This window comes from Sander vitreus, chromosome 20, assembly GCF_031162955.1.
Source record: "Sander vitreus isolate 19-12246 chromosome 20, sanVit1, whole genome shotgun sequence".
Taxonomy (NCBI): Eukaryota; Metazoa; Chordata; class Actinopteri; order Perciformes; family Percidae; genus Sander; species Sander vitreus.
In genome coordinates this window covers 25,564,074-25,707,625 of record NC_135874.1, presented here as the reverse complement: position 1 = coordinate 25,707,625, position 143,552 = coordinate 25,564,074, and the positions used below count along the sequence as shown (strand labels likewise).

General features: G+C 41.0%; 9 protein-coding genes across 12 annotated transcripts in view; 5 read left to right on the top strand and 4 right to left on the bottom strand.

Moving 5' to 3' along the window:
- Window positions 1–17,734, bottom strand: part of daam1a (dishevelled associated activator of morphogenesis 1a) — a 31,586-nt gene extending 13,852 nt beyond the window's left edge. The window contains exons 1-10 of the mRNA XM_078276758.1: window positions 17,047–17,734; window positions 8,174–8,378; window positions 7,937–8,026; window positions 6,885–6,956; window positions 6,452–6,546; window positions 5,397–5,616; window positions 4,076–4,189; window positions 2,617–2,727; window positions 861–964; window positions 665–731 (exon numbers count right to left, since the gene is read on the bottom strand). Of these exons, the coding sequence (XP_078132884.1) occupies window positions 665–731; window positions 861–964; window positions 2,617–2,727; window positions 4,076–4,189; window positions 5,397–5,616; window positions 6,452–6,546; window positions 6,885–6,956; window positions 7,937–8,026; window positions 8,174–8,356 (1,056 nt within the window). The 5' untranslated portion in view covers window positions 8,357–8,378; window positions 17,047–17,734. The remainder of the gene's footprint in view (window positions 1–664; window positions 732–860; window positions 965–2,616; window positions 2,728–4,075; window positions 4,190–5,396; window positions 5,617–6,451; window positions 6,547–6,884; window positions 6,957–7,936; window positions 8,027–8,173; window positions 8,379–17,046) is intronic.
- A 9,652-nt stretch (window positions 17,735–27,386) lies between these two features.
- On the bottom strand, window positions 27,387–32,118 carry gpr135 (G protein-coupled receptor 135). The gene is made up of 2 exons (XM_078277733.1): window positions 31,026–32,118; window positions 27,387–29,060 (listed from the first exon to the last, which is right to left on the bottom strand). Exons 1-2 carry the CDS (start codon window positions 31,139–31,141, stop codon window positions 27,710–27,712), a joined length of 1,467 nt encoding a protein of 488 aa, XP_078133859.1. The 5' UTR covers window positions 31,142–32,118; the 3' UTR covers window positions 27,387–27,709.
- Window positions 32,119–34,357: 2,239 nt separating this feature from the next.
- Window positions 34,358–59,081, bottom strand: fam241a (family with sequence similarity 241 member A). 2 transcript variants are annotated; one of them, XR_013503669.1, is made up of 3 exons: window positions 58,815–59,081; window positions 55,068–56,502; window positions 34,358–34,534 (listed from the first exon to the last, which is right to left on the bottom strand). XR_013503669.1 is itself a non-coding variant. In XM_078277941.1 (2 exons), exons 1-2 carry the CDS (start codon window positions 58,962–58,964, stop codon window positions 56,206–56,208), a joined length of 447 nt encoding a protein of 148 aa, XP_078134067.1. In that variant the 5' UTR covers window positions 58,965–59,081; the 3' UTR covers window positions 54,886–56,205. The 2 variants fall into 2 exon arrangements, 1 of the variants encoding a protein (XP_078134067.1); XM_078277941.1 differs by lacking the exon at window positions 34,358–34,534 and having other exon boundaries at window positions 54,886–56,502.
- On the top strand, window positions 37,090–47,509 carry jkamp (jnk1/mapk8 associated membrane protein). The gene is made up of 7 exons (XM_078278200.1): window positions 37,090–37,177; window positions 38,702–38,781; window positions 39,923–40,077; window positions 42,210–42,416; window positions 44,011–44,192; window positions 45,674–45,750; window positions 46,297–47,509. The coding sequence occupies exons 1-7, from the start codon at window positions 37,174–37,176 to the stop codon at window positions 46,513–46,515; spliced, it is 924 nt and encodes a 307-aa protein (XP_078134326.1). The 5' UTR covers window positions 37,090–37,173; the 3' UTR covers window positions 46,516–47,509.
- A 1,623-nt stretch (window positions 59,082–60,704) lies between the features above and the next one.
- Window positions 60,705–65,790, top strand: lrit3b (leucine-rich repeat, immunoglobulin-like and transmembrane domains 3b). The gene is made up of 6 exons (XM_078278168.1): window positions 60,705–60,814; window positions 61,172–61,546; window positions 62,142–62,227; window positions 62,515–62,808; window positions 63,400–63,459; window positions 65,117–65,790. The coding sequence occupies exons 1-6, from the start codon at window positions 60,705–60,707 to the stop codon at window positions 65,587–65,589; spliced, it is 1,398 nt and encodes a 465-aa protein (XP_078134294.1). The 3' UTR covers window positions 65,590–65,790.
- Window positions 65,791–72,309: 6,519 nt separating this feature from the next.
- enpep (glutamyl aminopeptidase) lies at window positions 72,310–97,670 on the top strand. The gene is made up of 20 exons (XM_078277529.1): window positions 72,310–72,950; window positions 77,023–77,164; window positions 78,146–78,280; window positions 78,427–78,547; window positions 79,461–79,615; window positions 81,338–81,451; window positions 81,562–81,696; window positions 81,809–81,874; window positions 81,995–82,060; window positions 82,725–82,885; window positions 84,586–84,668; window positions 85,936–86,072; window positions 86,974–87,029; window positions 87,117–87,267; window positions 89,100–89,173; window positions 89,794–89,898; window positions 91,132–91,305; window positions 94,775–94,915; window positions 94,989–95,070; window positions 96,269–97,670. Exons 1-20 carry the CDS (start codon window positions 72,310–72,312, stop codon window positions 96,413–96,415), a joined length of 2,886 nt encoding a protein of 961 aa, XP_078133655.1. The 3' UTR covers window positions 96,416–97,670.
- Window positions 97,671–99,778: 2,108 nt separating this feature from the next.
- rrh (retinal pigment epithelium-derived rhodopsin homolog) lies at window positions 99,779–108,691 on the bottom strand. Its single transcript, XM_078278247.1, has 7 exons — window positions 108,580–108,691; window positions 105,789–105,979; window positions 104,023–104,122; window positions 103,003–103,156; window positions 102,628–102,796; window positions 100,730–100,908; window positions 99,779–99,884 (listed from the first exon to the last, which is right to left on the bottom strand). Exons 1-7 carry the CDS (start codon window positions 108,689–108,691, stop codon window positions 99,779–99,781), a joined length of 1,011 nt encoding a protein of 336 aa, XP_078134373.1.
- Window positions 108,692–110,506: 1,815 nt separating this feature from the next.
- cox8a (cytochrome c oxidase subunit 8A) lies at window positions 110,507–114,296 on the top strand. The gene is made up of 2 exons (XM_078277995.1): window positions 110,507–110,642; window positions 113,940–114,296. The coding sequence occupies exons 1-2, from the start codon at window positions 110,526–110,528 to the stop codon at window positions 114,033–114,035; spliced, it is 213 nt and encodes a 70-aa protein (XP_078134121.1). The 5' UTR covers window positions 110,507–110,525; the 3' UTR covers window positions 114,036–114,296.
- Window positions 114,297–118,107: 3,811 nt separating this feature from the next.
- LOC144535116 (glucosamine-6-phosphate deaminase 2) lies at window positions 118,108–127,467 on the top strand. Of its 3 annotated transcripts, none has more exons than XM_078277403.1 (8): window positions 118,108–118,189; window positions 118,886–119,021; window positions 119,130–119,231; window positions 120,836–121,018; window positions 121,168–121,352; window positions 122,631–122,805; window positions 123,361–123,416; window positions 123,969–127,467. In XM_078277403.1, exons 2-7 carry the CDS (start codon window positions 118,898–118,900, stop codon window positions 123,387–123,389), a joined length of 798 nt encoding a protein of 265 aa, XP_078133529.1. In that variant the 5' UTR covers window positions 118,108–118,189; window positions 118,886–118,897; the 3' UTR covers window positions 123,390–123,416; window positions 123,969–127,467. The 3 variants fall into 3 exon arrangements, with proteins under 3 accessions (XP_078133529.1, XP_078133530.1, XP_078133528.1); XM_078277404.1 differs by lacking the exon at window positions 123,969–127,467 and adding an exon at window positions 123,204–123,257 and having other exon boundaries at window positions 123,361–123,410; XM_078277402.1 differs by lacking the exon at window positions 123,361–123,416.
- The last annotated feature ends 16,085 nt before the right edge of the window (window positions 127,468–143,552 follow it).

Below are 143,552 nucleotides of genomic sequence, written 5' to 3'. Positions count from 1 at the left end.
AAATTATGGAGACAAAATAAAAAAAGTCAGCTATATACTGACTTACATGCTCGCACAAAAATAGCGTGATGTTGAAACAAATCTGCAATTCTTCAAATGATTATTCCCTCAAAATGTGAAAAAAAACAGATTTTCTGAGAAATTTGAGTCAGTATGTGCTTGTTCTTATCAATTTAGACAACGTAGATGTGTACCGCGAGATATGATTTCATCACAATATGATTCCATTGAAAGATGATAAATTATAATATTGAGGGCGCCTGGTTAGCTCACTTGGTAGAGCGTGCACCCATATACAGAGGCTTATGGCTCGACGCAGCAGCCGCGGGTTCTATTCCGACCTGCGGTCCGTTTCTGCATGTCATTACCCCTCTCTCTCCCCTCTCATGTCTAAAGCTGTCCTATCTAATAAAGGCCTAAAAATGCCACAAAAATTATCATATTGAATTATTGCCCAGCCATGCTTATTAGTGCATAGTTGTGAAACTTGGAGCAGTATTATATGCAGCATGTGTTAATATGTTATTTGGATTTCTGAGAACTAATGTAATGTTGTTAAAAATCATGTATGTGTTAAGAGATTGGATTTCAGCTAGTTACTGAATCTAAAGGATGTAAAGAGAAAACCTTTGGACAGTATAAAGGTTTGTCTAAAATGACTTACAACATCAAACTGTTTGGACATCTGATGCTCGTCTTCATTCCTCAACATCTCAAAGAAGTCCAGATGTCTGGAAACAACATACACGCAACAACTCAACTCAAAGTCTGTCAAAGTACAAAGTGACCTGTTAGTTACTTGTTAGTTCCGCGACACAGTATTCATGTTTCAAAATGCTCCTTTTGGTGCAGCTGTGTACCTGTTCAGGGTGGCGTTGTCATTGGAGTGTAGTTTGTCAATGATCGGCTGAATGCCCAACATCAGAAACTCGTAGCGCAAATGGATACGGAACTCCAGACTGGTCTGAAAAACACACACATGCACAATGTAATCATCATATTCATCTATTTGGTAGACAATGTGAAAAGATAGAACAGGTAAAGAAAGATACCGCGTGTAGTTGGTTGAGACAAACACAAAGGCAAACATTAAAACATGATGTCAATCAAAGATACAGAAGTTATAGCTCAGCTACCCTGGTGTTTACTCAGCAGTTATTATTTCAGAAGATTTATATAGCAGCAAACAAATATTTGCTGTGTAAAGATCCGAGCTTCCCTGTGCTTTGTTTTGAGAGCCGTGCTGACCTCACGTGCATGTCAGTGCATGTGGTTGTGAATAAACGTAACTACTTCGCGTATTTCCTGTACTTTGCCAGATTTTTTTAATGCTAGTGTTGTTTTCACCTTGTGAGTCAATGTGTGTCCCGTCATAACACCACCTGTTGATTTCTATTGGCTGCCGGGCTGGGGTGGGTGTGGCTTATCTGCGTCCGACTCGCGGGAACACATGTTGCGGTGGAACAGCTCAGTGAGCGTCTGCTGAAGAGGATTGTATTTTCGGACTTGTCGTGACGTTTCCCCGCAGAGGTTGTGTTAATGTTATGTCTGCATTTTAAATGTCCAGCAAGTGAACTGTCAACTGAGTGTCAACGCTGTTTGCCGTTGCACGGACTGGCGAGTGAAGCGAGGACACGCCGAGACAACGGGCGCCAGGTAGGCCTCGAACCCTTACCTTAAAGTGGTCATATTATGTTTTTTTGCCTTTTCCCCTTCCTTTATTGTGTTATATATCTGTTTTGTGCACGTTATAGGTTTACAAATTGAAAAAGCCCAAAGTCCACCCCAAAGGGACTTACCATCTCCAACAGAAAACACTGTTCACAAACTGCTCCAAAGAGCTCTACTGTAGTCCAGACTTTACTTCAGAGACAAACGTGGTCACTTTGTAGCACATGTTATAACGCTCGCCTAGCTGCTGGCATGGCACGCCCTGATACTCTACTTCTGACTGGCTAGTAGTCCTTACCTAGGTACTGTCAGGGCACGCCCTCATACTCTGCTTCTGACTGGCTAGTAGTCCTTACCTAGGTACTGTCAGGGCACGCTCTCATACTCTGCTTCTGACTGGCTAGTAGTCCTTACCTAGGTACTGTCAGGGCACGCCCTCATACTCTGCTTCTGACTGGCTAGTAGTCCTTACCTAGCTACTGAGCATGTGCGACTCCCAACAAAGATGGAACAGAAGTGAGATGTCTCACTCTGTAGCTAAAACAGAGAGCTCAACACACAGGGTGAAAAGAGGAGCTGCAGCAATGTGCAGTACAACAAAAATATGGTGCTTTTTGAAAATGAAACCATGTTAACCTATTCTGATATAACCTCTGAATATAATTATGAACCTAAAAATGAGCATAATATGAGCACTTTAAGTCGAGTTTAAGCGTTTAGCTTTTCTTGTTTTCAAATGTACGAGTAAAACCATAATCCTAGACATAACGAGAGTAATCAAGTTCCCCCAGGTCTGTCTGTCTGTCTGTGTTGAAGAAAAGTGGGCACACTAAAAAACACATCATGTGGTGTTACGGTGCATCACAAACCAAGTCCTAAAAGAGATTTGACATCAGAAAATGATTGTTTTTAGAAACAGAGAGACACATGTAGATGGTTCCTTGCCTCTCCTGCTCCCTGGCTGAGCACAGCATTGATGAAGGACATAATGGCAGTCTTCAGACTGACTTCATCTCTGTAGCGGCCTGTGGATCTGTCCAAGTCTGTCAGCAGGGTCTGCACACAAAACACAGAACAGAACCGAAAGTTACATCTTTATAAAACATATCCGTATGGATATGGACAAATGCTTTCGCTGTGGATTCAAATAGAATGATGCCAATATTATCGGCCGATTAAAGGCTGGCTCTGTTTTTGGCTGCAAACAGGACACTTTTGAAGCTGTGGTGGAGAGGAGGTCACTGAACAAACTGTTAGCCATCATGGATAACCCCGACCACCCTCTCCACCCCCCCACACTGGTCCAACAGAGGAGCACCTTCTCTAAGAGGCTCCGACAGCTTCGATGTCGCACGGACCGATACAAGAAATCATTCCTGCCGCAGGCAATCAAACTATTTAACACAGATAAGACTCGTAGACATCACAACTGCACTAATTGCAACTTGCACAGTAGGTTTGTTTACCTACAGCTTTATCAATAGTATTTAAACAGTTGTACAGTTTTTATTCCCAACTTATTGATATTTTAAACTATTGTTCTTATATTCTATCCTATTATTATTTCATGTATATTGTATCCTTTTACTTCATGTATATTCTGTATATGTGATGTGTGTCTGATATTTTTGCTGCTGCAACATCGGAATTTCCCATTTTTTTGGGATCAATAAAAATCTATCTATCAATCTATCTATCTATCAATCTATCTATCTATCTATCTATCTATCTATCTATCTATCTATCTATCTATCTATCTATCTATCTATCTATTATGCATTTTCCAAACTATCGGTATCAGCATTTATAATGGCCGATGAATGATTATTTTATTTTTTATTTATTCATTCATCAGAATAATTTATAATGACAAATAAATGATTCTGATAAATTAATATTTAAAAAATTCAACCTTTTTTTGTTATTGTGTTTTTGTTCAAAGGACTTTAAGTTTCATATCTTAAGTTTGTGTTTTTATACATTTTATTTATCAGAACTTTAATATATTTTGATGTTCCTCTGTTCTGTTGTGACAATAAAACAAACAAGTTTATTTATAAACTGCATTATCATATTATTTTAGTGAGGACTCATAAATAACTACAAATAACTAATGTTAGGGAAATCTATTTATGTTTTGGATTATTTTTTTTAATATATATCGGCTGATATATCGGAATATCGGATTTTTAAATCACCAAATATTTGTATCGATATCGGCCTTAAAAATCCTTTATCGGTCGGGCTCTAGTAATGATAACAATTAAGAATTGTCTATGGGAAGCCTAGAGAATTCCCCTTTCACGGGTCTTTGTGTCAAGAAATGAGAACCTGTTTCATCCACACTTCCATGTCCCTTTGTAAAAGATTAAATGAAGCACACATAAACAAATCAAAAGCAGACCTGAAAGCGCGTTCTCTCCGAGGCGTATTTCTGGTAGTGCATCATGGCTTCCAGTACTTTCTTGTGGCCTCCTGGCACCAAACATACTGCACCAAGGATCTCTAACACCGCAACCTAGGGAGAGAAAGAAGAACGGACAATTACAAACGACAAGTGATTAATAACTGCAACATGGTGATTTTAAAGGGCCAAGTACAAGTTTGACCTTAAACGACCACATAGGTTGTGTGTTCCTAACTCTAGGGTGCGAATTGCCGGGGGGGTATGCGTGGGATTTCCCCCTTTCTGGTTTACATATCTCTGCCTTTGCTGAATTATTTTTTATCCCTGGTGGGAAGTGATTAATGCTACTTCACCAATAGACCATATACCTAAAATAGAAGTATTTTGAACAAAGTAAAGCGCTGTAACGTGAACACATAGTGCCATAAAACGATAAAATCCAAGCGGCAGTTGCTGGCTTGGCCGCTACAGAGCTCCAGGACGCCAATAGGTGACTGCGAGCCGGCTACAGGCACCGCCGGGTGACGGCCCTTTCAGGGGCCATTGTAGTGGAGTTTAGCCGGAAAAAAGTGAGCGTCATGCGGCGATGACAGTTAAGTTTAGGCACCAAAACGACTTGTTAAGTTTAGGGGAAAGATCATGGTTTGGATTAAAACACTCCCAAGGAACGAACGAGCGTTTCCGGGTTGAAAGTATTTTGTTTTCGCTGTGAAGTGAACTCCGCTCACCGGCTTGAAAGCGCTGTGTTTTATGTTGACACCACGTTGTGCTTTCATTTCGAGATTATTTTTCATTGAATTTTGAAGTTAAAGCAACACTATGTAACCTTTCCTGCTTCGGTCCCCCTACAGGTTGGAAGCTACACATGCTATTACATTATGCAAGTTTGCCAGATCGGATCTGTAGTTTGAATGAACTGAACAATGTAATGTAATGGACAATTCTGCTTCCAACCTGTAGGGGGACAGAAGCCAGAAAAGTTCTCTAGTGTTGCTTTAATAAATAAGTGTTTTGGCATGGCCGGCCGAGTGGCACTATACCCATGGTAATGAAAGGGGGCATTTAATTCTTGCATGTTTTGTTTTGCATGATCATAAAGCACCTCCATAATACCTACCGCGCCCCCTAGTGGTGTCAAAGATGATCTAGTGAAATGGGAGGCACCTGAGCTAAATGTCAAGTGTCATAGCAAATGGTTTGAACACTTGTGTCGATGTGATATTTCAGTTTTTTTTTCTTTTTAATGGATTTTGGAAAGAATTCCAAGATCCTGTTCTTTGTTTTGTCATTATTTTGGTAGTGAATGCACGGTATGTACCTTGGTTTTGATGCTTTCAGTGGTGAGACTTTGTGCGATGATATTAATGCTCTCGCAGTGACCCAGGACATGAGCTCTGCCCTGAGAGTTGTTCATCAGAGCTTTGATGCAGCCGATCAGGGACGTGTGGACCTGAGAGTTGCTGGTCTCGTAGTCCATTGACTTCAGGAAATTCAAGATGCAAGACAGGCCATCCAGGTCGATGAATCGCGTCACAAACCTGGTGGACATAAATCAGAATGGCACATTAAGATTCTTTAGGTCACTGCGGTCACGGGAATGTGAAATTAAGCTTTGGTGAAGCCCTACAAATACAATACAAGAGCGTTATGTTGATCTGTCGCACCAAAGGGAATCAGATGTTCCCGATGTTTGTACCGGAGTGAAATATCTAGGGCATTTTGTTACTGATAAAATGATGGATGATGATGATATTTACAGGCGGTGCTGTAAGATTTATGCACACGTCAAATATCCTTGTACGTAAGTTAAGTATGTGTTCTGGTGCTGTAAAAATGTCTTTGTTTAAAGCTCATTGTACACCTCTGTGTGCTGCACACTTGTGGGTTAATTACAAGGGAAGCATGAAAAGATTACAGGTAGCATACAATGATGCTTTGAGAATACTACTTAAAAGGCCTACATGGTGTAGTGCTAGTGAGATGTTTGTGTCTGCACAAATTAATACACTTCATATCTGACGCTGACAACGAACAACACTGAATCTGATGTTGGATATGACCAAGATAATCTCATTCATAGACGCATCAAGTCGGCGGATTCGTTTATACACGAGATTTCTTACTACAGCTTGAAGACGGTGGCACAAATGCCTATTTTTAACAGTATAGATGATGGATATATTTACATATATTTCTTTTTAGATATTTTATATTATGAAATTGTACTATGCCCCTGGGATTATATACTGTATGTATTAAGTGTTGTATGTATTATGCTGTCATTTTATTGGACCATGAACCCGTAATAAAGTCTTATGTATGTCTACATTTTCAGAATTTGATTTGAATTGTTTGTTAGAGCAGGAATTGTACCTCATTGGCTGCGTCCGCAGTGCTGTCTTTAGACCATCTACGATAGTATGTCTCCCCTGCTCTTCCTCATCCTCCAGTGCCAGCAGAGTCCTCCTCTGGAAAAGAGAGGGGTCAGACTAAGTAATGCCTCACAACTCTTCACAAAGGAGGCAATAATGAAGAGAGTTGGGCTCTGTCCCTTTGGCTCCTGGAGCTAAATGTTGGTTTATAATGTAGGATTGTTGCACTCTGTGATATCAGCTGAAATAAAGTTACAATAAACTGCAATAGCATTTAAATTAACATTGTCATTCAAAAGCAATTGTAAAAAAAAAAAAAGAAAAAAAAAAAGTGCCTTCAAAAATCATCAATGTGTTTATGTTTTTTTTTAAAGGAAATTGGTAATAAAGCAAAATCTGTGAATCTGTGTCTGTGAATAAACTGTGTTACTCACAGCAGCCATGGACCTGAGTTGGTCAATATAATACTCTGGCCATCTGGTTGCTCCTGTATTCTCCTCTGCCTCCTGCAATACACACACACACACACACACACACACACACACACACACACACACACACACACACACAGGTCAGGGTAGTCTAGATAGACAACAGTTCATTTTATTTGTGTCAGTGTTCTTAAACTCTGTTCGCTTCGGGAAACAACAATAAACTTCGAACCAGTAAGCTACACGCTGAAAAGTTTTGGCAAGATTTGAAGAAAATGTGGATGGTGCAACAAGGCAGGCCTACTTGGTTCTGTTGGGGAATGATTGTAAAGATTTACAAAGAATATGTTTACGGCACTTACTCTCTAACTAGGGCTGCACGATGTGAGGAAAATCTCTAATTGCGATTATTTTGACTGATATTACAATTGCGATATAATCCACGATAGTGGAGGGCATTTTATTTTTGTATCACTATTCTTATTTTCCTAGAAAAATATTAAAATGATTTTGTTTTTAAATGATTATAGTTTGATTTTTTTCAAGGATCTGTACAATACAAAGATTTTTTTCTTTAGTCCGTAGGATACAATTTGTAGGCTGGAGCACCACAATACTTACGTAATTCAGAAGTGTTTGACAGATGTTATGCCTTTAACAAACATTGCCCCCCCCCCTGCAATATTTCCCCCCCCCCTGCGATTTTGATAAAATTGCGAGTAATTGGGACTCGCAATTTTATCTAACTGGGATGTTTTGGGACCGATTGGCAGAGATTGCTATGGGCAAAATACACCCCGCACCTTCCGGTGTGTCCATTTATATTCAATTCAATGTTCAATTTGTTCAATAAAAGAATGTTGGACATGATTTCCTTTCATTTGTTTTAAATTCAATAAGAAATGTGTTGTATCTGAGCAGAATACTAAAAGCAGCAGAACTGAGCACTTTATTATCGGTTTATTACTCGCATGTAATGTTGTTATCGCGATATTCAACAACGTTATCTCATATTTTCCTTATATAATGCAGCCCTAGTAGTTATAGTGTCTTACCATTTTCTTACTACAGTAGAGCTGCCATTTCTTCTTTGCTGGCAAAGAAAACATGGTAGCTCTGTGCTCATCTGTAAGGTCCAGTTCATCCTGAAGCAAAAGAAAGAAAGAAAGAAAGAAAGAAAGATAGAAAGAATGGGAAGATAGAGTAATGAACATAAGAAAAAAGCTGTTTGAATGGATGTTTGAAGGCACATAGGAATAATGTTTGGAGTAGGAACACGGACTTGTACTCACCACCAGCTCAGTGAACATTGAGTCCAGCTCTTGAAGGGGGGGCATGGGCAGGGTGGGCTCCAGTACAGCCATAGTCTTCATGTTATCACATATGGTGATCTCTGGTTGGTCACTGTCTTTGTAGCAGCAAGGAAACAGAAAGGACATGCCACGCCCCTGGCTGGGCTTCCCTCGGGACGCCATGGTTACTTCGGCGAAGTATTGACTAAAAGAGGCAAGACAAAAAGTATGAATCAAATGTGCTGTCATTTACTCCCTAATCTCACATTGCCAGACCCATCTCTGTAGAGTAACGTCTGACTACACCACAGTTACATTTTGGGATAGGAGAAAAACAAAACGCTCTGGGTTGTTTTCATTTCTTTAAACCAATCACAATCGTCTTGGGCAGCGCTAAGCTCCGGACGCAGCGACGGTGGCTCTGCTAAATAATCTCAGGAAGGAACTTGTTTTGGAGGAACATTTGCACCCCCCAAAAGAAAACGCTACATACAAAACAAAGCCGCGCGAGCTGTAGTTCCAATGAGACAACCTGTAGGGGGACCGAAGAGGGAAAAGTTACATAGTATGCCTTTAAATGTTCACACAATACAGTAACGAGAGCTATTTAAATTAGCTGGATACATGGTTCAACCTCATTAGCTTTTACCAGTGTATCACCGTGTGTAGGCCTACTTCATCTACAGCAATACCACCAATCAGTCCCAAAACGTCCCAGTTAAAGAGGAAATGCCTTAAACACATTCTACGAAAGAACCAAGCAGGCCTGCCTTGTTGCAACATCCAAATTTTCATTTTCAGCGTGTATCTTGCTAGCTCAAAGTTTGTTGTTTCCCGAAGAGAAGGGAACAGCAACACACAGAGAGAGGAAGGTGAGGGATATCTTTTTATTCTGGAAATGTACTTCCGTTTATCCAGACTATTTACTTCCTGGTACTGATTGTGTATTGTCATTTTGCAACAAATTCTAAATTGGCTTTGACTTTGAATGAAGTGTTGATAAGTTGCTCAAAAATGTAAAAAAACAAACTGAGCTAAAGGAGAACACCCACGAACATGCCTCTAACGCTGTGAATGCTGCACAAACAGTTGTCTCCTATCCATCATCACACGCAGAAACATACACACAAACACACACATTTGGGTGTGATTAACAAGCCACAACTGGAACAGGTCTTGTACACAGCTGAGTCATAAGGTGTGGTTTTATGCACTTCTTTCTCACAGTCCTCCTGTGTCTGAGCATTTATTTTAGGGTTTGAAACAGCACTTTGGTATGTTGGACCACGAAAAATAGTTTCAGCGTAGTTGTGTGAATAACAGCAACATGCTCAGGTCCTCTCACAGTCATACAGCAAGTTCTCAGAGTCACAACTCAATACCTTTTCCTGTACATTTTCTATCATATACTGTAGACGGCGACCAAATGACACAGTGTCCCTGATTAAAATGACTTCTCTGGGTTTGAACATTGTTGGAAACATTTGGATAATGTAAGTACACAACTCAACTAAATACATAAGAGGGGTTTATTCGTTTTTAGGCATTTTAATGCCGAAATGTTACATATTCAATCTTTAAGTACAGTACAGTGAATGTGAGTGAATGTACTTAAACCACCACTGGATATTTCTGCAGTAAATAGAGAAATGTTTGGGAATCTCCACAGTCAGTAACATTGATCCATGGGGAGATCATGACATCCATAGTCTGGATCAACGGAAGTACATTTCCAGGATATTTGCCTGACATCCGGCGCTGAATGTCCCTCTCCTTCCGCTCTATGTGGCTCCATTTACATTGCTACGTTTACACCTCGCATTCACACTACTCTGGCGTTTAAGAGCCCCTAAACTGGAGAAATTTCAAAACACTTCTGACCCCGTTTTGATTTGGAATCTGCAGGGTTGTGTTGCGGTTTCAACGGCCGCAAACGGAGACCTTTGGCAAAACTGACACTGACGCCAACGTTTCGCAGCCTGATTTGATCATGACGTCTCATTCTCTGAGACTAAGCTACTAACATTACTATGGCAACTACCAGCAACTGGCGGAGTATACATGCATCCTCCTGTTTACCCTGGCACCCGCATGCCCAGCATACCAGAATGATGATAAGATATGCATGTTAGTTTAAACTGAGATTAGTTCTTCTACTGGAGATAAAAACACTTGAATGTATGGAGATCACTTTTGGCTCTGAACTCTGCTTAAAAAACAAAACGTGGCAATGTAAATGTAGCCTGTGTGTTGCCGTTCTTAAACTGTTCGCTTCAAGAAACAACAATAAACTTGTGAATAAAATAAATGTCAAGTTTTGAAGAAAATTTGGATCGTGCAACAAGGCAGGCCTGCTTGGTTCTTTTGGTGAATGATTGTAAAGATTTACAAATGAATATGTTTACAGCATTTACTCTCTAACTGGGACGTTTTGGGACCGATTGGTGGGATTGCTGTGGACGAAGTACACACGGCGATACACTGGTAAGAGCTGATCAGGTTGAACCATGTATCCACAGCGCTCTGGAAATGGGCCAGGCAATGCGAGACTAGAATTGAATCAACATCAGATGGCGCTGTGCTCTAATTGCTTCACATCGGACACTTAAGTAGTGCAAAGATTTAACATTAAACACCATGTCTGTTCATCATGTCTATACTGTCCATGTGTAGCTACATACTTCTGAAACATTGTACCTGGACCCATACAAAAACAAACTAAACTAAAACTAGCAAACACACTCTGAAAAACTAGCTTAAATTGAACAAAAAATGAAATCCAAAACTAAAAGAAAATAAAAACTAATTGAAAATTCAAAACTATTACATGCTGGAACTCATACAACTGATGCCCACACTGTGAACCTTTGAGTTTACAGCTAATATCTCGCGGCATCGTACTGTTTTAATGTTATACAGGATAATGCTGTCAATGGCAATGCATTCTGGGAGAAAATAAAAATAATCCAGCGCTATCTGCGAATGTCACAGCTTACAGGTATTTTCTGTTAATACCAATGCATCTTGGGAAAATAAAGGAAAAGGCGGGAATGACACTGCAGCCAGTATATTACTGTAAATTAAAATAATACAGTAAGAAACTATGTCTATTTACAGTAAAATAGATTAAAATTTTAAAACTGTACGCATTAGAATGCAGATCGGGCCGCATTTTTCTGTCCGAGCCCGGCCCGCGTCCGACAGAGCAGTAACCGAACCCGGCCCGAGCCCGACAGTCATTAAGATATTTAAGTCCGAGCCCGACACAGTTAAAATCAGTTTTTTTCTCATACTAATGAGACACGTACGTTTTGTTTGTGTGGAAAGCTTTTATTAAGCAACTGTAGGAAGGCATTCAGAAATGTCAACAGATGAGCGCATCAGCGCACACGGGGCAACAAGCTCACGTTAACACAGGCGCACACCTACATAATAAGCTTTTTTAAATTTAAAATGTTCAATGCCTTATCGCGCTGATGTGACCGAGCCCGACCAGAACCCGAACATCATTTCTAAATATCTGTCCAAACCCGGCCCGGCCCGTCGGGTACCGTCGGGTCCCGACGTTTTCGGTTCGGGTATCCATCCTCTAGTACTACTGTAAATAAACAGTAGTTTATTGGCGACACTCCTGCCAGGATATTACTGTAAATTCAAATAATACAGTAAGAAACTGTCTATTTACAGTAAAATAGCTTAAAATGTAAAAACAGTATGCATACTGTAAATAAACAGTAGTTTACTGGCCATGTTGCTGCCAGTATATTACTGGGTTTTACAGCGCATGCAGGTTTAGTCGGTATTTGACAAAGTACAGCCAGTGTCCTTGCCTAAGTCACGTAACAGTGTCAAAGTAAGAATAGCAATGGTTGCTACAGGACTCTAATAACGACCAGCACTTTGTGTGTGTGTGTGTGTGTGTGTGTGTGTGTGTGTGTGTGTGTGTGTCCGCGGTCATGTTGTGTATAGATCGATGAACCGGTCAGCTCAGAGTTTGAAAGGGTTCAATCAATACTTTATGGATCCCTGGAGGGAGAGTGTGTTCTCTCTCTGGCCCCGCTTCCAAACAGAGGTCAAAGGTCAGTGTCAGCGACAGAACAGCACGGTCTCACTCAGGGACAACTGCAGTTAGAAAATGTCTGCTTCCCAACAACGATGTGGGTTGTTCATCGGTGGAAGAAATATTCAGATCTTTTACTTCAGTAAAAGTACTAATACCACATTGTAAAAATACTCTGTTACAAGTAAATGTCCTGCATTGAAAATGTTACTTAAGTAAAAGTATGTAAGCATCATCAGGAAGATGTACTTAAAGTATTAAAAGTAAAAGTACTTAATGCAGAAAAATCCTCACATTTTAAAAACTGGAAACGATCCAAACAGTGTGTCTAATGGTCTAATCAATTCAGCTGGACTTGTAGGCCGTTATATTGTTGGGTAGTTTACTTTATAATACAACATTGTATTTTATAAACTATGTGTTTTGTGTACAAAAATCTTAATTTGTAAAGTAACTAGTAACTAAAGCTCTCAGATGAATGTAGTGGAGTAAAAAGTACAATATTTCTCTCTGAGATGTAGCGGAGTAGAAGTAGATAGTGGCATGAAAAGAAAAGACTCAAGTAAAGTACAAGTACGTCTACTTGAATACGGTACTTGAGTAAATGTACTTCACATTTCACCACTGGGGTTGTTTATAAGTCGATTTATAGCAGTGGTGTCTACGTGATACGCAGGTATACGCAGTATACCCACTAAGAAAGCTCCAGGATTTCCATATACCCACTTAAAAATGTCCAATGACACGCAACAACATACTTTTCCATTACATTTTTGATATATTTTGAATTTTCATCTGTGTTTTTCTTCTTCACATAAGCTAAATAAAGGTATTTCCACCGTAAATTGGTGCATAAAAGTGTGTCCGTATACAGGAAATGAAATCGTTGTTGCTCAAAACTTCCCTGGTGGAGGACACCCTGACCCCCCACTATGATATGGCCCCCCCCTCCCCCAAATGCAGATTCTGGCCAATATAGTCGCCAATACATTAGACTACACCACTGATTTGTAGTTAGATAATGCTGCTCCCAGGTTCTAAAGCCTCCCGTTCCACAATGAAAGAATTTTGGGCAGCACATAGGCCTAATGGATGTAACTAAAAGACTTTTCTCAGATCTAATGATTGTAGTTGGACTTCTTCAGCAAGTTTTGTCTTGAAGCTTTTTGTGTGTTATTAATTTATTATCTGCTCTAGCTTTTCCAACGTTTCAGACACAGATGTGGTGATAACAACGGTCCAAAGTGATGTGAAAAAGAGACCACAAAATGACACAAACCGACTACAAAGAGACGCCAAACGACCACAGAGACCCAAAACAACCCCAAAGAAAACAAAAATGACCAAAAAGAGACATGACTACAAAGAGACACAAAATGAATGGGGAAATTGCATCTTTGTTTACTGATAAACGTCACATTTTCTTGAGGAAGGACGCCTAAACCCCCTTCTAAAAAGTCTTCCACAAAGCTAGGGAAAACACTGCAATGAGTCATATTTTTGCTATTGTCAACAAATCCAATGAGAAGCCCAAAACCAAAACTGTGTGAGTCTGTCCCTCAATACTTTCTGATTTCCCTACCTTGTCTGTGGCTCACAGGCAAACGTTACTCAAACATGGAGGGAATAATGTATTTGTTGGCCACTATTTTCTTGGGATGGTCTGACACTGATACCAGTATCGGAAAGGCCTCCGATACTGCCTAAAAACTGGTATCAGCAAGTACTCAGGTTTATGCACTGAACCGATACCACGTAATTTAGACCGAAGAAAAGTTAAGTTAAGTTAAGTTAAAGTAGTTTATTTATGTTCTTTTGCCGACTGTCAAACTGGATAGTAAACGAAAGTTCTATGGCGTTCATTGTTTTTGCTTGTTCGTGTTTCACACAAGGTTTAACCTGAGCCACAACAACATTTAAAATGAGCATTTCGTTTTTTGTAAAAGAGTGGGTTGTGCTGGGGGAATTTGGACTGATAATGCCTACATTCCTGAGGTTGTCAGCGGGCTTCAACGTTTTTTTAAGCCAAGGACCCCTTAACCCTTGTGTTGTCTTCTTTTCTAAATTTATCTATCTATCTATCTATCTATCTATCTATCTATCTATCTATCTATCTATCTATCTATCTATCTATCTGAGTTTCTTTTTAACAACCTAATTTTGATTACCCAAAAATAACACAGATGAGTCCATACAACGTGCGTCACAAGTACAACGAAAGATCCAATCTCCACTTTGAATTTTAGGGTGTTTTATTCAGTTTGAAAAAAGAAAATGAAAATGTTTCAAAACAGTATCCCGACTGAATGGTGACATATACCCTTCTGTGATTATCCTTCCTTTAATATTAGTCTGAATAATTCATCATTTCTGCATTTTTAATTCAAGAATTGGGTATAATTTCCTATAAATGAGGTTTATTGACCATAAATTCCCAAAATAAGTGTAAAACTAGTGGTAATAAGTTGATGTTAGTAATGTGTATAGACAGTAGTGAAAAACGTAAACGTTAAAAACATTGAAAAAAGCACCAAAAATGTCGAAAAAGAGACAAAAAACGTCAGAAAAAGTGTTGATTTTTGACCGGGGAGGATGAGAGGACGATGCATGGTCGAATGGAAAACAACACAAGGGTTAACTGTAAGAGAGACAGAGCAGGGCCCCTTACTACATATATTGTATAAAATTAAGTTAAAGCCTTTATACATACATGTTTTGTGTATGCATAGAATACTAAGCTATTAAAATAAGAATTGTTGGCATGATTTTATAAATCATGTTTTATGTTAAACATACATGTGGCACAGTGAATCCTCAGGATGAACTGTATCTGTGGATAGTGAGCATATCATCAGTGGGTTTTTTCACAAATTGGTTGATTTATATTTTCCTAATAATATGTTGGATTGGTGTGAAGACATTTTCATTTTTTGAAGAAAAAAAATTAACTGCTGTAACTGTGAGGACCCCCTAGGGGTCCCGGGACACCCCTTGTTGAAGATCGCTGCTCTAAAAATGAAATCCGTAAAATAACAGAAAAAGTTCTGGCAGCTCGTTACCCTTTTTACTTTTCCATTAACATTAACATTAAAAACAGAAATGTTGTATGTAGCTCCAGTCAAAATACGGAACATTTCCTGTCATTTAAAAGTCTCATACTAAGCTGCTCAGTTGGTAAACTTCTGCAAACGTTGGAAAAAAACTTTAAAAACATCCAAAAAGAAAAAAAAAGAAAAAAAAACGTCGGAAATACATGACAAAATGTCGACAAAAAGCACCAAACCCCGAAAAAAAGCGACCATAGTGGACTCTAATCTCCTGAAGAGTTGTCGGAGCACAAAATGATGAAATGTTAAAAAACAAAAACACAAACCGTCTATGGACAGTTTCTGTTAAAACATACAGTTGTACAACTGTTAATACACATATATTTCTTACAATAATAATAATTTATACTTTTTATTGATCCCCAGTGGGGATTTTACTTCGAATTGATTCAACAAATAATTGGCGATACCCAGCCGTAAAGATTATTATAAAGTGTTAAAATGAGACAACATTTATTTTTTTTAAATGAGCATTTAGTTTTTTGTAAAAGAGTGGGTTGTGCTGGGGGAATTTGGACTGATAATAGTTCTATTCCTGAGGTCATCATTCTCTCAGAGGGTTCAAACTCAGTTTCACTGAGTGCCACACTGGAAAATGGGAATGACATCTAGGGGCCAGACATGTAGTTTATTGACATGCTTTTATTTCATCGAAAAAGTCAAATATTTTTGACTGTATGATTGCATGTCCCATCTATTTTCACTTACAGTTCGCTCGACACAAAGCCCTTAAAAAGTCAGCAAAAATCAAGTAAAACAATCATCTGATCACATTTTTAAAAGCAGGCTACCACACAGCCGACTCACAGCCTGAATATGAAAACTCTCTGCTTCTGTAGGAGTCTCATGCTACGTTCCAGTCACAATTTGTAGCCCGTAAGTTACGACTTCAAGTCACGACTCACAACTTGGTAGCGTTCCAGCATGTCACCATCCAGATAAACTGTGATTGAGTGGAAGTCGGTTTAGTTACGTTTATGTACAGCAGATTTGGGCGTCTGATAATGACATTTGGCACACCGTCAAAGCTGGCTAGCTAAACATTGTGCCGTTGGCAGGGTTCAGGTTAGGCTAACTAACGTTAGCTCGTGGCTACCTAACGTTGACGTTAGCTAGCGCTAGCTGATACTAGCGATTTCTAGTCGGCGACATATTTTGGGCTTCATTTAATAAACATAACCTGTAGTAGTTCACAATCGTATGTGTATTGTTTTGATTACAATGTGCGGAGTTACTTTACGTTGCCTATTTATGTCTGTTTATTTCTATTTCTCACTGTTAATCACCGGCGTCTGTACAGCATCAACAGTGGGTCGCCATTGTTGTTTATGTGTGTGAGACGTCAAAAACTGTAACTGGGAGTAAAACGATCTGGTACCAGTTCACGGGTCGTAAGTTACGGGTTTGACTGCCGTTCCAGGGCACTTTCACGGGTAGAAGGTTGTGAAAACACGAGTTACGGGTTGCCTGAAAAGCGCCATCAAAGTCGACAAATTCAGTTTTGAGTGTTGCGCAAATGCAGTTTTACAAATAAAATGTCCATCTTTTTGGTTTGGCGCACATCTAGGTCGGCCAAAACTTATTGTGAAGCTAAAGTGATATGCGGGCCGCATCAAAACGTGCGAGGGGCCGGATTTGGCCCGTGGACCTTGAGTTTGACCCCTGTGCTCTACATAAAGTGTGTGGGATCGTCATGGGTTTCTTACCTTTGTGATCCACTTCTACGCAACGCGGTGAGATGCCGTGTTAAGCTCCGGGCGGTGTGTGTAGTCCATTCACAGAGAGATCAGTCACTCACTCTGCTCTCACTGAAACTCTGATGTCATTCCCAACATTAAAACAGCCGGTTATCCCTGAAGCCTACTCTGATATACTTCTGAGAACATGTTTGACATGTTCTACATAATGCAACAAATAGATAAGAGAGAGAGTATGAAACAAGGAAATAAAAAGTCAGAAAGTTGTACTGAAATCTTCGACTCCAAAGACACAGATTTAAACTTTCCTAAGATGACAATTACGACAAAAATAAACACAGATACAAAATCTGGAACTAAAAATCAGCTGGTGGCACTTTCACTAGAGCTGGAGTTGAATTAAAAATGTCCAAACAGAGTCTTCAGTTCATAATCCACAAGACGTTTGTTCAGTTAGAAAGTGTGTAGCCTAAATACAAAATCCAGAGTTGATTCAGACAGTTTCTTTTAAAGTTTTGGCAGAAACTTGCAGGTAGGTGTCCAAGAAAAATACAAATCCTCTTAAATGTAACTCCATGCTATCCGTACAACACCTGCTCTGGTCTCTGTATTCTTCTACTTCTTCCTTTTTCCATTTTTTGGAGTTTGGATCAGTGTCTGTGGTGTCTCTCTGTCCCTGTCAGGCAGAAACTGACAGTCTGGGCAAGAGAGTGGATTCCTAGTCCCGCCCAGACCTCACCCACTGTGTGTGTGTGTGTGTGTGTGTGTGTGTGTGTGTGTGTGTGTGCGTGTGCGTGCATGTGTGTGCGTGCATGTGTGTGTGTGTGTGTGTGTGTGTGTGTGTGTGTGTGTGTGTGTGAGAGAGATATGTGACAGACTCTGGACTCTAAAGTATTCAGATCCTTTACTTCAGTAAAAGTATGCCTACTAATACCACACTGTAAACAAAAAAAAGACTCTGCTACAAGTAAACATCCCACATTGAAAATGTTACTTGAGTAGAAGTCTGTAAGTATCATCAAAAAAATGTACTTCAAGTATTAAAAGTTGAAGTAGTCGATGCAGAAAAATCCTCACATTTTAGAAACTGGAAACGATCCAAACTGTTCTGTGTTTAATGGTCTAATCATTTCAGCCGTTATATTGTTGGGTAGTTTAATTTATAATTAAACATCATATTTTATAAACTACATGTGTGCAAAGGTCTTAATTTGTAAAGTAACTAGTAACTAAAGCTGTCAGATGAATGTAGTGGAGTAAAAAGTACAATATTTCACTCTGAGATGTAGCGGAGTAGAAGTAGATAGTGGCATGAAAACAAAGGACTCAAGTAAAGTACAAGTACCTAATATTTGTAAGTACAGTACTTGAGTAAATGTACTTAGTTACATTCCAGCACTGTGCATATATATTTGTTTTTTTCTGTAATAATATGATATTGGGAAGTAGGGGCAGGACAATATAGGCTAGGCATTATGCTTGTGCTTGATCCTTCTTGACCGTATCCTTTCATTCTTTTTTGTTTGGTGAAATCGGATTGATTTGTCTGCGTTTGTGTTTTTATCTGCTTTTGTTTTTTTTTACAATGTGCTGTTGATTGTTGGAGATAAATAAAAAAATAAAATTGTTCAGCCTGCTCTCATGTGATCGTGCTGTAATCACCAAACTGCGAGTGATGAAACTGTCATGGGAACAGACAGTCAGTGAAGAAAGAGGAAATGTCTGTCATTTAAAAACTTGTCCGTGCAGCTTTTAAGTGCCTTATCCAAACGTAACGATTGTGCCACTCCCTTTTTTTCCCAGCCCATGAATCTCATTGTTCTGTCCTATTTTTCTATTCTGGTCTCATTTTCATTAGTATCGCATTGCCAGACCTTCCTCCACAACGCTGCGGCGGAAGGTCTGGCTAGAAAGACGTGCTCTGGGTTATTGGCATTTCTTTAAACCAATCACAATCGTCTTGGGCGGTGCTAAACGCCAGACGGAGCCACGGTGCCTCTGCAAAATAGCCTCTGGAAGGAACTTGTTTTGGTGGAACGTGTGTACGTTCAAAAGTTGTTTTAGTCGTGCAACAGAAAACTCAGATTAGACAGATAGTCTAGCTAGGTGTCTGGATTCTTTTTTTTTAAGATTATTTTTAGGACTTTATTGACAGGGGAGCTGAATAAATGAAAGGGGAGAGAGAAGGGGGAATGACATGCAGCAAAAGACCGCAGGTCGGAGTTGAACCTGAAGCCAGGCCCACTGAGTGGAGGAGTGAAGCGTGAAGTGAAAATCCATCTGCAGGTAAAGACATCCGACATCCGGCGTGAGTCGCGCACCGGATGTCAGGCAGTTATCCTGGAAATGTACATCCGTTGATCCAGACTAACGCTTTGCTATCTACAATCAAATGGAAAATAAAATCTGTAAGAACCACTTGTACTCATTTATTTTTTCATTTCGTTTTGGGTTTAGGACGCCTGGGTAGCTAACCCGGTAGAGCGTGCGTCCATATGCAGAGGGTCAGTCCTTCGAGTACGAACTGTGGCCATTTGCTACATGTCTTCACCCTCTCTCCCCCCTTTCTTGTATACAGCTGTCCTGTCTATTAAAGGCTAAAAAAAAAACATTGGGGGGGTTAGACTCAGTGACTGTCGAAGGTATCGAAGGAAGTTGAAAGTAATGGTGTTATTTTCACATTTTCATCATTTAGTACCTTATCTTTTATTCATCTGTTCCTCATAAATGCATTATTTCATGTTAAGATTCAGCTGTTTGAATCACTTCTTTTATTTCAAAAGTCATAAATTCAAAATCCTATTTATCTGTATATATGGATATGAGTTTATTTAGTATGTCACAACCCGGCTCATGGAAGGACACTGAAAGGGGAAACCACACATGAATTGCAACTTTGAAGATGTATTCTGAGATTATATTCTCAGAAACCAAAGTCAAAACTCTGTAGAGATGGGTAACATTGCAGTGTCTGTGATGCATGCTTGAGAGGAATGTTGTATGGTGTAAATATGGAAACCAAATGTTACCAAAACAAACATAATGGAGGCAGTCAGAGCAGGTGAGTTAAATTCTGCCCGATGACCCTCAACTCCGCCCTCCCGGCTCCTGTGGGGAGAAACCGGCAGCTTTCCATTCTGCTAATTGTGTTTCTTCTTATTCGTTTTTTTAGTCATGTGAAAAAAACAGAAGTAGTCATTGGCAATGCAAATCGTATGGGCCTCAGGCTCCGTGAACTATGTTCCTTAAATAACTAAAAAGAAAATCACACGAGTAAAAGCAAAATCTGAATCTAAGACAAAAAATGAGGATGTTAAAGGGTAACTACCATTATTTTTTTTTCAACCTGGACCCTATTTTCCTATGTTTTTGTGTCTAAGTGACTGATGGGAACAACAATCTTTGACATTGGTCCAGTTTTAAGCGAGATCGCTGCAGTTGGCATCGGCGAAACAAGCTGCATGAATGAATGAATGAATGAAGATTAGTAGTAAGTGTCTGACAACATTATGGAAAGGATTTCTATGGAGGTCGACCTTTCTGTCAAAGAGTAAGATCCTTTTTTTAAACTTAAAAACATCCGCGAAATTGTGTTCGCTAAACCCACCAGACTCAATGTGAATAAACAGTAATTTTAGCATCGTAAAATACACTTCATTCAAAGTCAACAGAAACTAAACAAAACTATGAAATGCCGTTTTGGGTCGTCTTTCCACTTTTCCAACCGTCACAACTCTAGTTGTGGTTGAAATAAATACACAGTAAACCGGTTTACATGTGAAAATATGTTGGCTCTATACACGCTAAAAGTTATTTTTAAATGGAGTCTGGTGGGATTAGCGCTAGCGACTTCAGAGCTGTTTCTGGTTAAACAGAAAGATCTTAAATAGGTTTTAAAGGTCTATCTCGGATGGGATCCTTTCCATTATGTTGTCAGACACTAAGCATATTAATCTGAGCCTGTCAGTGGCAAAACGAGCATTTTTGTGAAGGTAAATACAAACTGGACAATTGCCCTATTAACTTACATTGTAGCTTGTTTCTCCGCTGCCGACTGCAGCGTTCACGCTTAATACTAGACCAATGTCAAAGATTGTTGTTCCCATCAGTCAATTAGACACAAAAACATAGGAACATAGGGTCCAGGTTAAAAAAAAAAAAAAGGTTGTTACCCTTTAAATTGAGTTTGTTTGTTGTGGCCGTAACACCGTTCATGAGAATGCGTTGCAGGTGTGAAAAATGTATGAAACTGAATGTAAAAAGGATTCCTGTTTCTACACATAGTTTGCCGAATCTACAGTATTTATGTAGACTTTGAAATATGTGGGCTTCTGCGAGACAGGGAATGTCTGATGAAAATCAAATTGCAGTGCTTTGGGAGATTGATCCATACGAGAGAGTAATGTTGACTCTTTGACGTCACACACACACACACACACACACACACACACACACACACAAATACCTTGATGATTCACTCTCTGTTTGTGTGAGCGTGTGTTTGTGTGTGTTATGAAGCCAGGTGACATTCCAACACACTTGTTATACTGATACAGTTGGCTGTTGCAGAGCAGTGCAGGGTGTTGTTCCTTTGTCTCCAGGCTGGGTAACGTCATTTTACATCGGATAATCCCATTATCTCTGAACCTCTCACAGGAACAGTTTGTTTCAAACCCTCTGCAAACATGATGTAGATATACTTTACTGTCCTGGGCTAATGGTCTGGATTTATTTAACTGTTAAAAAGAAGAAGAAAAAAATATTCTGGCTAAACATGCATTAATTGCAGCTGCTGAAAAATGAGCACAGCTCTCAAACTGTTGGTATTAGAAAGAGCATTACTGTCAAAACTGGTCTGCTACTGTTTAAGTTGATGAAGACTGAAAGGCTAAATTCCCCGCTAGCTCCCCCTGAAGGACACAGTTTTCATTACAGCCCACATTACAAAACTGTTGGGCCAACGCACACCCACAAGCTCATATATAAAATATGTAATGTGCTCTTTTGTTGCATGCAGCATACCTTGCACAAATAGTAACGTTTGTATTAGACCAGAGATCTTCAACAGGGGGTCCACAGAGTTACTGTGTATATATATATATATATATATATATATACATATATGTGTGTGTATGCGTGTGTGTGTGTGTGTGTATATATATATATATATATATATATATGTATATATATATATATGTATATATATGTGTGTGTCTGAAAATGGCATCAACATGAATCCAACATATTATTAGTAAAGATAAAAACCTTTTTTTTACGTACACATTGATCATAGGCTTACTGGCCTATAGCTAAGGTAGTCATAAGGTAGCCATCCACAGATACAGTTAAGTTTAAGGATTCACTGTGCCACACAAAGCTTAGTATTGTATGCACCATAAGAAGGTAAGTGTAAAGGCTCCAGGCTGCACTGCACTTTGTTGTAGACCCATGTTTAATATGCAACTCAATTTTATCCAATAAATATAGCAAAGGGTCCCCGCTCCGTTTCATTTTCAGTTAAGGGGTCCTTGACCTAAAAAACTTTGAAGAGCCCTGTATTAGACTATCATTGATAAATCCAGTGCTTGAGTTAAGTCAGAGCAGGCGACTCTGATCCAGCAGCTGCACAAGTGGCATTTCTTATGAGAGAACATATCCTGGCCATCACCTGTGAAACATATCATACCTTTAATTTTATAACAAGAAAATGTCTTGCACAGTTGGGCAGTTAACTCACAGCATACAGTATGGCATAATAGTACAGCACATGCTTTATAAAGGGTTGCCCACATACATTTTTGCAAGCAGGCTTCAACAAAGGCAATTGAGAACATGTCATTATTTGTTGGTTAGTTAGTACGAGTTAGTTAATGTCATTAATAGTCGTTCCCATTAGAAAGATTGCCACTAAAGGCAAGGCCAATGTTCGGAAATGAAGTGAAAGCAAAAAGGATGTCCTCTTGAATTCCAGTGTGTGAACACTGTACACATATTACCGCACAACATTCACAGGAAACATTTTCTGCATTTTTTACATGTGATACTTTTCGAATCTACTTTAGTAATACAGTTTGGTGATACTACTTTGTACGTTTACTTGTGTGTGTGACATTCAGAACAGGTTCAGTTTGACTTGTAATGGAGTATTTTTACATTGCAGTATAGCTGCTTTTATTACTTAGGCAAAAGAACTGAATAAAACAGTGTGCTGTCCTTTTCCATCCTCTCTCAGATCTCGTGTCCCGGCTGGGTTTGTCTTTAAAGAACCCCGTTGGGTATGGTCTTCAAAAACAGATGACCTTTAGGGTTCAGTACAGGATGATAAAACAGTTTTTATGACACAGGACAAAAAATGCTGTCCCTAATCGGGCCTTTCTTATTATTATATTTGTTTGAAATACTTATGACTTTTAATTTTTTATTGCTCACTAATTCCATTTCTTCATATACTGTATGTGTGCCATTTCCCACACATGAACTGAAAACAAGCGGCATGGGCATGCAAAAGACTTCACCAAAATATCCTTAACATTTCTTAATGTGACCATTTATTGTATTGGTCTTTGATTTTCACAGTTTCCTAGTTTCCTGGACTTTAACATTATAACAAACTATATCATTTGGTACCAAGTATCAGGAAAATAAAGACAAAGTTCGGAGGCAGTTATTAGTTGAGTTCAAAAGCAGCTGTTGATTTAAGAAAAATATAAATGATTGACTTGTTATTATAGACTGTATGTGTGTGCTTTAGAGGATGGATACCCGAACCGAGCCTGTCGGGACACGACCGTACCCGACAGGCTGGGCCGGGTTCGGACAGATGATGATGATGATAAAAATGATGTTTGGGTTCGGGTCGGGCTCGGTCACATCAGCGCGATAAGGCATTGATCATTTTATATTTAAAAAAAGCTTAATATGTAGGTGCGCGCCTGTGTTAACGTGTGCCCTGATGCGCTCATCTGTTGACATTTCCGAATGCCTTCCTACAGTTGCTTAATACACTCCACACAAAGAAACGTACGTGTCATTAGTATGAGAAAAAAATAAAAATGTCGGGCTCGGACATAAATATCTTAATGCCTGTCGGACACGGGCCGGGCAGAAAAATGCGGCCCGATCCGCACTATAGTTGTATTCCCTTTACACAAAATTTACATTTTGCGTGTTAGTCAAAGGCTCTCTAGATGTTGCAAGCAATTAACTTCAATCAGTTCATTGTAAATGTACCCATCGGACCCTGTCTCTATTTTACCTTTAATTTGTACAAAATTAAAAAGAAAATCCATCAGGAAATTCTGTCTTCTAAGGACATATAAGGAAGTTATACGCAAATACTCTTAATTTAAAATATTATTTTCCATGGTAAGGAGGAGCCAGAAGGCAAAGCTCTCAATCTACTGGTCAGTTTTTGTTCCTACCCTCACCTATGGTCATGAAGGCTGGGTCATGACCGAAAGAACAAGATCCAGGGTACAAGCGGCTGGAATGGGTTTCCTCAGGAGGGTGGCTGGCGTCTCCTTTAGAGATAGGGTGAGAAGCTCAGTCATCCGTGAGGAGCTCGGAGTAGAGCCGCTTCTCCTTCGCGTCGAAAGGAGCCAGTTGACGTGGTTCGGGCATCTGGTAAGGATGCCCCCTGGGCGCCTCCCCTAGGGAGGTGTTCCGGAGCTGGTTAATGTGGCTCGGGAAAGGGAAGTTTGGGGTCCCCTGCTGGAGCTGCTACCCCCGCAACCCGACCCCGGATAAGCGGACAAAGATGGATGGATGGATGGAGGAGGAATACAAAATTGAACAATCTCTTTATTGTTGACAAAAAACTTAAGATGAAAATGCATTTAGACATATGGGCCAAAGTGATGACATTATTTTCCTCCCGCTTGGCACTTGAATCCCTCTCCCTGCAGCACCTGTGGCGCATACAGTGGAGCTAGATACAGTACAGTACGAATACAATGCATGAATACTACAACAAAGCTTGGTTGAAAAAACAAACATTCAGGTAAGTGCTACTTGCAGTCAAGACAACCTAAACCGAGACCAAGACATCATCGACACAAGACCAATACTTTGAGGGGTTGAGACTAATGCTGAATCCCAAGTCAAATATTTCATATTTCCTCGCTTAAACCGAAAGTCGTTACGGCCCTCTTTCCTTCTGGCTGTCTCAAAGTTCTTATTCCTGGCCCAAGGAGCTAGGAGCGAGGATGGAGGAGGGATCTCTGAGGAGCTATGAGCGAGGATACACAAGAGCAGCCTTCCCGAAAGCCACGCAGCTGAAAGCCATTGCTAACTCTGCCCAAACAGCTGACGAATTCACGTGACGCTTCAGAGGAAAAGGAAGTCTCATCCCTCTAAAAACACACCATCCTCTCTCCTCGCATGATCTCCTCCATCATTTCCTCGGTGGGACGGACTAAGACGCGAGGAAGGAACGCAAGTGAAGGAAACAGGGATGCAATTTAACGAGCTAGTTCAATGCTGCATGACACAATAAAATGTGAAGAAACAACACTAACCATAGGCACTCCTCAAACTTATGTTTCAGGTAGCCAATTTGTATTACCGATGATTTGGCTGACATCTCCCAAACAACCAGAGCTTCTTCTACTGTCTCCCGCATTCACTTTCTTGGGAGTGCGTGTTAAGGGGGTGGTGAGAGGGGGGTTAACAGTAACACATTTCAAAATAGAAATGAGTCAAGTTATTTGTTGTATGCAATCACAGTAATGATGTTAACACATAAACCAGACAACGCACAGGTCATATCCCTGCAGTTGTGGTCTAGAAATAAAATCCCAAATCCTCTTTATCTGAGACTGAGACCTTCAAAAAGTGGTCTTAAGACTAAGACCAATCTCGAGTACTACAACACTGATCCTTCCTGAATCTTAATACTTTTTGCCACTGTGGCCAGATGAGGTCACTAACACACATAAAGAAATGTAGCCCATCTTTTTCCTCTAAAAAAAAAAAATACTTGTTCTTTTGCGGTTCCATAGTGAGAGCGGCGCGCCAGAGAAACTTGGGGCGCTGCGGCATATTAAATTAAAAAAAAATAATTATAAATAGTTTTTCCGCTTGAGAAATACAATGTGACAAGTGCGTCACAAAAGACCGAAATGAGTGACTGTCACGCTCAATGCGTGACACTTGAGAGCCCTGCTTTGCGTAACGTAGAGTTACGCTAAACAGGCACTCAAAAACATCCTGGTGGAAGCATGCTGCATGCTGATTGGCATGAGATTTAGATATTGAAATTAGGTATCGAATGACGAGGCATTTTTCAATACTCTATACTTTAGAGGCAATTTGGTCGGTGCCTAAAAAGTATTGAATTCGGTACCCAGCCCTATTCATTATATATTCAATAGTATAAATACTGTATGTCTCTTAAATAAATTGTGTTAAGGCAGGGTTGGTAACTATTTCCAATATATTGTACACCCCGACAGCTATATTTATAATTTATGGGCTCTGAAAAAGGAACAAAAAAGATCCGTCATCTGTAGCTGCTGTAATCCTGTAAAAAAGGCCACCAATCACTGCCTCGCAGTCCACTTGAAAAAAACCCAATGAAACTCCTTCTTTGCCCCGCTGTGCGTACTCTACCCCGCCCGTGTACAAGCCTGAGCTCAATGCGTGGCGTCCCTGCATCGCTAACAGTAGTCATGATTGTGTTAAACATTCAGTATGATAATATGAGGTCTTTGCTTAGCGGTGAATGAGACATGAAGTAAAACTGTGGTCCTTTCTCTGCTCTGCCCTGAAGCAGCGGAGCGGCGGTGCTCATGCAACCACTGTGTGTGGGTCGGAGCCCCGAGGAGATGCTACTTTCAAATCTTCCTAGCTTTTCAACATCACCAACCCTGCCTTTAACTCTACAAACTGGCTGGCTGAAGCGGCGCTTTAGGTAACTGCGTGGTGTTAGTGGGTAGCTCGCCAGCTACAGTAGTCACGAAGCTAAACAAATCACATTTTCCAGGATGTGTGGATGAAATTCACTGTGCCACTTTCTGGTGTGACCAGGCCATTGCTTCCGATGGAGGAAAGTTAGGAACTCTCGGTTGCTTTAGCCATTTAAGAAAATGATCGCTTGTGTCATTTTTCTGAAGAGGACAGTTTGGAAATGACATGTACAGAACATATGTGTTCTAAGCATGTTAAGGTTTAGGATTAAAGGATAAGGAAATGCTCGATCCTTCATAGTTTTCCATATCCATATGCTGCATTTACATATGATATGACATGAAGCCCTTTTTTTTAATACAAGCGCAAACTCATCATGGTTTTCTACAGAAATGTTTTGCATCCACTTTCATGATTAACCATTGAGGGGTTTCCAGGGGTCCGTCAGGCGATCCCATGGATCCTTGAGGACTTAATGGTGTCCTCATAAATTAGGAAGGAATTTCATTGACCCCATCTATCGTACAACAGCTGCTTAAATAATGTTTTCACCATCATAACTTGTTGTCCTCCCACATAGTTCGGTAAATGAGCCTTTTGATTCCTGACAAAAGATGATCAAGTGGTGGTTTGAATCATAAACATTTTAGAGTGTGATCTGAAAGACACATAAATACTATCAGGTATTTCGTCTTCAGTCTCTAGATCCACAACAACATATTAGATAAGATGAAAACAATCGTTAGATGGTTCAGTGTTCAGAACGTCACAGGCTGGTGTCCGCTGTCTTCATCTTTGGCACACTGACGGAGTTAGGAAGTGTTGCAGTGTCAGGCTGGGCGTCCCTGCAGAAGAACACGGCAGGGTTTTTACAGGCCCACATTGCCACCTCTCCTCCCCCTCCTCCTTTTCCAGGACTTGAATTTGACAGCCGGCTGTTATTATTCACCCCTACGCGACTCACGTAGCGGTCCCTGATCCTCTCTGCTTGGTTAAGCCGAACTTCGCGGTTCTGGGTTTGGCTGGAGAGGTACGCAGCGATATTTCTGGTCCGATAGCCCTCCTCTCTGCTCCGCCCCAATAACATGGATATGTTGGGGTTCCTCAGGGCGTAGATTAGAGGGTTGATGGCTCCGTTTGCCCAGGCTAGCCAGATGGCCACTGTGTCCATTGCCGGGTTGAACGTGTAGTCCCCCAATGCTGTAACCAACCCCATTAAACAATATGGCCCCCAACAGAAAATGATGAAAACAATCATAATCAGAACTGTGGTGGCTGTTCGCATTTCACTGTAGAACCGCAGTAAGTATGCGTACGTGGTCACCGGCCGGACTCGGATTTCAGAGAGACGAACTGTCTTACAGATGTTGTAATGACAAAAACACATGAGGGCGAAGGGCAGTAAGTAACATACGACGATAAGGCAGATGCTGTAAGCCGTCCCCATGCGTGAAGTCCTGGAGTGGAACACGTACATACAGTGGTAGAAACCTCGCTTATGGATTTCTGTCGGCGGTCGGACTAAGAGATACCAAGGCAGAGAGAAAATGACTGCAGTTAACCACACAGCGATCAACAACTGAGTTGCTTTCTGGCGCCCTATTTTGGCCTGCGGCTGTCTGACTATGGCGTAGTACCTGTCAAAGGAGATCAAAGTCATAGTCAGGGTGGAGATGATACCAAAGCAGGTGTTGAAAAAGCCGTTGGCCACGCAGAAACGATCCCCGAACATCCAGGTACCATCCTTGCTGAAGAGCATGACGAAGGAGAACGGCAGACACAACACAGCCGTGAGGAAGTCAGACAAGGACAGCGACATGATGAAAGCATTGGTCACTGTCCGAAGCTGTCTGTGTTTGATGATGACGGCGACGACTGCCGAGTTACCGAGGCTGGAGAGGAGGAAGATGGCAAGGAGTACCAGGGCCTGAGTTGCCACGGCGACGCCCTGCAGGACAGACTTACTCTCAGCGGCGCTCAGCACCGACGGGGTCGACGCCGGATGGATTGGACCGAGCTCGCGCCCTCTGTGGTCTCTGAACGTCGATAGGTTTCCTGTGTTTCCCAATGTGGCCTCCGTGGTGGCGGTCACTAGGCTGGTCACTATGGAAACAACCCTAAAGAACCAAAAAAAGAAGCAGAAAGAGGCAGAAATAATTGTACCATCATCTCAGTCTGGATAAAACATGTTCTCACAAAATGTAAAAAAAAAAAAATAATATATAAAAATAAATATTTTTGCCACACAGATTGTGAAAGTGAGCTGTGTTTGAATGCACAGACTTGCAGGCATCAGTCTACTCCTACATTTGAGATAATGAAATCAATTCCCCTCGCTAATTGTATCTATAAAATAGCTAGTTTCTCTTTTTTGATGGTTAAAAATGTGTCTGTGTCAGCTATATGTCACTGCAGCTCCAGGAAAGGGTGCATGGACGGTGCTGGTGCCTGTGCCTGTAGAAATTCCTCCTGTTAGGTTGAGTGGAACCCGTGGGTAACTTGCTTCCTCAAGTAATTCAACCAGTTGCTATATTGTGGAGCCACACACAGGTCCAAAATTAGCACCATCTACCAGCCAAACGCTTGTAAAATAAGCAAGTGGTTGGTGGTAGATTTGCTTCACTCACCAGCCAAAAAAAACAATGGTAATGTATTGAGTGGCTGGTACGATTTGAACATTCACTTAGCCAGTTGGCTGGTGGACAAAACAGTTCATTTTGAACCCTGCACACACATACACAATTGCACACTGTAACTTGAGTTTTAAAGGCTCTGAACACCCACACCGGTGTTTTCCGTTAATCTGGCTGATTGGACCTCTTCCCAGGACTGTGTGGGTGCGTTTAGATTGATTGACATCTTCCTGAGCCTCCTGTTAGCTCTGTTGCACCTGTTAGGGCGGGACAAATGACAGCTTTACCATTCTTATTGGTAAATGAAATTTGTGACATAGCAGGCTCGTTCGAGATGAGCTGCGCCTCACCTGCAAAGTGGACCAGAGCAGGCGGCAGCAGCAGGGGGTGGGGACAAAAAGCCGCGGCCAAGTCGGACACTTTACAGCTGTTTCCAGCAGCCTTTAGACTGAACAGGAAGTCACAGAAACACTCACATCCTGTTAGGTCCGATTGCGATTTAATAAAATGTTATCAGACCCATATATCAGCTTGTACACAGTCTCCAGTTGTTTTTATTAAGACAGAGTAGCTGTCAAAATGCTCCACATGCGATCTGTTGCTGATGTTAGTGAACAACAGACTGTAAATGATCCGTAATCTGAACGGTATTTAGTCTCTCTGACTTCTAAACGTCACTATCAGCCACATAACGTGTTCTGTTCATAATAAGCCTTTAAATCTGACAAATAGCAATTAAAATCCCTCCAATTCAAAAAAATTAAAAAGTTTATATAAAACGTCATCATGTTGAGTCGATTCTGAACCAATCAGCTGTTAGATCAGCTGAGAGTAGGGCTGGGCAATATATCAATATTATATCGACATTGATATACGACGCTAGATATCGTCTTAGATTTTGGATATCGTAATATGGCAACATGACACAAGTTGTCTTTTCTTGGTTTGAAAGGCTGCATTACAGTAAAGTGATGTCATTTTCTGAACTTATCAGACTGTTGTAGCTGTTCTAATATTTGCATTTACCCACTTAGTCATTATATCCACAGTATTGGTGATTATTTATCAAATCTCTCATTGTGTTAATATTTCGTGAAAGCACAAATTGTCAACCCTACAATATTGTCGCAATATCAACATCGTTGTATTTGGTCAAAAATATCGTGATATTTGATTTTCTCCAGTCGGTGGAGCGCAACTGCGGTGCCTGCCTCCCAAAACTACGGCCGCCTCGATCTCGTGAGGTTATCATTGGCCACGTGTGCATGACGTCAGAGCAAGTCGGGATCAAGTCGGACACAAAATTAAACCGGCATGCATTGGGCAGCGATCGCCGGTGATCGATTCTGCGCAGGTCTAGCCCAGAATATGTCAAATCACCTGTGTGGTTGTTCAGAGGCTTTAAAGCAGAAAGGAAAGATGGAAAAGTGGACGGACGGAGTGGTTTACCTTGGCACAACAGGTGAGGTAGTGCCCAGCTGGTCGGTGAAGCTCGGACCCGAGGTGTCAGCTGTGTAGTTGCTGCCACTGCTGCCCCGCAGGGCGGTGCCAACATGCGAATCCATCGACGAAGCACAAAAACAGCACAACAAAAGTCACCCCTCGTCTCAAACACATCCATTCAGATTACAGTCAGTCCGCGTTGGTTTCATGGATTCAAACGCAGCTGCTGATAACTCCTCCTCATCCATTTGTAGATTTCTATTTTCATTATCTCCAAATTCATCAACAGAAGGAAGGGAAAGACAAGGGGAAGTCAAATCCACGTTCAGCGTATTAGGCTGGTTTGAAATAACTGTCATACAGTGCAATATCTAGTAAGTTAACATGGGCAGTACAACAACAGGGTTTAAGATCAAAGTATATAATAACGCCTGATGCCACACTTGATCTATGAGAACATCATAAGAAGTAGACTACTTGTGTAAAGATTTAGTTACTTCTGAATAGATTTTTTTACTCTGATAGGATTTATTTTTTTCTTATCTAAAGTTGTTGCTCTTTTTTGTCTCTTCCTTTTACTAGTTTCCTTTTAATTATCTTGGGATATATATTTCCAATGCCATTTACATATACACTTGTCAATTTTGATGGCATATTATAACATTTATCAAATTATAGTTATTTTAAGATGTTGCTATATTATGATACAATAAACTACATTCACCACTGCATTTTACTTGATACAAGTATGATGGTAGAGGAATACTGGTGGCTACAGTGATTATAACATGACACACCTACATTATGTAGCCTACTCTCTGAAATATACAGATACAAAACAGCAGACCTTTTTGCTATAGACGATTTCACTGATGTAAACATTCTAAACCCAACTGACAGGAAGTTAACAAGGGGCCATCCTGTTGCCTAGCAATGGAATTCAATTGAAAAGGTCTATAGGCACTTAACTAAGCTAATTAGCAAATACCGCTGTTTTAGGTTTAGCCTAATGTTAACCACAACAAGAACTCACTTTATTTCTTCACAAGACAGTTCAACAACTTACCCGGAAGTTATTGGTTTACATTCCGTAAAAGAAAATTGGTTTGTTAAAAATGTACATGCGTTACATGCCCGTTATTTGGCTGTGAAACGTGGTTTATTTATTTCCTTTTCTTCCTTGTGTTATCTCAGACTTTGGTCATTGTATCTGTCCACAGTAACCTCCACACAAACAAGCTATGTCTCTCCATCAGTCATGTTGCTCCAGTCGCTTGTTTCTTCATGTTTCGGCATATAGCTAAACGGTTCCTCTGGATGTTTTTGAGTGCACGTACACGGCAGGCTGCAAAAAAAAAAAAAAGCCCATGTAGCCTATATTTATAACTCCATGTCGTTAATGCCAGTAAGTTACTGTACGTGTGTTGTAGGATACATTTTGGCCTTTGAAATCCTTCGTAAGGAGAGGAGAAGAAAGTCAGTCCATTTCTTTTTCCATGTAGCTGCTTCAACGCCGCTGGAAGACAAAAGAAAACATCGTCGGAGAGACGTGTGCAGTGTAGCTGTCACCCTGTTGATTTCTGTAAGGAAAAATAACAGTAGCCTTGATTCTACTGCTCTCTATATCTATATATATATATATCTATATCTCCATTAATAACAGCTCTGAAAGCATACGAGACCAGCTTCGGAAATCCCAGGTGTGAACGCGAATCATATCGTCTCTCTCTCTCTCTCTCTCTCTCTCTCTCTCTCTCTCTCTCTCTCTCTCTCTCTCTCTCTCTCTCTCTCTCTCTCTCTCTCTCTCTCTCTGTCTCTCTCTCTCTCTCTCTCTCTCTCTCTCTCTCTCTCTCTCTCTGTGTCTCTCTCTCTCTCTTTCTCTGTGTCTCTCTCTTTCTCTGTGTCTCTCTCTCTCTCTCTCTCTCTCTCTCTCTCTCTCTCTGTGTCTCTCTCTCTCTCTCTCTCTCTCTCTCTCTCTCTCTCTCTCTCTCTCCCTCTCTCTCTCTCTCTCTGTCTCTCTCTCTCTCTCTCTCTCTCTCTGTGTCTCTCTCTGTGTCTCTCTCTCCCTCTCTCTCTCTCTCTCTCTCTCGGGGTCTCTCTACCTGGCTGCCTCTTGTCGAGTCTCGCTACCTCTCTCAAACCACGCCTTTTATATGACCGTGCTCACAGCTTCATGTGACGTTTAATGCTGTTGCCATGGTAACCGGCGATAGATTGATAAGTAGGTATATAAACAGTGCCTGAAATGGACCGGTCCTCACCACTTGTTCAAATGTTTGTCCACATGAGTACCCGTACTTCTTATTGTTCTTATCAGTATTATTATTGGGCTGATAGCCTAATACCAAACAAAACAAAACAATTCTATGTAAAATCAGACACTTTTAGAACCCCTATATCGCCCAAATGAAACCCGACAATTTTTTAATACGTGGACCATTATAATTGACATTCTCAACTACAATTCCTTTTACCTGTGGGTAACAGATCAAGGCCGCAACATAATCAAAGCCCTGGAACCATATAGAAGACTTTCTTGTCTCGATCACTTAATTAATACCGTCCTTCGCCACGGTCTGCATGCTGGCGCACTGGCCGACAACGCGCCGGATATAGGAGAGACCATATCTGCTGCTAAAGGACTCGTGAGATATCTGAAACAATCTGGCCTGGTTGCGCAATTATCGAAGACAGTGCTACAGATGGGGGAAGACACGATTTAGGACAGTTTACCTCACACTCAAGTCAGTGCAGGACATCCACCCAGAGCTACGGGAGAAGCTGGAGAGGCAGAGCTTTCTCCCCACCCAATTAGGCTAATGAAGTAATGATTCAAAAAAACACAAATACTTGATGAAGGGCCGAGTTCGGGCTCGGGCAGAGAATCTAAACTCTACACACAATACAGTAACTTGAGCTATTTAAATTAGCTGGTTACATGGTTAAACGTTATTAGCGCTTACTAGTGTATCTCCGTGTGTACTTCGTCCACAGCAATCCCACCAATCGGTCCCAAAATGTCCCAGTTGAAGAGGAAATGCCGTAAACATATTTTTTGTAAATCTTTACAATCATTCATCGAAAGAACCACGCAGGCCTGCCTTGTTGCACGATCCAAACTCGTCCTGTGTTTGAGTATGAATGTATGTGTCGCTATAGAGATTGTGGGAGTCTTCATGATAAGGGAATGTTGTGTTCCGGGACTGTCCATTTTGAAGGTGGGTGGAAAACAGGGTAAAGGTGCCTCACACCTTATTCTCAGATGGAGAGATAGCCTGAACTTGCAAACTCTCTCATGGGTGGGCCAAATTCTCTGGACGGGCAAAGCAGAGAAAGGGGAGGTAACCTTTCCCCTTATGACGTCATAAAGGGAAGATTCCAGATCGGCCCATCTGAGCTTTCATTTTCTCAAAGGCAGAGCAGGATACCCAGGGCTCGGTTTACACCTATCACCATTTTTAGCCACTGGGGGACCATAGACAGGCTGGGGGAACGCATATTAATGTTAAAAAAACCTCATAAAGTGAAATTTTCATGCCATGGAACCTTTAAAGAGTAACTTCGGTATTTACCTGCACCCTATTTTCTCACGTTTTTGTGGCTAAGTGACTGATGGGAACACACACACACCAATAAAGTAGCCTACATCAAAGCCCGTCTCCGGAAAGCCTTTTCACTCCCTATTCAGCCCCATTGTACTGAATTTGGTTGCAGTTCCACCAGAGTTCCACTGGGGGTGATTGCGGTCCAGTGCTAAATGAATGGGAGTCTACGGAGCTAGACGGCTAAATTTGTCTCTTTCTCCTGATTGTCGTTGACAAATCTCAGATTTGATTGTAGTTTTTGCAAGTTCAACGTGGATTATAGGTCAAAAGTTGAATGAACGAGTACTTATGCCCTTTCGATTTCTTACAGGTTGAGTCGTTGTTGCCCATAACACGCTAGCATTCTGCTAATGAATGCTGATTGGTCAGTGAAGGACTGATTACGATCGGAGATCCCGCTTGACGGCATCCAAAGCAGAACCAGAATGTCAGAGTGAAGTATTTCGGCGTGGTCTTTAAAACATTAGCAAACCTCTTTCTAGCCCGTGTATTAACAGGGAGAGACTAACCTGTCAGCTGTGTTGTATTAACAGGGAGAGTCTAACCTGTCAGCTGTGTTGTATTAACAGGGAGAGTCTAACCTGTCAGCTGTGTTGTATTAACAGGGAGAGTCTAACCTGTCAGCTGTGTTGTATTAACAGGGAGAGACTAACCTGTCAGCTGTGTTGTATTAACAGGGAGAGACTAACCTGTCAGCTGTGTTGTATTAACAGAGAGTCTAACCTGTCAGCTGTGTTGTATTAACAGGGAGAGACTAACCTGTCAGCTGTGTTGTATTAACAGAGAGAGTCTAACCTGTCAGCTGTGTTGTATTAACAGGGAGAGACTAACCTGTCAGCTGTGTTGTATTAACAGAGAGAGCCTAACCTGTCAGCTGTGTTGTATTAACAGGGAGAGACTAACCTGTCAGCTGTGTTGTATTAACAGGGAGAGTCTAACCTGTCAGCTGTGTTGTATTAACAGGGAGAGTCTAACCTGTCAGCTGTGTTGTATTAACAGGGAGAATCTAACCTGTCAGCTGTGTTGTATTAACAGAGAGAGTCTAACCTGTCAGCTGTGTTGTATTAACAGAGAGTCTAACCTGTCAGCTGTGTTGTATTAACAGAGAGTCTAACCTGTCAGCTGTGTTGTATTAAAAGAGAGAGCCTAACCTGTCAGCTGTGTTGTCGATGCCTCGAGAGAACAAAGGAAGTGACTCAGAGCTTGCCGTAAAGCAGTATCTCTGGCCGTATATGTGTATGACGTCATTGACATTTTAAAAGGCTTTTTAGAACAAAAAAGCCATTTAAAAAAAATCTAACACCCAGCAGTGTGTATTTTCTTTGCCTCCCCTTTCGAATGCAATGTTCAAATTACTAGACAAAAAAATGATATCCTGAGAAAAGTGGATGTTGAGGGGTATAGCTCCATAGAGTCCCATTCATTCTGCACTGGCCTGTGAGCGCCCCCTATATGGAACTCTGGTGGAACTGCAACCAGTTCAGAATCCGGAAGTAACGATAGAGTGGAACTTCTTCCCTTATTAGAAATTCTTTGCCTACATTAAGGTTTTGTGTCAGCAAAAGATGTAGGCTTTTTGGATAATGCATCATTTACAAATTGTAATTACATTTACCTTATTGCACAATACATCAATAAATGCAGTACTTCTAAACAAAAGTATAGATTTAATAATAGCACACAGGCATGTGGAACTTTTATTGCACAAATGAGACTAAAACTATTCACATCAGAGAGATGTGTTTTCGGCCCATCTCAAAGGGCTGCTATACGTTTTGCAAACCACCAGATGTCAATGTGTTTGCTGGTGTTTGAAGCCCCAAAGCTTCCAATATTTTTCAGCACAAATTTAGGGATATAAAGCCCCAAAAATCTTCATCTGCCCATTACTTGAAAAGTCAATAATTGAATTGAGGAAATCAGGATTACAGGAGACCAGTTTAATAAACACAGGATTATTTAGGTAGTAGAAGGCTAGAAGGGAAGAATAGTTGTTTACGTATTATTAATTAATAAATAATATCTGGATGAATGTTTATTATTTCCAGCAGCTGGCAGCCTTGCAATAAGAAGGATGCAGGCTACTTGATGTCAACCAAGACTGTTAGGCCAATCTGTATGTATGTATAACGCAAAAAGGCTAAGATTACAATTTAACACGGATACTATTCCTGTAATAAACTATTTTAAACCGCTTGCATGCATGTTCCTTTTGCAAAAATGGCATTCAACATTAGGCCTACTGTATTTTTGTGCGCACTTTTGGACTAAAATTGCCTCATTAATCTAGAATTCTATTTTGTTGTCCAACAGCACTTAAATTCTCAAATACTTTTTTTATTTGTATGTTTTTTTGTTTCTATTTTTTTCAGTGTTGTTAAGTTATTGTTGTTTCAAGAAAGCGTTTTTTAAAAAAAAAAAAAACTTGCTTTCCGGGTTGTGCTACCTCATTTTCGTCCGCATCCGGTTTGCCTAACAGCTGACTAACAAATGAAAATACTGTAGGACTGAGGCGAGAAACCTTGTTTTTAAACACTATTGGGCACAGAATGGGTAAGTTAAAGTTGCGTTCAATTTTGACTTTTCATAGCTTGTTGAAGTAATTTGACGTTAGCGTCGCACATCCTAGTTAGCTAGCTATAGTTTGGCTTTAATTACGTTAGCTGTGAACTAGCTAGCTAGCTAGCTAACGTTAGCTAGCTAGATAATAACATCCCACTGCACTGGTTATAACGTTATAATCACATATTATTGAGTAGGAGCTAACGTTTTCTCTTTAGAAAGCCGACGAGTGTATTCATGACCATTTAAACACCGACCAGTGAGAGTAGCTAGTTAATGTTTTGTGTCGGTTATCTCCGAAACTGGCTTGTGTTTGTGTTGGTCACAAGCTAATGTAAATGTTATGGTTCGCTCCAGAAAGCTCTGAACGTTCATTTGATATAACCGTCAGCTGCCTTATCTAGCTAGCTAAATTAACTAGACACCCATTGGATTTGCTGATATGGCAATACACTGAGAGACTTAATGACCTTTTTCAATGGAATTCCATTGCTAGGCAACAGCCTGGCCCCTTGTTAACTTCCTGTCAGTTGATGTCATTCACAAACATTGCAACAGATAATCAACTTGGGGCCATTTAGAATGTTTGTTTACAACTGTGAAATGGTCCTGTAGACTATTTCCCATCTCTGTAACTGATTTAGAGTCAGTGGGCACAGTTGTGCTCATAAGTTTATGAACCCATGCTAAAGTTAACTAAAAAGAGGAATAAAAAAACTAAAATGCCTTGATCTTAATGCCTTTATTAAAAAAAAAAAGAGGAAAAATCCAACCTTTAAGGACACCAATTGTCTTTGTGAATGAATAATGTATCGTAAATAAATAAATGTTAGTAAGTACACCCCTATGTTAAATTCCCATAGAGGCAGGCAGATTTTTATTTTTAAAGGCCAGTTATTTCATGGATCCAGGATACTATGCATCCTGATAAAGTTCCCTTGGCCTTTGGAATTAAAATAGCCCCCCCACATCATGACATAGCCTTCACCATACCTAGAGATTGGCATGGGGTACTTTTCATAAAATCATCTCTCAATGCAAATCAAACCAGCAATTAGGCTAACTGAAATAAACCATGCCAATCTCTGAATGCATGGAAAAGATGAAGGACAAGAGCTTCAAAAATACCACACACCATGTTATAGCTACTTATTAAAGTTAGTTACAAGAAAATACCGTTGACCGGAACAGCTAAAGTTACTGTTACAGCTCAGCTCAGCTTCCTCGTGGAAAATCCTAACCATGAATGGACAGTGGAAGCCTTGAACTCGCTTACTTGTGGTTTGATTAACTCTGGACACTTTTAAAATCAGCTCTAGGCATCATTACTTTTTTTGTCGTCTGTGTCACACTCCCCGGAACAACATAGCTAGGAAAAACAATCCGACTTACACCGAAACTAAGAGTTTCAAATGTTATTGTTTGAAACCATAATGGAACATTTGCTGTAACCAAGTGATTGTGCTGCCAAACGGCTGTGTGACTGGTGTGTAAGGTGTTTGTATGTCTTTGCAGCTGTGGCCATGAGTTCAACGTGCCCAGGCACATACTGTGGCAGGATGATGTTCAATGGATCAGTGGAGGGAGAGTGTGGCGTAAGTACTGAAGATCAGATTTGTGTCTGACTGCTGATGGGTAACATTTATGTGTGGGACTGTGGGGGCATTGCCTGTCATCCATCTAAGGCTACATTTACACTGCTGCTTGTTTTTTAAGCAGAGTTTTGAAGTAAAAGTGATCTCCGTGCACACACGTGTTTCTGGCTCCAGTAGAAGAACTAACCTCCGTTTAAACCCCAAACCGCATATCTCATCAACATTCTCGCATACTGGGCATGCGCGTGCCGGGGTAAACAGGAGGCAGCATGTATACTCTGCCCGTTGCTGGCAGTTGCCATGGTAACATTAATAGCTTAGTCTCAGAGAACGAGACGTCAGACCGAATCAGGCGGCGAAACATTGGCGTCAGAGTCTGTGTTTAAGTTTAAAACCGTCTCCTGTGTTGCCAAAGGTCTCTGTTTGCGGCCGTTGAGACTGCAACGCAACCCCGCAGATTCCAAACCAAAACGGGTCAGAAGTGTTTTCAAATGTCTCCGTTTTAGGGGCTCTGAAACGCCAGAGCAGTGTGAATGGGAGGTGTAAACGTAGCAAAAGATATTAGTTTTTAAACCAAAATGTAGCAATGTAAATGTAGCCTAAGAGAGTCGGGATTGTTGTAATTAGAGATGTTCCGATACTAATACCAGTATCGGAAAAGCCTCCGTTACCACCAAAAATGCTGGAATCGGTATCGGAAAGTACTGGAGATTAGGAGATTATGCACAGATCCGATACCACGTAATTTAGCCCCAAAGAAAATCTACTTTTAAAGTAGTTTTATTTATGTTCTTTTTCCGTTATGACTGACTGTCAAACTGGATAATAAAAGAAAGTTCTGGGGCGTTCATTGTTTGTGTTTGTTCATGTTTCACAAAGAGTTTAACCTGAGCCAGGTCGTACAACAAATATAGAAACCAAACCACATCCATACAGGGATAGTAGTATACAGCTGGTATCAGATCAGAACTTGGTATCGGCCGATACGCATGTTCGGGATCGGTATCGGGAAGCAAGAAATGGTATCGGACCATCTCTACAGGAGTTGTAATAAGCATTCCACTTGCCTGAACACAGAGTGTACTGGTGAGCGTTAATGTCGAGCCCTGCTAATCACTGCCGTCTCGGTTCGTCTTGCCAGGTTTGTCCTCGAGGAGAGCGGGCCAACCTCCAGAAGGTGTGCCAACGCTGCACTGAATCCCCCGAGCTCTACGACTGGCTCTATCTGGGCTTCATGGCCATGTTGCCCTTAGTGCTGCACTGGTTCTTCATCGAGTGGTACTCTGGAAAGAAGAGGTGAGGAGGATTACTCACACTCACAGAGCATCAAATATTATCGGTGGAGTAGGACATTTCCAATGCTTTGTTCCTTCAGACGCAAGAAAAGTATCGGTATTATCTATTCTCTTCCACATTGAAACCTGCCCTAGCGTTACCGTTGGATCAAAATAGGGCTGATTATGCACAAAATCAGATATCGCGGTATGTTTGGCCAGACACCTCAATGTCGATATTGCGACGATATTTTAGGGTTGACTATTGGTGCTTTAACAAAAATATTTACACAATGAGATTTTAGATAAATAATCATCAATAATGTGGATACAATGGAGGCAAGTAATAGAACAGCTAGAACAGTCTGGTAAGTTCAGAAAATGACATCACTTTACTGTAATGCTGCCTTTAATGTTGAAATATCGATATAATATTGATATATTGCCCAGCCCTAGATCAAAAACAACATTTTTCATAAAAGAAAATAAGAAAATAAAAAAATAATTACAAGTTGTGCCAGTTAATCAGTAAACCAGGCTTATTTTCAGGAAACCATGTTTCATAAACCAGGTTCAGGCTTTTAAAGAAATTTAAAGAGAATAATTAGGTTTGACTGGTGGCTGTTGCCTCACGACAAATGCCGCATTTTCAGAATCAGAATCAGAAAAGGCTTTATTGCCACAGAAAGTTACCCTTACTGTATGTAGAATTTGCCTTGGTGAAAGATGCATACACAAACAAACATTAATATAAAATAGGGATAGACCGATACTGTTTTTTCAAGGCCGATAGTGATTATTAGTAGTTAATGAAAGTCCAAATTAAGATTTTGAAATGTTAAAAACTCCAACACAAAAGTTTGTTTAAATGCTTTAAGCAATTCTTTAATAAATTAGAAACTTTGAACATAATACCCAGTAAGAGGGAGTCAGACAGTGTTGTGGGCGGGACATGAAGTCAGACTCAGTGGAGAGAGAAACCAGAGCAGAGGGACAGACACAGAGCTGGAGCCGAGCCAAAGTAGAACTTTTTTAGTTCATTTACTTTATCGGTTATCGGGCAAATAAAACGCAGATACAGATAATCTGCAAACTGCCAAAAAAAACGGCCCTAATATGATATAAACAATAAATACAGAAAAACAGACATTGCATAAGAAATTGCTTAAAGTACTCATATTATGCTTTTTGGCTTTTCCCCTTTCCTTTATTGTGTTATACATCTTTTTTTGTGCACGTTATAGGTTTACAAAGAGACTTACCATCTCCAACAGAAAACACTGTTCACAGACTGCTCCAAACAGCTCTGTTGTAGTCCAGACTTTACTTCAGAGACAAACGTGGTCACTTTGTAACACACGTTATAATGCTCGCCTAGCTGCTAGCATGGCACGCCCTGATACTCTGCTTCTGACTGGCTAGTAGTCCTTACCTAGGTACTGTCAGGGCACGCCCTCATACTCTGCTTCTGACTGGCTAGTAGTCCTTACCTAGCTACTGTCAGGGCACGCCCTCATACTCTGCTTCTGACTGGCTAGTAGTCCTTACCTAGCTACTGTCAGGGCACGCCCTCATACTCTGCTTCTGACTGGCTAGTAGTCCTTACCTAGGTACTGTCAGGACACGCCCTGATACTCTGCTTCTGACTGGCTAGTAGTCCTTACCTAGGTACTGTCAGGGCACGCCCTCATACTCTGCTTCTGACTGGCTAGTAGTCCTTACCTAGCTACTGAGCATGTGCGACTCCAACAAAGATGGAACAGAAGTGAGAGGTCTCACTCTGTAGCTAAAACAGAGAGCTCAACACACAGGGTGAAAAGAGGAGCTGCAGCAATGTGGAGTACAACAAAAATATGGTGTTTTCTGAAAATTAAACTGTGTAAACCTATTCTGATATAACCTCTTATTACAATTATGAACCTGAAAAGGAGCATAATATGAGGTCTTTAAGAAAAAAAGAGGCTGAATGGGTTGAGTGTAGAATTTGCAAAGAATATACAGTATGTGCAGTGGATCACCAATTGCATACCAATAGCAATTTTCACCATTTTGTTTTAATTTTAAATTTCCTACAAATGAAAATGAAAGAAATGAAGCAGACGCCCACCATTACTGGTGTTTCTGTTGTCTGATCTTGTGTTGTTGTGTGTCCAGTTCCAGCGCTCTGCTGCAGCACATCACAGCCATGTTGGAGTGCAGCGTGTCGGCCGTGGTCACCTTGCTGGTCACCGAGCCGGTGGGGAAGCTCAGCATCCATTCCTGCCGAGTCCAGATGCTGTCAGACTGGTACACCATGCTCTACAACCCCAGTCCGGACTACGTCAACACGTTACACTGCACGCAGGAGGCCGTCTACCCGCTGTAAGTACTGACAACAGGTCCAAGTTTTGAATTCATTCGACAATTAAAGTGCTCATATTATGCTTTTTGGCTTTTTCCCGTTCCTTTTATTGTGTCATATATCTTTGTTTGTGCACGTTATAGGTTTACAAAGTGAAAAAGCACAAAGGGACTTACCATCTCCAACAGAAAACACTGTTCACAAACTGCTCCAAACAGCTCTATTGTAGTCCAGCCTTTACTTCAGAGACAAACGTGGTCACTTTGTAACACACGTTATAATGCTCACCTAGCTGCTAGCATGGCACGCCCTGATACTCTGCTTCTGACTGGCTAGTAGTCCTTACCTAGGTTCTGCACATGTGGGACTCCCAACAAAGATGGAACAGAAGTGAGATGTCTCACTATGTAGCTGAAAGAGAGAGCTCAACACACAGGGTGAAAAGAGGAGCTGCAGCAATGTGCAGTTCAACATAAATATGGTGATTTTTGAAAATTAAACCATGTAAACCTATTCTGATATAACCTCTAAATACAATTATGAACCTGAAAATGAGCATAATATGAGCACTTTAAAGACAAACAATGAAAACCAAAATGTATTTCTGGCAGTGCGGAGAAGTCTTTCAAACAGCATTTAGATTTTTTTGGAAAATAAAATAGCTCTGTATGTATTTAGCTCTCTTTCAGAAAAAGATCTTGCAAAAACGAAAAGGGCAAATAAAACTCAAGAAAAATCTGAATAATAATTAAAAAACAAACAATTGGATACCTTTTCTTTTTCCCCATCTGGGGTTAGGGGTGCATGCTGTGCTCGGGCTCAAGACCTACGCTGCCAGAAAAGCGTAAGTGCTAATAAAAATAGACATGTTATTAATACATACAAGTACTATATTCCAATAAAAGGTCATGAACTATTTTTTTATGTATTTTTGTACACATCATTTGAACAGTTTCAAACCACAGTGGACTTACTTGAAACTCTTTGTACTAATGTTGTGGCCTGTGCTACAAAACCACAACCTCTCTTGTGCAAAAAAGTAAATCAAACCCCCTCCCCCCCACACTTCATAATTGTAGTTATTTATGCTATTTAAAAAAGATTTAGTGAGTATTATCATTCTGTACAGCTTTATTGGCCAGGTTTGCGCAAACAAACAAAGGAATTTCACTCCGGTTAATCTTTGCAACAGTTAACATATAAGAATAAAAACAGAAAGGACATTAATAAATATTAAAAAAAACTACTGTTAAGTATGCAGTATAACAATACAATAGAATTTAGAAATTTATAAAAAAAAATATACAATAACAATTGAAGAGAGGGAAGGAATAGTGCAATATCAGTATAGTCTGAGATTTAAGATTTAAATATAAATATAGTGCAAGGCAGTTCAGTGCAATGGTAATATATTAATAACTATTGTAATTGTAGGATTGAAAATATACATGAGGTAGATGAGCAGAGCAGTGTTGATTGACTTTGTTCAGTGTAAGGGTGGATGTCTTTGTCCACCTCAAATATGTTCATGTTTTCGTCCAAGTGTCCTCTGGTTTATTGTGATTTTTGTTTATCATCACTCATTTGACGGCCTCTTGTTTCTCTCTTCCTCAGCTACACCATCGTGTTAATCTACTACGCGTTCTGCCTGGTGCTGATGATGCTGCTGCGTCCTCTGTTGGTGAAGAAGATAGCGTGCGGCCTGGGCAAATCGGATCGCTTCAAGAGCATCTACGCTGCTCTGTACTTCTTCCCCATCCTCACTGTGCTGCAGGCGGTGGGCGGAGGACTGCTCTGTGAGTATAGAGGCGCAGCAGGAAGAGGAGCTGGAGGCTAACCCTGCTCACCATTTTTTAACACCACTACTCGTTGACTTTTGGCAATATGTTGCATTTAGATAGATACAGTAGATAGATGGATACTTTATTCATCCCGAGGGACATTTCAGGCACCCAGTAGCTTAGACAACCATAACACAACAAACACACATGCACACATATATCTCACATACATAAAGATCACTCACAGAAATTGTGATTACAAAGGTCTGGTGTAGACTGACCATGTGATGCAATGACCAGGATAGGGTGCTATGGTAGAGTGTGTGCAGTGGTCGTAGTGCAATAGACCTTTTTCATGGCAGACATGTTGACATGTCATAGTAGGAAAAGCACAGGTGTATTCAAAACCATTAATGATGGCTGCATTCCACTTAGGAGAGGCCCTGGTGTTGTACATGCTGACTCACTGAAATATCTCACTGGGACACTTGATGGAACTGAGCCATCGTTAAGGTTATCAGTTTCAGCTGTGCTTTTCCTGCTATGACAAGTCAACATGTCTGCTGTGAAAAAGGTCCATTATTGAACTTAAACAACTGTTCAACGAATCCACAGTGTAAACACCTTGAACTGAGAAATTTCCCTGCAAAATTCTGGCTGTGATTTAAAGATAATGTCGGGAGGGATCAGTCTATGACCTGGCTGTGATTTAAAGATAATGTCGGCAGGGATCAGTCTATGACCTGGCTGTGATTTAAAGATAATGTCGGCAGGGATCAGTCTATGACCTGGCTGTGATTTAAAGATAATGTCGGGAGGGATCAGTCTATGACCTGGCTGTGATTTAAAGATAATGTCGGCAGGGATCAGTCTGTTGCTGCAGGACGATGGACGGGAAAGGACACGGATAAGGTGGTGTTTTATACATGGGCCTATTTATGAATAATTTGAAACATGTTATGTCTGTGTATGTTTCTTGGCAGAGGCATTTGTCCACAATAAACAGTTTAATGTCATTGAAATATGTTCAGTGAACCAAAGTCGCCTCCATCAAACGTCAGTTGTCAACAACGCGTCACCAACTGGGAAACTCGGTTAGCAAAATCTAGCCCCAGTTTCCCACCTCTGATTCCCACAGGAAGGGACGTGAATGATGACGTTTTCACTCGGAAAAATGTTTTTCCGATGTCTATGAACGCAGCATATGACCCGGCTGTGATTTAAAGATAACGTCGGCAGGGATCAGTCTATAACCAGTTTGACGCTTTTCATGGGAACTTCTTTTTTTTCTTTTCTCCTTCTTCTTTTTTTGCTTTCGTCGACATTTTGGGACATTTATTATGCTTTTGAAAAAGGCTTTTTAAATGCCTTTTTTGACGCTCGCTCTGCTGTAGGCCTGAGCCACTGAGTTCACATCCAACTGGTTTGAGAGTTGTTCAGTAAATGACCAACGGTGTTTGATTGTGCAGCTGTGAGTGACAGTGTGTATGTTTCAGACTATGCGTTTCCCTACATCATACTGGTCCTGTCTCTGGTCACACTGGCTGTTTACATGTCTGCCTCGGAGATACAGGTAACGGCACTCGCTGCACTCTCGGTCTTTCTAATATGTAGCATGTGTCTTAATATTATTACTGGAAAGATTGCTCACTAATATTAAAAACAGTCCAATGTTTGACGAGCACATTTAGTGTTTATTGGAAACTGATCACCTAGTATGATTAATTCTGACTTGTTTTCTGTGTGTGTGTGTCTGCGTGCGTGTGTTTCTGTGTGTATGTGTGTGTCTGCGTCCACGTGTGTGTCTGCGTGTGTGCGTCTGCGTGTGTGTTTCTGTGTGTCTGTGTGTGTATCTGTCTGTGTCTGTGTGTGTGTCTGCGTGCGTGGGTTTCTGTGTGTACGTGTGTGTCTGCGTCCATGTGTGTGTGCGTCTGCGTGTTTCTGCGTGTGTGTTTGTGTGTGTGTCTGCGTGCGTGTGTTTCTGTGTGTATGTGTGTGTGTGCGTCCACGTGTGTGTCTGTGTGTCTGTGTGTGCGTCTGCGTGTGTGTTTCTGTGTGTCTGTGTGTGTATCTGTCTGTGTCTGTGTGTGTGTGTGTGTGTGCGTGTGTGTCTCTCCAGTCTTTTAAGAACCTCGTCACTAAGAAGAAGCGTCTGGTGGTCCTGTTCAGCCATTGGCTGCTCCACGCGTACGGCATCATCTCTATCTCCCGATTGGACAAGCTGGAGCAGGACCTGCCGCTGTTGGCCCTCGTGCCCGGTCCCGCCCTCTTCTACATCGCCACCGCCCGGTTCACAGAGCCCAGTCGCATCCTGTCGGAGGGCGGCAACGGACACTGACATTGTTGACCGACCAATCTAACATCGATACAGTTTTTACAAATGTCTCAGCTCCTCGCGCTGAGAGATTGGGCTTCAGTGTCGGGGTTAATGCCATCACACGTGCTCAGTGGTCGTAAAAGGGATGACATCACGAGGCGCAATATTTAACACTGGGGAAACAACTTCATCATCTACTCCAAATGGCGTGCCAGTATATAAGTAGGGCTGCAACCCACGATTATTTTCATCGGCGATTAATCTGTCTATTATTTTTTCGATTAATCGATAAGTTGTTTGCTCTATAAAATGTCAGAAAATGTTTTAAAACATGAGGACCAGTGTTTCCCAGAAGCCCAAGATGACGTCCTCAAATGTCTTATTTTGTCCACAACTCAAAGATATTCAGTTTACTGTCACAGAGGAGAGAAGAAACTAGAAAATGTTCACATTTAACAAGCTGACATCAGAGAAAGTTTGACTTTTCTGACTCAAACCGATTAATCGATTGTCATATATGGTTGACGACTAATTTAACAGTTGACAACTAATGGATTAATCTTTGCAACTCTTAAGTATATTAATAGTTCAAGTTGGACAATAGGTGGTAAACTACTCCAGGATTTTGTACAATTGATGTAATTCCAGTCAGGATTTCTGAACAGAACTGATGGTCTGGGATTCAGTTGACTCAGCTGAATGAAGTCATTTAACACTAAATCTTCCCACTGGAGTATGACTCCATGACTCCAAACTTTCAGAGTGCTCGTACAACTCTTCACATTTCATTTGATGCATGGTGTCGACTAATGCTTCTAATCAGGGTTCAACAATAAGGGTTCCCCGATTTGGGCCAGTAAATATAACAACCCACTATCATAGTCACAGTATCATCAGTCATTTGATATGAACGTGCCGTTGGCCAATCAGGAATTGAGTCGGCACTTCATGCTTTTGACGGGTTTTTTTTCAACATTTGTTACACTTTTGATGCTTTCAACGTTTACATTTTCTTTGGACCTTTTTATATTTTTTGTCTAAAATTTTTTGAAGCGCTTGTTGACGTTTTTGACATCCCCCGAAGTTTGACTTTTTTTCCCTGATACTTAAAATAAATTTTTGGGCTTTTCTGCCTTTATTCGATAGGCCAGCTAGGTGAGAAAGGGGAAGACATGCAGGAAATCGTCATAGGTCGGATTCGAACCCTGGACCTCTGCGTCCAGACATAAACCTCTCAGTATACGTGCGCCTGCTCTACCCACTGATCCAACCCGGCCACCCTGACGACTTTTTTTTCGAAGTTTTTCCTCTTTTTACTTACAACCGGACAATTGAAAAACCCTTAGCGTTGAACCCTTTAGATTTAGATTACAGTTCTTGTCACTTCTTTTCCCCCAGAGTTTTGTCAGTTTTTGGTGGCGTTTTCGTTGCTTTTCTGGACATTTGACTTTTTCTTCTCCATGTTCTTGGCGCTTAAAGTTTACATGCTTGTCTCTTTTCATTACGTTCTTGATGTCTTTCTGTTTTTGTCACTATTCTCAACGTTCTTTGAGACGCTTTCTTAAATGTTTGTCGCTTTTTTTCAATTTATACCTCATTTTTTTTTAACATTTTTGTCACTTTGATTGACATTTTTAGGAGTTGTATCGGACTGTATATTTATATAATTGTAAATACATGTATGCTTGTAAATATGACTGTGTTCAGTAGGATTTGCTACATGCACATAAGCTCAAATTACAAATGGATGTTTCACAACAGTGTGTGAGGTCCAGTGTACCTACCTGTATCATTTCATGTGCTCTGTATTTATATTTGAGTCTGTTAAGTGAACCCTGTCAGCATTATCTCTGAGTCATCTTTATGGTTCTCTTAAACATAAACCTGCCGTCAAAGTCAAACAAACAGTGTGGTCTCATGTATGCGAGAGATGTTCTGCCCTTCCTGAGGCAAAGAGCACGCTGATGTCATTTAACACAGGAGACATTTTACTGTCTCGGGCCAATCTGCCCATCCTCTGAGGTCCGCAACCTTGGTGTCATAGAGCATTACTTTCTTCTTCTTCTTGCCATATGATTATACAACATGTTTTTTGGACACATTTGGGATTGTGTATGTGACCTCCAGGAAGTGGAGACGATACTCCTAGTTACAGGAATGTATCATTATGACAAACTGTTTAAAGAAACACTGCATGAAAAGTGGGATTTTCGTCCCCGTAAACGGCCGAAATCGAATTTCAGCAGTTAACGACAATTTACAGGCTGTGAACGTCGCGTTCGTCTGTGCCACATATTGACGGAAACAAACCATGACGTATGTGGAGAGCTCCTGCGGAGGTGCTAATGGCTCTAATAAGCATACGAATAGCAGCGACATCGCGCCTGGCGAATGTCTGGCCTGGCTTGAATTTCCTCGCTCAGTATTGGCTGAAGCCATTACTTTTAATCATCTTATTAATAATAATCTTATCATTAGGACAAACTGTTTAAAGAATGGAAGGGGATTGAACTTGGTAGATTTTAGAATTGACATGGAAAACGTAATGTCAGAAGTATTTATTTAGTGTTAATTTAAAGAAGTACATTTGTCTTATTGGAGCTATCCATGACTTGGGGAAAGTGAGAACTAGTTTGTGTGTTATCTGGGAAAACAAATCTGTGGACACCAGCTGAGGAATGAGTGCAGAGGGAGGCCATCTGCACGCTTTAAAGGCTCTGAACAGCCAGTTAATCTGGCTGATTGGACCTCTTCTCAGGACTGTGTGGGTGTGTTGAACCCTTTTAGGTCTAAGGGCATTTTTAGATCTCTTCTTGAATTTTCAGGTTCATAGTTGTATTTAGAGGTTATATCAGAATAGGTTTACATGGTTTAATTTTCAAAAAACACCATATTTTTGTTGTACTGCACATTGCTGCAGCTCCTCTTTTCACCCTGTGTGTTGAGCTCTCTGTTTTAGCTACAGAGTGAGACCTCTCACTTCTGTTCCATCTTTGTTGGGAGTCGCACATGCTCAGTAGCTAGGTAAGGACTACTAGCCAGTCAGAAGCAGAGTATGAGGGCGTGCCCTGACAGTACCTAGGTAAGGACTACTAGCCAGTCAGAAGCAGAGTATGAGGGCGTGCCCTGACAGTACTCTAGGTAAGGACTACTAGCCAGTCAGAAGCAGAGTATGAGGGCGTGCCCTGACAGTACTTAGGTAAGGACTACTAGCCAGTCAGAAGCAGAGTATGAGGGCGTGCCCTGACAGTACCTAGGTAAGGACTACTAGCCAGTCAGAAGCAGAGTATGAGGGCGTGCCCTGACAGTACCTAGGTAAGGACTACTAGCCAGTCAGAAGCAGAGTATGAGGGCGTGCCCTGACAGTACCTAGGTAAGGACTACTAGCCAGTCAGGAAGCAGAGTATGAGGGCGTGCCCTGACAGTACCTAGGTAAGGACTACTAGCCAGTCAGAAGCAGAGTATGAGGGCGTGCCCTGACAGTACCTAGGTAAGGACTACTAGCCAGTCAGAAGCAGAGTATGAGGATGACATCTTCCTGAGCCTCCTGTTAGCTCTGTTGCACCTGTTAGGGCGGGACGAATGGCAGCTTCACTATTCTTATTGGTAGGAAAGATTTGTGACCTAATAAATCCCCATTTCCAGAAAGCTGGAGGCCAAGCAATTTTTTTAACGGACACTGCACTCGTGTCAGCAAATCATAAATACAATCACATGACCAGCACCCATTAGCCAATTTTTATTGTTTAAACTCAAATCATGTTTGGATTAGTCTCAGCGTTGCCAGACCTTCGTCCCACAGCGCTGCGGAGGAGGGTCTGGCTAGTCCACACAGCATTCGGGATGGTGGGAAAAGCGTGCTCTGGTTTATTGGCATTTCTTTAAACCAATCACAATTGTCTTGGCGGCGCTAAGCTCCGGACGGAGCCACGGTGCCTCTACGAAATAGCATCAGGAAGGAACTTGTTTTGGTGGAACGTGTATGCGTTCAAAAGTAGTTTTAGTCGTGCAACAGAAAACTCAGATTGGACAGATAGTCTAGCTAGCTGTCTGGATTTACCCTGCAGAGATCTGAGGACCAGTTAACCGTAGTCCTCAGAAATCCACCGGAGGTTTAGAACGCCAACACAAAGAAAGAGGAAGGTTGCGGACATCTGGCGGAATTTCCGTCTGCACCGGAACAATCCTGGAAGTGGAACGTCAGTCGATATAGACTATTTATTATTTAAACCGCATTTGAAAAACAGGGCCTTGATGATTACTGTGATCAATTACACAAATCCAGCCAGTTCCAGAGAGTCTACCAATCCAATTTTCTATGGAAAGTGAACTACCCTTTAAAAAAAAAGTTAACAGAAAAGGGAAGCATTTGTATAATAGGATACAACTTTAAGGGCTTTTCACACGGGAAGAGATTGTCGTGCCTCGTAATTCATTTTCAATAAGAGGCGAGCGGGCAGGTAGGGAGGCGCGGGCTGCTCGACAGGCGACGCGACAAGCGGGCGCAATCCCGTGAAACAGTCACGTTCGTGCTCGTCCCACACACACAGACACACACACACACACACACACACACGCTGCAAGAGATGAGTGGAGTTGAACTTGTGCCTTTTAGCGTGCAAATCAATGAACAAGAGACTGAAATATAAAACGGTTACAATTATCAGGACATAGACAGCGGGGCTTTGGCTTGTCAGAGCATCGGCACAAGACTGGATTTATCGGGTAACGTCCGTAATTCTGACTATGCTAATTTAGCTAACTTTAGCTATCAACAATAACAGTCCGTGGTTAGGAAAGACTAGGGTTGCCACTATTTGTTATAATCCAGGATTGGGCCGAATATTGGGCTTTTTGATGGGGTTCGGTTTCTGCCAAACCTTTGAATTTTTTTCCACCGAACTGAACCCTACGCTTGCGCTACGCTGGTCGACGTAATGACGCCGCCGTTGACTACGGGAAGGTGTTCACGTAGGTGGAGCGTTCAATGCAGTAGACTGTGAGAAAGTGAAAATGGAACTAGTGAGCAGAAAGTGTTGTTTGGCAGTACTTTCGATTTGTCTCGTGGTGGCGAGGACCCTAAACAGTACACAACATCATCGCATGGGAGTAGGATTCGGTATTCGGCCGAACCCCAAAAATCTGGATTCGGTGCATCCCTAGTTATAAATCGACATATATCATACCACAGTCAGCTAATGTCACTCTGTACGGCACGGATACAGTAGTGCGCAGAATCCCCATGGTTACAACGCCATGTTTAACCGTGGAGCGTTGTCCTTCACATTGAGGAGCGTAGTCGACTTTATAGTCACTAGTATGGTCTTTACAGCCATCCAACCAACAGTGCACATACTGTAAATAACCTAGACCTCAATGACAGCCAAAGAACATTTTTAGGAAGTTTAGTTTTTAATCATAGACCTTGCATCACATTTTGATTCAATATTTCTTCAGTAGGTATGCATAAAACTCAAAGTGCAAACACCTTGTCAACAATAATTTATGTTCATAGTAATGAATTAGTTGGGTTTTTTTAAAACAAGGACATTATGCAGCATGTTGACAGTAGGTCATTTAACTTTCTTATGTTACATCACCATCAGCGATGGGCTTTGCCCTGGAAAACATTTATTTATGCTCAGTAGGAAACTTTAAAATCAGTGTGGCGACTACAGGTCAGCTCTTCTACAACAGTGTGTGGTCAGTTAATGTGGACATCTGCACGTTCAAATAATACAAATAATAGAAGGGTTCAGATATGTCCCAACGTTTAAAAACTACCTGAGACTACCAGAAAAATCTCAAATCCAAACAAAAATCCACCTTCAGATACTCCCATACTGTTAGATATTAGCTATTTTTTTTTTTAACATTACAGATTAATGGTGAACATTCAGAAAGTATTCATACCCTTTATCACTTTTTTTTCCCTTCACATTTATGTTGCAGCTTTATGCTACAATCATCAGTTTGGTAGATGACATTTGCAGCTTTGGATTTATGTGTTTGAGATTGTGGACATATTGATTATTTAAAGAACAACATCTGAGCCTGAGAAGGCTTCCACATGATATGAAAACCTTTAAAAGGATTTTGAGTATGAGTGAGATATGATTTAAAAAAGGCATTTTGTGTTAATTGCACTCAACTAAAAATGGTCTGATAGGTTCAACTAATGTTACGCAGACTGCAAATTGAAGGTATTTCATAAAACAACAACCGCGATACAATATCTAGTCTGATATGTTGATATGGGATCAGTATACTGACAGCTCTACGCAGAAACTTTGTGAATATCAGTTGCTCAGTGTGCTTGTTTTGCGGCAACAATGTTAAGTTTCAGCGTGTCAGTTTAACTGGCAATCTATGAAATCACACTGCAGCTCCGCAAAAGTAGCAGAGACAAACTGGAATACTACATCAGTACAAAGGTTTAGTTTTAGTCGCTCCACAAGAACCTATTGTATCCGTTGAACACATTTAGTTCACGATACAAAGTGGAAGTTTTATCCCAATTTATCTTTCCACGAATGAGAAAAACCACCAGTTACATACCGAACGTGTGTCAGTTCCCTTGTAATGAAGATACGGTATCACCAATCAGACCTCTGCACACACCGGACTGCTCGCTTGCAACGCCGCTCTCTCCGATGGAGATGGAGACGGGCGGGATAGGTGTTTTTTTAGTGTTTACACTGTATAAATTAGCCTAGCGTCTAGGGTTGGGCATCGTTTGGATTTTAATGAATTGAGATTCTTCCTTTTGATTCCGGTTCTCATCGATTCTTGATTCCGATGCTTTGAGGGGTGGAGTTGAAACGGGTCACATGCTTATTTCACAAATAAGAGGAAAGTTTTATTTTGATTTCAATGGTGGTTTGCAGTTTTACAGGGCTTTTTCAAGGTAAAATAAAGCCACGCTAGCAGCCTAGCAGCTGCAACACAAGCAGCGCCTGGCGGGAACCAAAACTTGCGCATGTTAAATTTGGAACCCGTGATCAGATTTGAAACCAAATCCTCCAAACGATTCCAATAACGAAACGATTCTACAGGAATCGTTATTTTTGAAACGATTCCAAGTAGTAGGTTCTCGATGCCCAGTCCTACTAACTTAATCCCGACAGAATGGAGCAGCTAATATTGGTAGCGAGAGCAACAAGTCACCCCTATTTTCCACCGGGCGCGTCTGCGCTGTGTTCCGGATGTGCACCCCCCCCCCCCACCGCCAGCAATCACAGCCATTCAAGTCAATGCTTGATAATCCACCAGCCACGGCGCGTCCTGGCAGCGTGCGTGAAGCGGCTCTCTGCTCCGCTAAAGATCCGCGGCAGGTCTATTTCCACGCGAGCCGTTTGGGGCAGCCGGGCAGGAAGTGAAACGGGACAACCAGACACCCCACGATATCGTATATACTATGTTGTGTTGAATTCTTTAAGCAGCAGATATTGTTTGTTTGTCCGAGACAAATTTCCTCCGGGATAATACAAAAATCGAAAACACCACAGATCCTTTTCATGAAGACAAGGCCAGGGAAGAGAAGGCATGGAGTTTAATGGCAGGAGTTAGGGCTGCATGATATGAGGAAAATATCTTATTTTGATTATTTTTGACTGATATTGTGATGCGATTCACGATATTGGAGGGAAAGATCATTTTTGTATCATTATTCTCATTTTCATTGAAAATTATTAACATTGAAAGAAATTAAAATGATTATAGTGTGATTTTGGCGAGGAGCTGTACCAATCAAAGATTTTTTTCTTTAGTCTGTAGGATAGGATTTGTAGGCCAGGACATCTCTGCAGCCCCACAATACTTCATTCAGAAGGTTTGATACATATTTTGCCTTTAAAGGTCCCATGCCATACTGCTTTTTGGATGCTTTCATATAGGCCTTAGTGGTCCCCTAATACTGTATCTGAAGTCTCTTTTATATAGACCTTAGTGGTCCCCTAATACTGTATCTGAAGTCTCTTTTATATAGACCTTAGTGGTCCCCTAATACTGTATCTGAAGTCTCTTTTATATAGACCTTAGTGGTCCCTAATACTGTATCTGAAGTCTCTTTCCCGAAATTCAGCCTTGGTGCAGGATTACAGCCACTAGAGCCAGTCCCACAATGAGCTTTCCTTAGGATGTACCATTTCTGTGTCTGTAGCTTTAAATGCTATTGAGGGAGGAGAACAGGGGGGGGCAAGGTGGAGGGTGGGGGTGTGGCCTTGACCAACTGCCACTACGCTTGTTTGCAAGCCGTGAGATATATATATAGTATATATATATATATATATATATATATATATATATATATATATATATATATATATATATATATATATATATATATATATATATCTCTCTCTAAATTCTCTGGGCGGGCAAAGCAGAGAAAGGGGAGGTAACCTTTCCCCTTATGATGTCATGAGGAGAAGATTCCAGATCGGCCCATCTGAGCTTTCATTTTCTCAAAGGCAGAGCAGGATACCCAGGGCTCGGTTTACACCTATCACCATTTTTAGCCACTGGGGGACCATAGGCAGGCTGGGGGAACGCATATTAATGTTAAAAAAAACCTCATAAAGTGAAATGTTCATGCCACGGGACCTTTAACAAATATTGCGCCCCCCTGCGATTTGGATATTGCACTAGTTCATATTTCGATAGAATTGTGATTAATTGCGCAGCCCTAGCAGGAGTGCCTGGAGTGGAAGGTAGATACTAGCTAATAAACACGTGATTGTTCTGTAAAGTACTTGTAGAGACCGGAAACAAAACCGGAACGCAGCACAGACGCGCTCAGTGGAAAACAGGAGTTAGCCTCTCACACGGACCAGATTGGAGAGTGTGCTGCAACACGCGTCTTTCAGTTTAATTCAAAAGGTATTCCTTTTCAATGATTCTGTTATTCTCCAATATTAAAAACAAACAAACCAATATCCGAATCACGAAATTGATAACCGAAAGCCCAACGGACAAATATCCTAATAGTGGAAGTACTCAGTACTATGGGATGTCCTAGTAATACAGTTATGAGTACAGTAATGGCTGCCATGCAGAAATATATAAAGTGATAAATACCGTTATCGTTTGTGCTTTAAATTATACCGTGATATAAACTTAAGGCCATATCGCCCAGCCCTACATTCATAAAGGTTACTCATGATGATTGATAATTGGAGTTGCATTACTGCTGCACTTGCACACCACATATACAGCGTGTTCAGCAAAGATCTCTCGTCTTCTGAAGTGAAACCCTTCACACTTTCTGTTTCCTGAGTGCTGGGACTCCTCCTTCACTCTGTTACCTCTGATTCAAACAGAAACAAACCATTTCCCACAATGTCTTCCTGTTTTTTTTTGTTTTTTTTTTCCCTTTTCTTTTTTTAAAAATCAGCTGATCAATACCATTAGCAGCAGGACGACACCACTCCTGTTGCTGAGGGAGATGCTACAGACCAGACAATCCTGAAGAATGGACTTAGCTTGTTGCATTTGCTCCGACTGAACAAGCTTCCCACCATTTCTAGAATCCTTTTTTTTTTTTAAGCCACCGTCGCTACAGAGCAGTACAGGCCCTCTCCACACTTGCTCCTCTTCTAAAAACAGAGTCACTGCAGATTCCAATCCAAATGAGCGTGAAATGAGTCCCGCGGATGTAAAGCATTAAACAAAAGAAAACGGCAGGCTTCCCACTCGGATCGTCCGCTCTCGTTACTTCTGGATGTAGATGATGATGATGCACAGAGTTCCCACCAGTCCCAGGGCCTGGATACCCAGGAACCAGAGCAGCAGCCAGAAGAACACTATCACTACGGGCTCCACGATCTTGTCCCCAAAGTACATCTGGCTGAAGCCCATCCCCCGCAGACACTTGTTGAGCATCCCAAACAGAGTCCCCATGCGCTCGCAGTCGTCCAGCCGCGGCTCTCTGGTGGTGGGGTCGTCCACGTGGGGCCATCTGGCGCCGGGATCGGTGGGAGGTCCGGGTCGGGTCTGGCTGCCGTCTACCTGTGGAGACAAAGTTCGGCACGAGGTTACAAATGCACATGAACGTATCCCACACAAGCATTTGGTCATACTATCCCCATTAGTTATGAACAGAGCTGCTCCTAAACGGTTCATGTTCCTCTTAAAGGAACACACCGACGTATTGAGACTGTCTTATTCCCCGTCTCCCCCAGAGTTAGATAAGTCCATACATACCCTTCTCATCTCCGTGCGTGTCGTAACTCTGTCTGACGCACCCACCGCTAGCCTAGCTTGGCACAGATCCTGGAGGTAACTGACTCCATCTAGCCTACTGTTCCCAATAAGTGACAAAATAACACCAACATGTTCCTATTTACATGTTGTGATTTGTGTAGTGACAGTGTGTACAAATAACAAGGTCACATGAGGAAGAACCCTCAGTACAACTATCATGACCTCTCTCATATCTGCTGACGGAAAGCTTTCAGTGAAACACAAGGTCACACAGTTCCCAGCTGGAATTCTGACCTTGATGCTGACAGTAAACCGTAAAAGTCAAACAACAGTAATTACAGTGACTTCCGTATTAAAGCATTAACTCCCTAGACAATTCCCGGAATGCATTGTAAAAAGCAGTGGGGCCGTTTCCTCACTATGTGCACTGACTAGAAGTGACATCACTACGCTTCAGGTTTAGGAGGGGCAGTTAATGATTGATTATCACTTTATCTAACCCGTTATTTACTTTATTAACTATATTTAGACTCTGGGAAATGTCAAGTATGGATGCAGCTACAAACAGCTTGTACAGTTCTCGTTTGTTGTTGTTGCAGCAATGGTACACACTACAGTTGCTCTAAGGAAACGAGTGGAAACAGCGACTGCAGACTCTCAACACCCTCTCTTTCCTGAATATGAACTTCTGCCATCAGCGAGAAGATTCTGTGTGCCAGGATGTAAAACAAACAGTAAATCTAAGCACAACAGGGCAAAGTGCAATAAATACACCAGCACCTTTCTTACAGTCACTTTTTAACATGCGTCTCGTCTTGTCTGTACAGTCACATGTGTCCTTCATTTATGTCCTAAGATGTCTAGTGTTGATTTAGGGTCGAATGGTTTCTCTGGTACACGTTTGTGTTTTGAAGCAACACATTGTAGCACAATGCCGAAGACAAATTTCCCCTCGGGGACAATAAAGTGCATTTCCTTCTATTCTAATAGGCTACATTCCACCTGCTGTCTTTCTGAACTGCTCACATCCCATAAGGAAATCGCCACAGGCAGGAAAACAAATAGAAGGCACCACAGGCTACACAAAAAGTACTTTCATTCTGGGAAGGCGTTAACCACTGTGAATTACAAATAGCACTTGATATACATGAATGATAGCAACTCATTTGTGTGTGTTAAAAACGTGTTAGCATGAAGGAGTAGCAAGATAGTGCTTTTAGTTACGTTATGTAAATCTCTCCCCAGTTTTTAAAACCATCCAACAACTAGCAAAATGGTTGTAGAATCACAAACTTGGGAACTGTAGGAACATAATAAAAGATCCAATTATCCAATAATTCTATCAAAACAGATAGTTATCGTATAAATGAATAGGCTAACATGCACCAAGACTTTATTGTCGTTTGGTGCTAGCTGTCTGAACCCAAAAAGTAGTAAAGCCGTGCTACAGTACGTTGGGTGAAGACCAAATTCACTCCCCCCTGGAACAAACTCAATTCAATAATACATTGTCCTAAAAAAGTTACCTTCCACTTTGTTAAACACACACATGACTACTGAACCCTAGCTACATGCAGATAAGGCTTGGCCGTGCCACATGATGCCACCAAACTACATTGAAAATGCGTTGTATTTAAAGTTGCTGTACTGCCCCGCCGACACATAACATGAACGCATATAGACACACCTAAGCCATCCCTTACGTGGGTGTGTATAAGCTTCTGTATTATATTGTATGCATTACCCCATGCCGAATTGAATACTTGATCCTGTTCATTATTAATATGGACAAGTCATGTTTTTATTAGGTATGTGTCGCTTGCCTTTGAAAATAAACATTTAAGTCAGGTTGTTTAAATTCGAGTTTGGCTCAGGCGCTGGTGTTATTATCCGTTTGTTACATATGATATCTCCTACCGTTGACGTTAACGTTAAACTGTTAAAACTGGAGTCGTAGCTAATAGTTGACGTTAGTTAAACTACAGAGCTCTTTTACTACCACGGGACCACTCCCGACTCTTGGTCCATGAATGTCCTGCGTCAGGGCGTCACGGTTAGCTTGAAATCTAATGAAGGGCTACAGCTAGCTTGTTAACGTTAATGTGCTTTCGCTTTACCCGGTGTCGCTGGTGGTGTTGTGCCGTCTGCCTTGGACCGGGGACATGTGGAGGTGTTTGCCATCTTCTCTGGTTTTCTAACGGCAGCTCTTCAAATTCTCGTCGACGGAAAACATACTGGTCATTTGCAGGTTGCGTTAAAGTGGACATTTTACAGCTAGTCCACTGACAGTAACTTTCAAGAATCAAAACATGCGAGTGGAGTGACTGACGCCACAATGTCGATCCTAACACAGACACGTTCCTGATACGGAAGCGAGAGCTCAACATCATCCAATTGCAGCGCCGCAGCGCCGCAGTTTTATTCATGTCAGCAGGCGCCGCCTACAGGCTATATTAATCATTACACCAGCAAGTTACTGTAAACTTTATACAGTCTACTAAATTGCAAATACAGTAGGAGTATGAGTGCCAAAAATGTGTATCTATAAAGAAAAATATATTAAAGAATACATAAGTTAATTAAAAATGTTTAAATGTTTAGACAAATAACAAAATAAAAGAATAAGTATAAGCATTTTCATTTATTTTCACATGTATTTGCTCATTTATTTCTGTATATATTTATTTATATATTTTTGAAATATTTATTTATTGTTTGCAAATAAATTACTCTATTTTTATTCATTTTTTTTAATATATATATATATAATATCATTTACATATAATATAATTACAGAAATTCCGGCACCTCAACAATCCTGGAAATGAAAGTCGTCGATATAGACTAGTAATGAAGTGAAGTGTCTTTTGACGCAGAGAAGGTCAAAGCTGTGATGGATTGGCCCCCACCCACTACTGTATGTACGTCTCTTCCTTGGTTTTGTGGGCTATTACAGAGGTTTTATTCCTGGTCAAAATTTCCTCAGGGAGGACCCAGAGACCCTCTGCCTGATATCCCCAACCCCCCCTCAATGTTGAAATGAAATATACGCCCACCTGACTCTCACTTCCATTTGCTCACTTACTTCCGCTTTCCCTCATCAGCCCTGCAGTATATTTATCGGCCTATTTCCACTCATTCCTGGCCAGGTTGTCAGTATTGCGCTGAGCCACCTAAAACTCAACCCTCTAGCCTGCAACCCGGCCTCTTGCCCTGCACTCCTTTCCTTCCTCCTGTTCTGTTATTCAGCAGGTCCCCTACTCAGTTTTACAATTCAAAAGTGTTTCTCAAGCTGCCTGCCAGCGACTCCAAAGCCTAAAGTTAAACATTATTATTTGAGTTGGCTGTTTTGCTGTGTTGTCGGACTTCAACAACGACGCCAAAGGTTTTGCAACTATGCCTACAATTTACATCACAAATGATCAGTGAAGGAATAAAGTTTACAGTTACTGTCAACTGACAAGATGGATCGATGGTTTAAGACAGACATTGCTTCCCTGATGTCACAGCATAAGCAGCACCAGTCGTCTTCATTAAGACGGCAACAGAGACAATGAGTGAGCAAGCCATTTGTAAAAACAAATCATTTAATTTGGCTGTAATGTGTAATACACTGTTCATGTAGGAGGCCTTTTGTTTTTGGGGGGATATTTTTGCAGTTAGGTGGTCTGTGAGTTTTTGGCCCGGAGAAGTTTGAGAAACACTGCCTTAGACTGTCATGTTATGTACATATAATGTTAAAAACGAAATACTCCGCAGGGTGGGGTGCATAGTGGAGTACATTTTTTGTCCTCAAGGCTCAAAAAAGGACTTGGTCTTGCCCTGATGTTGTGATTCGTTATTCAGACTGGGAGGCATGGGATTACATGTCACTTGTAAGCAGTGTAATCCCAGCTAATCTGGGATTCAGTTTCACGCTGCACTGTGGATACAACCTCAGACTGGAGAGGACTGGGAATATGGAGAAACAAAGTGCCTGTCTGAGTATGCGGTTTGTCTGATGAAGGATGTATCTGCTGGTCCTCGTTCACATCCTGCAGTCCCCTCTGTTGGCGGTCCAATCCTGTCCAGCTTTATGTGCCTGCACGTACGGATACAGTGGAATAGCAGAGATCAGGTTGAGTGAGGCTGATTTCATTCCCATCTTTCTGTATTTGTGTGTACAAGTGATTTGTTTCTGCCGGAACACAACTCATTACAGTGGATTGTATTTGAATAATTGTCGTATTATTGAAGCTCTATGAAACCAACACAGCAGTGCTAACGAACAAATGTTATAGGTGGTGATGCCATCATTTGACAAAGTTGGTTATAAGCAGGGGTTAAAGTTGGATCTTGCAGATCGTGGAACAGAGGAATGGTTACTTTTTTACAGCATTTGATGATGCATTGTAAAAGTTAAAAATAATAGATAAAAAGAAGATGTTTGTCTGTCCAAACTTCAGTCCTAACAATTTTGTTTTTAACATCGCAGGTTGGTGCAGTGCAGTGACCCTGGCATCTCAGCTGTTCCCATCAATGTCCCAGCTGACACAGTCAAACTGCGTCTAGAGAAGACCTTGATCTCCAGGGTGCCCCGGGCAGCCTTCTACAACCTGTCCGAGCTGCGTTTTTTGTGGCTGACCTACAACTCCATCACATCCATCCACCCCAGCAGCTTTGTCAACCTGAAGGCCCTGCGAGAGTTGCGTCTGGATGGAAACCTCCTGACATCCTTCCCCTGGGAGGGGCTCAGGGACATGCCCCGCCTCCAGACTCTGGGTCTCCATAACAACCGCCTGTCCAGCCTTCCTGCCCACGCTGCTCTCTTTCTTCCCAACATCACCTACCTCGACCTGTCCAGCAACAGGTGTGTTCAGATACCACAGAACCATGGAGCCTAGAAAGCTACAGATCTCCGATTTCGGAGCCTCACTGAAAATATCGTTGCGTCAGGAGATGCGCCGGTTGTGTGTGTGACGGAGGCGGGCGCGCCCAGCAACATGTAAACAAACCAAAAATACTTCTAATTCTTCCCTGAAACATTTCCACTGTTTAGAAACAAAAGCCCGCTCCATTTTTTCCTTGTTGGTTCTCGGGAAAACACGACAGTGTTGCATTGTGGTGCACGCGAGTAAAATAAAGGATACGTCGTATGAACACTCAAATTAGCTGTGCATTGTGGGTATTTTATAGTGGACTAGATAGTGAATGAAAGTTACCGCGGAGAATTCGAACACCAAAATGGTGAACACACTACATAGTGCACCATTTCCGTGATAGAGAATGGTTTCGAACACAGCTAGTATCTTCAACTTATCTCACTTCTCTACTTTTCTCCTTGTCTCCTCTCCTCTCCTCGTCCTTCTCCTCTCCCTGTCTCATCTCCTCTCTGCTCCTTGTCTCCCCTCCTTGTCTCCTGTCCTCTCCACTCCCTGTCTCCTCCCCCTGTCTCCTCTCCTCAGGCTCACTATATTACCTGCTGAGCTGCTGGACCTTTGGTTTCCTCTCCCAGGACAACAGGAAGGACAAGAACAAAGAAGAGTTTTGGGTACAATACATTTGGGAGCGATAGAGACACATTATATTCTAATCCTTTCTAAATGAGCTACACTTTATTTAAACCAACAAAGAAATAAAGACGCCCAATGTGTACTGTTACCTGTTGTTGGTAGAAAGTACTTTCAAAGAACAACACTACTGTTCAATTATAAATCAGCAATGGATTATTGTGTACAATTGAAAACCTGCCATTACAACAATGATTTTCCATCCAATTTATGACACATATTAAACATGACAATTATGTAAAGGAGGCAAATTGTCCTGAATATCCAGGTCTCCATGACAACCCCTGGCTGTGTGACTGCCAGATCGCCATGGTGATGTCCCTGTCCACGTCCCTGGGGAGTCCTGTGGTTCTCATGGACCAGCTGCTGGTATGCCGCAGGTCTCTGGGTCAATCAGGGTTGCTGATGACCCAGGCTGAGCTGCCCCGCTGTATGAGGCCTTCAGTCCAGCCTGCAGCCACCAGAGTCATCTCTCCACTGGGCAGCAACGTAATCCTCCGCTGTGACGCCACCGGCTACCCAACACCAACCCTGACCTGGATCAAAACGTCAGCCTACACTGGTAACACCCACTCAGGCTGCGACACATTCTCATTCCCAACTCGTCAAATACTGCCGCTTGGTCAGGATGCCTTGGCGCCACTTTTTAACACTCTGGGTAACCCTTTGGTGTCATTTTTCAATGTCCTAGGTCTGGACCCTTTGGCGCCACTTTTTAACACTCTGGGTATTCCTTTGGCGTAATTTTTCAACGTGCAAGGTAAAACCACTTAGTTAGGGTTCGGAAAAGATTGTGGGTGAGGTTAAAATATGAACGTTTATGTGACAAAAACCCAGATCTCCTGCGTGAAAGTCCTGTGTTTGACCCACCCATCTGTCCAATCTCCGTATGCTAAGTTTTGGTCTGAAATACTACTCCTTACCATTGTCGTACTTCATACTACGCCATCTTACAGCACTGCGGTTGAGGAGTCCCGATGCATCCCATACATACACTAAAGGGTGTCAGTGTCGGTATTTGACGCTGTGGGCCACTGACCAACCGCTGTATGTGACGAGTTGGGAGCACAACCGGCTTGGCTCAGGTGATAAAGTGATATTACTAAGATCCGAGCATCGCTCAAGTCATGTTGTAATTTGGTTCTCCGTGCAGATTGTTGCCAACAAGACATCCTTGAGAACTCTAACCAGCTACCCAGGAATTTGGAAAGTTGTAAGTTGGTGCTATCTCATCTCTTTTAAGATCCATGTGTTATAGCTTATAGGGATTTTCTCCTACTACCAGTGTTTCCCAGGTATTTTTACTTCTGTGATGCTTTCACCATGTCTTTAAAACTGGCTGTGTAAAACTCTAAGCCAGAGATCTTCCACAGGGGGTCCTCAGAGTTACTGCAGGGGGGGGCACCAAATTATTGTTAATTTTTTAAAAGTTTGTCATTACAGAAACATACTTTGCACGTCTATAATGTGAGACAGGTGCGTTGGAGGGGGATAAGTAAGTCAAAAGTTGCAAAGAAAACTTGCAAAAAATAAATGTAATAGTAGGCAACGTTTCGGTAGTACAAATATAAATCACCCTATTTGTGAAAAACACATAGATGATAGGCTTACTGGCCTAAAGGTAAGGTGGTCACTAAGGTAGCCATCCACAGATACAGTTAATACTAAAGATTCACTGTGCCACATGTATGTTTAACATTAAAAGTTGATTTACAAAATCATACCAGCAATTATCTTGATAGCTTAGTATTCTATGCACTAAAAAGGTACTTACACAATATTGGAGGCCCAGTTTAATATGCAACTTAATTTTATACAGTATGTAGTAGGGGGTCCCTGCTCAGTCTCTCTCTCAGTTAACTCTCGCCAAAATGCAACCTAGGGTCTTTTTGTGAATGTACCCGAATCAAACTTTCATTAAAAAGCATATTTAGGACGGAAGCGTCACTTTTAAGATTTACCTTATTCTCGTTTTTCGGTCAAATGGCCATTTGAATGGGAGTGCTAGGGACACTTTTATGCTAGCCTCAAAATAGCTATTTTTAAAACACTAAGAAGGCTCGACACAACATGAAACTTTGCTCGAAGTATGACCAGGGGCTCTACACATGAACACAAGCACTGAGAACATTGTTTATGTACACAGAGTTTACTAAAAAAAAAGGTTTTGAGCAACTCACGTTAGCAGTTGTTGTTTACGCTAACCGCCATTTTCCCAGTCTAAAATAGGCAATCTCCGAATGCGAATGAACGGACTCCATAGAAGGAAATATCATTCTTATATGAGGCTCCTTTTTCAACTACAAGGTCAATATTGTGTTTCACTAACGACAAAACAACAAATTATCCGTGCATTTATATGGAACTAAGCTTTAGGAGCTTTCCATCTTTACTCTCCTCCCTCGACTATTTTTGACTGGCTCGATAGACGGCGACCGGAAGAACAACTGCTAACGTGAGTTGCTCAAAACCTTTTTTAGTAAACTCTGGGTACACAAACAATGTCTCAATGCTGAGTTCATGTGTAGAGCCCCTGGCGATACTTCAAGCAAAGTCTCATGTTGTGTCGAGCCTTCTTAATGTTTTAAAAATAGCTATTTTGAGGCTAGCATAAAAGTGTCCCTAGCACTCCCATTCAAAAGACCATTTGACCGAAAAACGAGAATACGGTAAATCTTAAAAGTGACGCTTCTGTCCTAAATATGCTTTTAAACGAAAGTTTGACTCGAGTACATTCACAAAAAGGCCCTAGGTTGCATTTTGGCGAGAGTTACGCTTTAAGCGGTCCTTGGCTTAAAAAACGTTGGAAACCCCTGCTCTAAGCCAAACTGGTATAGAATGCTAAGATTTTGCAACTTTGTATGTTCCAGTTATGCAGGAATCTCCTCGAGTTGGAGTTCGCTGGTCGATAATCAGCCTGAACGGGTTATCATACAAGGACGCTGGTGAATATCGCTGCCAGGCACGGAACATGGCAGGAATATCTGAAGCCCCAATTAAACTAAAGGTGGTGGGAATCTCAAGACTGTCCCATCTGCCAAAAAAGAAGTCCAAAAAGCCTCGACTCAAATCATCAACAAAACACATGAAGCCAAACCAGACTCCAGCTCCCACCAACACCCCCTCAGTGATAGATAATCAGGTACTCCAAAACATTCCACCACCTTCCATTAACAAGACCCAGACAGCTCCTAATCTTTTGCCCAAAGTGTTCCCCAAAGACAAGTACATTAAAAGGAGCAAAATGAACTTAACAAATGCAAAGGCCCCAACATCCATCAAGTCTAAACCTGAGCACCCAGGAAACTCTACAACTGCTCCATTGTCAGAAAAACTTGTATAAGATACACTCAAGTTGGTCTGCATCAGTAACTTGGTTGGCTTTTAAAAGGTTATTGGAAAGCAAATCAATCTCAACTGTTTGTGAACCTCTAGTTTTAATGTTCCAGGCTTTTTTTGGTCATTCTGCACTGCTAAATCAAATTGTTGATTTGCTGTTCTGTAAATTTAACTTGTTTGTATAAATAAAATGTTTGTCACAGGATTTTTTGTGAGTTTTTCTCTTTCTGTGAGGACCAACAGTCTCTTTGATGAAGCCCCAATCCAGTTCTGGGGTCAACATTCATTCTCACTATGGTCTTTATCTTAAAGGCCTTGGGTCCAATATATCACATGACATACGTTTTCATTATCACAGCCACCAGAGACAAAGGGAGGAGCTATGCCTACTGTTTTAGCTTTCAAATAAACTGTGTGAGAAAATGAATGAAGGAGAGAGCTGCTGTTTTCTAGGATTACAGACAGACAAATCAACAAACAGAGGGGAATTGTAGGCACAACAGAGCGGAGAGAGAAAGGTGAGTTTCTCTCAAGTTTATATAGCTCAAATGTATTGTTAAAATTGAACTCTGTAATTTCAAGCAGCCCCCAGAAAGAGAGCAACCTGTCTTGTAGCCCCAAAATAATTTGAGTTTAAGATCCCTGGTCGACTGCTTTCCACCATTACCACCACTACTTGAGCCAGAAAGTACCTAGCCAAGCCGTAGCTCAGGCGCAGGCTACCGGTGTCGCACTGAGGCACAGGCTACCGGCGGTTGAGCCGTAGCTCAAGTGATACATAGCTGTCCAAACATTAAGCCCCACATCTCCTTTGGGCTAGATTTTCCAATTCATGGTCCCCAGAGTATGAAGCCTACTGATTTTATGTTCCACTAACTTTTTCTCAAGCACGAAGTTGATATTTGTGGTTTTGAGTGAAATATAGGTTGAACAAATAGCTTGACACAACATCGTGAGCACTATTTCCCTGCACCATTTCTACAGGACACGCAGAGGAACTCATTAGCTTTGTCCCTCAATCAGTTTATAAGCTGTTTTAAAGCACAGCGGTTCTAGACCATTTCAAATGGAGGGGCCAGGCTGGGGCCAAACACACGATTTTCAGGGGTACCAAATATATTAAGTGTTACACACCACCAACCCTCCATAGGTTTGGTTCTAAAAAAGACTAACTTGTTACGTGCCTAGACACGATAGGGACGTAACACACATAAAACAATAAACACAAGAATACTCATTCAGTGTTAACCTACATTTTATCTATCACTGCACATGAATAATATCTCCTATTTGAGGATAAAGGTGGGGTTAAAAATGTATGCAAATATTTGCCAAATTTAGGGGGGCCAGAGGGGGGTCGAGGCTTAATATTAAGGGGGCAATGGCCACACTTGCACCCCCTAGAACTGCCCCTGCAGACATGACATCACTGCCCTAATAAATCTCTGTGAAATCTTTGCTGTAAATCTACTAGCTGGTGAAAATAGATAGAACAGATGTGTATCTCCTACACAGGAGATAATATCTTTAAGTTTATCTCCTCCTACGTACGAATCCACACTCCATTAGGTTTTACAATGGACTTTGTAGTCATCTGAGAAGGTAAAACGTTTTGTTCATGCTGCATTTGGCTGAACTTTTACTTCTTATTGTATAATGCAGTAAGCGCTTCACTCTGCATGGCATTATCGCTCACAAAACAGCCTAGATAAGCCTAGTTAAGTTTATCTCCTAGGAAACATTATTTCCTGCGTAGAAGTACATTTTCTGTTGGATGTGTCAACAGTCAACTGTTTGCTCACATGTTCACCATGTGAACTTTATAAGGTGACAGCATATCAGTGTTGTTTTTACAGCCTGTGCTGCCTCTAAATGGCCTAAACAATCAGTTAATTATGTTTTCCTTATTTTACAGTTAAAGGTGCTCTAAGCGATGTCACGTGTTTTTTTAGGCTACAACATTTTTTGTCACATACAGCAAACATCTCCTCACTATCTGCTAGCTGCCTGTCCCCTGAACACACTGTTAAAAAAAACGCGGTCTCCGTAGACAGCCCAGGCTCCACAAACAGCAACCAAAACAAACTACGCCAACCTGCACCGCAAAACATAAACAGTCTTGCAGCGTTCCAGCCAATAACCGACAAGAAGTATTTCGGGGGGGGGGGTGGGGGGGTTAGTGCACAGAACAGAAGGGAGGGGACGGGATGAGGAGGAGGGAGGGGCGAGCTAGCCTCCGTTTTGTTTGAAAATACTTTCGTCAACAAGAAGTGCCGTCACCCAACATTGCTTAGAGCACCTTTAACTAACAGTTCTAAAAAGATCAAAGTAAATTGTCTTATTTTTTATTTGATTTCCCATGTTTCACCCCTTTCACTTTTATTGATTAGTTATTGATTACCTACCAATCTTATGTGTGACTTCTGATAAAGTAGTTATTATATAAATGAAGGTGTAGGAGAGTAATTCAATAAAGACCTAAACACACTATCAGCTACTGATAGGCTAGTGTATCTGGTTGAAAATGTCATCTCTCCCTGCCTGTTAACATATTCTGGCACACCTGAGTGAGCGGCACATGGTGGTGTACTATAAGACAATTAATTCAGTAATGATTGGCTGAACATTACGTGGTAAAAGGTGATGAATATTCTTTGTTTGTTCATCATGATAGCACATTTTAACCTTCCTTCTTTCTCAGTTGTTGTTCCTCAAAGCGACTTTTTAAACAACATATTGACTTTGTGCTTATTTGGACAAATATGCTTATTTGTGCTAACATGTAGAATATGTTGGGAGTATGGTTGGTCATCGTTTTGATTTGAACAATTCTGATTCAAATTCCGATTCTTCCTTTCGATTCCGGTTCTTATTGATTCCGATTCTTTGAGGGGTGGAGTAGAAAACGGGTCACATGCTTATTTCAAAGATAAAAAGGAACATTGTATTGTGATTCAATGGTGATTTAAAGTTGTACTGGGATTTTTCATTGCAAAATAAAGCCACACTTTAGAGTGCTGCTTACTGTGCTCCATGGCTGCAACACAACAAGCCCTGAAAGTACGCCGGCCGCTACGTCAACCAAAACTTAGTTAGTTTTTTGTGTTAAATTTGGAACCGATGATCGGATTCCAAACCAAATTTTCCGAACAATTCCAACAAACATCGTCGTTTTTGAAACGATTCTAAGTTGGAATGGGTTCTCGATGCCCAATCCTAGTTGGGAGTGAGGTACGCTGCCAGTAAAGAAGTTATCTCAGGGTCTTGTCCACGAGTAATGTAAATGTACAGCATTTATATAGCATCTTAATGACTACTCAAGGCGCTTTTACATAGTACAGGTACCATTCACACACACATTCATTGTCTCATCAGATAAACATTCACAAAGCGATGGCGCGGCATCGGGAGCAAATCGGGGTTCAGTGTCTTGCCCAAGGACACACGAACCACCGACATTCCGATTGATTGATCCCACCTGAGCCACAGCCCCCGCCCCATATGAGGATAAAATGGAGTGTGAGATCAGCAGGCGGATTGGTCTCAATTTTTAAGCCTTGGGTGATGACTGAAAGACTGAGATTGCAGCTGAAAGCCAAGATTTATACTTGATAATCACAATAAGTTACCCTTTGCTTTTATGGATCCTGGAGTATCATAAATTAGTCATACATCTTCACTAGTAAGCACTGGAAATATTACTATTTATGTTTTTGCACTGTCAACATGATTTTAGGCTTTTTGTCTACTTATGTACAATGTGCAATACAGCTGAATCTCATAATAGCAGTTTCTATACCACAACTGTCAGTATGCTGTGTTTGTTGTGTGTTGTGTTTGTTGTATGTTGTATCTCATGCAGATGTTAAGTGAAGGTTAATGATAAAAGAGTCATAACATTTATGATCGTCTTATCTCTGTGAAACTTTAACAATAAAGATACAATATGAGATAGAAGCTCAGGGTCAGAATGGTTGCACAAACTGGTTTGGTGAGATCGGCTCCAGGGTGGACCGGAGATCTTCGGTTGGCCGCTGTTGCGGCTCTATATTTCGGCAAGATGCAGGCGCCAGCACCTGGGGTCTGATATGGTCTTTTCCAGGACCTCCTCAGCAAACATGTTGTAATTGCTGTAAGCGATGTTTGCACCCAGCGCTGGGGTTTGTGTTGGCTTGGTTTGGGTTGCTGTAGTCATTGGCTGGGGGCTAACTGGACTGTGTCCCCAGGGCTGTTGTCCGCTCTCATCCCGGCTGAATACTTTAAGTGCCGGGGATTGAGACACCCAGACCGGAGTGCGCTAGCTGGCTAACTTAGCATTAGACCTGTCGACTACCCATACAGCTGACGTAACATTGCAAATTTAATTATGGGTTAGCCCAACGCTGTTAACCGTGGTCAAAACAATCATACTAAAAATAACTGTGTTAAACATTGTTTTAACCTTATAATGTTACCGTACAGCTTAGCCACCAAGTATTAGCATGAGCCACTTATCAACATGGCAGACTGATTGTAGTAAGCTGTGTGGCTTTTACTGTTACTGAGTATAATTATGTGACATTGTATGATTTACAGTGACTCTTGAACGTATTATCTGGTGTTGCTCCTCCACCCCCATCTGGTATGCTGCTGCCACTGCCAAGGACAAGGGCAGACTGCAGTGTATCATTCGCTCTGCTGAGAAGGTGCATGGCTGCAATCGACCGTACCTCCAGGACTCTTAGGCGGGCAGGAAAGATTGTGTGCGGTCCTTCCCACCCTGGACACAGACATTTTTTTAAAGAATATTTTTTTGGGGCATTTTAGGCCTTTATTTGGATAGGACAGCTTAGACTTGAGAGGGTAGAGAGAAGGGGAATGACATGCAGCAAAGGGCTGCAGGTTGGAGTTGAACCCACAGTGTCAAGGAGTAAACCTATATGTGGGCACCTGCTCTACCAGGTGAGCTAACCAGACACCCAGACACAGACATTTTGAACACTCCCCTATGATAAAAACGTCAGCTTCTTCATCTGCAGCTGGCCTCATCAACAAAGCCCGAGACACCCACTGACACTGACTCCCATACCACCATGTAGATACTAGAGGCATATTAAAGTATCTACATCTCTCACAATGTGTTACATTAGGGCAGGGCAAAATAAACTGCACAAAACTGTTCAGGTCTTTCATTTTAAAGTGCCCATATTATGAAAAAAACACTTTTTCTGGGATTTGGGGTGTTATGTTGTGTCTCTGGTGCTTCCACACGCATACAAACTTTGAAAAAAAAACACATCCATGCTGTTTTGAGTGAGATACGGTTTCTGAATGTGTCCTGCCTTCAGTCTCCGGGTGAGCTGTTCAAAATCTGCACGGCTTTCTATGTCACTAGCCGAAACGAGGGTGCTAGGGGGCTAACCGTTAGCATGCAAGCGCTAGCATGCTAGCTCGTTCTCAATGGCAAAACACTGCTACAACACACACAAATTCACCCTAATCCACAAAATAAATTGTATAGAACTACTTCCATCTCCCTGTTCTGCAGGTATTCCACGCAAAGTTGGAAGTGTGCCCTCGTTTAGAAGAAGTCTCCGGCTAATCCTGCCTCGTACAGGCCGAAGTTGAAGAAAATGCTAGCTAGCAATTGTGAGCTTACCTAGCTACTGCGCATGTGCGACTGCCAACAAAGACGTTACAGAAGTTGAGAGGTCTCACTCTGTAGCTAAAACAGAGAGCTCAACACAGGGTGAAAAGAGGAGCTGCAGCAATGTGCACTACAACAAAAATATAATGTTTTTTGAAAATTAAATCATGTAAACCTATTCTGATACAATCTCAAATTACAATTAGGAACCTGAAAATTAGCATAATATGGCCACTTTAAAAAACAGATATATTGTACATTTTCTACAGTATTTTTAATGTAATTCTATATTCTTAATTTTTGCAGTACTTATTTTTTTTTTATGTTTTCTTACTATGTTTATTGTTATGCACCAAACCACCAAGTTTGTGTGTGAAAACCTGACTTGGCAATAAACCTGATTCTGATTCTGATAGATGAAACATCAGGCGATCAACAAAGTCATTTGGGATTGTCCTCTGGGGATCATGAATATTCATCTTGCCAACCGGTGTTAAAGCATGTTGCTTTGGACTTGCTGGACAAACATCTGACCACCTGCCAGACCAGCATCATCATCCTCAGGCGCTGTTGATACTGCAATAAGAAAGAAAAAAATAATCTTTCTACATAGTTAATCCTACTGCTGTGCTGCAACACAGTACTGACATTGTTTTGCTTTTCTATTCACACGTCATTGTGTTGCAATCACTGTTGACCAAAGAGCAAATGTAATAGCAAGTGCAGTCATGTCCAAAAAATAGACCCTCCCCCATTTACATGCATATACACAGAGAACAACATGTAGCATTTTCAACACAAGTTGAACTTTAGCTGTTGATTTACAGGCAGATTGTAGATGTTTAACAGGAGGAGGCGTTTTAACATCCCTGCGGACAGAATAAATCTCTTGCTCAATGTGTTAGATTCTCTTTGCTGTCTTGACAGATTCTCTCTCCACCCCTCAGCACCACAGAGGCAAGCTCTCACACAGCTAATCTAAATACCGTAAGAGCCAAAGCCTACAGCTCTTGACTCTGACTCCAGGTCAGCTGCAGAAACCTGGAGAAAGTCGTGTTTTAGTCCTGCGACGTTTTTGCAGGTTTGGGAGTCACCAACATGGACAGCATGGACATGGAGAAGCCACAGAAGCGTTACTGCATCAGTGGAAAGCATGCAGTCATCATCTGTGTGACGGTGGTGGTGTGCTCTTTGGCAGTGGGCCTCGGGGTGGGCCTCTCCAAATCAGGCACCACCACTACAACCACTCCTACAACTTCCACACCAGCCCCTACAGCAGGGCCTAGCGTGCCGCCGCCGCCGCTCAGAGGGCCCTGTGCGCCTTCCACTGACTCCAGTGGAGACTGGAAGAATTTCCGTCTGCCCAGCTACGTGAACCCGGTCCACTATGACCTGCACCTGGAGCCAGACCTGGATGACGACACCTACACGGGTACCGTGGACGTCCACGTGGAAGTCAGCAAGCCCACCCGCCATCTGTGGCTGCACATTAGGGAGACATTTGTCAGCGACATGCCCAGGGTGACGATGCTGAACAGCCAGCGGGGCAAGAGGGAGGTGGCAGTGAAGAGCTGCTTTGAATACAAAGACCATGAGTATGTGGTGGTGGAGGCCGCAGAGGAGCTGCCGGTCACCGGCCCAGGAGAAGTGTACGTGCTCAGTCTGGACTTCCAGGGCTGGCTCAACGGCTCTGTGGTGGGATTCTACCGAGTCATCTACACCGAGGAGGGGGTCACAAAGTGAGTTGTTTGATTGAGTTTTGTCATAAACAACACATGAATAACTCAAATGTGTTCATCAACAAAACAAAAAGAAAAGAAAGTGACATGTCTTTATTTTGATTGGATTTTTTTTATTAATCTCGAAACAAACAGTATGCTGTAAAAGAAGAAAAGAAAAATGAAAACCAGATAATAACACAAAGATAAAGCACAAAGAAAATCAATCCGATTTCGCCAAATAACAAAAAAAGGGATACGTTTGAGAGGAGCAGGCAGAAGCATAATGCTTAGTCCTGTCCCTACTTTACAATATCATCTTATTAAGATAAAATAGATGTAGACAGCTTCAGTCATTTAAGGAAGGTGCTGCTAACACTTATTTTGTCTCTTTGTATTCAGTATTTATAAGCGAAAAAATTGATCTTTATAACACACCTTAATATAGTAGTGAGCAGCTTTTATTCGTTTGAGATATGTATTAAGCAGCAAAATATATAAGACAGTTTTATACCCACCTGTGAATGATTTGTACAAAGTTTTATGGTGCATCTGTTTCAAATGTTATCACTCCAATGAATGGGCATTGTCAGCCTCATAGATATGGGTAAGAAAGGGTCTGCATCACATACTATTAGATTCAGAAAGCCGTTACATCATATATTCACATGGTACCGATCGCTGTTAGCTTGGTACGCCTTGGCGCTTGGTGTTCTCGGAGTCCAGTTGTAAATTCAAACAAATCTAACGTTACTTGGTTAGGTTTAGTAAAAGATCATGGTTTAGCAGGGTTAGGTTGGGGTTAAAATGGATAGGCGCTATGAGGGGCACGGGCACAAGGGGACTAGGGTTAGGGTTAGGCTTCCAGTTACGCAAGTGACGCTCAACGTGTCGTTCATAAAGTTTAAAAAAAAACTCGCCACAGTTGCAGTTTGGTTATGTTTAGGCACAAAAACTATGTAGTTATATTTAGGCACTAAAACTACTTAGTTAAGTTTAGAAAAAGATTGTGGTTCAGGTTAAAATACTTACATTTTTTGGCGTTAGTTAAGAATGTTACATAAGTACATAACATTACATTAATGACCTGTCCAAGAACTCCAATAACATGTACAATATTGAGTCAGATGCTCCATGCAACATGCTGTTATCATTTCATTGTGTATTGTATATGATTTCAGTTAATGATGATGTCTGCTGTGCATCAAATGAACGGAAAACACCAGCAGAGTTTCTGTTACTGTGTTGACTGAGGTGTTCCGTATCAAAGGGCCAAATCCCATTCTCGCCACGGTTTCCCTTCTCTTTCTTTGGTCTCTTTCTCCTGTATAGTTGTTTGAAGTAAGGACTAAACAAATCCTCACCAATGTTTAGATATACTTTTAACAAAAGCCAAAGTCAGGCTAAAGGTTTGTCAGGGATCTATAATGTAACAGTCTAGGTTAATTGTGCATATAAAGACTGTAGTCTCTAGTTGGAAATGACAGCACAGCATTTTTTTTCTTGCTGTACTTAAAAACCACATATATAACACTGGTTATCATGTATGCTTTTTGCGTAACAGCAATCATTAACTCCCAGTCAAATATTAATAAATAATTATAATGGCCATTTAAGTTAAGGTATATCTTAATAACATATCACACAACAAGTGACCGCAATTTTTCATAACTATACTTATTCCAAGCTTGAAGGTTCATTCTTAATCTTGGAAATAATAGTTTGACAAATCAATCCCATCTCAAGGTGTCATCCTCCTGTCAGCTGATTCTTCTGTTGCCACACACACACACACACACACACACACACACACACACACACACACACACACTCACAGAGTTGGTTCCGCTGTCTGGTGCAACTTTCTCTTCTTGTTCTTGTAACCTTTAAACAATTTACTTTTATTCCATATAAGGCCTAAACTATTTTGATGATTTAAGCTTAAACTTCTGTGCATCAAGAAGTCACCCGGAGTACTTTTAAACACTTCCTCAATTTGACTGCTTTTTTACTTTTGTAACTAGCATAAACACACATACAAATATTCCTACACATGCTAGTCTGGATCAACGGAAGTACATTTTCAGGATAATTGCCTGAAGCAGAAGGTGAGGGACATCCGGCTCGTGAGCCATGAGCCGGATGTCCCTCACCTTTTGCTGTCTGTGTGTTGCCGTTCTCAAACTCTGTTCGTTTCGGGAAAAAAACAGGCTTCTAGCTAGCAAGCTACACACAGTTTTGAAGAAAATGTGGATTGTGCAACAGGGCAGGCCTGCTTGGTTCTTTCGGGGAATGATTGTAAAGATTTACGAAGAATATGTTTACAGCATTTCCTCTCTAACTGGGACGTTTTGGGACTGATTGGTGGGATTGCTATGGACGAAGTACACACGGTGATACACTGGTAAGAGGTAATGAAGCCATGAACCATGCATCCAGCTAATTTTAAATATCTCACATTACTGTATTGTGTGAACAGTTAACTTTATTTAATATTGTATGAGGCGTTTTCTTTTGCGGGGTGCAAATGTTTCACCAAACCAAGTTCCCTTCGGAGACTTTTTTGCAGAACAACCGTCACTGCGTCTGTAGCTTAGCGCTGCCCAAGACGATTGTGATTGGTTTAAAGAATTGCAAACAACCCAGAGCGTTTTTTTTCTCCTATTCCAGAATGTATCTGTGGTGTAGCCAGACCTTACTCCACAACGCTGTGGAGATAGGTCTGGCAATGCGAGACTATGAAGATGCTATAGATGTGCTATGGATGAAATCATAACAGCTACTGAGCTAAATGATCCATCTCCATGAGCAAACTCCATCTACTGATGACTGTGTGATATGGTAGAAAGCCCCAGGAAAAGCTTGTACGTGGACCTTTAGTTGGAATTATTTTGTCTGACTATAAATATTTGATCAAATAACAACACATTGCTGCTCCAGTTGAATTACATCTTGGCTAGATTTTTTTGGAGTTAGTACAAACTTATATTTTGGTTGAAGTGATACTCCGTCCAGAATCTATCTTTCGAGAAACAACAACAACTCTTTAGTATCGGCGGTTGAATGAAGAGCAGCTAGGCTCAGCTTGGATTCATATCAGTTACAATGGATTCCAATGGTGACACATTGTTTACACTGCAGAAATAAATGATCCGTCTACCATCTGCCGTCTTCAAACCACTCCAGAGAAACAATCTACTTCAGTCCTGTACTGTATGCTCAGTATGTTCCAAACAGTCATTGTTTCATTGGCTACCTCAAACATACTGGGCACGTAGAAGGGCTGCAGATATGTGAATTATGTTGCATTATGGACCTTTGGATACCTTTTTGCCACCATGAAAACTTAGCTGACATAAATTCAGTATCACTAAAAAAAGTCCTTCCTAAACAGTAAACCCTGGTTTAGCCATAAATTAAACAAATTATGTCGGCCAATTTAAAAGATTATTTTCCAAGTCAAGAAGTTTGTGGTAAAACTGTTGAAGTATAAGACTTTGAAGCTACGTAGTCTGTGTGTTTCGTACTGGGATGTAATGTTACTCACACGAGCAATGGATCTTGTCGTTCTTTCTCTTCCCGGCTGATAAAAAGACACTGGATAAAACACATCAGCTAAGATAACGTTACATGTGCTGTGGAACAGAGCTAAGCTAGCTAGCTAGCGAGCAAGCCGAGCATCAAGCAAGTTGACGAGATATTGTGTTAGACGAGAGATGATCTTTTAAATTGATAAACATCATATGTGTAATTCCTGGCTCAATTCCAACAGGATAAAAAATTATTTGTCTCTCCCCGTTCACTATCGGACATATTTTTTTCCGAAATAAGGTCCCATGAGTACACTGGAAAGGGAGGGACTTTGCCTCTATATATAGATAAAAATAAATTTGTATTTTCAGAAGTAGACGTTCCTCAGGGATCAGGCTTGGTCAGGGAAAGTAACTGATGCAAAATGCAGAGGTGATCTCATCAGAGATGACAAACTTGCATCTGAAAGTATTGTACTTGTACTTGTAGAGTATTAATCTAAACAATGTTTGGGGTTAAAAACTCAAAAATTGCAATAATCTGTCCTTCTTTTGATCACCAGAAAGATTGCTGCGACTGATCATGAGCCAACAGATGCTCGCAAGTCATTTCCCTGCTTCGATGAACCCAACAAGAAGGCCACCTACACAATCTCCATCACTCATGATGCTAACTATGGAGCTCTGTCCAACATGCCTTCTGAGGTAGGACTCAAGTCAGCAACGCTAAACATTAACATTTTAATACATAGAAATTAGATAAAGATTCCTGCCAAATGTTTTGGAATTACATTAAAGGCCAAAATGAGTTAAAGCAGGGGCTAACTGTTAGCTTAACTCAGTTGAAAGTAATTGGTCTGGTGATAGACCAATTTTTTAACAAAAACACTTGTAACAACTCAAGCCTCAAGCCTCAGACTTTACGCATTCTATGGGGTAGCCATCGTGTGTATTTTTAGGACAGTTTTTATTTTACTGGTTTTCTGGTTCCGGTTTTGACACTATTCTGTATCCAATGGAGTTAGCGGTAATCAGCTAGCTAGCCTGGTAGAGCGTGCGCCCCATGTACAAAGGCTCAGTCCTTGTCGCAGCAGCTGCAGGTTAAAATCCAACCTGCGGCCCTTTGCTGCTTGTCATTCCCCTCTCTCTCCCCTTTCATATCTTCAGCTGTCCTATATAATAAAGGCTTAAAATGCCCTTAAAATCTTTAAAAAATAATGTCTGCCATGAAAACAGTCCTATACCAGCATTGCATTTTTTTATTGGGAAAATTCAAGTCATTTTGACAGGGCTTCATCAGCAAAGGGTTTCATTCTAGACGAAACCATGCGGTTCATCAACTAAATTCAACATTAAGTCTCAAAATTCACAGCTCCACTAATAATTACTAATACTTAATGGCTATGAATTTCTTGTACGTACAGAGTTAGTAACTGTTAAGCAATCCTGTTGGACTGAAGAATGGTTGCTGTAGGTGAAAGGAGCATAATTCCACAAACTTTCCCATGGTGGAGGGGAAAAAACAACAAAAAAGAAAGAGGAAGCCAGGCTTGGCATGAACACTTTCTATACTAAAAACAGAGTAATCAATCTTGTGCCTCTGTTTTTGGGCCAGGGGATCCACCCAGCTCCACAGTCTGACTGACAACCCCATTAACCCATTAGCCTTTTCCTCTGCCTCTTCAGGGCGCCCCTGAAGAACTGCCAGGCAATAAAAGGAAGACCTCCTTTAAGAAGTCCATTCCAATGAGTACCTATTTGGTATGTTTTGCTGTGCACCAGTTTGGCCATGTGGAAAGAACTTCTGCCGGAGGAATTCCTGTGAGTTTACCATTATGCATCAATATCAATGCTATCACTTTACAAGTATTGTGGAAGAGATTTTAAATTAACTTATACTATACTATTAGATTCATACTCTCAGGCAAATGCCAATACATGCACGTGTGTTCTGTCTTCCTTTATAGTTGAGAATCTACGCCCAGCCAACTCAGTTAGGAACTGCTGAGTATGCAGCCAACACAACCAAGATCGTCTTTGACTACTTTGAGGAATATTTCAACATGTCATTCTCCATCAAAAAACTGGGTACCATAAGACTGTATGACCCCAGAGGGTTAACCATTAATTCATTTTCACCCTAGTGATCACAGTTAGATACATACTTTGTTTTGGGGGTCCCAGTGTTTTTCAGATAAGAATGACTAAAAGGTCCCTGCTATGGCCCTCTGGTGGCTACATGTTTATTTCAGTGTCAAAGTTAAATGTCCCAAGAAAAGATCAGTACATCTTTGAGTTTACTCAAACTCACAGACAGAGCAGCTGTAAGAAGTAAGAGCACAATGCAGTTGGGACAGCTCATTGTCAGAAAGGTTTATAATACTCACTGTTATAATTAAGAATTGAAGAGATTCAGGTAAGAAACATAGAATCTTGAATTCACTAAAAGTAAATGACAGTTAAGGCAGCCATTACCTAGTATATATCCACGACGAGACTAGCCGTTACCAAATCCAATGGAATAAATCTTCCAAGGTGGTGTATAAAGGGAATTTTGGCGAAAAAGACACAGGCCTGAAGGCCGAGATATCTGACTCTAATTACTCTAATTCCCGCGTATTCGTTGATGGGACTTATGGATACCAAAACTCAAGGATCAACTCTGAGACGATAGATTCAGGTTAAGAAAAGTTTACTGAGTCCAGCAGTTAAGATGCAATCACATATGTGGATTCACAAAAGACACTGAGTATCCCTAGATTCAGACAAAGGAGTCAGAGCTCTGGCTAGAAAAGTTTCTGTCAAGTTGTGAGCTTCGTTCTGCAATATCCCTCAACCTTTAACCTTTTCCTCCATGGGGCGTAGTCCTCCTGTCTCCGGGCAGATTCTTCTGTTGTCTTCTGAGGAAGTCTCTGGGGATAAAGAACGTCCATTCACAAGAATTATTGAGGCAGTAATGCAATTATAGAAGCGGTGACTTCTCTGTACTGTTTTGATCCAGATAAGATAGCCATCCCTGACTTTGGTACTGGTGCCATGGAGAACTGGGGCCTCATCACCTACCGGGAAACCAACCTGCTGTATGATGAGAACCAGTCCTCGTCCTACAACAAGCAGCGAGTGGCCACTGTTATCGCCCACGAGCTGGTTCACCAGGTACCACTATCTAGTTCCTTATTACCTTCTCTGCTTTGTTATTTTTTTATTTTGTTCAGTCACAACTTTGAAGGAGTATGCAAGACATGCATCACATGCAGGTTCCTTTTTATCCGCTTTGTTGTGTTGCATAGGCCTATAATAGTACAACGCATTCTCATGAACAGGTTCGTATGATATCGTACTTTTTGTCGGCTTAACCTTACTTATCGTAGGTTTATCTTACGATATCTGAGAAAAGATTGCAATTAATTTGAAGCAACAAAAGGTGACCATCAGCGTAAACGTGAGAGTTAAGTTTAGGCACCAAACTGGCTAGAAAAAAGATTGTGGTTTGGATTAAAACACCGGTCCCCTTAAGTAGTTCTCCCGGGACATGAACATCCTTTTCTTCAGTGAAAGTCTTGTGTTTTTCTCTTAACTTCTTCCGGGACACATACTCAGCTCCCCCGCTTGAAAGGGCCTGTGGGCTCTAACCAAGTTCAAAAATCCAGGGGTTAGAGAATAAAAGCTCAAATATAAATATTCAAATCAGGTAATTCTGTCCAGCAGCACCTTTCTATAATAAGTGACTGTTGTCTTGCACTGGCACCGACATAATCCAAGTTACCTTTAACCTCATACAGAGGTGATGAAGCTCACTTAGACCAATGTGTGAAGACAGGGTGGTGGAAACTTGTTTATCTCTATTTCCCGCACGGATGGAAAGATCCATCATTTAAAATGGAAAAAAAGAGTTGTAAGAATTGTAAATGTTTAAAACCCTGCATGTGCTATTCTTCAAGCTTTTTATGATTCACATTAGCTGTTTTACTATGATGGGAGATAAGAGGCCTTGAGGCCATCAATAAAGTTTTATGAATTCTTCAAAGTCACATGAGGGATCAGCAGTGGTTTAGTTGTGTGAATATGATGATGTACAATAGCCTTCTGGGTGGCAAGCTTTTATGAGGCCCCCTCACATGTACTGGAGAATAAACCGTAAACATTTACAGTTAAATACTGTATACACAAAAGTCATGGTCGGTTGCCAAAGTGGGCGCCTGTTGACAATCAGAGGCCTCATAGGCCCAAAGTCTATCCTGTCTGTTTTGTGTAATTAAAATTATTTCAATTAGCACTTTCTCTTTTCGAGCACAAATACCATTTCAGCTTCCGGTTACGCACGTGATGGCGCAGAATGTGAGGTAGCTCCGTTTGTTCCGTAAAGTTATTTTTAAACGGGACAAGAACCCCAGTCTCCTGGGTTGATGCTTGAATAATCGACCTATGGGAGCGTTTTTCATCGGGAGGAAAGTATCTTTTGGCTATATGATGTTTTTCCAGTTTTCCAGTTACATTATTTGGTGAGGAGTATTTAGAAAAAGTTGTAATATTGTACTTTTTAGTCATATAAGTCATTTTTATTTCAGTTGTACATTTCTATATCCACACGGAGTAAATATTGTATTTTGTTAAAACTAGCAAACAGCTAGTTAAAACATGAGCAGATCAGAAAACAGGGAGGCTTCTTACAAAAATATGATAAAAATGTATTCGCTCTGTAAAACAGGGGAATAAGAAATATAATATCTGTCTCTTATAACTACCTGATTCTCTCTGCAGGCAGTCATAAGAATGGGGCTCATGGCTAATTTTAACACCCAGTAATCCCCTAGCAGGTTAATTTGTACCTTTAAATTTTCCTTTGTTTGGAAATTCAAGTGAATTGTCTTCTTCCAGTGGTTTGGGAACATTGTGACTATGGATTGGTGGGAAGACCTCTGGCTTAACGAAGGCTTTGCCAGTTTCTTTGAGTACATTGGTGTGGAGAAAGCTGAACCTAGCTGGGGCATGGTGAGTTCTCCTTTAAAAAGGCACAACAAATAATCCCACTGACAGTAGACCAGTGAGTTTGAGGACGTCAGTACCCTGAAACGTGCCCTGTGTCCTTCTGTGGTATACAGCGAGACATCATGATCATCAGTGATGTGCTTCCTGTCATGGTGGACGACGCCCTCCTTTCCTCTCACCCAATCATTGTGAGCGTGTCGACCCCGGCAGAGATCACCTCTGTGTTTGATGGCATCTCATACAGCAAGGTACGACTGCTGGAAAACCTCATATCAGTTACATTACCAACAAGATACAATGTATCACGCATACCATGCAACAAAATACTATTTCTAACAAAAATGATCCAACTTCATCCAGGGAGCGTCTATTCTCCGGATGTTGGAGAGTTGGATGGGTAAAGACACGTTCAGAGACGGCTGTCGAGTAAGTCACACTGTTACAGCTTCATGACCGAAATTTAACAATGGATGATCATAAAAGTCTAACGTGGTTCAGCAGCTGATTGATGAAACATTTGTTTCTTCTTTTGTCTTCTTTCACCAGAAATATTTGAAAGACTACCACTTCAAGAACGCTAAAACAGCCAACTTCTGGGCATCTCTCGCCGAAGTATGTTTAAACTATATCAGTTTTAAACCTTAAAAACTGTACAAGGCCAGATTAATACCCAAATATTAAAGAAACTATTCAATATTTTAGGAAGAAATGCTTATTTGCTTTCTTTATGAAAGTGAGGTGAGAAGTAGTGACGGCCAATTTAAGCTTCATGAAGCTCTGTGAGTCCTTGAGCCTTTTTCTTTAAACTAAGAGCGCCATATAGTTCAATTTAATTCAATTATTATATTTTAGTGTCAAATCATAACAGAAGGTATTTCAGGACACTTTACAGCATTTGGTGCGAAAGTGACGAGGAAAAACTTCCTTTAAACAGGCAGAAACCTCGAGCAGAATCAGGCTCTAGTGAGTCTGGTAGTGTTTGCGTACAGAATAAACCCACAGGTCATAAAGTGTGTTCATTTTTAATATATAATATTTTGAAGCATTCAACAGAACTAGGGTAGTTGTTTCCCTGCTTCCAGGCTGTATGCTAAGCTAGGCTAACCACATCCTGACTCCAGCTGTCTAATTAACTCACAGAGAGAGATTGATATTGATCTGAACATTTCACTCTCAGTTAAGAAAACAAATGGGCATGTTTCCCAAAATGGTGGTGATTGCTTTAAGTTTTGTGAATTTGTCTAAGCAGCAGCCAATTTCTTCTCTCTGTGCCCAGGTGAGTGGGTTGCCAGTTGCGGATGTAATGGATACATGGACCAAACAAATGGGTTATCCTGTGCTGGACCTGTCTGTCTCAGACATGAGTGCCAAACTGAGCCAAAAACGATTCCTCCTGGACCCTAAAGCTAATGCCAGCCAGCCTCCTTCACCTCTCGGGTCAGTGAAACCAATAAGATAAAAACGCCTCAGAGCTGTCTAATTTGGATTAGAATGACATTGTGGAATGACTATTTTGGCATCATTACCCATCAAACAATAAGAAAAGTCCAAAGGCTGCCAGATACTCCGTCAGCTTCAGCTGTATTTCTATTACGACCTAATCATTAGGTTATTTCACAACTTAACTTAACAACTTTTCATCTGATTTACTATTTTAGGAAGGTGCTTCCTTTCTCATTTTTGCTTTGTTGTCTTTCACGTTGAAATAAATGATGGCCAAATAAAACTTCATGAACCATTTTCTTTATTTTCTGAGTCCACTAGATGGCGCTCTCTGTACAACAAAGGGTTGAAAGCACACTGAATTGCCATTCCTTGAGCCTTTTTGTTTAAACCAAGTCCGCCATCTAGTGGGCTCAGCAAATAAATAATATGATTAATGAAGCTTCATGAGGCTTCATTTGGACATCACTAGTTGAAAGCCACTTAACTCTATAGTTGTTGAGACATTTAAGTTTAATTTTATATTTTATTATTAAGTATTCTAATTAGATTGTTTATTCAGGATAACAGGCCTAAAAACTAAATACTGTTTGAGAACCATCTGAGTGAGGTACTACAATATGATAATTTAGTTTTAAGAGGTAATGGAGTTTCCATGTTGGAATTTAGATTAATGAGATGATAAAATGACACAATCTGGTCTTCTAACAATCTGTAGCTACATCTGGGTTCTGCTTTAAGTCCAGTTCAGACCAAAGATTTGAGATGAGGAGTTAAAACTTGCAGCCACTTGCAACGCGCCGGTCTGCAGCGCTCTAAAACCTGCCAGTTCACACCAATGCGGTGAGACGAGACGGTCTATCATCTCCATAGCAACAACTCTTTATACAAAAGACTGTTCTAACTTCCGACTTTTCAGGCTTTTTTGTAGCTGGATATGTAATTTGTTTGTTCTTAAAATATGAATGAGGATAGTGATAGTGAGATATTAGCTACAGTTGCATTTCTAGTGATGAATCGGCGAAAACGTGTTATGTCTCCGATTCAATGCTTTGTTCAGTCACTCTCTAGCTCGCTCGGCCCCATGCCATGCTCGTAGGTGCTCGTGTGTGCTCATGGGTACTCGTGAACCCAAAACTCTGCCATTTCGACCAGTTGACAGTTTGTAACATAGAAATAAAATGGATTATGGACCATTTTTATTTCTATAGTTTGAAGCTGACTTGACCAACTGACTTCTCTATTGGCTGTTGAAACAGCTGATGTCTCTTACGTTCTAAAACCAGCCTCTAGAGACTTGAACAATTAAGTGAGCCGAGCTGAGACGGGCCGGGTCAGACCGCTGCAGCTTTTCCCTGCAACGTTCTTGTCTCGTTGCGAATCTTTGGTCTGAACTGGACTTTTAAGCCCCTAACTTTACTTTAATCTGTGATAAAGCCACTCTACACTTCCTGCTCAGCAGCAAACAGCAGACAGACACAATTAGAGACTAGCTGGTGAACATTTAGTAGCTGAAAAGACAGATCTTTCCTCAAGAGTTGGTGGAGACCAAACCAGAGCAAAATGGAGTGATGATTATGGCTGCTTTAATGAATCAAATTCAAAAGTAATTTTTAAGATGGCCTAAAAAGATTGTATATGTGTAGGTTGTGTATGTCAGTGCATTAATAACAATGAATGTGTTTTTGTTTCAGGTACAAGTGGACCATTCCAGTCGAATGTCACTCTGTGAAAAGCAACAAAAATATGTTGAGGATATTTGACAAGAGCAACACAGGTATAGTATGCTCAGCTTAAGTATTTTTTTAATTGTGTAATCATCTTCAAAACATTGCAATTAATCAAAAACATTTAATCAGCACTTTGCCTTTAAGCCAGCCAATGACTTTTGGCAAATGTAATCTATTTTCTCACTAGGATGAAAAAAATGCATGACTTATTTTTTATTTTTAACATATGTTTAATTGGCATTTAGTTCTTTCATAAAAAATAAGACCTAACGCTCTCAACTCACATTGAAACTTAGAAGACTTCAAAGACTGGTTGCTGGATCCTTAATGTAGATAATATATAAAAAGGTAATATGGACAGCACTCCAAGTTAAACTTTTTATTGCCACACAGACGTTTGCATAAGCATCCAGGTGGCGATACAACGTATTAATTGGGAGTGCTGTCCAAATTACCTTTACATTTAGTTTTTTAGCACATCAAGACAAATACAAATGTAAACAGGGTTTCTACAGGTTTCACCAAGTCAACTTTAATACTTTTTTTAGACCTTTTTAGACCATTATGAATGAAATGTAATACTTATATCACAAAATTAAAAAAAGTCAGAGTCTGGAAACATTGTCTGAAACAATTCCCCGATTTCCTCAAAAGCATTATAGGACTAGTGTCTAGATTGGCTGCATGTTGGTCTCATTTGTAGTCGTAATACAGAGAATTATATTTGGACTAGCGACAGAAAAAACTACAACACCACAGAATTAAAAAATAACATTCTAAAGCGCTGCGGGAATATTTCAATGAGCATTGCATTGACGTAGGAAAATAAAGACATGTTAAAAGTTATTTACTTTGAACACAATACTTCAGTGAATTTAAGACTTTTTATGCCTAACATTTTGATTTTCAAATTTTAGGCTTTTTTTTAGACTTTTAAAGACCCCGCGGAAACCCTGTGTAAAATAAGTAGATGACATTTGACATATGTCACCTAATAGATTGATAGGAAAGAAATAATAGCTAACTTTAGCTATCAACAATAACAGTCCGTGGTTAGTAAAGAATAGGGTTGCCACTATTTGTTATAAATCGACCTGTGATTGAGGATATATGATACCACAGTCAGCTAATCTCATTCAGTTGTACGGCAGGGATACAGTAGTGAACAGAATCCCCACGGTTACAACGCATTGAAGCGTTGTCCTTCACATGAGGAGCGTAGTAGACCCGGCGGGTCCATGCGACCACCTAGGCGAAGTGCTGCTCCCCGTGTGAAAAGTCCTTAATGCCTTCATGATGACTGTTGATTTTCAGAGCTTGTCATCACTAACTACTCGGCCTCAGTGGACGGGCTGCTGAAGGTTAACAACGATCACATTGGATTCTACAGAGTCAACCATGACGAGCACATGTGGAACGCTATCAGTCAAGAACTTCAAAACAACCACTTGGTAAAGCTGTCCTCAGAGATCTGCAAACACGCAGCAGTGCACATGTCTTTCACACTACCCAACACATTCTCAAGTTTATTTATTTTGTTTTCGCTGTAGACTATTTCTAGCTCGGTATGTTTAACTGCTGATGTTGCTCAGCCTCATCCTTACATTTGATTCAAGTCTGCTTGAAGATGTTTACGTAGTGAATTTTGGGTGATTGCACTGTTAGGGGGCTTTCACACCTACCTTGTTTGGTCTGGATTTACGGACTTTTCAGTTTGATCCGAGCCAAAATTTAAGGTGTGAAAACACCCCCGGGCCACTTTCCGGACTAAACTGCCGAAATTTGATCCGACGAAAAGAGATGGTCTCTGCCCGGATCAAACTGGGAAAAAAATTGCTAAAACATAGCCTACATATGTAATCTAATTCATCCAAACTACTTATAACATGCGGAAGTTTGTTCTTGAAGCAACAGTATTATACTGTGACTTATTATTAAGACATTTTTCTCATGACTCATAATATTACAAGTTACAAATTTCAATGTTGTTTAATTTCAAAACTCTTGAAACTACTACTTTATTTTTTAAATATTACAATCATGTTTTATTCTATAATTATATATTTTTTCCTCTAGATGTTACAACTTTATTGTGGAAATCTCTGTCACACTATTAACCTAACCCAATCTTACTTTTTAAACTGCCAGAAACATTATTGAAAGTTATAGAGCCAACATTTTATATGATGCTTTTCACCTTTGATGCTAACTTCTTTGAAGCAAAACAGTAACCTTTCATGACACATAAATGTTTTGGTGTCATTGTTCCAATATTTCTTGGAAAGGTGTATTAACACCACACTCGTCAAAGAACTCACTCTTCTGTTTGACTCAGTTATATTTCTTCGACAGGAGTTTGATGCAGCTGATCGCACAAGCTACATTGATGATGTTTTCGCTCTCGCAAGGTAGGATTTCACCCCCAAAACACGCTGTATGAACATTCATGACATCATATAGAGATATTGCAACTACTGTTTCATTTCACTGTTCAGGGCAGATGTTATAGATTATGGTAATGCCTTCAATCTTACCAAGTACCTGAAAGATGAGACTGAATACATAGTCTGGGAACGCGTGGCCTCCTCTATCGCGTATGTCCGGGACATGCTCTCAGGCAATGAGGCGCTCTACCCAAAGTTTCAGGTAGGGGAGCTGCTAATCCTTCTATGTATTGAGCTATCACATTTGGAAAATTAAAAACTCCTGAACTTTGAAGTTGAACTCTGATCTAAAATTTCAAGAGGCAAAATCAACCCAAATGTCTTTTTTTGCTATGTACGTGACATTTAAACACTTAAATCATAAATCAATCAATCAATCAATCTCCTGAAGACTAAACGTAACCAGGCCTCAGTCAGAGGCTGCAGTTTTTTAATTTCTTAGATGCCGTTTTAAAAAGGTGCTATATATAAATATATAGGTTTGTATTGTTATTAGTAATCCTTATGGATCACAAGTTATACTTTTTTATTTTAACTCTTAACTTTACTTTGCTGTGTAATTCAAGTGTGATATCTAATTTATCTTCCTCTTATCGAATCACACCTGATGAGTGCAACATGCAGTGTCATGTGGTACAGGCTTTTAGTCTTCTGATTGACGCTCTCATTTGCTTAAAATCTGTTATACAGTACAATAGCATCTGCCTGGGGTAAAGTGAAAGAAACTGCCACAGGAATTATATCCCAAACAGGGCACAGGCTGGATTCTCAGTTTTCAAATGTGAGCATTTGACTAGTCGCTTTGGAGTCTAAACGTAACTGTCGTCAGCGTAAACAGTCACCTTCTGTCGGCTAAACTTAACTGCAACCCTTACAGAGCCCTGTACCCTGCTCACAGTCACCTTTTCTTGGCTAAAATGAACTGTCAGTTTGTCAGAAAGAGGATTTTTTTCCATTGTTTACCATGGTATAGTTTTACATGTACAGTCGTTTTATGGTGTCTCTGCTCTCTGGCTGTAGTCAAGTAACTGTTGAGCCATCATACTATTAAAAGGTCACATATTATGCTTTTCCGTGTTTTCTGTAATATCTACAATGCTATAATGTTGGATTTTCATGTTAAACGTGGCCAAAACTTAAAAAAATGAGGTGAACGTATTTTAGACAAATCCCTGTGAGCTAAAACGTTCAGATATCCAACTATTCTAAACACTCTGGTTTCAACAGTTTTTTCTACTCTCGGCATGTTACGGCAACTCTAAGCCGGCCTTCTATGATTGGTCATCTGCTCCAAGTAGGCAGGACTGGAGTGTTTTTTTTAAGCTAATGTTAACATTGTCCCATGTAACTACATGCTAACGGCAGTAAACAATGTCACCTTGTCTGCCAGTGTCGGTAAATTCTCCCCAATTCCGGGGCACATTACTCCTGAAACATTCGTTCGTTCCATTACAATCTAACGTTAGCATACCGCTAACTATTAAGTAGCTACATGCTAATGCGACATAGCTGTAATCTTGGCCAATGCTAGTAATTTCTCCCCAAATTCCAGTCACTTTACTGTCCGGTTGTGTAGTATTTGATTAAGAAGCCGTTACTGGTGATTTTTCACTGTATAAAGTCCTGCTATATACTCCGTTGCAGTAGCTCCAGCTTCAACTAGTGAAACAAGGAGCGGAGGCTCCGGAGATTCCAGGAAGTGCGCTGGCCAATCAGAGCAGACTGGGCTTTTTTGGGTGTAGGGATTAAAGAGACAGGCGCTCCTACAGAGCGTCTCATACAGAGGGTGAATACAGGTGTAGCAGCCATGGGCAGTGTGTTTTTTTTTTAAATTAAAGCATGTAAAACATGTTTTAGTACAAACACAAAAAACATCCATTAACTGCAAACTGTAAAAAAAAAAACATTGCGCATTAGTGTCTAATGGTATAGTAGAAACCTCACTTCTTGTTCCTTTAAAGACACAAAGTGTGTGAGATTCTGTTTAGTTCCTTAGTGTTAATTAAGAATCATGTTTTTGTTTGTTTTCTCTAGAGACTGTTTCGTGACTACGTAAAAGCAATCACAACCAAACTTGGATGGAATGATAACGGCACACAGACGCAGAGGTACCGCAGGAACAATGTCCATTAGAGTTTCATACTGCATTCCAGAAAACACCTTAGCTCCTTCCCTGATCTCCTCTACAATGTACAGCAGTCATTAACCCTCTGAGACCCACATAGACCCATTTCTTTGTCTTTTTTGGAGGGACAAGGGATCTTTAGGGGGACATAGCAGGTTAACAGTATATGAAGTAGCATACATCATCTGAAAGCTGGGAATCTGAAGATTAATTTGAAATGCAGCTCAGTTTTTCTAGTCATACATCTGTAATAAATATTGTGTTTTGGTCAGGCACTTATTAAAATGTTGAATGTTTAGAGTGTATAAGGCTTAGAACACTATGATATATATATGATGGCCATTCTCATGCTCTTTTATGTCTCAGAAGTTGTTGCTGCAATTTTTGGGTTGGTACCTTTTTTACACATACTTGGTGCAACATTTAACCATTTTTGACCACTGAAGATTTGCTAAAAATTGTAAAAAAAAAAAAAAAAATCCCTCCAAAATACCACACAAACACACCAAGATCTTGAGGAACGCCACAGAAAAACTCCATGCTGTGAAACTTTTGACATTTGGAGATTTTCTGCAAGAAATGCATTTTTCTGTGATTTGGCAGGTTACTGAGGGAGACTGTGCTCAGCATCTCTTGTCAGATGGGAGACCAGGAGGCTCTGGACGAAGCCTCTCGCATTTTTGACCAGTGGATTGATGGAAGTCTCAGGTATCACTTTCCAAACTTGACATGTCTCTGGGTTACTTGTGCTCAATTTTCTTCACAGCCAAACAATTAAGTATTTTAGCCCTTGTGTTGTCTTCCCGTTGACCTGCAACTTTTGGTTTTTCCGAAAAAAAAAAAATAGTCATAGTTTTGTCGTCTTTTTCGACACTTTTCCCGACGTTTTTGAAGCTTTTTTTCCAATTTTTTTGTCACTTTTTCCGATGTTTAGAATCTTTATTGTCATTGTTTTCAACCACTAAACACAGTTTAGCAGCTATCAATATGACAGTTAAATCACAGACAAACAGAAATTTAAATAATTAAATATAAAATAACAAAAATAGAAATTTAAATAGTAAAATAAGTATTTTTTCCTGCGTTTTGACATTTATTTCCCCCCCACGTCTTTGAAGCTTTTTCCGACATTTTTGTCACTTTTTTCACCATTATAATCAATTCTTTTGCCACAATTTGGTTGAAAGAAACCCAAATTTCTGATATAGAAACTTTGACCGGAGGACAACCGGAGGGTTCAAAGGACATAACTACAGTTTAATTATAGTGGGGTTTTTTTGTTTGTTTTTTATCAATCATGTGTATAACCAGCAGACTGGACATCAAGACTATATGACATCCAAATATATTGTAAGAAACCATTTCTCTTTGTATCTGACACTCAAACCAAATATTTTCCGTTGATGTGTCAAGTAGCAAGAACATTTTAGCTTAAAGGTGCTGTAGGTAGGATTGTGAAGATCCAGGACTTAGCCAAAACATTTGAACATCAACAACTTCTCAGTCCCTCCCCCCTTTCTGCTAAAGCCCAAAACGTTCTCCTAAGCCCCTCCCCCCACAAGGGAGAATGAATGTGTGTGCATGAGCAGTGATTGACACGCAGTTACACCCCCCCCTGTCCCTGATTGGTGCATCTGAACAGGGAGCGGTGGATTTTTGCAAATCACACTTTTTTTTAAATGACCTGCTTCATGTAGTTCTACTGGAACATAGGGTCAGTTTCAGCAAATATGACAGAAAGTTAGTTTTAGAAGTCTTACCTACTGCACCTTTAACTCCATTGTGTTGCAATATGATTACATGGTGCCACCCATTTAACATTAAACCAGTTTTCTATAAGAACGAGAAAAGCAACACCATGAACAACACACGCTGATTTTAAAGTAGTGTTTGTTTTTCTCTGGTAATGACGTTAAAAGTTCTTGGCCTTCTGACCTGCAGCAGTGTAGCAGTGAACCTGAGGCTGCTGGTCTATCGATACGGCATGAAGAACTCAGGCACCAAACAAAAGTGGAACATAATGTTCCAAAAGTACAAAGATACTTCTTTGGCCCAAGAGAAGGAAAAGCTTCTGTACGGACTGGCATCTGTGGAGAACGTGCAACTTCTATACAGGTAATTGAAACAGCTCATTTTACAGAGTGGTTTAAAAAATGCATTTAAGAATGTTTTTCTTTATAATAATAATAATAATAATAATAATAATAATAACAACTTTTATTTATATAGGACCTTTCATGAAACCCAAGGACACTTATAATAATATATAAGAATAACTGGGGCTAAGTTAAGCTAAGGGAGGTTGTAGGCTGTGGTGAACAGGTGGTGTTTGAGGAGTTTTTTTTAATATGTCCAGGGATGTAGCATTGATGATATCTGCGGGGAGGGGGTTTCAGATTATTTGGACAATGCACATTAAATATATCTTTGCTAGGAGATGCCATTCTTCACACAGATTTGTGTTTGGGGTATAGTTACTGAGAAAACACCACCATGGCTCCACAACCCAGGTACAGGCCTAAACAAATACGGGATCCCATCACAGGTCTGACCAGAGTTGGATTCCCGCGTCCGGGTAGCGATATTTTTTTTCCCACTATGGCCATGCCAAGACCCGCCCTTCAATAGCTACTATTGGCCAGGCGTACATGCTTACACAAGGCAATGTAACCTGATTTGTACAGGTCCTATCCCCTGACCAATCGGCTATCCTAACCTTAACCACTCGAGGTGAAATGCCTAACCCCAACCAATCAAGCTGCTTCGTGGGGCGGGTCTTGGCGTGGCCATAGTGGGATTCGTAATTTTGCGTCCGGGTAGGGCCTTTCTGTGTGGAGTTTGCATGTTCTCTCCGTGTTTGCTCTGATATCCTTCCACCACAAAGACATGCATGCTAGGTATCTAGGACTACAGTTGAGAAGCAGCTGACTGGCTAACACTGGCGCATTTACAGAAATGTACGCACTACACGAACAGTTTTGGGCCTCACTACACAGAAAGCTGAGTTTGTTCTGAGCATTTTGAAATGAAACACATGGGGATCAGGTTATATACAAATACCCTTAAAAGGGGAATTTAAAAAGATATGTAAAAATGCCCTTAGACATTAGAGCAGGGGTGGGGAACCTTCAAGGGCCATATCCATTTTTATAACTTGTTTCGCGGGCCGCACTTTTTTCTCTTTGCCGCAGAGCTGAGCACACGCAGACACTTTCTTACCTAGGGGTAAGACCGCAACACAAGAGGGAGTCGAGAGGTTGGCTTTGAACTAAAATGTGGATTTATTAACCAAACAAACAAAGAGTGTGAGATGGGACCAAGTCAGTCGCCAGTAATGCATGGACGTTGTATGTTTGCAATGGGCGGGAGTGCTGTGTTGCAAAGTAAGAATGGCCCTCTCAAGGGAAGAGGAAGCAGCCCTTTTATTTGGACACCTGCACACAGGTGCAGCTCATCAGCTCATTGGCTCCTGACGCAAGACAGACAGAAAACGAGCAGAAGGCCATCACACTATGGACTTTTTTCACAGCAGACATGTTGACTTGTCATAGTAGGAAAAGCACAGCTGAAATTGATCACCTCAATTCCATCAAGTGTCCCAGTGAGCTATTTCAGTGAGTCAGCATGTATAATACCAGGGCCTCTCCTAAGTGGAATGCAGCCATCATGAATGGGTTTGAATACACCTGTGCTTTTCCTACTATGACATGTCAACACGTCTGCCGTGAAAAAAGGTCTATTGTTACGGTTATATTTAGGCCCTGTTTACACGAATACGCTCACGGGTGAAAACGACAAAATATTTTATCAGATGTGCCTTTCGTTTAGACGACGACGGCGTTTTGGGGGTTTAAAAACGCAAAAAAGTGAAACCACCTTCCAGAGTGGAAATCTTAAAAACGCTCCAACGTCGCGTTCCCACCTTAAGGGTAAAAACGCACTGTGCAAGTGTGTGTGTGTGTGTGCGTGTGCGCGCTGCATGTGAAAAAAAATGTTGTGTCCTTCAGTGTTTTTTTCAATATCCACTGCCATATCTGTAATCGGATCGGCGAAAGTTCTCTTTGTCAGGTGCAAGCAGTTCTGCTGTAGCAACAAGGCACTCCTTCACAAATTCCCCATCAGAATGAGGTTTCAGCTTCTTAGCGATTGGCTCACTCACCACATAACTGGCATGTTCAACGTTATCTCCGTCCAAATTCGGTCTGGTCAAAGCTGCCTGTTGGGCACACAAACTTCGCCGAAGTGCGTTTATTTTATCTCTGCGTACCTGCCCTTGCAACTCACTTAGCCTAGCATGTTTAGTACTGTAGTGACGTTCCAGGTTTGCCTTTTTCAGTACAGCGAGCGACTCTCCAAACACAAGGCCAACTGGCTTGCCCCTCACTTCAACGAAGAAGTATTCTTCGGCCCATTTTTCTTCAACACGACATTCATTATCCACCTTTCTCTTCTTGACAGATGCCATGCTAGCCGTCAGCGCAGCGGTTAGATTTAGTTTGTGACTGTGACACTGCGTGATGTGTTTAGGGCACGTGACGTGACCCTCAACGTTTGAAAGGAAAAGGAAATGTCATTTTTCTCCTTTATTTCGGACAAAAGTAATCGCCTATGCTTGTAATTTGTAAACTTTATTTATTTAGGATTATTTGAAAATATATATTTTTTTCTTGAGCTGCTTTTTATCCATGCCAAATGGCCTTTGTCTCCACGGGCCGGATCAAAGTCTTTGGCGGGCCAGACGTTCCCCACCCTAGCTTTAGAGGGTTAATCAACATTTCTGTAAATGCGCCAGTGTTAGCCAGTCAGCTGCTTTTCAACTGTAGTCCTAGATACCTAGCATGCATCTCTTTATGGTGGAAGGATATCAGAGCAAACACGGAGAGAACATGCAAACTCCACACAGAAAGGCCCTACCCGGACGAGGGACCCAACTCTTGTCAGACCTGTGAAGAGGTCCCATATTTGGCTCTGTACCTGGGTTGTAGAGCCATGGTGGTGTTTTCTCAGTAACTACACCCCAAACACAAATCTGTGTGAAGTATGGCATCTCCTAGCAAAGATATATTTAAGATTTTGAATATATATATTTTTTTGTGTCATGTGATGTATGTGCTGTTGTAATGGCACCAGAGATGAGCCAATAGTAGATGGACACTGGGACACCCTGCTGTTACCTGTAGATGTGAGGCTTCACATACATTTGGTTTTGGGGTTTGGCTTCACTTTAAAGCTCCACTTGACTTAATCACCCAAAATTTCTGTGGCTGAGATCTTTGAACACAGAGACATTGCAATTTGAGCCGGTTAAATTTGTAAATGCATCATTTTAGCCCTTCATACAAACTGAAACAGCAAGCAACGGACAGCATTTTTACCCAAAACCTACACTTTTTCAAACGGTTTCCAGTGTGTAAATCTCAAATGTAAACATTGGCTCAGTTTTTGGATGTGCACAGCAAGTTTTTGCATAACAATGACGTCCGCCAGCCTAATGAGGGCAGATGCTAGATCACACCCAATACAAGTGTACACAACTGGACATGCTCCAGAATGTGAAGAGAATAACCTGTGTTCTGACAAACAGGCTCTTGGAGGCTACTAAAGATGAGAATGTAGTGAGGAGTCAGGATCTGTTCACTGTGGTGCGATACGTTTCCAACAACCCACTGGGGCAAGACATGGCCTGGGACTGGACCACACTCAACTGGGACTACCTGGTCAACAGGTCAGTGCAGCAAGGTCTGTGACTATGTTGTATTTTGCTGATCATGGTACTAAATTTTCTGTCTAAACAACAGGTACACCATCAACGACAGGAACCTTGGTCGCCTCCTGGGTCGAATCAGCACCACCTACAACACAGAGCTCCAGCTGTGGAAGGTTGGCACTGTCCTTTGTGCAACTTCCTCGCACTTTGGTTATCGTTATTCAAAAACTACTGGTGTCTTTTTTAGCCTTTTGATTTGAACATGTTTGGTTTTAAGCAGTTTTCTGCTTAAAGCTGAAGAGCTAGTTGTTGTAAATTTGTCTTCACGGTAACATGAACAGTTTTCATTATTCTATTATTATATTTCTTAAAGAAATACTCCACTAAAAATCTTTCTTTAAGTAATAAATACTCCCAGTTGGCCTCAAAGGTGACTGCGAACACTGGCTGTGGTCAGCTCGTATTATATATTACGTCACAGGGGATTACCGTCTTTGGCAAGTTTTTCTTGCAGGATAAATGAATCCAACGATCCATAGAAACTTCCCAAACCCATCACTTCTCTGATATGCTCAGTATGTTTCTAACACGGATAACTTTGTCAAAATATGGTTGAATACACTGCTTCTGTGCTGTCATGTTGCCTGCCATAACCCTTTAATGTGTCAAAGTTCTGCTAGAAGTTGTGTTTTTAGTTAGCCTGGGAAAACCCTGACGAACTTCCGGCAAATTTGAGATTTGCTCTGCAAGTCAGTCTGGCCATGAGCCCATTCAAGCCCATTTTCAATTTTTCCAAATCGAGGCACCAATCACAACCGTTGAGGCGGGCTTTACACGATGACAATAGCGCAGCGACGGCAAGCAGCGTTTTGTTTACATTCAACATGACGGCCACCGAAGCGCAGCAACCCGTTGACGCCGCTGTCGCTGCTACGTCACCCGGATCGTTGGTCTGATTGGTTGAAGGACTATCCAATTGCGCCCAGAGGCATTTGAGCAGCGTCCGTTGGTGACGCCCCTTTGGAAATGGGCTGTGGATGAACCTTCCCCAGACCCACTCTCAGTTACAACTGAGAAGGGTCTGGTGTCAACCAGGCTAGTTTTTAGTCATATTTTGGAGGAAATTATTGTTTAAAACAAACTGGGTGGATTGAAAAGTTTGTATGGTCATTGTGATACTTTTGACCAATTGTTAAAAGTTGGACCATTGCAGTTATGAATTAAGGCCTTTTTTGGATGAGTATTATTTACTGATGGCTGAACTGTAGATAAAATGTTTGGTTTTGTGATATAGTTGGAGTCAAAGCAAGTAGAGGTTGACAGTTTGTTTTCAGGCTTCCTGAAACATATTTCTCCGTGCTGTTCTTGTAGATGGAGCATTTCTTCAGACTAACACCAAATGCCGGTGCTGGGGAGATGCCTCGGCAGCAGGCGCTGGAGACCGCGAGGAACAACATCGAATGGATCAGGATGAATGAAAACGAGATCAGAGGGTGGCTGGAGAACAACTTGGCCTGAAACGGTACAAGTGTAAAACACTGCAGGGATACAGAAATGCTGTACCGGTACAAAACCAGAGCATCCACAATCCCCTGTTGATACATATTGTCACTGTCGGTCAGAAACCTGGTATCTCCATATACATTTTGTCATATTGTACATCAATGCTCTTGATCACCCTTTACGTCTGTCTGCGGGTTTAACAAATATTTAAACAGTGATGAGGTGATTCCCGCTGACTTCGTTTAAAGTGAATAACTGTTTTGGACATACAAGGTTTTCACCCGACAGCGATAAGTACAGGGTGAGGTTGGGTTTGTGTTCTTTTTGAAGGGCCAAAGCAGGGGACTGCTGATCTGAATTACCAATTGAAAAACAAATAATCTTACTTGTAAGTAATGACGTAGAAAGGAAGCTTCGTGAATCATTTTCTTTATTGTCTGAGCCCAATAGATGGCGCTCTCTGTTCAACAAAGGGTTGAAAGCACACTGAATTGCCATTCCGTACAAATACAAATACAGGTAGTGGTTCATGAAGCTTTGTTTGGCTTCTACTGTTATATAAACTGACTCAGATAGTTATTGATCCTCATACTGTGGTCTTAAGGCCCGTCCACACCAAGATCGATAACTATAACCATAAATATAACTATAACAATGTGAGCATCCACACTGCAATGATAACGTTCTGTAAACAGGGGCATCAGACAAGCACGCACTGCACGCTCCAGCAGACGTTGCGACGTAAGATTACAGAAATGTCTGTAGTAATATCCTATAGCCTATATTCGTGGATTCAGGTACATTTTAGGAACCAAAAGGATTACCGGCAGTCCCTGAGGTGTGGAGCACGCTGCCTTTTCCAGGGAACAGCGGGCGCACAGTGCTACATAGAGCCGGAGATCAGAGCTGGTGGGCGGGTGTAATGTCTGCATGAGCACTGGAACAAAAACACCGACAGTGTGATAATAACATCCAAAACACAAGATTAAATCACAGTGAATTTGAATTAGCAGTGGTTTCTGTGACACGAGACATAGTTTAGAAGTACTGATGTTTAAAATACACAGAGCTGAAGGATCGTAGCCCCGTAGAGATTGGAAAACTCACGTCAAGTCACTACTGCACCTGTGTGAAAACAAATCTCTCCGCAGTGCCTCTCTCCGCCTTGCCATGTTGTAAATTCAGATGGATTCTGATTGGCTGTCAGTGTTTCTATCGTTCATCAAATCGCTCTAAAAGTGATCCCAACGATATCGTTCGCCGTTGTCGTTATAGTTGTGGTGTGGACTCCGCCATCTACTGGAGTAAAACGGTTTTTAAAACTATATATTTATAGTCATCATTATAGTTATCGTTCTTGGTGACGGCCCTTTACAGTTCACCATCACCATCATGTAACTGCCCTTTTTTTTGTCATTGAAGCCCTTTCCTTTCTAGTTCTACTTACAATCATTTTCCGTTCATTTCTGATCTTGTGCTCATCACATGAAGGATATTTATGCGTCCCTTTTTGTCCTTGTACCATAAACATTTTTATTACCAATTCTTCAATATATTTTTGTAAATTTTTAACTTGTTCTGCCTAATCCTTCCCTCGGTGAGCAGCACACAAAGACTCGAAGTACACCCAACTCTCTGTGCATGCGTATGTTTATTTGTAATGATGAGCAATAATGCAAGTGTAGAAGTCTTTACTTGCTGGAGATGAAGAGTTGAATGAATAAATATTTACTAAAATTACTTTGTATGCATCATTACCTTTATTTCTTTGCCTCTCCATTTTCTTTAGCACTTGTAGCTGTCTGTACAACTCTCGATTGTTGGATTGCTGCACGAAGAGCATGTTTGCATGTGGAGCATGTTTTATCTATAAAATATGGTCTATATCCACGACGTTCCACTTCCGGGATTGCTTCCTTGCCGCAGGAAATTCCGCCGGATGTCCTTCTTTTTGGCCGAATGTCCGTCACCGAACCGTCCGGTTCTTTGTGTTGGCATTCTAAACTCCGGTGGATTTATGAGGACTATGGTTAACTGCAGTGTCCTGCTGCGTCCTGCTACGTCCTGCTATGCTCTGCTGTGCCACGCTACATCCTGTAACGCCCTGCAGTGCCCTGCTATGAAATTAACTACTGTGACTACCATTTGTAGTCACTGTTCTATTATCTTTATTGTGACTATTATTGCCACTGTTCATCACACCCCCAACCGGCACCGTCAGACACCGCCTACCAAGAGTCTGGGTCTATCCGAGGTTTCTTCCTAAAAGGACGTTTTTCCTCGCCACTGTCGCACTAAATGCTTGCTCTTGGGGGAATTACTAGAATTGTTGGGGCTTTGAAAACTATAGTGTGGTCTAGACCTACTCTATCTGTAAAGTGTCTCGAGATAACTGTTATGATTTGATACTATCAATAAAATTGAATTGAATTGAATTAACTGCTCCTCAGATCTCTGCAGGGTAAATCCAGACAGCTAGCTAGACTATCTGTCCAATCGGAGTTTTCTGTTGCACGACTAAAACAACTTTTGAACGTACACATGTTCCACTAAAACAAGTTCCTTCCAGAGGCTTTTTTGCAGAGACAGCGTCCGGAGCTTAGCGCCATCTAAGACAAAATGAGAGTAATACATTTTTCCTAAAGATGTTTTTTTGTCATTTTAGGTAGTTCTCATCACGCTGATGTTTGTTCAATTGTTCCTTTTTTTCTGATTTGTTGTTATTAGGTTTGGTTTTTATTAGTTATTGGATGCTATAAAAACAGGGTAAATTGTCATGATTGACAGCTGCGACCAGGACTTTGATACCGCTGAATGGGACTTTGATTCCGCGGCGCCTCCGTCCAATCACTCCTGCGCAAGACTCTGGCTCCAAAATTACAAGATGGCAGCACCTGTGTTTTAGGGATATTTTGGCTTCACTTTTGTACAGTGGGAGGAAGTGGAGATGCGTCTAAGGTAGTGACACAGAATCAGAATTAAGTTTTACCTGTCCAATAAACTTTCTTGGGATTCTGACGCGAACTACAACAATGACACTGAACGTAATCCTAATGTATGTGATAAAAGAGCTGACACTTCTGTATCAGCATAGAACATGTAAAATCAAAGCAATGGATTCTTGCTTTGGCCTTTTCTAACACAGGATATGCTTCTGTCAAGCAGATGAAGAATACATACAGATACACAGAAAGCGTTCCATTGTCAGTTTGTTATTGAAGTAACAAGAATGCAAACAATGCCTACAATGTCACAGCAGGTAGAATGTAAAAAGAAAAACACTGACAGTGATTCTTGTTATTTCATCATATTAATCTTCTACACATTGTTTTAATGCCAGGGTGTATTGATACAATGCGATACCGATGCAATTTCACCTCACTGGGTCAGGGGTTGTTGGGAGGTTGTCATGGGAACCTGAGTATTGATGGTGATTCTCTGCCTGGTTTGACATCGGATCATCCCAATGATGGCTCTTCTGAACCTGCAGGGAGAGATCATCCCACTATCACAGCAAAATACAGTACAGCTTTAAGGTGGCCGCATTTAGTACGCTTGAATCACACATGAATCACACTCGGATGGGCACTTAAAGCGGACCAAACAATCGTACCGAGACCTCAATGAAGAGGTGGTCTCAGTACGCTTACAATTGATTTTGTTTGTGGTGAGAATGTGATCCAACCTCGAACCGCCCTAACTATGTGTACTCTGCAAGTCCGAGCTAAATGTCTTCTCTAGTCAGGTGTGCTTTGCAATTTGTGTTGTGTCAGAGCAGCAAACTGTAGCAGCTTGCTAGTTTCTCTCACCGAAATAGACAGCAGTCCTTTGCATCTCCGTGGTCAAACCAGCCGCCGCCAAAGTTGGAGACAGACACCGGCAGAGCAGAGCGAAGTCTCGGTGAGCAGAGCAGATGTTGTTATGTCGCTCGCGAAACAATGTCTGATTATTTAAATGAAATAAGCTGGTTTGACCATTGAGATACAAGGACACTAGTCCAGAACACAGGACCTCGTTTCTGTATTTACTTTCTTGTTCCCGCCCCAGACACATCTGACCAATATGAGAAGTGAACATTCTTGCGTGGTTTGTAGTGATGCATTTGGTTTGCTTGAATTTTTGTATGTGCGACACGAAACCGAACCAAGGGGAAATCACTCCATGTTTACAAACACATCAACTGATTCGGACCAGAGCTAACGAACTATAGGTGTAAAAAAAACCCGCCCTTAAACATTAAAATAACACACATCCCCTTTCACATGCAACAACTACATTTGCACGCACATCGACTATTACCAAAGCAAAATGATGCGGAAAAAAACTCACTTTTTGTTGGCAGCAACATAAATGCAGGGGTTGTAAAAGGTGGAGGACTTGGCAAAGAGTGGAGCGATGATGGCCATGGGGGCAGGGATGGTCTTGGGGTCACCGAATGATGCCCAGAGACACACGATGGAGTACGGAGACCAGGCCACCAGGAACATGACAATCATTACTATGGACATCTGCCGGCCACAAACACAACAACACAGCATCCATATAATATGAGTGGAATATTGTATGTCCTTATTGTATGTAAGGACAGAGTTACATTAAGGAGATAGTAGTGATGGCCAAATGAAGCCTCATGAAACTTGGTGAACCATTTTATTTATTTTCTGAGCCCACTAGATGGCGCTCTAGGTTTAAAGAAAAAGGCTCAAGGAATGGCAGTTCAGTGTGCTTTCAACCCTTTGAACAGAGAGCGCCATCTAGTGGGCTCAGAAAATAAATAAAATGGTTCATAAAGGTCCATGAGGCTTCATTTGGCCGTCATTAGGAGATGGATGCATGAATTAATGAATGAAAAAATGAATAGTTTTATTTTGAACAACATACAAAAAATAAATAAACAAAAATAAAGTAAATAAAATACAAGACACAAAGTATTTCACTTTGAGAAAAAGCAAGAATAAGCAAAATAAATAAATACTCTTGTCTCAAAAAGTAGTGGGAAGAAGCAAAATGCCTTTCTGGTCCTACCATTTTTTAAATGAAGTAAAAACTTTAAAAAGTGTTTTCAATATATTGTTTTTCAATAAACAACCATACAAGCCTATAACCGAAAACCTCGTTAAAATTCAAATAACATTTGCAGATCACTTAATCAAGTTACTATTCCATAGTTTTCTTAATTAAATAATTTGTTCATGTGCCATCCTTAAGCTACTGTCCAACCATTTTATATATATATATATATATATATATATATATATATATATATATATATATATATTTTTTTTTTTTTTTTTTTTTTATTTATTTTTTCAGCGGTGGCGTGGGGCGGGGGGGGGCTTATCTGCTAATGTTAGCTGCCGACCGTTACCTTGAAACCATCCAGCAAATAGACGGTACCGTAGGGTAATTTAACGTCACCGCTCATTTTACACACAGTTTAACAACAAAATTAAACGCTGAGTGAACATTACTAGCTAGGTTTTTCATGTTAGTTTTGAGCGGTATGCACCCCCACTAACCTGGAAAACGGTTTTAAAACAGTAACGTTAACACAGCGTGTCGGAGGAATACAGCGTTCTCCTGCAATGGGAGTCAGAGGCAGAGGCGCCGTCACAGCAGCGTTAGCTAACGTTAGCATCTTGTCTCATCTGGGGTCTGATAAACAGTAAATTCATCAAAGTCAGTGTGCCCAACACTATTTTCCAATAAACTGTAGCTGTCAAATTCACGGTCGCAGCTTTCATCGCTTGAGTTCAGTAGAGCAGACGGCTCTACGACTTTATCACTTTTCATAAACAGCCGAAGGAGCGGTGGTGCATGGTGTACATAGCGGAAACCCTGTTGTGCGTCTGCCCTATTTCTGATACCGTGGCACTGGAAATTTTACCGTGGCACACTGCCACTATGCTAGCAACATAGAGGAAACGCTGTATATATATATATATATATTTAGAAGCTAATTGTGCTTGATATATATATATCAATATCAATATATATCAATAATTTGAACATCTCTACTCCTCTTCACTCTACCTTTCCAAAATTGCGTAATTGAGTAGTGCCTGCATACGGTTTTGGCATTTGCCAACTGCCTCTGTTTTAGTTTTCCAGGTCAAGAAGACCCACATTAAGGTTATTTTCAAATTAAGTTTTAAATACAGATGCTACATCAAAGTGTGCATGCTAACTCTACTGATTAGAAGAAGGAAGAATGGCTCTGTTTTCACCTTGGTGACATCCATCTGATCGGACCAGTCGATGTTGATGCTGTCCAGGCAGTTGCCGGCTTTGTATCTCTTCGCAGTGACGGACACGTTGTAGTAGCAGTAAAACATGGCGAACAGAGGCAACACAAAGTTCACAGCAATTACAGCCATAGTGTAAGAGACGAAGGAGCTGTGGAGGAAAAGCAGAGTCAGTCATAGTGTCTGCTCAAAGAATTATACTGAGGTTATGTTTTATCTCGGGTCTGGCTGACTATAAAAAGACTTTCAAATCCTAATCATTCGCATTCACTTACTATTACTGGTACATTTGTTGCAATTTTGTCGCATCCTAGGAGGCGGACTGTCTGCTGTTTGACTAGTCAATCGATAACTTACGCATCATTCTGTCTCCAGTTGATGGTGCATGTAGCTCCAGTGGGGTCGGGGGCATAACCAGACCAGCCCACTATAGGCATGCAGGACCAGAACACAGCGTTCAGCCATGCTGCCATAATAAGAAGGTTGTACGATTGCATCGTCATTTTCTGCCCTGCGAAGATAAATTACATACATTCACACTGACGGTCAGGAAAGTCATTAAACTGATGCTGGTTTCATTAAAATATTGTCATTGTGATTGTCATTACAACCAAAAAGGTTCCATTGGGAACATGGGGGTGTTTCGTAACTTTTGTAGCAATCTCTCCATTACAATTGATATAGACGTACAAGTAAAGTATTGCTTGGCCCGATGGTGGCACTATAAGAAAGGTCTGGGATCACCAATAACCCTGCAGATCGTAAATATCCCCAGGGTTATTGGGAAATAATACATCATTAATGAGGAAAATATGAATTACATTCTCTAAAATGTGATCTTAGCAGATATTAGGGCTGGGCATCGCCAATGATTTCCTGAATTGATTCGATTCTGATTCACAAGGTCCCGATTCAATTACATTTCCGATTTTACATCAATTAGGTTAGGGAAATTGTAGTTCCAATACCAATTTAGCTTAGATATAAAAATAGATTCTCAGAGAATTGATTTGAGGGAATTTATGAATCGATATCAGATCACTCAAACAACCGATTTTAATTGGATAAGTGATTATTTGAACCCAGCCCTAGCAGACATTATTCGATATATAAATTCCTTCCTGACGTTCTGAGGAATGCTTTTGCATCTCTTCGCTCAGGACGTGTAGCTTTCATTTTTCTTTTTTCTCTCTGCCGTTTTTCTGCCTACTGTGTCCTTGGCGCAAAGGCAACATTTATACTTTGCCACATGGATAATTGCAATTATGTATCTATATACAAAAAAAAGGATTTTGAAAAGTGAGGTTGGCATGTCCCCCCATCCCCAGCAGAGATGTTCACCCTTGTTTAGAAAGCAGAAGAGCAGTGAATAGATACCTATGTCTGGTCTGCAGATGGTGAGGTAGCGGTCGATGGCCACCACAGTCAACAAGCCGATGCTGGCCATGCCGAAAAAGATGTTGAGAGCTGCATAGATCTGGAGGCAAAAAAAAAAAAAAACATAACAATCCAATCACGATTGTTTTGTGGTTCGTATCCTGTGATCTACTGGCTTTACCTCTGTGAAATAATTCTGAAAGCTGTTTTCGAGCACTCGAGGAACAAAGCGACACGAAGGGTTCAGTTCAACAATTTTTTAAAGGTTTAATGAGACACACAAGGATATGCGTTTTTTAACTTACTAATCTTACTTAGTTTCAAAAAAGTAAGGCACTGTTATTCGTATGTATTCCACGTATGTATTTATTGCTGCATGCATCACATTGACTGCTCCTGTATAAGAGTGCTGTGGTTCATTAAACACAGAGCTTTCAAGTGGGGCAGCGGAGTTCGTGTCCCTGGGAAAACACAAGACTTTCACCCAGGAAACGCGTGTCGTGTCCTGGGAGTACTACTTATGGAGATGGTGTTTAAATCCAAACCACAATCTTTTTTTCAATCTCAACTAGTCGTTTTGGTTCCTAAACTTAACTGTCGTTGCCCTTGACAGTCACGTTTTGTCGGCTAAACTTAACGTCAACGGCCCCTTAAACAAGCGGGACCTCGCGCTACCCTGGCTCAAAGTAACATTTTCTCGTCTAAATTTAACTGTAAAGGCCGCAAAACTTAGAGGTTGTCATACGAATTGTTGTGCATAACTCTTCGTATAATATCATCAATGCATTCTCATGAACGGGTTCGTATGATATCGTACAAAAATGTATGCACACCAAAACGTATGATATCCTACAAAATCACGTGATGTCGGCTGGCTACGAGCTTCATGACGCCGGCTGGTCACGTGATGCCGGCTGGTCACGTGATGCCGGCTGGCTACGAGCTCCATGATGCTGAGCTGCAGTTGCTAGTTGTTTAAGCCGCTACAGAGCATCGTGACGCGGCTACAGACCTCCGTTGTATCAGCAGTAGTTGGTGGTTCAATTACCCAAAAATAGGTGACTTTGAGCTGGGTACAACGCAGCGTGAGCTGGCGGTCGTTTCGGCAGACATTACGGTTAAATTTAGTCCACAAAATATGACGAAAAGTTAAGATTAGGCACCAAAACGACCAGTTAAGATTAGGAAAAAGATCGTGGTTTGGATTAAAACACATTTCCTGGGTGTAAGGCTTTAGTTTTCCCCAGGAAGCGAACTCCGCTCTCTGGCTTGAAAGTCCTGTATGTTAAAGCCCACCCATCCACCCTGACCTCTTCCCTAAGCGGCCAGCCACGTTCTCATACAGCGGTTGTCAATGTAGTAAATACAGTTAAAAAAACGTGGAATGCTGACGAATTACAGTGCTTAACTTTTCGTAGCTTTTTGAACGAATGGTTCATGAGAACAGGCCGATATCAAACGAACCCATTCATGAAAATTTGTTGAACAATTACATTCACTCTGATGACGTTAGAGAAGATGGGTAAGAACAATTTGCATGAAAAGGAAGTCAGACATTTTATTAATTAGCTAAATATTGGCTGATCATTTTTTTTGTCAATGGACTAATCATTTCTATTTGTGTCAACTTAACAGAATTGGCAGAACATACACCGCCCCTAATATCAACATCAAATTTGGTTCTATTTACATGAGTTTTTAATGTAGAAGTAGGTTGTTCTATCGGCAAAATAATGTACATGTGAAGGCACTCACATTCCACCCACCTGACACCCAGTGTGGCCAAATTTCCAGCTGCCGTGGATGTCTGAGGCAGCTGACATGGGGTAGCCGATACCAGCCACTCCAATGTCGGTAAAAGCCAGGTTGATTATAATAAAGTTGGTGGCAGTGCGCAGCTCCTTATACTTCACAAACATTAGCAGCACCACAATGTTGCTTAATAAACTTATGACACCTGAGAAGAGAAAATAAGACATGGAGTAAAGCGAGGACATAACTTTGAGTTCAACATGGGGGGGGGGGGTTGAGATCTTCAACTATATAGGAAGGTCCCGGGACATGTATGCATGTATTTAAAAAAAGCTGCAAAAACATTGAAAAAAATTGATACAAGAAACTTCAAATGGCGGAAAAAGCGCCAAAGAATGAAGGCGACAAAAACATCCAAAAAAGTGTCCAAAAATACCTTGAAAAACTAGATAAAAACGGCCCAAAAATTGCCAAAAACAACTCGAAAAAGGTGACAAAAATGCCCAAAAATTGCAATCAAAAAATAATTGAAAAAAAACGCGACTAGCAGTCACGCGTCACTAGTGCCAACTCAACTTTTGATTGGCCAATGGTACATTCAAATCAAATCATTCATCAAGCATTTTCCAACATGGGCAAGGGGAGGGGGGCAAAATAATGATAACGTCATTTATGATACAATGATGATCAGAAAAGATTATTAAAACTTTTTTTTTTTAGCCAATTGCAAGTGGGTTTTTAAATGTATTTGCCCGATGTGGCGTTTTAGGCCACCTAAACGGCAGCCCATATTGTTAAACCCTGTTCTGATTAGCAAATATCTAGTCTATATCCGTTGACGACGGAAATTCCGCTGGATTTCACTCATTTAGGCCAGATATCCGTTGCTTGGGCTTCTTTTGTGTTAGCATTCTAAACTCTGGTAGATTTCTGAGGACTGTGGTTAACTGCTCCTCAGATCTCTGCAGGGTAAATCCAGACAGCTAGCTAGACTATCTGTCCAATCTGAGTTTTCTCTTGCACGACTAAAACAACTTTTGAACGTACACACGTTCCACCAAAACAAGTTCCTTCCCGAGGCTATTTTGCAGAGGCGCCGCTGCTCCGTACAGCGCTTAGCATGATGATTGTGATTGGTTTAAAGAAATGCCAATAACTAGAGCACGTTTTTCTCCCATCCCGGAATGCTGTGTGGACTAGCCAGACCCTCCTTCGCAGCGCTGTGGAGGAGGGTCTGGCAGTACGAGACCAGCATATATGTTACAACTAGTGATGCTCATCATCAAACAAGTATAATGAAATAAAAGTATAATAAAAATATGAAGAAGCCTATCTTGTTTTCAGTCTAATATTTTTGGTTTCCAAAGAGACTCATGATAGAAATGGTTTTGGATCTGCACTGACGTTTTTAGAGTTAACAGGTTCAACTTTTTTTATGCTGTTGATTTAAAATTCAGAAACAAAATCCTTTGAATGAATGGAATACAGTGCCAAGACCTGGATAAGTTGCATAACGCTATCAGAACAGTTTTTAAGAGGATAACAATGGACTAATTTTACGTTTACCACGAATGGCCTCGAAAGCCCAACTTCAGCAGGCTATTTATTTGATTGTCATGTTTTCTTTACCTCCCATTTTCATTGATCCATTCAATCACTAATTTCAAATATATTTCATAAAAATAAAAACAACTAACAGAAATAGATACTGCTACTCCGACTAACATTATCCACATTAAACTGCAATAAAACTAATTCTTCCGGAGATAGTTTTCCCATTACTCTTGAAAATCCGCAAACTTTTCATATCCTTGGGAAATGCAGCAGTGTTTTGATCAAATCCCTTAAAACCATCGCTTTATTCGTCGGTGTTATTCTTTACGATGGATGTTCTTAATTCAGCCAATAATACTTCAAATTTCCATATATCCTCCCAACGTACTATTGATGGTTTGAAACTTAATTGTGAGATGTGTTGAGTGTGCCATTGACTACTGAGAGTTCCACCACTGGACACGGTTATACAAAAGAACATCAAGCAGCTACAGTCATGTGAAAAAATTAGGCTTGCTAAAGTTGACTAAAAAGAGGAATAAAAAAAGCATCTTTTGGAAAGTGATTTAATGCCTTAATTAAAAAAAATGAGGAAAAATCCAATCTTTAAGGACACCAATTTTCTTTGTGAATGAATAATGTATCGTAAATAAATAAATGTTCTTCCTTAAAATACAGGGAGCATAAGTCAGTACACCCCTATGTTAAATTCCCATAGAGGCAGGCAGATTTTTATTTTTAAAGGCCAGTTATTTCATGGATCCAGGATACTATGCATCCTGATAAAGTTCCCATGGCCTTTGGAATTAAAATAGCCCCCCCACATCATCACATACCCTTCACCATACCATAGAGATTGGCATGGGGTACTTTCCATAAAATCATCTCTCAATGCAAATCAAACCAGCTATTAGGCTAACTGAAATAAAACCATGCCAATCTCTAGGTATGGTGAACGGTATGTGATGATTGCAAAGGCCAAGGGAACTTTATCAGGATGCATAGTATCCTGGATCCATGAAATAACCTTTAAAAATGGGCCTTTAAAAATGAACATGAAAAGAACATTGGTGTCCTTAAAGATTGGATTTTTCCTCATTTTTTTAATTAAGGCATTAAGATCAATTTCCTAAAGATGATTTTTTTATTCCTCTTTTTAGTCAACTTTAGCATGGGTGTCCTAATTTGTTCACATGACTGTAAATCACACTGCATCAACACAATATTCACATTATTCGTTGTATTTGTTACCTGCAGTTATAAGATATCCAGCCACTATGTTGTGCTCCAGTTGGGTAAAGGCACTTTTCCCCCCGTAAGGTGCAACATCACCTGAAATGTTGACTCCAGAGTCAATCCCCATTTTCTGACGTGTTAGAAAATGACAACCAAAAATGACCCTTAACTGACGTAAACAGTCTTCCCAAGAACAGTCTTGGAAGGAAAATGACTCAATGAGGCAATAAAAAAAAGAAGCAAAATCTGAACAAAAGAGATGTAGAGAGTCAGTACTGCAAAATGCTTCGTCTAACTAAAGCCTGTCGGGTATTGCTGTGGAGGGATGGGGTGAAGGGGATTATTGCATACCACTGCTCCCCTGTCCCCAGTTAGCAGGAGGTAACAGGGCTGCACAAGAGAGGATTACCACTCACGTGGATTTGCTTGCAGGTTGGGCTCTGGCCAATAAGCTTTGATTACAACACTGAAGTTGAGTTATTACCTGAGCCTTAAAGAGTGGTAAACACCCAAAGAAGTACATGTTTACTAGCTACTACTCAGTGGTGTAGTCTGTTGTAGTGGGTATACTGTACTGTATATATACTGGCCAGAATCTACCTTTTCTTTTCTTTTTTTTTTGGGGGGGGGGGTATATCATAGTGGTGGGAAGTTTTAAGCATCAACGACTTCATTTCCTGCATTCTCACACACTTTTATGCATCAATTTACAGTGGAAATACCTTTTATTTAGCCTATGTGAAGAAGAAAAACACAGATGATATTTCAAATTTCAAATATATTAAAATTATAATGGAAAGTATGTTGTTGCGTGTCATTGGGCATTTTTAGGTGGGTGTATAGAAATCCTGGAGCTTTCTTAGTGGGTATACTGCGTATACCTGCGTATCGCGTAGACTACACCAAGGCTACTACTACCACTGAACTACTATAACTTTTAGGTGGGTATATAGAAATCCTGGAGCTTTCTTAGTGGGTATACTGCGTATACCTGCGTATCACGTAGACTACACCAAGGCTACTACTACTACTGAACTACTATAACGTCTTACTTGTCACACATGGAATACGAAATGACATTTAGTCCCCAGTTGAGCCCATAATTTGAAAGTGCGCCGCCCAGTGAATCAAACCAGTAGAGAGACACATATCAAAGCAGATTGATGAAGCCTTGGCCAACACTTGGTGTTGGTGATCTGCTCTAATATTCTCAATTTCACACTGAGCAGAAGATTTGATTTGCTTACAGCTTTAATAAATACTGTCCCATTCATAATTTATCACTTTTGATTGGCCTTCTAAGATCATTTAGCCTGGCTCGTAAACATTACACTATGTGTTGTAGCTGCTTGAAGTGGAGCCAAGTTATACTTAGATAGCCTAGTATGTTATATTTGGTAAGTTAGCCCAATAGTTCCCAACCTAGGGACCCCTTCAAAGGGTCACATGATAAATCTGAGGGGTCATGAGATGAAAGAAGAAAGAAGTAACAATATTCTCTAATATTTACTTTTTTAAGGGGGTAAAGTTCTCATAGATATCTGTCTTATGTTTTTCATATACAATATATTTGTCAAATAAATGTAGTGCAGTAAAAAATGGCTACCTCTAAATGTAGTGGTAAGTATAAAGTACGATAACATAGAGTTGAAACTCTAAAGTAAAGTACAAGTACCTCAACTTTTTATTTAACCCTCCTGTTATGCGTTGTGAGGAGAAGCTTACCCCCTTGCTAATAGACTTCACTGGTCTCCATCCAGAGCAACGGGATCTGTTGGTCCAGTTTATATACTGTCTATGCAAAATCCTCATACCTCCATCCATGTACATCAACATCCGGGACAGTAGGAGGCACTATACGACCCACTAGTAATCTCCTGTTAGGCGGAGAAGAAGAGAAAGGACCTTTGCATAATCCACTTCTTCTTCACACTATCTCATCTTCACCGTAGCAGATAAACATGTCGGGGCTCCTGAGGACCATCGCCAGCCGTGCTGCTCCTGTGCTGCGGGGACACACAGTCACTCAGAGGGCAAATCTCTACGCTGGCCCGGCCAAGGAAAAGATCGGCACAGTTGTAAGTCTGTTGTTACCGCTAAACCACTTTGGGCTCATGCTAACTGCATGGCTAGTTAGCGGCCGTTAGCTTAGCTGTCCTTGGCTGGCGAGGTCAAAATGAATGTCTGTAAAGTCGGGGGGGGGGGGCACTGTGTTTATGCGTGTGTTTTGTTTTTAAAGCCAATGTGTCTAATTAACCCACGTTAAGTAACGGAATTCAAGTCGGTAAAGTGTTTTAAGTCACCTCAACGCTCATTATTTTCTTATTAACAGTTCCCCTTGCTTCACCCAAGCTAAAGGTAAGCTAACGCCAACCTTAGCCATGATATCGCTTGCGCTCTTTATTGTGACGTTATGAACGTAACGCCAAAATGTGTGAGTGTAATGACATTTCCAGGGACAGTGGCAGACTAACGTTAGGTTGAAACTAGTAACGTTGAATGGTCAATGTGCTTAATTGTGGCCAAATTGTTACAGAGCTAGTCAGTAGTACCTATAATGATAATGTGAATTCCTCTAGTGGCCCCAGTAATATTTGTTTATTGTACAGTACTGAAGTAGCTCATGACATGATTAAGACACGTTAATGTCAAGAATTCAACAATGCCATAATGCTATTCATCAAGTTGTTGATTCCTTATCTTAAGTGTTGTGTTATAAATAAGGACGTCTCAATCAGCTTTTTTGGCCACCGATCCGATTTTTAAAATATTTAATATCTGCCGATACCGAGTCCCGATCCATACTTGTATTTGCCTGGTTCTTTGAGCTGCACACTGTTTATATTTACAAAAATAACTAAGCAAACAAAGTAACTAAAATATGTCTTTAGCTTAGTACATTTAACTTAGTGCTGCTAGCATTTTTGTAAAAGCTTTGCATATAAAATCAACTTCTTCTCAGGAATGGTGTAGAATTGATTTAATACCGTAAGTAATAACTAGGCCTGTCACGATAACACATTTTGCTGGACGATACATTTTGTCCCAGACATGATTGCGATAAACGATAATATTGTCGTTCTGAGACCGTTTTCATCTAATATAATGATAATGGCATAATAATGCAGGTACACCTTTTCAAAGATCAATAAACTTTTTATTTCTAAAGAATATTTAACACTGGAACTGGAAGACATTTTAAATATCCACAATAAATGAAGTGATGAAAATGAACAACCAAAAACTATAAATAAAATGGACTCTCAGTCTCTGTTGACAAAAAAATTAGAATTTTGAATTGAAATTTATTTGAATAAAAACCAAACGCAAATAAAATGGAAAGGCCGCGATAATTTCCATTTAAAAATGATCGAGCTCATTTTAATTTATCAGGCGATTAACTGATTTATTGCATATTGCGACAGGCCTAGTAATAACGTAAATGATTGGATGAAGGTGATCGGGGTGACTGCTGATCCCTGTTCACTTAAAAAAAAAAAAAAAAAAGCCAATATCAGCTCTGATCTGATACTTCCCGATCGGGACATCCCGAGTAATAAACGAGTGACAATTATTAACCACAGCCTCAAATGTTGGTCTTGAGGAGCTGCAGCATTTATTCATGGACAAACTGAAACTAACACTTTACATTTACTACCACCTGACAACTTTACTGTTTATATACTGTAAGTCATTTTTGAAACCCCCTAGCATACCAGCATACTGCGTGTGTGTGAGACAGAGCTGCGTGTTTTGAGATGGTGTATGTGCTTGTTTGTCGGACGACGCGCATGTTGTTTGTGTGACGGAGGCGGGCGCGCCCAGCATCATGCAAACGAACTGAACCTAAAATACTTCTAATACGTCCCTGAAACAAACACAGCACTCAGGAGACTAGTAAAAGGTTGTGTATATATGTTTCACAAGACTGCATTGCTTTGTGGTACACGGGAGTAAAATGCATAGACGGTAAAAGAAATGGACCAACAGATCCCGTTGCTCTGGACGGAGACCAGTGAAGGCCATTAGAAGCACTTTTCCGGTGAGCGCTGAGCGTTACTGCGCAGCCTCCAACTGAGAGAGACGACGTAAATGTGACGTGAGCAACCTGTCTGAAAGTTGGAAGTCTTCTGGTAGCTGTGCCAAGAGAAATCTCAATCATTCCCAATCTTACAGAGACGGAGAGCGTAGGTATATGTAAGGAGATAACATAGACACAGGCTAATTATTGATCACTAAAATGCTAGTTAACATTAGTAATTAAACTTAAACAGCTAATGTAAGTCTGCAAGCTTCTCCTGTACTATACGGTAATTCCTCTACTATGAGACAGTAAGTCCCGTGGTTATGACACAATCGTTACCCTATTTTTACAAAAACGTCTGCTACGGAGCCATAAAATGAGATACAGGGTAATGGAGCCTTTTATACATTGTCGTGTTTCTTTAGAAATAAACAATGGACAAATAGTCTTTAAACGCTTCAGATGTAAAGTTATTCGCTGTCAAAGTGACGTCAAAATGAATGGCAGTCAATGGAATGCTAACAGGTGATGGCTTGATAGCATCAAAATGGCGCCATAGGAGCAACGGGTTGTGGAGAGAGGCTTACCCCCTTGGTAAAATGTAGGCTACATCGTATTAGCAGTGCATTGTGGGTATTTTATAGTGGACTATATAGTGAATGACAGTTACCGTGGTGACTTCAAACGCCGCTACGAAATGGCGAACACACTACATGGTGCACTATTTCCGCGATAGGGAACGGTTTCAAACGCAACTTATGTTAAAGGATTTTGGGTGGGTGGCCCAAATACACTGCCTTGGGGCAGTTGTCACCAAAGTGCTTCACAAAGACAGAAACCTATATATGTGTGTGTGTGTGTATAAGCATAAGACATATACACACATAATAAGTGTATAATAAGTGTATTTGATATAGCACCTTTTACAGTCACAAAGTGCTTCACATGAAAAAATTGTTAAAACTTGGCCCAAATGAAGAGATACATAGATGTTGTGGAAATTAAACAAGATTTAAATAGAAACATTTTGAAACACAAATTAAAACCCAGGAAATCAGATTTAAAGAAAAGCAAGAACCTAAACACAATTAAAAGTCAGAGAATAAAGGTGGGTCTTCAGGTGCATTTTAAAAGCTTCCACAGGCTCATGGAGCCGCTTCGCTAATGTTGCCCGCGAAAAATCAATATAAGAAAAATGACATGAGGATTGCTTTCAAAATTGGGTCATCCGGTTAAACACAGCCTTTGACACACTTTACAAGGCGAGAGGAATTGATCTTGTTTCATGTATCAGTGAAGATGCTGATTGGCTGGCTGTCAGCTGACTGAATCTCTGCTCCGTCTGTTCCAGGAAACGATCATTGGACTGAGCATGTTCTCCCTGGCCATTCTGGGACCATCTGGATGGATCCTGGCCCACTTGGAGGACTACAAGAAGAAAGAATAATGTGGACATTTTAACAGTGTCATACCTCTTGCACCCATGTCTCCTGTCTTCGTTGACAACCTGGGACCATCATCATTATGTTCTGCTGTAGAGAATAATATGGAACAAGTTTTACATTCAGTCTTCTACCTCTCCGAGAGTTTCACTCCACATCCCAGATAGAAACAACTGTTTCCAAACATAGACTCTTAATACATTGAAATTTGCATTGTAGTTCTTCTCTCTTAAACAGTATGTTACAAGATTAAATTTTAAACCCAACTATGTTGCTTGTGTATTTTTTTTTTTATGTGTATATCCTTGGCCAAAGGCTATTCTTTTAGACCATTCCTGATTTATTATTTGGGTATTATTAGGTGAGTTGTAACTCCAATTTTAAGATGGAATTGATGTCCCCATGTTTCAAAGTGTTAACCAGGAAATATTCTGCTGATAGAAAGGAGGGGAAAAAGCAAATAATGGGCAAAGGTTCATTGATAATGCTGCAGGAGAACTACAGCATGTAGATAAAAGGACACTGGTCAACAGTGGTTAAAAGAAATCTACATTGTGTCATTGCTACTTTCATCTAAGTCGATTGAAGTAACAAGGACAATGTAGATGATCCATTACAAGTAAGAGTTGTCACTTCAAATTCACTGCAGAAGACAAAATGTACTCAAAAGTAAAAGTACTTTGCAGAATATCCTCTTTCCTTTCCTCTTTCGTTATATTGCTGGATGTTTTCAACTAGTAACGAAAAAAGTAAGTTCCATATTTATTTCTTGACTATTGCATTGTTGTGATGTACTTTATTTGTGAGGTATATCATTTGTTATTGACTAAAATATAGTGGCTGTCTATAAATCAAACTTTATATTAAAAGGCCATTGATGAATAATATGGATGTAATGTATGCAGGCAAGAGAAGCCCATACAAAATCAGTTTTTTTTAAAGTTTATTTATCCATTGCAAGGGATCAAGAACAAAGAAATTGTGATTTATGCTGCATCTTTCTGGTTAGAAAAACAGACCATCCCAGGTGCATGCTGGTCCTATACCTGCCTATCTATGTACAACCTTAGGTACCTAAAGTGCTGCCCAATTTTTAATAACTCCCGTGATGCCAAGCAACTTAACGACCGTCGTCATAAAGTCGATTGAGAGACCTTTATGGAGAACCCCATCAGTGGGACGTTACAAAGGGAACTGAACCATCGTTAACTAAATTATAATTTTTTTCAATCAAGCATTATTGAAGAATGTGGACGTAACAGTAGGAAGCAACATCTCCTGTACATCTTAACAGTCTACTTTCTAAACGAGCCAGGGGGTTACTAAAGGAAAAAAAAACCCAAAACTAAGCAAAAAAACTTCATATAAATATTTTGTAAAGCTTACAAAGGTCATATGATCTAACAGCTTTTTTGTTTGTACAGTTAGAAATGAAAAAAAAACAACTTATTGTTTAATATTGGCAGTCAGCTCCAGAAAGCATGGCTTTTTTTCCAAAAACTTTGACTTATATAAATAAAATTTGGTTAAAATAATTATTAAATGTATCACATAATACTCTGAATAAAGCTTTCTAGCATGTTGAGTGAATCCAAACAATACATTTTCCCAAAGTAATGTGAATTGAGGGTAGATATGAACAGCAATAAAATGTGACAATGTCAGACAAAGTACAGCTGATATCAATGTCTTTTTTCATTTTCTGCAGATAATGGTTAGTTGGGTAAAATCTGTGGAGCATTTTGAAAGAGATCTCTTTAACTTTGTTGGTTAAGAAGAACTTGTGTGGCAATAGCCAAACCTTTTCCCAACAAATCTCTTCAACATATGAAGACCAGTACGATAACGCAGCAGGTGTACTCTTAACGTCTTAAAGAGTGGACGACTTGCCTTATTCTTACTTATAGCTTGTAGTGAAAATATTCCCAACAACTGTTTCTTTCACATTTAACATTATATGGTGATCACCAACTCCATTAAAACCGTTAAAGAGTGCAACGACAGCTGAAGGTATTGCATAAAAAAACAATAGAGAACTCCTTCGGAGAGACAGGGATGCCGTAGTGATGAATAAACTCAACATAGTTATAAAGCTGACTGCTGACTTAGAAGCAATATGTTGTTGTCAACCCACTGCTGAAAGAAAATGGATTTGTTTCTATACAAAATATATCTGTTGTTCCAAATATAAAACCTATGAGGAGTAAAATGATGCTTGTAAATCAAAGACCAAGCCAGCAGCATTTGTTTATGGAATGAAAAGTTTTCGGCCACTCCATAGAGTTTCAGGTTCCATCTTCTTGAATAGGTCTCCAGTTCGCACACACGAGTTAGAAGTGCCGCCACTTTTATTTCTTCCTCTTTAAGACGACCATCAACACTCTTTACTTTCTGTTGTGTTTCTTTTAATTCACTACAAGCAAAGTCTAGAGCTTTCTTCAGCCCGTTTCCATCAATTTTCTTGGAGTTTTCACTCACCAACATTTTTATGGAGTCAGCCTGCTCCTTTATAAGCTGAGAGAGGGTAGGGATAACGACGTTATCCTGGGGTGTTGAGTCGAGTTTAGTTACATAGCCTTTTTTGCAGCTGGGGAATAACACGGAGTCACAGGAAGAGGGGGGAAATCTCGACATAGTGCTAGCATAGTCGTGGCACGAGACTATCAGAGCGTTACCTAGTGATGGCACTCTGACACTGAAGCTTCGATACGCGCTTCAAACCATTAACTACAATTCCATTTGAACCACTGCTCCGAAGCTTGCTTTGGTACGGAAAAAAATCACGTGAAACTGCTTCATTCTCTGAATGAATCAGCTGAGTGGTCCGCAGCGCCACCGCCACACGGAACCAGTCAGCTGCTGTACTGCAACTGGGCGCCCTCGTTCCGAGTCTGAATTGTAGCACGCTCAAAGCATAAAAACTTTAATGCACAACATTGCGTTTGGTTCGTAGTAGCCTCTACAGTGACAAGCATTAGTTTGTTTGTATCGATTTATTTTCATTAACCTACTATGGAAGCATCTAGGAAGAGAGGTCGTTCTGACGTGGGAAAACTTTATTCTGATCGCTCCTGATAAGGTATGTTATGTATGCATGGTCGCTTTGGATAAAAACGTCAGCCGGCGTCATCCGTTCCCTCTGAACGAATTTTCTCTAAATGTGGAGAGGTTGTGAGCAGAAAAAGAAACAGGCTCAGTCCAAAAAGTGTGGAAAAAATAATGTTCCTTAATAAAAAATCTTTGAGTGTTCCCTATCCCACATACCCCCCCTGGCCATAGTTACACAAGCACACCCAACTTGTGCCATATTTTCCCAGCAAATCCTCTGTTTCCCAAGCACTTTCTCCCCAATACCCAATAACACAATACACAAATTAATCAATCTTTGTCAAAATAATGATATCCCATGCTTAGTATACATGTGCACCGTGTGTGTGTGTGTGTGTGTGCGTCACTAGTCTAAAAGCCTCCTGTCCACTATCTTGCCGGGATAATTTAGATGCAGCCTTGGCACTTCACCAGGCGAGGTCGCTGTTACTGAAGCTTTGAGTAGGCCTAATGAACCCATTTTCAAAACAATTCTTCTAAGTGGTTCAGTGCTTCACCAAAGCTTCATTTGCTCATCACTAGCGTTACCTGCCTGTACTTCAGGAACAACGTTCTTCTTACTCTTGTTCATTATTTTTCTGTCACAGGATGACATATGGTTGTTTCCACAAGTATAGACACCAGTCCGACAATGTAAGGATATCGTATTTCTTAGTTTTCCACCAAAATAAAACTTTTGTGCAGGAGCTCAGCAATAACGTACTTACTCAGCTGCCATCTTGATCCGCTCACGCGTTAACTAAATTAGTTTAATCTGAGTTTTCAAAATGACTGCTGTGAAAAAGGCAAATGCCATGAAAAGACTGTTAATATATGTATGCTGAAATAATTAATGAGCTGGCTTTTTGAACTACACATGGTCAATAATTTAGTCATACTATTAAGATTTTTTCATTAAATTGTTATTCTTAACAATTTTAGAATGTATTATTTTTTATTACGTTATTTTGGCCCAAACGGACTTCCATACTTTCTGCACGGTGAAATCATTTGACCAGTTTTTCACGTGACAAAACACGGACTTCTCGTCTGACAAACTCCGTATTTTAAGGTAAAACATATAACTGTTGAACTGTGTAGTTCATGTTAAAAGCTAACCAACTATCTAACTAACTAACTAACTAACTAACTAGCTAGTACTTTCAGATTAATTTAGCTGAGTGACATGAACCGACTTGTCAGCAGTAACGGAACTGTACATTCCGCTTCTGTTCAAGTTGCTTCGCTTGCTAACATTAGCCACTGCCTCAAGTGATACATCCATCTGATAATTGACTAACGTTAGAGTCCTGCTGCTTATGGACAATGTTAACTGTGATAGTAGATAACAGCCAACCAAACCTATATTTGCGAAGGTATTTTAAATAATTGACGCATTGAACTGCAACAACTTCGATAACCAGCTAGCAAAGAACACATTCAGTTGCCAGTTTTTGAATGGCATTTTCTCATAACGTTACTACTCTCTTTCTCCATCAGAGCGCCAGAAAAAAAGCTGGTGACCGTTAACGTTTTTTAAGCTGTAACTTTTATATAGAACATTTCACAGTTGTAATCATTCTAAATGGCCCCAAGGTAATTTAGTGTTGCAGTGCATAGATACATATGTATACATATTATTGTTAAATACGTATATGGTTGCAGTGTAAATGAATGACATCAACTGACAGGAATTTAATAAGGGTCCAGACTGTTGCCTGTCAATTGAATTCCATTGAAAGGGTCTGTATTCTTCGTACTCATTTAGTAAGCCAATACAATGAGGCTGGTCATTCTGGACGACTATGACCTGGCCAGTGAGTGGGCAGCAAAATACATCCGCAACAGAATCATCCAGTTCAAGCCCTCCGCTGAAAGATACTTCACTCTGGGCCTACCTACAGGTGAGCACCATTCACACAGACAATACTATTTGGGTTCGTGGGCAAACTATTTCTGTACCTTTATCAACATTAAGCGGAATGTATATTAATGTGTCCCATTTCTTCCAGGGAGTACTCCCTATGGCTGTTACCAGAAGTTAATTGAATTCTACAGAAGTGGAGATATTTCATTCAAATATGTGAAGACCTTCAACATGGATGAATATGTAGGTGAGTTAAAGGCTGACTAATGAAACCATCAACTTCGAAACGACCGGAAGCCATTCATTTCCTATGGAGATTTGCCGACCGCATGCGAATGGGTCCGAACGAGTGCGGTGCGGAAAAAATCGTGTCAGTTGGTCATCCGGATGCGTTAAAAAAATGTAACTCTTGCGAAAGGCTACGGACGGTTCCTATCCGACAATTCCAGCGGAAGTTAGCGTTGCTATGGTACTGATAAACAAACCTGCTAATGCTAATTGGTTAGCTAGCAACAGACATCGAACTATTGACATTATACCGCTATATCGCATTTAACCGACGTGACATGTCAACGTCCTGGGCATCTTTTCTCCACGCAGCAGCCTTTCTATTTATATCTGTATCAGAGAGGTCATAGAGAATCGTACATTCAGACACTTATCAGTCGTTCTAGTCTCTCCACCATTTTTGTGAGTCGCTTCCGAAGCTTTTCAACGGTGTAGTACGACGTCCGCTGGGGGCATATTGCGTATTACGGAGCTGATTTCAAGTGCCAGTGGGAAGGCGGCGTTAAACTGGAGGCAATCTATCACCTCACACCCATCTAACGTGTGCAGTACGTTCTTACTAAAGCTTTTGAGATGATGCGTATCTCTCAGTGGTGCCTGTAGGATTTCATAGTACGCACAAGAACATCGCACCCCATCTGATCTTTGCCGCCCCCCTGAAGGGTCCCCGGACCCCTGGTTGAGAACCACTGCAGTAGCTCATACTCATAGTTTCGCACATAGTCAAAATAATGTAGTCATATCTGTAGTGACTTTTAACAAAACTAATATAGGCCTATCTAAATAAGCCACTGAGGGGCAAACGTGTGAACTTGCTTCGGATGTGTTTTCTGGGCTATAAATAAACCAATGTCCTGTGCGCTGTATAACTTTCGCACTTCTGTACCCACATGCTTACTATAAGGTTCCACTTAGGCGTAGAAGACGAGTAAAGTTCCTGCATTAACTGGTTTATTAAACCACTCAAAACATTGTCATAGAAAACAGCACTCTCACTCCCTGGTAAATCCAGCCGCGGAATTAACAACAAAACAGATGCACAAAAAATGTACGCACAGTTTGTACAGGACTACGCCTGCCGGCACCACTGGTAGCCATTACTTGAAGTACTCGCTCTACTTCAACCAGCTGCAAGTGCTTGTACTTTTGTTTTCATTGTTTTCCAGAAAGTCTTTGGACAAATGCAACCTTGTACTTATTTACATGGAGAGAGTAATGGAGTGTCAAGTGCAAGCCCTCAGGAGACTGCACATTCAATAAAATAAAATCATGTATATTAGGACACTTTGCAAGGTGTCAGTTTTCATGTGGCATGAAGAGTAACATTCGGATGACTCCATCACTCAGGAAGCCTGTAAAGTGACATCAGCAACCAACAGTGACTTCTTAGGAAAATAAAAACTGGTTCATCCAGTTAGCTCTGGTTTGTGATTCATTTTCAGCCTAATCCACCTAATCCATCAAACCTTCCACATCCTCATGGCCCCAAAGGTCTGCAGCAGTGTAGTTTGCGGTCTTTCCTCTGGAGGCTTGAGTCATGGCACTGCATCTCTTGTTTTCCAGGCCTACCTCGTGCTCATCCAGAGAGCTATCACTCCTACATGTGGAACAACTTCTTCAAGCACATCGACATTGAGCCAGCCAACGCTCACATCCTGGATGGGAACGCAGAGGACCTGGAGACCGAGTGCCAGGCCTACGAGCAGAAGATTGCAGAGGCTGGAGGAATTGAGTTGTTCGTAGGAGGTCAGAATCGCTGTTTTAAACATCGCTTCGTCTGCTATATCATCATCGATCAAACAGAGCCTGTTGTATGTACATTTAATCTCTCGTGCGTGAAAAAGCTTCTCTTTAACTCGGTCTTTGTCTGGCTCCTTCTCATAATCTGTCTGTAGGTATTGGCCCTGATGGTCACATAGCGTTCAATGAGCCCGGTTCCAGCCTTGTTTCCAGGACCAGAGTGAAAACCCTGGCTAAGGATACCATTGTGGCCAATGCTCGTTTCTTTGGCAACGACCTCAACAAGGTTCCCACCATGGCTCTCACTGTGGGCGTAGGAACTGTCATGGACGCCAAGGAGGTCAGATTATAAGGCAGTTAATCTATTCAACCATTGTCCTGGAATAACATAATATTATGTAACCATGTTAACATATTCTGCAGCATATATACACTATTTGTACATACCTAACAAACCCTGGCAGTTTAAATGAGATCCTATATTAAAAAGGTCCCATTTTGTAAAAAGGGGGATTTAAAGGGGAACTATGCAGTTGTTTTTTAGCTTAATTTACCTTAACTGAACAGCTTCAGAGTCATTGGAATGGTTATATGACTTTTTTCGAGTTGAATGGTGGTCGTCTCGCTCCCCCCTAGCGCCTGTGAGCGTAAAACCACCCTTGCAACTTTCGGCAGGCGAGCCGAAGTAGTATCAGAATAATAGTATCAAGTAAAGTATCCAAGTATCAAAAAAGAAGCAGAAAGCTAGGAAAGCATTGTCGGAGGAACAGAGAAAGAGGAAATGGCAGACTGACCGACGAGGAGTCAGACACGAGGAAACATAGGAGCTGCCCAATATCTATTCTGAAGCTGTAGGGGGAGCTCTATAGAGAAACCTGCCAGCAGAAAGCGAGAAAACAGCGAAGAAATGGCCAAAACCGCATAGCGCCTCTTTAAATGTTTGTTTTGATTATGAAGCAGGTCGAGGTGCTATATAAATACTGTGAAAGTATCAAAACGCTCTATCCACAGAGAAATGCACACCGCCCATATTCAGAAACCTTTAAACGAGGTGTCAGAACTTCTGTACAATTGTGAGTATATATATATATATATATATATATATATATATATATATATATATATATATATATATATATATATATATATATATATGGATAGATGGATGGATATATCTATGTGTATGGATGGATGGATAGATAGATAGATAGAAAGTGCCGTTACAGTCATTCCCCGGCTGCAGTGACGGTGCAGAGACTCCAAGAGAGCAAATGCAGAAGACCAGGAAACGCTGACCAATCAGAGCAGGCTAGGCTTTTTCCGGAGGAGGGTTTAAAGAGACGGGCGCTAAAACGGCACATTTCAGACAAAGGGTGAATACAGGGCTCCGTCTTTGAAATGGCCTTCACGAGTGTTATTTGAACATTAAAGCATGTAAACATGTTGTAGTAGAAACACAAAATACAAGTACGAACCTGAAAATGAGCATAATATGGGACCTTTGTTAATAATAATATGGGACCTTTATATTTTGCCTAAAACACTTTCATGTTCCTACTTCCTGGATCCACAGCAAGTGGTGGATGCACTGAGTATAACACTGTTGTCCTCTGCTCAGGTGATGATTCTGATCACAGGAGCACACAAAGCATTTGCTCTGTATAAAGCCATAGAGGAGGGAGTAAACCACATGTGGACCGTATCAGCATTCCAGCAGCACCCGCGCACCATCTTTGTCTGCGATGAAGACGCCACCCTGGAGCTACGGGTCAAAACCGTCAAATACTTCAAAGGTACCAACAACAACAGCGCCATCCGTATTCTGCTAAGTGGAGCGGAATAGTCCGTAGAGAAGAGTTCATTGACATCAATGGGGTGTACAAAATATAAGAAACACTGGTGTATTGTAATACAGTGGTTCCCAACCTGAGGAACTTTGGTCGATCCTTAGTCTCGGTCTGGTTCTGAGCGGATTCTTGCGATTTGTGTTGAATGGATTTGAATGGATGTGAGTGCTCGGATTTTCCCTAATTCATCAGAAGGTGTAGAGCAGTTCAAACTGAGATGTGGTGTGTATTTTAACGGTTCCTCATTAAAAAGTGACCAAAACATAGTAGCTATCCTCACTGTAATGTTTCTGTACACGGTGCCTCTTTTTCCTCCTGTTTCTACCTGCCTGTCATTATTTTAGACACATAAAGTCCAGCTCCAGTCCGGACTAATAATGCTCATGCTCATTTTTTCGGTGAGTTCCTTGTGAAACCAGAGTAGATCCATGAACACATCAGGTTCAGTAAAGTGCTGCTCAACCTGCTGTCAGTCACCAGAATGTTGATTTTTCTCTGTAGGTCCATCAAGCACTGATGATGCAGAATGACAGCACCAAAAACTGTCCAAAGAATGAGTTACGTCAGGTTATATGACTTAATGTTTGTGCCTTTTTAGTTAGTTTGTAGTAAGTCAGTGTGTGAACAGGAAACGGACCCAAACTATATGGCAACAATGGATCATCTGTTCCTTAGTCTGCACAAAGTGAACCACATTGCAAATGTTAAAGAACCCAAATCAAGTTTCCTGTAACCTTTTGTAAAGCCCTGCCAGCATCCTGGAGAGAAGGTCAGAGTTCACAAAACGGTCCATTAGATACAATGAGACTATAAACAAGCATAATGCTGCCACAGTGGATAAAGAAACATTCAGATCATTACCTAAAACTGATCTGTGGTGTGCTATCCAGTGCCCTACAGGTCATAGGGTCTTAAGTTAAACTAAACACTTTGTTGTCCTGTAACTACAGTCAATATTTCACCAATAGCGTCATAACATAGAGCTGTAAATCTATAGCGACATCTGTAGTTGCTTAATATTGCAGAGTAGTAGTAATTTCAGTGAATTTTCTGCAGAGCTGTATGTATCGAATATGCTTTTATTGTCCTTTCTTTTGTTTTCATTGTAGGTTTACTGCATGTTCATAACAGACTGGTGGACCCGGTGCTCAGCATAAAGGACCAGTGAAAGGGAGAAGATCCCAGAGGAAGAGCGCTGAAGATACTACGGACATGAAAAGGCCACCTTATTGCTCTGGTACTGTTCCATATCTGAGAAGCTGTTGAGCCAGTGTTTGAATGGCTGTCCTGACCACAGCATATTGCTCATGCGTAGACCTGAACGGCCTTTGGATAATGTCACGGGTAATTAATGATGTAAGGAGATACTCCCTCTGAGGTTCTTTGTTTAAAGGGATAGTACCAGTTTACTTTTTTCTAAACGCTGCTCGTGGTCTTGGTTGGCCCTCGTCTTTTTTGCTCACTATGAGAACTTTGAAGGCTAGATTCAAAGTCATGACAGTAAACGTAAAGCCTTTCTTTAGTTTGGTGTGTGAAGTGAACCCACACCGTCTCTGTTCTCTGTAAATGAAACTACAGAATATATTTGATAATTTTTTTTCATCAATGTTTCATCCCCCAATTAGCGATGGGACAGAGGAAGCAAATACTGCATGTTTATTGGTAATATCTATTAAACCAGTTAGTAATTATGGAACTTAACACAAATAAATGTCATCAAAAGTTCATTTCTTTTTTTTTACAGTTTTTGCTATTATGTATACAAGGAATGTGAACTGTGTGCTCACTGACGGTCACACTAGTGGCTGCCTAGCACAGCCACAGTCCACTGCAGGACACAACACAAGTCAAAACCTCTGAACTCCAGACCAACATCTTCCAACTCCCTGTTTAATGTCACAGAATAATCTCAACTCAGGGCCCACTTATTTGCTTTGTCAGACTATAAACTATGGCTGCACAATGAATCAAATTTTAATCGTGATCACGATTTGGGCTTCCCACAATTAAATGAACATCATCCCCTGCAATATTGATACTTTAAAATGCATGCTCCGCTCATAGTAAGCGCCACTGCATATCGAATTAGGCACTTCATAGACCATTTGAGATGTTTTTGCTTCATTTTTGGTGAGCTGTCATGCGCGGACCCTGCAGCCGCAGCCTGTGAAAAACCTTCCTTACTGTTCGCTGCAGTCCAGAGTAGAAGCGTAACCTTGTTTTAACTATATTTTAAGTCCCAACATGAAAGTGAAAGCAGTGCTCTGTTGATTTAATTTTGGGTTAAAAATGTTATTTATATGTTGCGTCTAGGAGATGCACTGTAAATAAGGACCAGTCTTAATTTGATGCAAAATATTTGTACATTAGGATTGTAGCTCAACATGGATGGAAAGCAGTGCTCTGTTTATTTACATGTGAAAGTGCAATTACAATATTTTGTCCCTAAATCAATGAATAATCGTGATATTGATCGAATATTAATCAAAGGGCTGCTGTGGACCAGAGAATTAAACAAAACTTGTTTTCACACTTTTACGTTCTAACGCTGGGTTTTTCCAGGCAGCTCCGCTAACATCCGGGGACTCGCTGTCAGCGGTCTTTGCTCATACGTCTGTTCTCACAGGAAATGAATTGAACTGCCCGGCTTTGCTTTTGTTGAAGCTGCCTGTGAACCCCAGCATAAAGCCCAGTGAGACGAAATCTATGTTGTTGTCGTTCTTTTGTGTGCGGAAAACCCGTGACGACTGTGTCCCCCTCCCATTTCAAACCAATCACATAATTAGTTAGGCTCCTGCACACTGTCTGCGTGGCGTTTTCTATGTCTTTGCACACCAGAAACGTGTCTGACGCGGCGCTGCTGCTGCTGCTAGCCTTGTCTGTACAAATGTATGTTTCCCATTGACAAAATAAAATAATAGTGTGTTCAACAAAGTCACGTGAATTGGATCACCCTTGTTCCACATATGTGGAGAGAGTTTTAGAACAGCCGCCACGCAACTGACAAACAACAGAAACGCCACGCTCACGCCACGCAGGCAGCGTGCAGGAGCCCTTTGTCCCGCCCCGGCTGTTCGCGACTCTGGTCGTGTGAAATTCCCATTGAAATCGACCCCCGTCCAACCCGCCTCTCGACCTGGGCTGGGATGCCGAATCGATCGATGGGGGTTGAGCCACCTACACATGATAGGCGGCAAAACCGCCCAACTAGGCGCCGCGCCACCCCTGGTGTTGCGCGCTGCTCAGATTTGCGCCGAGCGCTGCGCTCAAAGTTCGCTGAACCATTCTAGGCGCAACCATGGGCACGACCAATTCCAGAACGTTCCAGCGCTGCACTTTTGCCTCCTTTCTCTGCGCCCTACCTTGCGGTTTTGCCGCGGATCGTGTGTAGGCGGCTTTAACCCTTTCAAACACACTGTTAACCCTGGTTGAGCCCCCGGTGTGTCAGGGGTAATAGGGTCTCCATGGTATTAGGGTCTCCATGGAAACTCCATAATAAATGGAGTTTCAAAAGAGGGAAAAAAAGGTCCAAAGCAACCTTCTTGCAAAAAGTTAAAAAGCCTTCATGTAAATGGCTATTTCATATCTAATTTCATATTACTAATTGTAATGTACAAAAGATTTCGATGGACCTTTCTTCTCTTTTGTGTTCCCTTCCAAAGCCCAATCATGATTTGTTTGTTTTTTTTTTCATCTAAATGAACGGAGTTTGTTCAACTCCCATGACCTGATGGTTGTATAATAATGGTTGGAGGTTCTAAGATTGATCTTTCTCCAGCTGTCCACTCACTCCACGAGCTTTGTGATGCTGTGAGTGCTTCTGCTCCGGTGTTCGCAGGCGGCTGATCTCTGTTTGCGATGCTCTTCCAGTCTGTGAAGACTGTGAGATTTGGTTAAAAGCTCCAAAAACCGATTGATTCTTCTCTGCGTGTAGAGTAAGCAGCTCCACTGCAACAGTTGTCTATCCCACCTCTAGACTACTGTCCTATGCGTGCAAGGTCACTACTGTTGTAGCATGAGAGTGTAAAGTAGAGCTTCAAAATGAATCGATTGTCAACAATTAAGTGAATCACCAACGATTTTGTTAATAAATCGGTTTGTTATTTTATGAAAAAGTAAAAACTTCTCTGATTCCAGCTTCTTAAATTTGAATGTTTTCTAGTTATTCTCTCCTCTGACAGTAAACTGAATATATTTTGAGTTGTGGAAAAAACAAGACATTTGAGGACGTCGTCTTGGGCTTTGGGAAACACCGATCGACATTTTTCACCATTTTCTGACATTTTAGAGACCAAACAACTCATCGATTATCCAGAAAATAGTCAACAGATTATTCAACAATGAAGACTATCAAATTAAAGTTCCTGTCAACTTAAACAGCATCTGGATTCATGATGCATCTATTCAACACTCCTCAATAGTTCGTATCCTTTAAGGCCTTTGACTTATTTCCAGTGTACCTTTTGTGATTTTATTTCCATCTTTAGTGTTTGGTTACAACATCATGTTCATCAGGCTGTTACAGTTATGACTTGTAGTCGGTGTTTTTGCACATATGCTGTCGATTTTAACTTTATTTTCTAATGACAATAAAAACGTTGCTAAGAATTCTTTGCCCAATACTTGTCTTTCATGAAGTACATATTTAAAGCTGAACGGGGCAATCATTAGTGATGTTACGCTCTGTGCAGAGGCTCTGAAGCGTGCCGAGAAATCCCGAAAGTTGTCCGTGAAGCGCGTTGCGAGGCTTGTATCCTTTTAGACAGATGACGTCACTGATGACATCCGAAGCCTCGCTGCCCGTCCGTCACACGACTGGTTTATTAAGTGGTTTAAATCTACAGTTTTATTACACAAACATGATTCACATTCAGTGCCCTCAGCCCAGTTAAACCATTACCACTTTCCAGTGTGAGAAAACCCATTTCTCTGTCTTAGCCCTGAACATGGTTGCAAATATATATGTACAGGACTGTGTAGACTAGGGCACAAAACAAGACTGTCGTAATTTTAAATCAATTATTTAAGCCGAAAATACTTACATTTATGGGACTCTCTGGTTGATCTGGCCGCCATTTTTGCCCGTTGCGCAGTATATTCTGGGTACTCCTCGGTTTCAAGTAAGCTCGCGACTTAGCTTGGTTTTAAGGGGTATCTACCCCTTCCCCTTAGCCCTACCCCTCGATCAAAACGAGAATTGGGATGGCCCTTACTCTCATGTGAACGTGCAAAACTAAGGGGAAGGGGTAAGACAGAGAAATGAGATTCAGCCTAAGAACAGATTGGTAACTTTAAATAATGAGAATGCTGTTTACCTACTATACACAATTTGTAATGAGACATTGAAAAACCAAAATAAAAGGTAAAACTACAAGTGTGTTGAGACACATTCACAAGTAAGTGACAAAATGAGGATTTTTGAAAAAAAAAAAAATAATAATCCCTTGAAGGAGTGGAATTAAGTGGTTGGTAAAGTGTAGTTAAAGGAAAATCACCAGCACCAAAATGACAAGAATTGAGAATAAAAATAGCGACTCAAGTCCTCTCTCTCTAAATGTGTTTAAGAGCAATTTACCAAACAAGCAGAACATAAACTTGATTATGAGCGCTGATCTCAGTTTAATCTCCAGACTCTCCCGGTGATTGATTTAAATAATATTTTTTTAACCAGTTTTATTCATCAAGCATAATATACATTTTTGTTTATCAAATTGTCAGAAATAACAGGAAAATGCAAAGGTTTCTGTCAAATTAGGTCATCGCGATATCAACTGCTGCAATAAACACATCGCGAAAGACACAGAGCTTCTTTGTTAGTTGAGAGAGAGAATTGGTAGAAAACTGCACCTTTTCTTCTTCATTCTTGTTTTAGTGCTGCCTTTTTATATTCAATTCAATGTACAATTTGTTCAATAAAAGAATGTTGGAAATGATTTCCTTACATTTGTTTTAAATTCAACAAGCAGTTTGTTGTATTTAGCAGAATACTGAAAGCAGCAGAAATGAGTACACTTTGGGCGCCTGGGTAGCTCACCTGGTAGACCGCTCGCCCAAATATAGAGGTTTTCTCCTTGATGCAGCGGCCGTGGGTTCGACTCCAGCCTGCGGCCCTTTGCTGCATGTCATTCCCCCTCTCTCTCCCCTTTCATGTCTTCAGCTGTCCTATATAAATAAAGGCCTAAAATGCCCAAAAAATTATCTTTAAAAGAAGAGAGAAAAAAGGAAATGAGTACACTTTATTATCTGTTTATTTATTGCAAGTAATATCGTTATTGCAATATTCAACAGCGTTATCACATATTGCATATTTTCCTCATATCGTGCAGCCCTATAACACCGACTCACTCAACATAACTCACCGACTCGCATTTACTGTACACGGACCGATCATGCTTACTGCCATGTGTAGTCTCCCCCCCAAGGCTCAATCTGAGCCAGGAAAAACACTGAGTTATTGCACACAAAGCAGCCAGATTAGTCAACTAAGTGCAGATGGGGATTGACTTCCAATCCTGTAGTTGTTTCAGTCTGTTGAGATCACTTCTGATTGAAGAGTCTGACAGCAGCAGGGACTCGAGACTCGCATAGTTATGGTTTCATTCTCTCCAAAATGATTGGACAGGGGCGTGGAGTAGTATTTAGTAATATTCAGGAAAATAAATGAAATCTCTAAAACATTATCTGGATCGTCACCATTGAGGGCATCATGCGTGCCACTGATGATTGACCTGAAATAGCACAATTTGTTCACCTTCAGTAGTTGCACCAAGCTTTTATTCACCGATACCTTTGAGCCTACACAATGTCCTGCACAGCATGAAACCGCTCTCCTGTGGCTCTTTCCAGAGACATCACATGGGTTTATGTTCTTTTTAAAGGCTGTGTAATCCAGCAGTAGACAGCAGGTGCACAGCGGCACCACATGCTGACCTCGCCCACACACACACACACACACACACACACACCTGTAATTCATATGTATTCCACGTATTTTTTGCTGTATGCATCTCATTCACTGCTGATGTAAAAGTGAAACACTAGACTTTCACCGGAGAAACGTGTTTGTGTCCCAGGAGTACTGCTAACCACATTTTGTCGTTTTGGTGCCAAAACTTAACTGTCGTCACCGCATGACGGTAACTTGTTGTTGGCTGAACTTAACTGCATCGGCTTCTGAAACGACCATAATCTTTTCTGCGCTGGATTTAACTGTACATACTACTAAACTTAAAGGAACACGCCGACGTATTGAGACTTTGTCTTATTCCCCGTATCCCCCAGAGTTAGATAAGTCCATACATACCCTTCTCATCTCCGTGCGTGTCGTAACTCTGTCCGACGCACCCACCGCTAGCCTAGCTTAGCACAGATCCTGGAGGTAACCGGCTCCATCTAGCCTACTGCTCCCAATAAGTGACAAAATAACGCCGACATGTTCCTATTTACATGTTGTGATTTGTATAGTCACAGCGTGTACAAATGAAAAGGTCACATGAGACACAGCCGTCTTCTAACCGTATACAAACTGGGAACTATTCTCCACAGAAGGCGAAGCACTGCAACTTGGGCGGAGTGATTAGCACAACACCTAAAAAGCACCGTTGTTACTCTCTGCTCCTCACCACGGGGCTTCTCAGGTGCTGCGAGCATATAGGGAATTATATTTCTCTATAATTCTTACTAAATAGATATAGAGATCTTTTAGATCATAGATCTTTCCTGGAAATTCCTATTAAGTTATCAGAAAATACCCTCAGAATAAAGCGCCCCTGCTAATTAACTACTTGATATTCTGTTGGTTAGTTAAATCTAACGTTTTGTATGACAGATCTTGGTAAAGTAAGTAGTAACTACAGTTGTCAAATAAATGTACAAAGTGCAATAATACTCCCTGAACTGTAGTGGGGTAAGTATGATGTGGAAATACCACTGCTGGTCATGAAATGCTTTAAAGGTTAATTACATGCAGCAGTTTTAAGGCAAACAAAAATATTGAAATCTTTTTTACCTCACACACCTGTTGCAGTTACAGCCACCAGATGGCACCAGTGTAGCATCACACCATGCTGTAATTGTATCTGACTCTATGAAGTTATGTTGATGTTTTTTGTATCTGTGGTGTAGCCAGACTGGCAGTGGACAAACAATCAGCAGCACCGTGATGCTGCCCGCTTGAATCAGGTTCATGAGTTCAGTGTGGTTCCCAGTCACAGTCTGACACAGTAAACACTGCTGCGTTTGCATTTCAGCACCTCTGAAATCCATGCTACTGATGAACTATGACATCAAATATAATAAATACTGAGTAATTACTTTATTATGATGCAGTGAAGCCTGATTAAACAGGCAGCAGGGTGACAGCCGCCCCGTCCTCCGTGTTTGGTTTTCTTCTGACGGAAGCTGTTTGCTTCTCTCATTTGAATGTGTGATAATGCAGATAGAATACAGGTCCTTCTGCTGGTGATCCGGAGAGAAATACATTTTTTGTTGTGAAACAATGGCCTAGCTATAATGTGATCACATCATTCAAAATGTGTCTCTACAAAAAACCAAGCCACAATGGGAAGAACTAGGAACTGAAATATCTAACAATACATAGGACAAGGCTCCGAGCAGGGTGAATGGTACTTCTTCCTGTGCAACTCTTAATCTGATTCAATTTAAAGTCCTCCATCGTACTCACTAGAGTAAAACCAAATTGGCTCAAATATACCCAAACAGATGAAACATGTGATCACTGTAAATTACCCAAAGCAGACTTGGCACTAGGGCTGGGTATTGTTCAAAAATGTTCAATACTAATAAAATATCAATAATACCAAAATACCAGTATGGATACCAATATCGTGACTTTGATACCGGTTCTTAACAATACTTAAAATAACATTACGGCACACATCTTTTTATTTATTTTCCAGCTCCTACTACGTGTGTAACGCAGAGTTTTACCTGCGTGTCTCTACGCCGTGTAACGTTAGACGGCCAATCACAGACAATATTGGATCTTGGGAGAAGCACACTGATGATATTTTCTCCTTGGGTATTGAAATTGGGTATTGTATTACCAATTGAATTTTTTTCTATACTGTACAGGTAATTCGGTTACCCATCCCTACTTGGCAAACATGTTTTGTTGTTCAAGATTGGGGGAATTTTGGATATCAATATTTAGGATCTTGAATCAAGCTTTTGATATAGAGAGATACACAACCCAACCCAACAATGGCAATATTTGGGGTCCGAGGAGATGATATCAGGGCTGTCCTTCGATTAAGGAATTCTCAGTCAAATAACACTCAAACGATTTTATCGACTTAGCGATGAGTTGGTTAAATCGACTGATCTGTAAAACTGAGTTTCTCCACAAGAATCGTGCAAAAGCACCACTTTAAACATTGTGTTTACCAGAGATGTGCTCAAAGGTTTCTTGGAAATAAGTCATTCAGCATGAAAAAGCATTTAAAAAATGACTAATCGGACAAATATATCTTAGTCGACTTAGACTAAAACGACCCATTAGTCGACTAAGAGGGGGCAGCCTTGAGATGATATTACAGTTTTTCTTGATTGCTTGAACACAAACTATATATATATATATATATACTGTGCATAAAGGAATGGAAAGAAAACTGGTTAAACACAATTAAAATTTAAAGGCACATCTTATTATATCTTAATTTAGCTGTTTAGCTGTCCTCCACCCCTAGACAACCTTAGGGACATAACCATTTGTTCAGTGTTTAAATCTGATGAGCAGTGGTAATAATTGGGCCATAAGACTGTCAAGAAGGCCATGTCAATACATAGATAAATATCTGCTGCTAATGTGATATTTCAAGTACATAACTATCCAGGGGGATAAACAGGGATTTGTAATGAGATGGAGCAAGCAAATCACATCCTGCCAATAGATTTAGCTTTATTAACCACCATGGGACCTGATTTACATGATGAGGAGACTGATTAGCATTAGTTAATAACGCTTTGTTCATCAGCATGTAAAACATGTACACCAGAAGTAACAATCTGATTGGGAAGATATAGAAACTGCCTTCTTCCTGTAATGTCTCATCATCATCCCCATTATATACTGTCTCACAAGTAACACAGTTTACCAAATAAGCTTAACAAAATGTCCACTCACTAACCTTTTCCAGTGTTTGAATGAACCGCTCATGGTCTTTGACTTTGTCTAAAGGTTGAACGTTTTAAGTTTTAAGACTGATGAGGGCGGAGCGAGGGGGCGGCTTCTGGGGCTCCAGTCCCGAATGTTTTCTCAAAAGCCCAGTTTAGACCAAAGACCAAAGTCAAAATCATTCATAATTTCAGCTTTTTTGCATTTGCTCGGCATATCCATCTGGGAACTTTCCATTGGAGAACTTTTGGGAAGGCGCGAAAATACTGGTTAGCTAAACCATCTGTCCATCACCACCATGTTGGTGATAGATGGGCCAAATCAACCAATCAGATCAACGTAATATAAAACTCTTGCCGAAACCAGTCGGGAGAAGAGCAAAAACATCTTTTCCTCCGAGAAAAGCCTCCAGTGCCGTTTTTTTGCTCTTTCAATGAAGGAATACTTTCTAATTCGGATAAAACTTGTGTCAGTGGAAGCCACCATGTTGTTTAGACTGAACAGTCGCTTCTCGTTGCGTCACACCTAAACCCGCCTCAAAGCCAACGCTGATTGGTCGGTCGTTTGGCGAACTGCTCCAAATTTTCTCTATCTCAAGATGCCAGACTGATCTGCGAGTGGAAAACTGGAGCTCGCGAGATCAGGACGGTCTCACGAGGCTAATAAGGCATTGTTGACCATGAATTCCAAAAAATAAGTGTAAAACTAATGCAAATAAATAGGTCTAGTGGTGAATATACTGGTGTTAATGGAAAAAAAAGTGCCAAAAACCTTGAAATAAACGACAAAAACGTAAAAATAGAGAAGCATAACGTGGGGAAAAAGCAACAGAAACGTAAAAACAATGTCTAAAAGAGGACCAAGGAGGACAACACAAGGGTTATGAGCTTTAACTCCTGGCTGGATGAGAGCAAAAACAAGATTTCCGGCTGTCGTTTAGTTGGTCTTTCAATCTTTTGTCTGCAGTTACGCCTGCAACTTTGTGACACATCTGTCCCGGAATATGAAATAGAAAAACAATAATACTAATAAACTGTAAGAACTATTGATCCTCTTGAGGCCTCTAATGGTCCTTTGCAAGTTTGGTCTTATTGATATGAAACAGTCGTATATGATGACTTTAAGAAGTCTGAGAACAAGCCTCAGTTTTCAGTTTCCAGGAAACTGCTGCTCACTTGGCTGAACCTGGAAAAGTGAATATTTGCTACCTGTGTGCACGGGGAGTCTCAAAGGTCTGGCTCGCTGTAGAAATTGATCTTTGGCAGCAGCGGGAGGCTGCAGGCGAAGGGCGGCAGTCATTGGCATGTCATATTCTGTCAGCATCCTCTCTGATCACTGGTGCAAGAGGACACTGTTCATCCTAGTCCACTTGTATCTATGCTGCTGAAAACAGAGACTGTGTTCATTTACTGTATCTATACACAAAGGACCTCTAGAAATGGCATACGAAGACATAAACCAGATCCCATGGAGCAGGGCTGTCACACTCAATTTCACTGAGGGCCAGACTGGAAAATGAGAATCACATCAAGGGCCAGACATGTATAGTTTATTGACATGCTTTTATTTAAGAGAATAAGTCACATATTTTGACTGTATCATTGTATGTCTCATATAGCTTTCTCACTTACAGTTTGGGCCTGATAAAGCACCAAAGAGTCGGCAAAAAAGTTCCTTAGCCATCTTAGAAAAAAGCAACAAAAACATTGAAAAAAGGGACAAAAACGTCGGAAAAAGTGGCAAAAACATTGAAAAAAGCATCAAAAACGTTTGAAAAAATCGCTTAAAGCATGGAAAAAGCACCAAAAGCACAGGAAAAGGCGTCACAAACGTCAGGAAAAAAGCACCAAGAATGTCAGAAAAAAAGGGATCAAAATCTGCGTGAAGCCAGATTGGGCCCTCGGACCTTGAGTTTGACACATGTGCCATCGAAGAATACTACAGTAACATAGCCTAGAAAACTCAGACTTAAAACTATAAAACTGCAAATAATAAATCAACTAATTCCATATCAAAAACGGATATCATACAATAGAATAGAATATACTTGTTGCTGGGATGGATGATCCTCTCTGTTGCAGCTGTACTGTCTGTGTAGAGGCTTTTACCAACTCCTACATTAGGCCAATGAGGTGGGACCAGGGAAGAACTTGCTTGGACCCGTGTTCTGCGTGCCTATAATCAATGTCCACAATCTGTCTGAATTTCGGTGCTGTGACCCATTTATTTTCCTTTGCACACTAACAATAACACGCAAACCTGACACGGTGAAAAGCTGTCTGCTTTTCCCCTTAGCCACACACCTGTGTATCCCTGGCTGTTAATTACCTATATGCCTTCCCAAAGGCAATGCTCCACCCAGTGCTCAAACATAAAACTGCAGATTAATTAGCATAACCAACGTGGTATATAAATAAAACAAAACAAAGTTGTGTAATGGCTCCAACAGTGTGATAAGAGGGACCTCTGACACACCATGGTTAGCCCAGGGCTTACAGTTCCATTAGTCTTTTTTTTTTTTAAAGTCATTTCACACTTTCCGCTTAGAATGAGATCTATGAAGGTAAAAATGCCAGTCTCCAGAGCAGCAGGGTCTGTCTGCAGCTGCAGGACCGCCTGCTTCAGTGTTTCAGTTTAACAGTTGAAGACAAAACCCTAACCCACTACCAACTCGTCAAATACTGATGCTCCGTCAGGACCCGTCTGCGTCATTTTTCAACGTGCAGGGTAAAACCACTTAGTTATGGTTAGGAGAAGATCGAAAATGTCCGTTTAAGTAGCCTGGATCGACGACAATTCATTTCAGATAATACATGTGTGTTGCTGCTGTCTAACTCCGTTCTCTTTGAGGGGAAAAACGACAAACTTCGAGCTAGCAAGCTAAATGCTGAAAATGTCAAGGTTTGATTCTTGGATCGTGCTTGGTCTGCTTGGTTCCTTCGGTGAATGATTGTAAAGATTTACAAAAAAATATGTTTACGGCATTTCCTCTCTAACTGGGATGTTCTGGGACCGATTGGTGGGATTGCTGTGAACGAACGAAGAGCTAATGAGGTTTAACCATGTATCCAGCTGATTTAAATAGCTCACGTTACTGTATTGTGTCAACAGTTAATTTCATTTAATATTGGTAGTGGCGTTTTCTTTTGCAGGGTGCAAATGTTCCATCAAAACAAGTTCCTTCTTGAGACTATTTTGCACTTAAACATAATTTTACACCTACATTTTACATGTTGGCTTAACTTCAGCCTCCTTGAAAAGAGATTAACTTTGGTTGTGCTACAATGGAGTAGCAGATGGTGGATATAAAGGAACATCCAAATGTGATGAGATGCATCTGATATAAATATACCAGTAAACAGAGAGCCATCTGCAGCATCTTTACTCCCTGCCTCCTGTCATTCAGATCCTGATCCAGCCGCCCTCCTCCGTCAGTGATTGGGGGTGATTAGGATTCCCTTTGGATGGGCGGGGTTGGACATCCCCTTGGCAGAATGTGGGCATTGTAACCATGGCAACTGCGGGTCTGTGCTGCAGCACATCTTTTGTCAGCTGGAGAATTCTGACAGCATCCAGTTATCCTGCAGATCTGTGACTGAATAGTAACAGCCCGGTGCACCACCTGAGAATGTATGTATGTAGGTAACGGCAGAACCATTGCAGTGTTCATAAAAATATTTATTTATTATAATACTAAGTTGCATGTGTGTAGTAATTTCAATCAGGAGAGGCTTAACGTAAGAGTGAAATAAGTTTAATTAACATGGTGCATAATAGGTAGATTTGTTAGAGTCTTTGGCGATTAGACTCCCTCGCAGTGTTAAATGTATAGGGGGTATAGAGGCCATGCATATATACAGGAATATCCCCCCGATGGTAGTCTTGCATTGCCAGACCTTCCTCCACAGCGCTGCGGAGGAAGGTCTGGCTAGTCCACACAGCATTCTGGGATGGGAGAAAAACGTGCTCTGGTTTATTGGCATTTCTTTAAACCAATCACAATCGTCTGGACGGAGCAATGATGCCTCTGCAAAATAGCCTCGAGAAGGAACTTGTTTTGGTGGAACGTGTACGTTCAAAAGTAGTTTTAGTCGTGCAACAGAAAACTCAGATTGGACAGATAGTCTAGCTAGCTGTCTGGATTTACCCTGCAGAGATCTGAGGAGCAGTTAACCATAGTCCTCAGAAATCCACCGGAGGTTAGAACGCCAACACAAAGAAAGAGGAAGGTAACGGACATCCTGTCGAAAATGAGGGACATCCGGCGGAATTTCCGGCAGCACCTGAACATTCCTGGGAATTAAACGTCATCGATATAGACTACCCTGATGGAGTCTAGACACTGGTGGTGGTGATGGGAGAAGAGCCTGAATATCTGGATGGATGTGATGAGGTTAGGGTTAGGATTCCTAGGTCACAGGTCAGGGGAAGAGATGCTCTATTTGGCCGTAGTCTAATAACCAAACCTGTCGTGTGTTCATGTATGAATTTACAGTACGTGTGTAGCTAGAGATGGAGGGAGTCTAGGCTGCTTCATGATAAGGGGATAAAGGAATTTTGTGTTCCGGAACCGTCTCATTTTGAACGTAGGCGGTAAAGGAGCCTCACACACATTTAAGCCTACTTCCCAGAGAGAGGAGAGATAGACTGAACTAGATTCAGGTGAGCATCTATGTTATGGCGCCATCAATATCTTTGCTACATACTGTAACGCCCTGAAGTGCCCTGCAGTGTCCTGCTATGACATGAACTACTACGACTACCATTTTCTAGTCACTGTTCCATTATCTTTATTGTGACTATTATTGCCACTGTTCATCACACCCCCAACCGGCACCGTCAGACACCGCCTACCAAGAGTCTGGGTCTGGCCGAGGTTTCTCCCTAAAAGGAAGTTTTTCCTCGCCACTGTCGCACTGAATGCTTGTTCTTGGGGGAATTACTAGAATTGTTGGGACTTCATAAATTATAGAGTGTGGTCTAGACCTACTCTATGTCTGTCTCGAGATAACTCATGTTATGATTTGATACTATAAATAAAATTGAATAACCCAAACTTGACAGCTTAAATGAGAGATGCATGCCACTTGGACATTCACAGACCCTCATATTTGGGATGGCATTACACAATAACACGTTGTGGTTTAACTGTGCTGTTTTCCTAATTCTCCTAGATCGAGAGTTCATTAAACGCTTCTGTGTAAGTCATCAAAGTCTTCCGAGAGCAGGAGGACACTGCACCCACGTCCCCACTCCACACTTGTAGCTTATTTTTAAAGTCTTATTGTGTGGATTTACAAGTGAGATGCCAGTGCAGTAGTGCTGGGTTATTTCTTTCTGCCTAAAACCAGGGAGCTCGGCTCCCCAGAAAGCCCCAGGAGCTCTAAAATACTGCCATATTTGGTACCACCGTTTTAAAAAAAATGTTTTCCTGTACATGCATATGTGTTTCAAACGTGGTGTTCCATTTCTATATTTGTACAGTGTGGACACAGTTTGATTCATGTGTGCATTCATGTGTGCACGTGCATGTGTGCAGCACCCACCCACCACTGAGAAATAGGGCTATCCCGAAAGCCACGGTGTAATTCAAACACTGATTTTAGTGGCCCTTGCACACAACAGCTGTGTTCGTATCTTAAAAGACGACTAAAGGCATAATCACATATTCGGTCCATCTCCATTCACTATCTAGGGAAGCCTGCATGACAGACGAATTCAAGCATGGTTCATGTTTCCTTGGGATCACCAGTCGGCATACGGTTCAGAGTTCTACTTCGACTCACAGTGGGCCAGTAAGAAACACTGATGTTCTGTGTTTAAAAATGAAGCAATGGTCACTATTTATTTATTACCCACATCAGAATCGTAACATCACATCCTTCATCGGAGCTACGCTGTTCTGTTGCTCTCTTTCTTTTGCGGCCTTTCTTGTGCTTTGCCCTGATGCCAAATAGAAATCTTGAATTTTTCCATTGCTCAAATCAAATCTAAGGCTTAGCAGACACATCCCTAGAGCCTCAGGTGGATTGCTCCACTGGCCAAACCTATTTGGTGTGATGCATTAATCCCAGGGCCCCAGCAAATATTTTCCAACCTCTCGTCACTCTGAACATGATTCATCTCTGCTATTGCTTGGCGTCATAATAGCTCCTCTCATAGTGCACGAGGCTCTAGCCTGATGCTCAGCACACTAGTATGCTATTCATGGCCATTGTGGCTGTCTCGTCTGCTTCCATGGAAACTGAGCTGCAGTGATGAGGAATGGAGAATGATCGTGACTAGAAGTAATCGCAGCACATCCGACAGAACACACCAGGTTCACTGCAGCTGTAACCACACACACGTCTGTTCAACTCACACTGTGGGTTTGCTGCAGTGTTACCGACATATTAAGCAGAATAATTATATCACATTATTTCATACACTCATCAGCATATCTTTGAATGTATCCCGTCAACACAAGATAACACAGTGTCAGAGTCGATTGTGTTTCATCATAGATCCGTGATGTCCTGCTGTGCCTGCTTTCTCTCAGCTTCTGCCGTTGTTAAAAGGGCAATATACGTCATTCAGGCTACATTGACATTGCTACGTTTTGGTTTAAAAACAAATATCTTTTGCTAGGTTTACACCTCGCATTCACACAGCTCCGGCGTTTCTGAGCCCCTAACCTGGAGAAAATTGAAAACACTTCTGACCCCGTTTTGGTTTGGAATCTCCGGAGTTGTGTTGCAGTTTCAACGGCCGCAAACGGAGATCTTTGGCAACACCGACAGTGACGGCAACGTTTTGCCGCCTGATTGCCTCTTGTTAATGCCCAGTATAACAGAAGGTTGATGAGATATGCAGTTTAAGCGTGTTAGTTTAAACGCAGATTAGTTCTTCTACTGGAGATAAAAACACTTGTGTGCATACAGATCACTTTTGGCTCAAAACTCTGCTTAAAAACCAAAACGTAGCAATGTAAATGTAGCCTCAGAGTCTGGACCGGGAACAGGGTGCTGTGAGATCCCGACTGTTTTAGCGGTCAGTGTTAAGTTTAGCTAACAAAAGGTGACTGTCCTGCCATGACAACAGTTAAGTTTAGACATCAAAGCAACTAGTTAAGATTAGAAAAAAGATTGTGATTTGGATTAAAACATTCCCTTAAGTAGTACTTCCAGGACACAAACACGCATTACCTGGGTGAAAGTCTTGTGTTTTCCCTGGGACACAAACAGCGCTCTTATACAGCTCAATGTGGTGCATGTAGCAAAAAATACGTACAAATTACAGCGCTTTAGAGTAACCATCAAACATCAACAGCCTGCACAAGATAACATGGAGGTGGCTGAGCCGTAACGGCGACAGTTAGCAGTGCAGTTAATGGGGGTTGGCTTACACACACTGCTCTCTGCAGAGTGACGGTGATTAGCTCGCCAGTTGGACATAAGAATAATACATTGATTTAATACAGCACCTTTTACAGAACAAAGTCAAAAAGTGCTTAATGGCAGTCAGACAATTGTGCAAAACAGTCTGTTCGTCAGTCTCATCCGGCTTAAAAGAAACATACAACTGGGTTTCATCAGCGTAACAGCGATACCTTTAAATTGGCTAATCATTATTCATTGAAAAATAATTGTTAAATTCATTTAATATTAAAATTCCAAATTCATTCAGAATAAGGCAATATAAGTCAACGCATTTTCATGAACGGGTTTGTATGATATCGGAACGGAACGGAAATTTATGCAAAGAAATTCGTATGATATCCTACGAAATAAGGTGACTGTGAGCCAGTCACATGCCGGCAGTCGTATCAGCGACAGTTGGTAGTTGCGGCGACGACAGTTATGTTTAGGCACCAAAACAACTAAGGAAACAGATTGTGGTTTGGATTAAAACACTCCTGAGGAACGAACATGCATTTCCTGGGTGAAAGTCTTTGTTTACTTGTGAAACTGAAAGCGCTGTTTTTTTAGGACCCACCCACCCCCCCCCACGACCTCCACCCTACGCGCTCCACAACTTTGTTACACAGCAGCAGTCGATGTGGTGCGTACAGCAACAAATGGAATACATACGAATTACAGTACATTACTTTTCTGTAGCTGTATGTACAGATAGTTCATGAGAACAGCCTGGATAACTTCAGCTCAATAGTGTTAGGGTGTTTCCCGCCTTTGGAGAAAGAAAGATCTGTACATCAGTCATTCAACTCGTCAGGATCATGAACTTTATCCGTGGGTTAGGTAAGCATGAGAAAATTGGTGAATGCCAAAAATCCTCTTAAATCTCTCATGTGTGCCACTTAACAATGAAATTGTTCGTACCAGTGGTGCTTCCATGAGGCCCAACGTTTCCTTTTTATGCTTCGATTCCTACATGTGTTTCATTAACATGTTACTTTGTGTGAGTAAGACAGCGGTCCAGCCACACACAGATGTAATTGATATTGATTTCTTTTATTCTGAAGATGGAAAACAAGCCTATTACACTTGCTCCAAAACAATTTCCTTTCAGACGCTTTCCTCTGAAGCAAAGCGACCACCAGGAGAAAAACATTTCGTCATGCTGAATCACCGTGAGGACACAAAGTGACACTGGAACACATGAACTTTTTGCATTGATTTTTTTTGTATTGGTTCTATTATTCTTCTATGCCCTGTAGAAGTATGCCAGTCATGTTGAGATAATTACAGTAGAAGCTAGGGCTGTGCAATTAATCACATTTTTATCGCGATTTCGTAATGTAATCGAGAAAACAATTATTTAGTTTTTCTTGTATTTGTATTTTATGTATTGTTTCCAAAATATTGTGAAAGTGCACTACAACAGTTGATCTAATTTTGTGTTTATTATGTAATACTATTTGAACATTTGAATATTTATTAGAATTATTAATTATGTTATTCATTTTAAGGGGAATTCAAAAAGTTAAACAGGAAAAGTATGCAGGGAAATTTCACAGTTCAAGGTGTCTTCACTGTTGATTTGTTTAAGTGTTTTACAGTTTTTATTTAAGTTCAATAAATGCAACATCTTTCCAAAAGTCAATGAGTAATCGTGTGATATAATGGTGATTTCAATATTCACCTTAACATGTATGATTTTTTTCCATAACCCAGCAGCCCTAATATAAAGGATAATTTGGAATGGTAATGTTACCTTGCTACTAGAATTACGTAGGTGGCAGTAAAGGTTCTAGTTCTGCTTTGTACATGTTGTGATCGGTCGCTTGTGTTTGGTGTGAGTCTGCGTGCACTGGAGTTACAGCGTTCTACAGACTGTAGGAATATTACCATCCTCCACAGTAACGGAAGATAATCGTTTTATGCTTTACCCCGAAGAATCCTTCCTCCTGCACGTAAACATCTAAATATCCCTCGTTAGCTGAAGCTAACATAATTAAGAGTCCCATGCGTATTTAAAGTGACATCTGTCACTGTATGATCTTTATTGTCAGTGACACTTTGAGTGGAGTGCATACAGAGGCATCAGTGAGAGTCGGATACATCGCGAGGGAAAGTGGCACCGAAGAGACAAACCAACAGGGACTACATGATCACACATGGAAATGTGTGAGGAAGGAAAGCACAGCTGAGGCCTTCCTGCAGCACAGAGACCAGAACGCAGTGTGCCTGACCCACTAAGGCCTGTTTACCCCCCCTGACATCTGTCTGGGCAGCACGCTGAGACCAACACAGTGTGATTTAACAGAAAGTAATACAGCTGAAAGGGAAACACATTCACTCTGTCAGTAGGACATTTAAATCATGAACATGGGCTTTGGTTTCATGACTTTTAGATATTTTAAAGTAATATTATACATTATTAGGGCTGTCAAACGATTAATTTTTTCTTAATCGCGATTAATCGCTGAATTTCTATAGTTAATCATGATTAATCGCATGTTTTATCACATTTCAGAACAGTTTTTAAGTACATGTTAACAATGGAAAGCCATTCTTAACAGTGTATCTTGACTGGGAATCGAATGCAAGGAAAGTTACTTTATGAACCTGACTTTAAGATTTGTATTTGTTTCTTATTTATTTACTGTAAACAAAAGAAAAATGTCTGAATCTGTCATTATTGCACAATTCAGAACATGCCAACCGTAGTACGTCTTTAAGACCCGAGACTTACGATGCTGACAGGTCTGCATTTAGTTGCCACCCATTTTGCAAGAGCTGTAGTCATTTTTTAGGATTTGGTTTGATCCACAGGTCGGCAACTAGCACTCTCCAAGAAGTCCAAGAACACCAAGTTGTGACGTGTCGTACAACCCTTGGCTATGTGCCTAGCGTGTGGTATTGATTACGAGCTATGCTGAAAAGGAGAAGACAAACGGAACGGCACAAAACAAACCAGAGGAGCTGAAAAATTTAAGATAAGTTAGTTATGGAAAATAAAAAAACTTGAAGATATTTTTCGGGAGTTAAGAAACCAGACGAGCAAGAGAGGAAGGCTGCAGAGACAGGGGACAATGAAGATGAAAGAGGAGGGGAAAATAAGTCAAATTTGGCTAGTTAAAAATCTCATCGGCTGGTAACTTTAAAAATCTAATAGC

Excerpts from the sequence above, each read along its gene's own strand:
- gpr135 (XM_078277733.1), bottom strand. The coding sequence starts at position 31,141 with ATGGATTCGCATGTTGGCACCGCCCTGCGGGGCAGCAGTGGCAGCAAC. Across the intron at positions 29,061-31,025 it reads ACCTCACCTGTTGTGCCAAG|GGTTGTTTCCATAGTGACCA; the intron begins GTAAACCACTCC and ends TTGGTTCTTTAG.
- jkamp (XM_078278200.1), top strand. Across the intron at positions 40,078-42,209 it reads TGGTACTCTGGAAAGAAGAG|TTCCAGCGCTCTGCTGCAGC; the intron begins GTGAGGAGGATT and ends TTGTGTGTCCAG. Across the intron at positions 42,417-44,010 it reads CAGGAGGCCGTCTACCCGCT|CTACACCATCGTGTTAATCT; the intron begins GTAAGTACTGAC and ends TCTCTTCCTCAG.
- fam241a (XM_078277941.1), bottom strand. The coding sequence starts at position 58,964 with ATGTCCACTTTAACGCAACCTGCAAATGACCAGTATGTTTTCCGTCGA. Across the intron at positions 56,503-58,814 it reads AACACCACCAGCGACACCGG|GTAGACGGCAGCCAGACCCG; the intron begins GTAAAGCGAAAG and ends TTGTCTCCACAG.
- lrit3b (XM_078278168.1), top strand. The coding sequence starts at position 60,705 with ATGTATCTGCTGGTCCTCGTTCACATCCTGCAGTCCCCTCTGTTGGCG. Across the intron at positions 60,815-61,171 it reads AGTGGAATAGCAGAGATCAG|GTTGGTGCAGTGCAGTGACC; the intron begins GTTGAGTGAGGC and ends TTAACATCGCAG. Across the intron at positions 62,228-62,514 it reads AGAACAAAGAAGAGTTTTGG|GTCTCCATGACAACCCCTGG; the intron begins GTACAATACATT and ends CTGAATATCCAG.
- enpep (XM_078277529.1), top strand. The coding sequence starts at position 72,310 with ATGGACAGCATGGACATGGAGAAGCCACAGAAGCGTTACTGCATCAGT. Across the intron at positions 79,616-81,337 it reads CCCACGAGCTGGTTCACCAG|TGGTTTGGGAACATTGTGAC; the intron begins GTACCACTATCT and ends GTCTTCTTCCAG. Across the intron at positions 91,306-94,774 it reads AACGTGCAACTTCTATACAG|GCTCTTGGAGGCTACTAAAG; the intron begins GTAATTGAAACA and ends TCTGACAAACAG.
- rrh (XM_078278247.1), bottom strand. The coding sequence starts at position 108,691 with ATGGGGATTGACTCTGGAGTCAACATTTCAGGTGATGTTGCACCTTAC. Across the intron at positions 103,157-104,022 it reads CATCTGCAGACCAGACATAG|GGCAGAAAATGACGATGCAA; the intron begins GTATCTATTCAC and ends TTATCTTCGCAG. Across the intron at positions 102,797-103,002 it reads AACTGGAGACAGAATGATGC|CTCCTTCGTCTCTTACACTA; the intron begins GTAAGTTATCGA and ends TTTCCTCCACAG.
- cox8a (XM_078277995.1), top strand. The coding sequence starts at position 110,526 with ATGTCGGGGCTCCTGAGGACCATCGCCAGCCGTGCTGCTCCTGTGCTG. Across the intron at positions 110,643-113,939 it reads AGGAAAAGATCGGCACAGTT|GAAACGATCATTGGACTGAG; the intron begins GTAAGTCTGTTG and ends CGTCTGTTCCAG.
- LOC144535116 (XM_078277402.1), top strand. The coding sequence starts at position 118,898 with ATGAGGCTGGTCATTCTGGACGACTATGACCTGGCCAGTGAGTGGGCA. Across the intron at positions 119,232-120,835 it reads CAACATGGATGAATATGTAG|GCCTACCTCGTGCTCATCCA; the intron begins GTGAGTTAAAGG and ends CTTGTTTTCCAG. Across the intron at positions 122,806-123,968 it reads AACCGTCAAATACTTCAAAG|GTTTACTGCATGTTCATAAC; the intron begins GTACCAACAACA and ends TTTTCATTGTAG.